Raw genomic sequence first — 135,495 nt, forward strand, 5'->3', positions numbered from 1 at the left:
AATATAAGAAGTACTGTGGGTGTCCCAGTCAAGGTAAATCGTGAAAGGACATTTCTCAAATCACGGATAGTCATGTCGCTCACATGACAGTGACGTAATTCTTGGAAATGGATGAAGTAACAAAGTGTATACGTGAGCATCCAAATACATGTAAGAATATTTGGAATACTTGAGCGGAGGTGCTCTAAATTTAGCTTTCCCTTGACTTTCCCTCACCCCCTCCCAACACTTCTGCCTTCCAGTCTGAAACAATGGACCCCCTATGTCCCTCCCCCATCCTCCCCCACCCTGCACACACACACACACTCCGTGTGCCATTATTGGATGTGCTGCCTCTCCCTGTTTAGGTGTGTGTGTATGTGTGTGAGTCCATCTGGCCTCTGGAGTCCCATAAGGAAGAGCAGAATGTTTAGAGGCTCCTGCACTCACTCCGCAATGTTGTTTCCGTGGCGATAGGGACACTTTGCCTCGGCGGACAGGAAGTCACTCTCGGGGGGCGAAGGAATTCTCAGACGGCGGGTCCTGACTGACGTTATGGGGGCAGAAACATGCCATTAGAACCGGGCCTACGACATCTTTGGACAGGATGTTGCTGCCTGTCAGCAGACACGTTTACATCAGTCTTGTCCAACTCTGATTGACCTATTAACTCATCGGGTTATGTAAGCAGCGCTGTGATCGTCCAATGTGTCGGTTTTGCTGGCCTTTATGTGCGTCTTCACCCCTGCTGCCACTCTTTAAAGCGATAGTTCAACATTTTGGCAAATTGGCCCATTGCCATAATCCCTATAGTCATAGCAGTAGGTTTGTTACCTTTAATTGTCGGTGCAAGCTATTTTTAGAACGGCAGAGCCGAGCGATGAGCTGCTCAGAGCTACGCTACGGAGGCTCATGGGATTTCTTGGTTTCCCTCATCAAACCCATCAAATACACAATCCAACAATTCCAAAACGCTCTTGTGGACAAGTTGTGACCAGCACATTCACTACGCTATGAGATAATGATGGAACGTTACGAGGCGGAGTTGTTTTCGAGGTAAATTCATGCAAAACCGCTGATGCTTGTTCCTGTCGGGCAGTTTCAAGCAGTCTCTGCATTTACCTCTAAAACAACTCTGTCTCGTAACGTTCTGTTATCATCTCATAGCGTGGTGAATGTGCAGGTCACAACTTGTCCACAAGAGTGTTTTGGAGTTGTTGGATTGTGTATTTGATGAGTTTGATGAGGGAAACCAAGAAATCCCATTAGCCTCCGTAGCGTAGCAGCTCGCGGCTCTGCTCTGCCGTTCTAAAAACAGCTTGCACCAACAAATACAGGTAACAAACCTACTCCTAAGACTATAAGGAGTATGGCAATGGGCCAATTTGCTAAATGTTGAACTATCCCTTTAAGGGCATTGGTTGTCTACAGTAGCGCACACGCAGGAGTTGATGGGGGTGACCTGAGGTTCATCCTGTTTTGGTGTGTGCGACTGTAACCTTGAAACGTGTCATTCTTCCCGGAGTGTCATGTTAAAAACAGAAGGTTGTTATCATCAACCTTTTGTGAGGAAGCCTTGTTGGCAGCTCATTAGTTCATCCTCTCTTTCCTTGCCTGCTCTCCTCTCTGTGATGATCTGCTTATACATACAACACCAACTAATAAACATCAGACTACTTTGCTCCCTCTTGAAGCTTTAATTTGATATTTTCTTACCTAAGAACCAATCAAAATATTATACAGTGTCTTGTTTTCTTTAACCCCCTCAAAAATCAAATGAAGTGTAAAAAAAAAAAAGGCAATTCATTATGTGGCGAAGTAACTCTTGACAGTGACTGGTAACTTCCTAAAGTCTCTCTTGATTAGCGAGCAACTGCTCCAAGCAAGAAACAGAACAAAACTAGAGGGAGTGAGAGACACAGTAGCGTGGATGGTCAGCCTCTCTCCTCGGCCTCGGCCATGTTCTGCTCTCGCTGTACAAATGTGTGCATGTGTGCCTGAAGCATGTGTGTCAGTGTCCATCTCTCCGTGGCAGCATTCCAGTAAAACTGAGCCAGTGAGGGGTCTGTGTCTCACATCCCTCTTCAATCAAACACAAACACACACGTCCGGCCAGCATGGCCCACGCTATCTTTCCCTGCCTCCCAGTGCCAGATGCACACACCCTGTGCTCTCCCTCTGCTGCTCCGTCCTCCTCCTCTTCCAAGATTCCTCCTCTGCCTCCTCCTCTTTCTCCTCTGCTTGCCCCCCTCCCGCCCCCGCCCCCCACTTCAGCACCCGTGTGCATCACATTGTCTCCTAGCTCTTCATCTTTCTCCACTTCCTGTGTCTTGCTCCTTGTGCCCTCTACACCCCCCTCCTCCTTCCTACCCCGCTTCTCTGGGCTTCTCTCTCTCCTCGCGACGTGACTTTTAGCACAGACAGTGGGGCGGCTGCCAACAAACCGGGGCAGAACTGGCTGAAGATGTGCACTCGCTCGCTGTGGTGTCCACGTACAAGTCTGACCGAGACATGCTGTACACGGAGAGACGTGGTTCAACTTCACACCACGTTGTATTTGCCATCTTTGCCGCTGCCATCGCATGTACGGATGGGTGACAAATTAAAGGAATTGGTGGTCATTGTGGAAAATATGTGTTTACTTTCCTGTTCGAAGAAGAGATTAATGATGCTCATATATGTTCATTTCGATTAAAGCCACTTGAGCTTAGCTTTAAAACTTTAGAGTTCACTAATTTACATGTTACCTCTTATTTGTCCAGCCAGAACATAAAAAGTAGCATTTAAAAACATATTATATTTAAATTAGTGAATAAGGATTGTTATTGTTTCCAGTCTAGATGCCAAGATATTCAAACCAACTTCTTCTCATCTCACAAATAAGAATCAGATTTAGAAAAAACATAAAGACTGCAGATGCTTCCCTACATGGAACAAAGGGTCACTGAATGAATTCATGAGAATGTAAACAATGTAAATCTTAAGTTATTGCCTTCACATTCACCAGATCACAACCCAATCAAACACCTATGATAGATTTTTGGAATAATATTTGGAAGAACGTTGTTTGATCCCTCCTATAGGGCTCCAGAGAAATATGTATGCAAGCTATGAAGCTGGTCTGAGGCTCATGGTGTCCCGACACCTTACTTAAGTTGTTATCCTTTAAAGGTCCCATATTATACTCTTTTTAATCAATTTCACACAGCTGTCAGACGTCCAACTACACTGTATTCGAAATGTATGGCCCAAACTGATCCGTGGTCCTGAATGTCAGCTGTCTAAAAGTCGCTCAAATGAGCTCTGCTGAGAACAAGCTGTTTCTGTGCCTGCACCTTTAAATGTTAATGAGCTCCGTCTGTCACAGCCTTGCCTGCCCCTCTCAGCCAATCAGAGGCCTAGTAAGGCGGGTCTTGGCGTGGCCATAGTAGGAAAAATTCTGCCCCAGGGACAGGATGTGGCTAACGGTAGCATGGGCTAATGTTTATGGGTGGATGTATCACTATGGCCAGAGCGATTGATATAACAGAGTGGCGACAGCTCTTCGACGTCGCCGCCAAAACACACACAGCCAGTATCACAACTAAGCATAAAGTCCGCTAGCTTAATGCTAACATATAATGTGAAACCTCATAGACGGGCTAACAGAAATTAGCATCGGCTGTCGCCGTTTCGCGGCAAACGAACAGCCATAGAAGCTGCTAAAACCTGTTTTAATTCTGGCTTTAGCACTGTTAACACGTCACAGTTTTAATATTTTTTCATGCGAGAAAGTTTAATCCAGAGTCTGTGGTCAGTTTGCTCCGATGTTTGTTTGAGAGAAGTGCAGAGTCTGTATGAGCCCCGACCGGGGACCGTGGCAGCGGCAGCAGGCGCTCTACTGACCTGATCTGCGGGGACGGACATCTGTCCTCCTCCCGGAGGAGAAAACGAACCAAGTAACGTATCCGCATGCTTTTAGAGGTTTACCGCTGGCTGGTTCAATTCTTTTTAGGAGATTAATGCTGGTCTCATTGCTGAAATTTAACAACTGTGGCAGTGGCATTAGTTTGTTTGAATGAAAAGTGAGGAGGAGCTGGGCTATGTACTGAAATCACCACATCTATGTAAATAAAGGGGAGGGGGGGGGGGGGGGGGGCTGCGGCTGGGCGCAGCCCCCCCCCCCCCTAGTTTGTTCATTTTAAAACATTTATTGATTGAAATGTGGTGATATCTGATGACTTTGGCGCTCGTTTGTGCAGCCAACAACAGAGCAACCGCTTCTTCCAGGTCATACATTCGCCATTGTTCTAACCGGAGCTATGTTAACAAGCGGTTAGAACAATAGTTTTAGGTTTAGTTCTTCGCACGTGGCAAACCTTCAACCGGGGGCGGTGCCACCAACCTAGGGGGTGGCGTCTAGTCTGTCAACTGGCCTGTATAAGCACACATATTCTGAAGACAGAGAAAGCAAAAAAGGGAGAGGATGAACTTTTTTTATACCAGGGGGGATTGTAGACAGGCCGGGGATGCATATTATTGATAGAAAACCGCTCTAAAGTGTATTTTGCATAATATGGGACCTTTAAGTTTAAAGTGACCCCGAGGAGTTTGCTTTTGGTTATAAAAAAATCTCATATTAATGTGGATGAATCGTGAACATTACCCACACTTGTTAATGGGTCCATTTTCGATAAATATATTGTTTTGTTATTTTGATATCATTATTTATTGGTCGACTCGCCCAGCCGCTGCCCGGCAGGTCAACAATAACGCCGCCGGATCGCTAGTTGGCATCGTTTATGGTCAGAAATACGACGGTATCTGATCGTCTTCGAACCTCCGACTTTCATTCTTGATTAATGAAAACATTCTGGGCAAATGTTTTCACTTTCGTCCGTCTTGCACCGGTCCAATAATTTCACTGTGCATGCGGAGGCACATGGGAAATGTGTAAAAACACTTCGCTTTCCAAAACTCCTTGTAGTCCCTTTAATGGTTTTAGTTTTCTATATTTTTTATTTGTAGTTCATGATTTGGATTTTTTTTTTTTTTTTAAGATCTTGCTGAAGTTTTATGCCCATGATGCCGACGAGCTCGACTGAACTACAACAACATGCTTTCATCATTTCATAATACAAATGTACCCTCTCCATCTTACAAAGAAAGAAATTGTTCTGTAATTCCCTCCACTTAATACCACTGACAATATTTATAGCTGATAGGAGCTTTGTGTTCGTGTCTCAGCTGAGAAACACTTTTTTAAACACGATCGTGGGAAACACAGAAGAGCCCAGTTTGCCTGAAGACAGCAGCTGAGAGAAAGAGAGAGAGAGAGAGAGAGAGAGAGAGAGAGAGAGAGAGAGAGAGAGAGAGAGAGAGAGAGAGAGAGAGAGAGAAATAAACGGGTGGGGGGGAGCATGGTGCCAGTGGAGGGCATGAGAGCAATCAACAGAACGTTTTAACAGCAGACACCAGAACACACGCACGGCACAGTGAAGCGTGGTTGTCCAGATGTGGTGCTGTGTGTTTGCGTTTGTGCGTGTGAATGCGTGTGTGTGTTTTTGTGAGTGTTATCAAAAGGTTGAAGATGGAGACAGAAGACGTTCGGACCATCCCTCTCTCTGTGTTTACACTCAGTCTAAACAGCAGACCAGCCACTGAGGCTAATGGGGTTCTAATCTACAGCTGGACGACACACACATGTCGTCCTCTGAGTCTCTCAAACAGACAAGTAACCTTTCTGTGCCACATGTGCAATTACAAAATGCTCTCATTCTTCCAATGACGTACTCTTTATACATTTTAACTGTGTGTAATGCAGTTAAAAATACATCTCTTTCTGCATTAAAAAAAAATCTTATTTACATAACATTAATCTGGCAGATGCTTTCTCTCCAAAGCACCTTACATCTGTCACCCTCATGGGAAGTAATTTGGGGTTCATCATTGCTCAAGGATATTACTGACATGTGGACACGGACCCACAGATTAAACCACTAATTTGATAATGAACGAGCCACCCACTGCACCACTTGTTGCTCATTTTGAGTGTGAAGCGGAAAAAAAGGAGATTTGAAAACAAAAGAGGAGACTCACACAGGCAGGCAGAGAGCGAGGGAGTTTACTGAAAGAGACACGTTAACAAACAGATTTAAAAAAACAACACCCTCACTTTCTTCTCACCTTTTCGGTTCTAGTATCTACACCTATTCACTGCACACACAGACACACACACACACACACATGCACACACACACATGTGCACACAAGGTGAAAGTGATGAAGCACTTGGTAATTTATTACCCTTGTCAAACTGAACAGAATACTAATGGACTGCTTTTAAGTGTGTAACTCCACACTGAGAAGGTAACAGACACCCTGTTCTTAACACTTCAGTGACTTTCTGTTCTGTGGCACAAGGAAATACACACACACACACACACACATAGATATATACAGTCTGTGTGCCCAGGCTCAGTCTTTGCCTGAGAGCAAACACAGTAGCATCAAAGTTCCAGCAACACATCTGGCAGTCTCACCTTCACACTTGGTGTTATACTCAGAAAACATCACACTGCCAGGGCGTTCACATGGGGACACTTCTTGTCAATTTAAAGGTCACACACAACTTGTGTAGGGTACACACAGACCCTTTATGTGTCTCTTACAGTAACACTAAGTAGATCGCCTTTTGAAGTGCAGTAGTGTGCATGCCAGCTCATTAGTGTGTTAAACCTTTTCCCCTCCAGGCCTCTAGTGTGAAGGCTCTCGCTGCCATCCCCCTAATAGATAAAGATCTTATTATTACCTCTAATGTGTATACTGCCTGTCTTCATACATGCGTGTGCCACCCAGCCACGTTGGCCATCTGCCCCTCACCCCGCAAGCCGGCCACGCAACTTTGTCCAGGCTTGTCTGGCCGCGGCACTCTGCTGGATGTGCAGAATTTCTGGTGGGATGTCCCTGTTTGCATAATGTGAGTGCTTCTTTCAGTTGCTTCCAGCATCTGTCAATGACTAATTCATGAACCAGTTTCTATTATCACCTAGTGGGCTGGTATGACACAAGTGTTGCAGAGGTTACCCTCGTACCCAAGTTCATCGTATACGTGTTTTTGGGTCCAGATGCACAAAAGGCGGCACAGCTTTCACACTTTAAAGTGTTTTATTTGCATGCTTTTGCAGAGCGGAGCAGCAGCAGCAGAAATAGCAAATGCATTGTGTAAGCTGAGAGAAACAGGATGGGTGGATTTGTCAGGGCAGGTGCCCACATGTTAGTCAATCTGCAGGCAGGAAATTGCACTGGCATAGATATACAAACACACACATTGCCCACAATATACACCCAATTTGTCACTTGGGCCCCCTCAGAGGCTGAAGCAATACTTCCTCCTCGTACTTCCCTTGACCCTGCTCTGCACGGTGCACTGTCTTCACCTCTCCTCAATTGCGATTTCATCTTCGCCACATAACCAAGCCACTCAGCAGTTTGATAATCCTCCTCATCACTCACAAGCCCCCATATTTTAGCTTTCCATTTCAACTAAGCTATTTGTTATCAAATCAGCTATCTAATTAAAATCTTTTTGGAGACTTCCTAGTCTAAAGCGCTCATATATCACATTCATATGACCTTTACTGTTTTGTTCATGCATGGTAAAGTTGAACTTTCTAACTTCATTTCCCCTTGAAGTGACGCTGTAACTCTAAGTATTGAACATTGGCTATTGTTGCCGTAATTGGGAATGACTGGGTGATGACACATCGTATTTCCCTTCATTTGCCATGATTCTCTTGCATCACTTATTCCAAAGAAATAATTGTCACTGGTTAAAACCTTGTAACAAGTTCCAAGAATTCACTGCAGCGTCCTATTTCTAAAATTTGCTAACATTAACTAATATTAGAAAGTCAGTCTACATGAACTACTAGTCAGACCTGACTAAGAACAAAAGGTTGCAGCAGCTAAACCCACTCTATATACTTAGTTGAGTTATTACTGGGAATTCAACAAAGAAGTTAAAATCAATATTTTTATATTAACAAGGGGTGAAATGACGGCCTGCAGTTCTCAACTCTACAGACCTTTTATTGTGACTTTCAGCTCACTGAGGTTGGTTAGTATTAGCTGTTTTGGTTCGCTGTCACTACAGATTTAAACTTTAAACTTCCTCTTTCAAATTCTAGATAGTCTTGCCTCAAGATGAGTATTTGTCTGGAATTTCTCCACATCTTCCACATGTACAAAAGTACATGCCAACATCATTTTCAGTCAACAAATGTGCCAATTTTAGAGCACTTTGGCTTTTTCATGGAAACTTTTCTGTCATCATCGTTTTGGAAGATGACACCCCCATTCTCAAAACGAAAAGTATTTGAATTACTGATCAAATCAAAGATACTGGCGGAGAATCAAGAAGTCTGGAACGAGGCAAAAGTTTTATTTTAGCATTTAGATTCATTCATGACCTTGGAAGTAGTAGTTTAACCCCCCCCCCCCCCCCCCCCAAAAAAAAAAAACCTGCAGGTCATGCACAGTTCTCCACAGCAGCATTAATGTTTCATGATACTTGCTCCAGCTTGCATTGTGCTATTGAAGCACAGTTTTTATGTCTGTTTTTATCTTCACTCTGGCCTCTGTCTAACACAGCAGGTGAAATAGGTTGGGTATCAGGACAAAGTGATAACTGACACGTTACTTAACTATATGCATACTTGGCCATGCAGCTCAGCTGAATTATATCTCTGCGTTTTTCAGCTTGTCAAAAGCAGAACCAGCCATAACACCAGAGAATCACCAGGGAGTAGGGTTGGGAAACGAATTCACAGAAAGCAGGAGAGGGAGAGAGTACCATATGTGGGTGAGAAACATGTTCTCATACAGGCTGTTTTTCTTTTGTTTCAGCTGCGCGGCCCCACCTTAAATGAGGACAGGGAGCAAGGGAGCACACTGGACAGAGGAGGAGAGGGGAGAGGTAGATGGGAATTCATTGAAGAATTGGGCATAATGTGCTCTGGGCAGTCCCCGACCCAGCTGTTTTCCATTCAGTGGGAGTCCAAGCAGTGAAATGTAGCAGGGGTGGGATAGACAAGCAGAGAGAGAAGTGGAGAAGAAGAGGAGGAGGAGGGAGACAGTAAAACATGGCGTGAGACACAACATGTAAAGGTCATGATGACGGCCATTTAAGTGGACTGATGTTGCTGTCTCCCTTTTCTTTTCCTCTTTTTTTGTTTTCTCTTTCACTCTCATTAGAGCTGTTGCCCAAAAGCACCCTTAAAACTAATGAGTCATATTTAAGCATAAAGTGTTGTTTTATTAAATGTAACCCTAACCTACATGTTTGTACACCCATTAAAATGGGTCATAGTGTGCAAAATACTCATCACTTCCTCTTAGAGACTGAATAGGTAGTTTCCCCTGGCCTGTGGCACCCTCTCTTCCCAAAGTGCACACAATTATGTGAAAAGCACAAAAGCTACGGTAATTTATAGAGGCTACATTGTTCATCAGGGCTTCTAACTAAAAACTGTGGGCACATTCGACAGGTGAAACTCTGGCCATAGTGCAAATCATGATAAAAATAGCAAACCTGTACAGAATATGCCAAGCTAACCACAAAAAACATTACGCAGAGAGCCGTAAACACCACGCAGCACATGGATGACGTTGTAATTGCCCACGTGCGTTAATTAAAATCCTCTCCTGCACACAGAGGTTACCGAAAGTCACTGATAAAAACTGTAACCTCAGTGTCTCACTTTCCTGTTATGAGTCAGAAACACAATGCTTGCAAGTAAAACCATGTGTTACAATTACAGACAGTTAAACACAGATTATTTGCATCTGTAATAAGTATTCAACTACATCTAGTGTCTGAAGTCTGCTGTGTACATGGCTTGAAGTCAAGAGAACGTTACTTCTCCATCTGTTTTTTCCTTCCTTTTGGATTTTTTAAGATCTAATATTTCTTCTCTTATGCAAAGGCAGGATTTGTTGCTGGAGCAATGTAGTATAGTAAAAAAAAAAAAAAACAGGAGGTTGCCAGCTTTAAGCTGTAACTGTATAAGATCCAGTTGTATTCACATATTTTACTACGTGCGCAATCAGCCACACTGTTTTGCTTTGGTTTTCTGACTCGACTGAGGTGTGACTGACAGGAAGTGTCTTAATGTGAGTTCAGAGAACATTTGGCTATTGGTAAAACATTTAACATTGAGAGAGGGGACAGGGCGATATCAGAAACGCAGGAAATTAAGAGGCCTCATCCTATCTCATCTCGGCTCTGTGGTTATAGTTGTTGAACGAGCCCAACAAAACAGTGACAGGAGTTTCTTCTCAAATGTTAAAGTTTGTGACCTTTTTACAGTTCTCAAGCAACTTGGCGTACAATTTCACAATGATGTAATAAAATTGAAAGCTGCTACTGGAAAGTCCGCAGATCTTTCTTTTTTTTTCTAAAGATTCCTGGAATTTAAGAGAAAAAAATCACAAAAGTGACCACATGCCTGAATAATGTTGCTGTTTTAATGACATAGATATACAGTACATGCTCGTCACTTCAGTCACCATTTCACACACAAATGCAAACGGACACACACTTCCTAATCTCTTCACTGACTGCAGACCTCAGAGTCCCTCGCAGTTTAAATGACTGTGCAGTCAGCACCTTTGCCCTTCTCACATCCCATCTACTCCACATCTGAAGCACCAGGTTACGCAAACATCCACTCCACTGGAAAGAGTCTGATTATCAACCTCATCTATTCATGTATCACCCGATTATTCCTATTCGGGGTGAAAAAGGTCCGGAGCCTCTTCCAGCGTGCTTTGCTCACGAGGAGAAAGTACATCCTGAACTGTTCCATCACTGCACTAACACAGACAGACCGACAGACACTCACACCGTCACACACAGTCACTCAAGTTAGGTACATGTTGATTTGACACACTTTATCTAGCAGAGAGGGGACTGGGGCCTCTGGGGGATGGTGGGGGGGTGAGTAAGACCTGGCACCGACCCTGTGTCCCCCCTTGACATTACCAGGCTGAATCATGGCACCCACTGCCCGACACCAGACACCTCAGACCTTTGCCATTTAATACGCGATGCCTCCGAGTGGCAGGGAGGCAAAGGGGCAGGGCGGAAGCTGGCCTGGTGCCAGAGGTTTTCTGGTTCCTCAGTGTGAGCAGTGGGCACTAAGGCTCTGGTGACGACCTCTCCATAGAGGACAGTGAAGGAAAATTCCTGTTCATTACATCTTGGCTCTTATTTTCTTGGTACTTGGATCGCCTTTGGTACAAAAGCAGAAAAGATAAAAATCACACCATTAGATCAGATTTTAAACAAACTCCCGGTGCAGCTGAACTTGTTTTGAAGAAAGAACAAAAAGAGAATGGAAAAATGATCGTAGTAAACATCCATCACAGTTGAAAGAGTTGATATTGCGGTGCAACTTTGATCTGATACACTTCACTTTCTTACAAGTGCACAGATGAGGTTTTCTTGAGTGGTCAGGGATTATTACCGATTTTCCAATTTAGGGTGACTTAGGCGGCGCATGAATAAAACAACAAACCAACAAGAATGACGAAAAAGGTTGAATCTGGCTCAGCTTGCAACACATCGCACTGTGACGTCAACTACTGCAGTAGCCAATCAGATATGTGCATAACGCTGGCCTTGGAAATCTTGCAGCAAAAGATTAAATAATTGTTGATATGATGACTTCCCAGGGTTGAAAGAACTGTTTCTATAATAGTCATGTCTCTAGTGTTATAAAAAGCACCTGGCATCTCTGGCTACTCATGGGTACATTTCTCAAATTGAACTTCCTTGTTCATATTTTATGTCACAGCAGCACCTGAGGAAACATTTTTGTTGTGAACATCCAGTTTAACCCCAAATGAGGTGGTTTAGATTGTGTGGCTGAGCATTTGGCTTGTTTACAACCTCTGATCATCTGAGTGCTTGTGTCGCACAGGACTTTGTTGTTGAGTGGACGCACGCATGTTTTCATATCACAGTAAGATTTTTATTGACTACAGTGTTCTCATAACCAATAGAAAGAAACATGACCATGGAAATGCTTACGTTCTTGAAAGGTCTGGAAAAAGCTCGTAAGTGGACTTTGAGTTAAGATTATTTTTTGTCAAACTTAGATATGATGGCCACAACTATGAAAATAATACCCACATTGTAATAAACTGGAATTTTCCTTTAACTCAGAGAAAACTGTCTGTGTTCCAGCATCAGGAACGCTATGAACTGAGACTTGATGAACGTCAAGCTGTTTCTTTTGTTTTCGCCTGCTGTTTTTCGCGGCATTGGGCGGATGATGTCTTTCACTTCACCTGGTGAGTATGAGCTCGCAGGAAGCACATTCAGTTCATGAATGTTGATGATTTACTGCACCTGAGAGAAGAAATGCAAATTTGTTTAACGTCAGGACGTAATTTGTGGCAACTTGATTCATATCAAACATCTGGAAGGCACTATGATTTCTTATGTGCTGGTGATAATAAGGTGATTTTCACGCAGTGGAAAAGGATGTGAGTGTGTGTGCCTGCCTGGCTGGTTTTGCTCCTGCTGACAGAGTAATGGATCTGTTCATTGTTGCATGTGGACTGTGTGTGATGTATGAGATTCATTTGAAATTCTCTGTCTTAAATGAGGCACTCACATGTCTCCATATGGGAGAATATAGACTCGAAGGCGAATGTATTATAGGAAAATGAACAGAAGTTGCTCATTCTTGCGGTTGACAATGCTGCGAAATGGTCTCGATCGTGGTCTTTTGTCTTGTGTTTTTCTTTTAATATGAAACTCATATCATGCACAATAAATGTGTCAATAACAAACGGTTGCTGCCCTGGCCTCAAACTTCAAGCTTTGATATTAAAGATTAGTCACTTTTAAGTTGAAATTTAACTAGGATTTCTCTTCTGTGATACACACATAATAGCTTGTTTCTGTATTATAAAATTATATTTATATATCATAATTTATAATTATTTGTCTTTGATTCGGATGAGCAGAAATTACGTGACACGTCATCATGTTTCCGTTATGCAATTCACTTTATTGCCAAGTTGATTTTGAATATAGTAACAAACAAAAAAAACATGACATTTTTCACATTGGCTTTTAGAAAAATAAAAGCCTTATCAACATGATTTTATCAAGACACCATAATTAAATGAAATTATCATAAAAACCCACAATTGAAATTTACACAAAAATTAACTATAAAACATTTTGACATGCAATAAATACATTCATTTCACTAAAGCAAAGTAAGATCAATATTGACATGAAATGCAGAAAATAGAAAAATACTGTTGGGTTTAATGTATTGCTTCTTATTGTATCTTTATGGCACAAACTGTTGTAAAACCACAAAATGAAACGCTGGACATTTTGAATGTTTCACGCACATCTGCTTCATGCCTGCTGAAATAAGATCCTGTCCTCCGCTGAAAAATCTCATTTCCATTGTAAATTTGTGATGTATGTATTTTTTTTCCATCTTTCTGTAGCTGCTGCTGTCTGCGTGGCAGTCTGCGTTACTGCTGAACTCTTGTATCCCTGAACCACAACCAGTCGGGTACAGCCACCTCAGAACGTCACAGTGATCTTCATTAGATTATAATCCATCATTTCTACACGTAACCCTTTTCCAAAACCAGAATATAGATGCTTGTGTGTGTGTGTGTGTGTGTGTGTGTGTGTGTGTGTGTGTGTGTGTGTGTGTGTGTGTGTGTGTGTGTGTGTGTGTGTGTGTGTGTGTGTGTGTGTGTGTGTGTGTGTGTGTGTGTGTGTGTGTGTGTGTGTAGGGACCCTGAGGCCCTGTAACATTTTGGCACAGGTTTCAGTGTGTTGGGTGGAAGCCGTCAGTGGAATCGCCTTTTCTTTAATAATGGGTTTTTCTACAAGAAGCGACACTCCAAACAGAGCAGGGCAGCCTAATTAAATCTGACCTAATCTGCAGCAGCAGTCTGCCATCCAGCTGTGTGTGTGTGTGTGTGTCTGTGTGCCTTTGTGTGTGTATGAGATATAGATATACAATCAAATCTGCGCCCCTACTATCTTTCACTTTTTCAACTTCTCGCCTGTTTTGTTCTTGCTCTTTGTCTGTGAATTGAAACTTGTGAAGCAGAGATTTTGTTCACTGTAAACGAAAAGATTCAAGTCCACGCGGCCTGTCTTGTATGTGTCCAAGGTAGAGAAAGAAACAGAGATCCAAGCTAAACAGATGCAGGAGAAAGACCCGGGCAGCCAGAAGCCCCTTCTCTATTTAACTACAAAGAGCCTACTGTAAGTCATGTGCTGATTGGGTGATAATTGTTAGGTCTGGATAGAGGATGACATCTTGGAGGGCATGCTGACATGAACGTTAAACAACCTTGGCAAAGACCTGCAGAAATAAACAATGAAAAGAGGAAAAAAAACTTAATTTCCTAAAAGAGGGAAATGAAGTGGAGTGAACTCGCAGAACGAGGTGGAAAAAAAGAGGTGAGCAGAAGAACAGAGCGAGCAAGTTTTCCTTTGTTATTTACTGAAGGTTATGACTATCAAGCACAAGCTATTTTTCTCTCTGTTTCTGGTTCTTTTCCTCTCAACCCTTCTCTCTGACTTGTTCCCTCCATCCCAGCGCATGACTTGGCTGGCGCAGCCGAGGCCCCGGCTCAATTGTGCAATTTCATACATGTTTACTTTACTGGCATCTTTCTGAGCATATTTTCCCCTGAACATTTCCCCTCGCATTATTCTGCATTTCCTCTACAACGATATGCTGTCTTTAATCTCCCCTTCGTAAGCCGGTTTTTGGCCAGAGGATCAGAATACAATAACGATGTCAGACTTTTTTATTTGGCCCATCATCTGCTGTATTTTAACACATGCCACGAAGTTCATTTTGGAAATTGATCAGGGCCTAAAGAAAAAGAAAGTAGCTCTTCACATAAACATTTAGACAACTGTCTTCTTCAGCATGAAAAACAGCTGGAAGTAAGTGGATCATGGAGGGGGTGGGAGGGTGGGGGGGTGGGGGTGCGGCGGGTGCTGTGGGTCAGCGGTTTGTATTGAGTGTAAGAAGAGAGAAGGGACAGAGAGAGGTGAGGAGGAAAGCTCCGCTTTGAGGTAACAAGGGCGGTGAGCGAGTGTGGCCAAGCTCTGCACTGGAGGGAGGAAGAGGGGGGGAAAGCAAAGGAAGCAAAGTGCCAGAGGAAAGGCAATTGTGGGACTTCTAGGGGATCACAAGAGTAATAAAAAATCACAATACAATGATTTTTCCAGAAAAGTGCAGTTCGGGGAAATAAATCTAAAGCAGCTGCTTGTAATAAAGACCCTTGAAAGTGTCAAATCTCTCCCTTGTACTTTACCCTGCTACACTGTGGGAAAGGCGTTCAGACATGTAGATGGACAGGTGCACAATGTGGACACATCAGAAAACCTACACACACACACGCATACACACACACACACGCATACACTCAGACAAATTATTGCAAAAATCGCTGAATGTTTGTCACACTGAAGGCACATTTGTATTGGCTGACCTAAGTGACAGTTTATGGTTTCAATGCCAAAATAAGACTGTATTATTGATATTATTTGGCTCTAACTCACTTTTAAACATGAGTCCTCATAAAAAGAAATATGTACACTGGACAATAGTGGCATGTCTGCGCCGTGCTCTCATGAGTAGCCACTCAGATAATGGCTTTTATAACAAGGCAAAGTCAAAGTTGGTCAGAAGCTTAGCTCAACAACGAAACCCGTGGAAACTACAAAGATCGTCGCCGAGTTTTGTTTTGAGCATCTGCGATGTCTGCTAAGTGCTTCAGTCCTTCTGGCACACAGCGTGAAACACAATAAATGTCAAACAGCGGGATGATTGCAGATCCGGACCGTTGAGCCTGTCGGAGTCACATAGGTGACCTCGGCTTGCTGCCGCTGGTAGAAAGCTTAAAGGCATACTTTGCATTTTTTAACATTAAACCAAACCCCTTTTTTGGTCTACACAGGGCCACTGGAACTCATCCAGATCGTTTGTTACTTCTATATTGTTAGTGTTATGAAAATTATGGGCCTAGGATGCTTGTCATTGCATTAAAAAGGAATGAAATAGACCAAAAAATAAAATAAAATATTAGCATAGTTGGTGGTTTGTCATTTATATTTATCATCATCATATTAATTAATGTTAACACCCAGCTTTATTACTCTTAAACATCTTCATCTAAACCACTTTAGTGGCAGAGAGGTTTTCTGAGTTGATGTGTCATATAAATAAGATTAACAAAGGCATATGGCCTGAAACCCCATGGGTCGAGTGGCTACACCAGCAAATTGAAACAAGGCTTTTCTAATTTGACTAACTGAGTCAACCACAGAGCAAAAGAAATACTGCCAATTATTTTTTTTAATTATTATTTACAACATAATTTCAGATCAGCCTTGGCCCAATTTTTTTTTTAATTCTTAAAATATGGACATAATATGAGGGAAATACTGTAATGTATTCCTTGGATCAAAAGGATGCAAAAAAAAAATTAATCCACAACATCCTCAAATTGTAACAAAATGTCTGAATGGCTTCCTCGCTGTTCAGCTCTTGAAAGGCCACAGAGTCATATCATCGTGATACTGAGCAGAGGCTTATTCCCAAAGAGCAAAAGGGGGAAGGAAAAGAGAAGATACAGTCTACTTGTTTTCTGAATGGAGAGTTTTAGAAGTACGAACAGGCTTTCATACTGAGACAATGGCTCGTGTCCACCCTGCTGCGCTCTCCCTGCTCCTCTCCCACCCCATTCTCCGTCTCTCTATCTGCCTCTGAGCAGAAACACACGGCACATCCTGCTCAACACAACACACCAGCCAAAAGTTCACTTCCTGCTCCTCAGCTCTTCTCCTTCACACCAACCCTTATTCCCAGGACATGCATTAACAGCCCCTTATATGCTCAAATAGCATAGGGACACACAAACAGACAAGAAAACGCTTCCCCTCTCTATAGATACACGACCCTTCCCTCTCTGTCTATCGTACACATGAATGCAATGAAGCACATTTCAAACAGTGCACATCCCACAGAAATGTTCAGGCATTATCTTGCTCTTCCCTCCTGCACAGATTTGAAGTGACAGTGAAAACAATTTTTGTTGTTTTAATGGCATAAGGCGGACGCAGATTTTTATTTAAACTCGTGAATGAGAGGGAGTGAGGGGACTGAAATTCCCACGACTGACATCCGCCCCTTTCTACGTTTTTACACGTATGCACATGTTTCTGGACCGAGATCCTACTGTTAATGTTTCATTGCAGCCACTCTTTCTGGATTTTTTTTTTGTTGCAGAGCTTTTAACAGCTCAAAACACAAAGCATTAACCAAAATAAGCTTCCTGTGCGCCTCGTGTGCATGTACGGCCTCAGACTGGCCCGCATCGAAAGTTCAATGACCTCTGGAAAAGAAGTCTCAAACAATATGAGGGTAGTTTTCACACTTGTCTAGAAGAGCTACTGTTTGTCTGTTTACAGAGCTAGTCATCGCATCTTGTGAGCAAACAGAGAAATTTCAAACTACACTGCACTTGTCACCTTGACTGTGTGGCTGAAACCAGAGATCAACACCATTATGCCTCCTTTAAGTGTGGTTCAGAAATTCACAGACAGCCAGACACTACCAAAATGACTTTGCCTTATGTTAAAACAATGGAATTGCTCAGACAGACACAAGCCTCCTTGAGGACAACAATAGAAAATGTATACCGCATAGTAAAAAATAAAAAATGTTAATATCACATGTTATCTCTCCACCATAAAACTGTAACAAGAAATGTATAAACACAGTAATAACCACAGGTTTAACACAGGACCACTGCCCTGTTAATAAGACAATAAAAAAAGTGTGTGTGTGTGTGTGTGTGTGTGTGTGTGTGTGTGTGTGTGTGTGTGTGTGTGTGTGTGTGTGTGTGTGTGTGTGTGTGTGTGTGTGTGTGTGTGTGTGTGTGTGTGTGTGTGTCGCATTGTTATTCGAAGGTTTACTAAAGCTTAGCATCCCCATGCTGGGTTCAGTCCTGAGGTAAGCACCAGTTTCACATGTGCTGCTTTTAGTTCAAATCAAAATGTAATGAAAAGAAAAGTTAAGTGACAGGAAACAACATGTTTGATATGATCATATGCTACCGAAAAGAAGCCCTTAAATTATTGTTACATTAAAATAAAAATAAAAAATAAAAAACAATCCCAAAAGTCAGGCACATTGTCTTGTATTTTGTTTTTTTTTTGTTTGTTTTTTGTCTTTAAGCCTTTAAGATTCACTACGTCTATCACAGTGTATTTATGGCTTTAGTCTTCACATTCACCCACTGAGGTTGGCATTGGCACTATAGTGGTCAGACATTTCTAATCTGAATCAAAGACCAGTAAAAGTGGAAAAATTAAAAAAGAAAAAAAAAAGAAAGAAAAGAGAAAAGGGCAGCATGTTCTTTGGAATAAACATTCAAAGACAAGAATGTGCCTTCAACCCGCAACCTTTAAGTGCTCTTTTGTTTTCAATCTGAAAGAACTGCTGGTCAGCCAACACAGAAATATGTCATTCTTTGTTTCCGCGTTTGATACCAGCCGGGGGAAAGGAGGCGAGGCCGGGAGACATTTGCTAGTCTGGGATATGATGGTAATAAGTGGATCAGAGGGGTGAGATGGCAGGCATGAAATGGGACATCATGCCGGCGAGCAGTGCGAATTGTCCAGGAGAAAGTGAGATTTCACAGGGATTACTGAGCCACAGCAGCTGGGGTGTGCTGTTCACCCGCTGGCTTCCAGGGAAGACCCACAAACCCCCTCTTATGTTCGTATCACTGACAGATTAGTGACTCGCTGTGTGTGTGTGTGTGTGTGTGGTAGGAGAGGGAGCGTCTATGTGTGCGGTGTGTGTGTGTGGAGCACTTTTAAGGCAAAGGGCTGAGCACAGCACACACTTTGGCCTGTCAACAGTAGCAGAGCTCCCAGACAACAGACTACAGGGGAGGGAGGTCAAATGACAGGTCGGACAGCGGAGCAGAGCAGCGTCCAAACACAGCGTTTGACTACTGCCGCTCCACAATTAATCATCAGGCTGCTGTGAATGGAGTAATCGCTCTTGACAGTAAATGACAGATTTCTGTGTCATTAATTGTGACCTGGTCCTCGCCTCTGCCGCCTGCCTCGGCCGCAATGCACAGTGTCGGAGGCAACACCCATGCTGCGTCCACACACCGTGAGATGAAGCTACACTCATCGTGAACAAGGATTAGTGTGTCATCAGCTGGGTATGTGCAATCATGTCCCAGCTATGAGATCACAGGGCCGTGCTTGCTGCATCTCAATAACAACCGAAAGCTAAGGGGATGTTAGTCAAAATGCAAAAGGAAGTTTTAGCTCAACAAGGGTTACACGCTGAGTGTAAGGCTGATTAAGCAACCATTACTGTCACGTAGTATGAGCTTTTATCCGCAGAAATATGCGGGGGAGTGGAGTGCTGTTTTAAAAAAAAAAAAAATGCGGAGAAAATAAAGCAGAGGAGACTTTACCGAAATGCTGAAGCAATTGCTCTTATCGTTCAGTTATTTCCTCGCAACTTGGTAAGCAGGAACAGGATGGGGAGAAGCTGGAGGGTGAGGTACATAAATTGTCCAGTACCCCAAAAACAGAGAAGAAAAACAAAACAAAAAAAGAAAAAAAAATATCCTCCCATAACTTTAAAGTCCAGAAGAGTTGGCTTATTCATTTGATAAAAGTTCCACTCAGGTCTGGACACAAACCCTGAATCTTGTCCTTATGTGCTTTTTTTCTCTCATTTCTTGTACACAGATGATTCTTAATAGTACACAGGTTTAGGGTCTGATTGCAGCATTTCCTTGCAACAGTTTCTCTTTGGATTTCACCGTGGTACAAAAATAAATAAAACAATTTCATTTTGGTTTTCAATTTGTCACTTTGGCTCAATGGTGGAAAATTGAAAGAAAAAAAAAACATTTGTTTGCATACACTGTACATAAATACTGTACTTATTTGAGTGAGTGTCCCTTGGTCATGGAATAGCACAGGCCTCCTTTCTGAAGGAGGACTTTTAAGATACATTAGATGCATAGAAAGGCACTTAAGAGTCTACACTTTTTGGTGTGCATTAGCAGACCAATTCATTTTTGGCCTGAGTCTGAGGTGCAGAGGAGATACTGAGTTGAGGTGAATGGCTTTAGAATACTGCTAAAGTTGTGTGCCTACACAGACCTATTGGTGACTGCCATTTACACTGCTCTATCTTAGCTGGGGGAGTAGCGGTCAATGGTGCGGGCTTCAGAAAGGCCGTGTTGGGGAGGGGGCAGGGGTTGGCCCAGGACGTCCATCTTGTCGTGGGGGATGCCCAGGTGTTCAGAGGCCAGTTTGGACAGTGGGAAGAGGCTCTCCATGGCCTTTGCGTCGGCTACCAGTTGCTGCTGAGCTTGGATGAAAAGTTCATTGGCCTTCTCCTGCTTCAGCCCCAGGTGCTCTGCTGTGTATTTACTCAGAGGATAAATGCCCTCTGAAAAGTCCAGCTTCAGTTTCCCATCTGTGGTCAGGCCCCCTGCAGTCCCTCCGCTACTGTGCATCTTCATGTGACTGATGAGGTTGCGCTGCTGGGCGAACTTCCCCCCACACACCTGACATTCGTAGGGCTTTTCCCCGGAGTGGATGCGCATGTGCTCGGTGAGGCGATATTGGCGGGTGAAGCGCATGCCACAGGAGTCGCAGGCGAAAGGTTTCAGGCCCAGGTGGCTACGCATGTGGCGCGTCATAGTGCCACGCTGCGTGAACTTCTTGCCGCAGATGCTGCATGGGTACGGCCGCGTCAGCCAGTGGGTCTTCTCATGCTGTCGCAAAGTGGCGGGGTCTTTGTAGGATTTCTCGCAGTTGGAACAGCGGTAGGGTCGCATCATCTCGCCGAGGCCCCCCGAACTCAGCGCCTGGCTGGACTTGGTCTCCAGATGGGACAGGCTGTTGAGGCTATTGCTGCTGTTCAGGCTCCCATAACCATTTGTGTTACTGCTCATGTTTTTGGTGCTGTTGTTATTGCTGTTTCCCATCTCCCCGCCTGAGTTCACGTACAGCTCCTCTTCCGTGTGCGTCTCCACGTGTGCGTTGAGCTGCTCCGAGCTGGGGAAGCCTTTGTCACAGGGAATGCAGACATACAGATTGTCCCCGAAGCTCTCGGGCTCATACGGCATATGGAACCTCCCCATCGGTCCAGTAGGGGAGGGGCGGCCTTCGCTGCTGCCCGTCTCCTCCGTGCCTGAGCCGCTCTTGTCGTCTGCGCCTTCACTCTCCTCCCCAGCCTTGTGGTGGTTATGATGCTGCTCTCCGTTCTCATGCCCTTCCTCCTCATCCTCATCCTCATCTTCATCTTCGGCCGTATACGACAGCGGCTCATGTTTCACCCAGCGGTAGATGTTGCCCATTTCTCTGCCCGCCTCGCCACCTTCCGTCGGGGTGTCGGGGCTGGCGGGGCACGGGTAGCGATCTGTGCCCTGGGAGCCTGAGCGGTGCAGGTGGGGAAGGTGTGGGCCCAGAGGCTGGTTGAGATGGGGGAAAGGCGGAGGCGTGAGGGCGTTTGTCTGGTCGCTCGACTCCATTTTTTCAGAGGGGAAGGCCCTGCCATTCATGCCCTGCATGGGACTGGTGCGGCCACTCAGAGTCTCGTCCCGCTCCTCATCGTTGTGAGCGTTTCCCAGATGGGGTTGGGAGGGTGTGTGCTGAGACTGGGAGTTGGGGCTTTTCTTGGAGAGGTCAAGGCCATAGTTGGGCGAGCAGTTTCTCTCAGAGTGGGCCGAGCGCCCGAGCTGGGCAGGCAGAGCCGAGTGCAGAGACGGGAACACCTGAGAGCCCTGGGTGGCGGTGGGAGCGTACAACTCCCCAGCATGGATGGCTAGTCGATGGGGAACTAGCTCCTCTATTGCTGCCGCCCGGGATGCATGGCTGTTCAACAGTCCCCCTGGAGGGCAGGGCTGAATGACAGGGGTAGAAACCCTATACCTGCCACCAGTCCCTAACCCCATATTGGGTCCCATCTTTGGGTAGGGCAGAAACTGAGGACCTGGACGGGGAGGGTACTTGCCATGTTTTTTCAGCTTCTTTTTACACAGAGCCACTAAGTCAAGCAGCTGAAGGTAGTTAGCTGCTGCCAGCACAGCCCCTAGATTGGGTTCATTGGGAGAAGTGGGGTCTCCATCACTAAGGCGGCCTGTGTAGATGTAGTCCAGAATGACCCTGAAGACCCCTGGACTCACCATCTCGTGGTCGAGGTTGATGAGATTGTCATGGACCACCAAAGATTTCAAGTAGAGGCTGCTGGCAGCCAGAATGTTCTTGTGAGCTCTGAAGAGCGCGTTCTGCACCACAATGATAACATCACACAGGAAGCCTTTGGTGCGCTGGCTGTTGAGCTGCAGGAGGAGATCCCTAGCATGACTTGGAACTTCCATGGCATCCAGCATCGTCTTCAGTCCGCCACCTGCAACAACAAATATCTGTAAAACGTCATGCAGCAGTCAGCATTTCATGAAACAAAAACACAATCAGTGTGTCATTTTTAGTTATTATTATTAGTGTATTTTTTCTTTGAAAAGTTGTGCTTTACGCATCAAAATATGTAAGTGTCAAAATGTTGGATTGCCAACAACAACTTCAACTGTAGAGGTAACACAGAAATAAATAAAAAAAAATCCTTTGCATGAGGATGCATTTGAAGAGTATACAGATTCATTAATAATACATTTTCTTTTGAAACACACTGCATCACTTAATTTCACTGCATTTTTAATGTCAAGTCATAATAGACGTTTTATCATTTATTCTATAATTTGCCTTAAATATTTACATCTTCATGTTCAGCTCATAGATTCCACTCAGTGGAACGTGTGCAGAGTGCAGAACCTATGTGTGGGAAGTGCACACAAGGGCCACTTGGTAAAAATGAACTCTTGGTAAAGGTGAGCGGTTGCAATGGTTTTCTCATTATCACAAATTCTAGTCTATGCATCCACTTCCTCTGCAGCGAGCAAAAACAGAGAAAGAAGTAAAGTCAGAAAACCGCAGATATATATTTTGTAACTGCTGGCTTCCTGATATAGTATTCCAGAAGTTGTGTGCAGAGTTTTAAACAAAGCGAAGAGATGAATGTTTCACAATTATGATGAACAGCAGGTATAAACCTTTGGGGGAAAGACACATCCAAAAAAAGACGGGTCCTCCAGCTCCTCTTTCTGTCCAGTCATATAAGGAACACTGAGCGCACTGGATGTAAATCAAACTTAGATGATTCAATACTTTATATTGAGAGCAACTCTAGGGATCTAATGCACACACACACACATTCACACACACACACACACACACACGCATCCACACACACACATTTAAATATCAACACTAATTGTTCCATCAAGCTTGAAATAAACTACATCAGCTGCATGCAAGAAACACCATGTATTGTTCAATCAGTGGCATCTGAGGATAGTTTACATAGGAGATTAAACGTCTCAAACTGTCCCTAAGGGCTTAGTCTCACTGATGGGAAACAAGCAACTAAACAAATATCATGTCATCTGTCTGATCACGGTCTTCCTGACACCAGCTCATTCACTTCTTGTTTATTCCGCTCAGCACAAGAAAAAGGAAGTATGAATTTAAAAAAAGAAAATCTCACAAATGATTTACTAAGGAATTCTCTGCACAGTCCTGAACAGAAGAAAATCTGACGTGTCTGTTTTTCTCTATCAGTGCACTGCTGTTAAAGCTGCCTGTTAGGGAAAGTCAAGGTCGCTCCTTGGTACAGTTTTGAGTGGTGTGTTTTTGTAAATGCATGTTCAGCATCAGGCAGCATCATTTTCACTGCTGAGGTGGAAAACCAAAAGTTACTGTCAGTGAGGGATCACGAGCTGAACAGTCGTCAATATGAAAGGAAAATGTATCTTTTAAATGTGATATTTTTTTCCTTTTTATTAATCATAGTTGATTTTTATTTTAAAAGTTCCTGTCCTCATGATTACACATGACTTGTGTGCTATTTATTTCTTATTATCTGGTCATAAATACCAAATAAAGTGAAAAAAAGAGAGAGGAGAGACTATGAATATAAAGGCAGGTATGTCAGGTTTACTCTGGATTTACGCTCCATCATGTGTCTAGTTGTCATCTAAAGTGTTTCCACTTCTGGTTTTTGTCTGGCTTTAAATACTCAACGGTCACACTTGGCTATAAATTTCAGCATCGGTCAGATCAAACATGTTTGAAAATGAGTGTGATATGAGGAATGGTCCAAAGCATCTCCATAACTTAAGTGAATTTTCTCAGTCTCCATTGCATTAAGGGGCGTTGAGCTCACTGTTACTGTTACCGGTTACTGTGCGGCGAATGGTGACACATTGTGTACTCACACACACAATCAGTGTACATTCCTGTCTCTAATGCAGCCCGCAGCGCCATATTATACGACACACAGCTAAAGTGCATTACGGAGCAAAAAACAGAAAATCAACCCTTCCTTTATGAGGACAGACTTGCAAAAAAAAAAATCCATCAACTCTTTTTTGATGGAAGGGAAATTCAAAAAGCAATATTTCTGTGCACCTGCAATGTTGCTGCGAGTACAACAAAAATATTTTTGGTTAGGTCTTGTGGTAACAACTGTCAAGGTGGCTGTGGCTTTCCCATCAACACATTAAGAAACTCTTTTCTCGCTGTGATCAGACCCAAGTATATGAGGGGCTGCAGTTTGCCTTTTAAAACAGTTCAGCTCGCCATCTGATGACAACATGTGAAAGACCACAGTAAAACATGTTTTATAAAAAACGCTTGGTCTGGAAGGCAAGTGTAAGCTCACTGCATCCTGTTAGGAAGCCAGCTATGATTGTCGTGATATTTAGTCACATTGAGCCTACTACATACGCTATTCCTATAAACACACACAGCTTTGTTTTGTATAGGTAAAATTAAATCATTTTTTTCTGTGTTGTACATACAGTCACAGTGGCCTGAGACACGGTTAGTGGAGCCCCTGTGGGATGCAGGGCTGTTTTTATCTGATTGACTTCTTTTTAATGAGCCGTCAACAGGCTCTGGAAACTTAAATGATGGTGATGTAGTTAACGGCAATGGCACCCAGGTATTTGAATCAGATTAATATTCATGGTCCCTGTGCTTTGTCTGTTTTGTCGCTTCTGTGGTTTGGGTGGTGAAGACGAGGGACTTAAACTTCCTACCTCTGCATTCTGCCTCAAGTCACATAAACACTGCAGATCTTTGCATCAAACCTCGGCCCCACGTTACATATTCATTTCTATTTCCTGCCCCATGCTCATGCAAGCCTTGTTTATTTTAGAGCCCATTTTACCAAGTTCATCTATAACCAAACGTGCAATTTATGAGGCAACACTGCAGCAGAAAGTCGAGCTTTAACAAGAACAAGAAGATATTTTTCTGTAGTTTTACACATGTTTCAATCAAACTGAATTTATTTCTTGTTATTTTTGTGAGTCACATGAGATAGATACAGGCTGGAGGAGGTTTACATGCATGAAATAACAGGACTGTGGCTTTTCCACTGAAGCGCACACGGAGGAGCTTGCACACATGAATAAGTGAATAAGTTAAGAGTTTTTAGTCAGGTCAGCAAACATCATGGAGACTCAGCGTCAGTTTCCTGTTTCTGTAATCGCGCATCTAAAAAAGCATCCCACATTTCTAAAGTAGAGCCCGGAGGCACGACAGTGATACGCAGCGTCTTAATCTTGATGTGAACCGAGTCTGTCGAGCTTATTTCGACAGGAGATCGAGCATAATCACATTAATATGACACGATAAAAATCGACACTTCAATCGAACTATCAGCAGCATCAACAGCCAGTTATTGGTTTATAATCAGTCCATGTCCTGCAGATTTTACAGGAAATTATTCCATTTTAATTAACTATGTGCATGACTGGTTTTTTTTCTAATGTTTTATCTTTTGCATGAATAATAGACATGCTGCACATTTTTATAAAAAAAAATTATAGCAGATGTACTGTAGCTCAACTTTGTTTGGCTTTTTTTGTCGTTTTATTTCAGAGCGAGTTTTAAAGTTGAGGGCTGGTTTTTTGAAGTTGTTGTTTAGTACCAGAGCCCTGAGAGCAGCATGCAGCAGAGCAGTGGGAGTGTGTGTGTGTCGCCGCGGACTTGTCTCACACTCTGTACATTAAACCGAATCACGGGTGAATCCGTGTCTCATCCTCCACCTCCTCCTGATCCCCCTGCACAGACCCTCCGCGTCCTGCGCGCTGCGCTTCAAGGTGCATCCCAGCTGCTGCTCAAACCAGCTCTGTGTGTCTGTGGAGCTGTCAGCAACACTCACAACCATCTCTTTTTAATGCAACTGGAGAAAACATCGGTCTCACCAAAGAAAAGCTTACTTAAAAAAAGAGCTTTCTCCAAAACATGTCTATAATATTCTCCAGTGTGCCTGTGTGGCGGTGACACCGTTACGCACAGCGATGGGCCTGTTCTATCACCTCCTACATGAACTATGCTGTAACTTCCCTTTTAAATATTTATAACGGGATTACTAATGAAACAAAAGTTTACTTTTAACACAACCCCATTTTAACATTTAAAAGAAATCCGAGCAAAAATAAAATAAAGTAGAATAAATTGAAAAGATTAAAAAACAAATAAATTCGAAGGTCAGATGTTGAATTTTGTATCGTAAATCAAACTTGTTTTGTTTAGTTCTCGAAATGTTATGAATCATTTTGTTGATTTGGGAAGCAAGATTTAATATTAAATCGCCATTACATGAAATTGTAAATTGAATTACTCCGTGTTTACTTAATGATTTGGGGTTTAGAAAAAAAAAAGTCTGGATGTTTTCAACCGACTCGAATTTAATGCGGAAAGGAGAAAAAGGCGAAGTCGATATCAAAATTAGACAGATATATAATAAAGATAAAATTATAGAGGTAGGCTGCAAAAGGCTGACTGATCGAAAATACGCTCTATAATATTTCAATGACTGGTTAAGAAAGTAATTTTGTGTGTGGCAGCAAACCCGGTCCGGTTTAAAGAATAAAAGCCCACATGCCATGCCTCCCTCTGGTTGTTTGGGTGCCTGAGTGCAGCATATCAGCTCTTACCTGCATGCCCGATGTCTTCTGCCATCCGATCTAAGTCTCCCTTAATGATCATCTCAGCAGTCTCTAGGAGTCATATCTGACGTTTCAGCTTTCAACTGCCAGCCTCCAACAAACCATGCCAGTTTTCCGAGCGTGTCTGCCAGCTCTTTTTTTATGATTATTAATTGATATGAATTTCTTGTCGCTCCTTAGGTCCGTCCTCCCACCCACTTTCCTCCCTCTTTCTCTCTGTCTATCTGCCCCTCCTCTCTCTCTCTCTCTCTCTCTCTCTCTCTCTCTCTCTCTCTCTCTCTCTCTCTCTGTCTCTCTCTCTCTCTCGCATCCCCTCCTATAAAAAAAAAAATACGTGCTTAGACCAGCATCAGTTTCCTCCGATTTTTTTTTCTAGTAATTTCCTTAGCTATTTTTGAGTCGGAGCAATAACGCGCACCGGGATGATAATGGAGCCTCTATGCGCCTTAAGTGTTTTAGCGCCCCGTGTGATGTCAGTCTATAATAAAACTAAAAGGTAAAATCGAGGGCAGGAACTTCAAGTGACCCCGACTTGAACTTCTCAACACATCGTCTTAAAGAGACAGGCAGCCAGTGTATACGTCCACATATATATGTTCCATATTTATGAACAGGCAGCCCACTTCAGCTTTGGAGAGCACTTTAATGATGGAAATTACTGGTTACATCAAGAGCTGTTAAAAGTTTCTCATGTCAAGGCCCCGCGAGGAACTACAACCCCACCACCCCCATACACACACACGCACACACGCACTGTCAGGTTTAATTCAGTTTTGTCACTCTGGCCAAAAGTGAAATCAAATTCAATCACAATTCGTGTTTGCTTTTTCTTAGGTCTGTAGGCAATAAATTCACATTTCACTGTTGGTGTTCTGCCCTGATGCCTTTTTAACACAGACATCTGATAATCAATAGGCTAATAATGAAACGTTTGAATGAAGGTGTGCTTAACATTCACTTGTAGACAGACAAGAGGACATGGAGCTACAAGAGCTTCACAACAATACTGAAATTAAAAAGGAGGGTCGATAAACCACTTTAAAACATCTCAACATCTCTCTCTCTCTCTCTCTCTCTCTCTCTCCCTCTCTCTCAGGTAAAACACCTGTTCCCACTCAAAGGCCACATCCAGCACATCATCACCTGTAGCTACATGGAGGTGTAGTTTTGGACAGGATTGTTGTGTTTGTAGGTTCTCTCCCTGAAAAGCGGCCACATGAGGACATGAGGCCTTTTCTGATAACATTTAGATCACGTGCCTGCCTACTTAAAAACTTGGCATTTCCCTGATGTCAAAACATTCTTATGGAAAGTAAAAACAAGCAGCTGTGCACCTTTACATAGAGCCAGACATTAACACCGCTGTTATTAATAGAATGTCTTTCTGTTTTTTATTTTTATATTCTACCACTTTCTGCTGTAGAACTATACGTCATCATATTTAGTGTTTTACAAGTATCAAAACTCATATAAATTATTCTATGTGGCTTTTATAAATTGCAGTCTTATTTCTTTCTTAATGCCAAACATCTTGTTCTGGAAATCTCCCTCACAAGACATGCAGTGTCTGTGATGATTTAAATATGCAAATAACACATAAAAATAAAAATGTCTGGTGAAGCCGAAGTGTCTGTGTATCAGATAAGACTTCAGGCCGGACATGACCATATGATTCAGATGCTCTGTCTGTGTCAGGAGCATCGGATCAAAGCTGAATTAGACCAGAATTCATATTAAAAGTTTGATAAACCCCTCAGTGTCGGCCACTAAACGCTGCTCACTCTGACAGTGCGATCGCACGCCTGCGTGGATGGCATCCCTGCCTCTCTGGAGTATCACAGTCTTACCTCGGACTCATTTCTGGTGCTCTGGCCGTCTGTCTGTGCTCCTTCTCGGCATTCCCTCATGGAGATCTCCGCACTTTTCCTCCAAGTCCAGCTCCTTCGCCAAAACTTCTCCTCGCCTTATCTGTCTGCCCGGTTCCCCCTTCCTTCGCCCTCTTCCATACACCGTATTTCTCACGTGTTAACGAGACTATCTGACACTTCAGACTGTGTTGGGGTCCGGTCGGACCAAAACCTGCCGGTGGAGACTTTACGCGCACAGCGACACCCAATGGCGGCAAATCCCACTGGCACTGTCCAGGTGGACGCGCTGTGCAGTGATCTGGGAGCAAATGAACAGGAAGCAAAGTCCTGATCTCTGATATGTGAGCATCTTCTGAAAAACACCCAATAACCTATAGAACTGTGACATTACTGTTATATCAGGTACTGTCCGTTAGACAGTCAGCCGCAATGTCATCAAACCTGTGCAAATTAGAGTTTAGTAAAATCAGGTGCACCAGCCTTTAGTGATGAATATTTACTCACAAAACAGTGCAGAGATGGAGCAACTATTCGGAATTTTACCTCAAGTGAAAAGGGAAATTTTGCAAATAAATAAAAATCTGGGATTTAAAATGTAGCCTACAAATGCAAGAAAATGCACTTTAAAGGTAAAAGTGTGTTTTAGTTCTTTTGTCCCTGCTCATGTAAAAATGTAATTATCCTCTGTTAGTGAATGGTTATTATGACTTAATGACATATAAATTGCATTTTAATGTTGTAATTAGTCAGGGTGGAGCTGCTTTAACACAGAGCAGCTAAATCTTATATAGGCTGATTTTATGTGTCATGTGTTAAGTCTTAATTTGACTAAGGTAAATGTACAATATTCATCTCAAACATGTTGTGGAGAAGATGTATAAAGTAGCCAATAATGTTCAAATAAATTCCCAGGGTTGAATTTGACCGAATGTATTATTAATGTAGTTACAGGATTTTCAATCAAGCCACAGTCATCAAATGAATAGATGCCATTTAACTGTGTATTAATTTTTTTCTATAACCACCACTCAAGGCTACTATTTATTCAGAAAGCACCTCCAGAGAAATGCAGAGTGTGTATACTGTTGTTGCTAATCAGCTTCAGTGTCCCTGAAACCGTTTTATTCTCTCTGTACACTGTGGGTTGCAGGAGTCATTAACTCTCTATAAACAATAATTGTAACTCACATTTAATCCACTGTATTTGGATGGATTATGTCAGACAGGCCTCCAACTTGCAGTCTTTCCACAGTCATCCAGGGGCCTTTTGATGGACCGCAGACTGAAATAGATGAAACTAATTATTTTACCATCACTGAGGTCATTAAGAGACGAGCCGATGTGATCCAGTGAACCACTCGCCCGACTGAGGCCCGTTCATGTTTGTTTTGATCACAACAGCAGATGACAATCTCATAAAGCATGCAGGCTCTCACTTCCTCTTGAAATTATCCAAGTTCAAGGTGCTGCTGTTTGAGCGAGGTGATCCGAGCCACCCCGAGAGCCCGCTGGAGTGGAGGAAGGTATTGTCTCTCACTTCCCATGTGCTCTTGATGAACTGATGATAACCTCGCAGACAGATGTAGGCAGAGCTTTGCAGGAGAATAGATGGGTTCTATCAAGGATGTGACGGCGTGGTTCAATTCATGCTCCAAAATAGTTTTTCCACCAAGGGAAACACATAGTGATGTCATATGTTGCCTTGTCAGGTAGGCCACGTCTTTTACGTTCCTGGATTTCTTTTTGTTTTAATTTGGACGCCTTCAGAAATATTTGCGTTGTGTCTGGCGGTGGTGTTTAACCCTCACAGTGCCAGGATGAAAACTGAATCCTTACACATCTCATTGGCTCCTTGTATTGATGTATTGCACTTTTTGTTATTCAAGGTAACCGGTTTCACTCCAACGACCTAATGGACTTTACATATGTGGACTATACTGTATGAATGATGTTCGGTTCCTTTGACCCATACTAAGCCTTTCTGACTTCATAGGGGCCAAGGGTCAAAGCCTGCAGTGTGAATAGTTTACAGCATCATAACCAGGAATTAACAAATGTCCTGAAAGTGAACACAGCCAGGACGGAGACGGTTAAAAGCAAATTACAAAAGGTTTTGATAAGGTTAACGGTGGTATGTGACCTCTGTTAGAAAGAAAGGAAAATTAAAAAGAAAAAGAAGAGCGAAACTAATGTTGGTGTGTTTCTGGCTCTCTGTGTGTCTCTGGGTACATCTGTTGTCTTCCCAGACAGACTTTATCTCGCTAATCAATCAGCCTCCAGAGGCCTGCACTGGACATTAAACTTCAGCCTGTCAAAACACAATTTAACATACCGTAATCTGGAGTGCGGCAAGACCTGAAACACTGAACTTTTAATGAACTGAAAAAGCCTCCAAATTGCAGGTTGTAAGCAATGATTCAATTAAAGCTGCAAAGAGCCGAGCCCCGAACACAGCAGAGCAGAGTCCATCCCAGTTCTACTTTCCCCCGAAGACCAACACTCAGTGAGGAACCAGAGCTGGAGATAAGGCAGGCGGAGCAGCTAAATCCCCCAACAGTCCACTGTCACCCTCTAAATCACACAACCATTCCTACTCTTTCTCCAAGTGTGAGCATTGCAGTTTTACATGTGACATATATCTTGCAGGAGCTCACTGGATATGGAAACACAACGAGGGGCCGAATGCTCTAAAATGACTGTAGCCAATTTTTTTCAGACATCTGTGAGCAGATATGTTGCAGGGTCACCATGTCTCCAAGGCCCAGGCCACCTTGTTTCAATTTATTTTGAGTGAGGAATATTGCAATCACATTATTATTGCTCCGTTGCTGTCTGCCAGCAGACAGAGCCGCACTGGACAATAGACAGGACAGTATAAATGTAATCTTAACACCTTGGAACAGACCATCTGAGTGTAATGTCCCACACTTTTCTCAACTTCTCACACAGGGCCTTTTGCTCTCTTTTCTTTTCTTTCATTCTCATCAATCATCTGTCTTTCCTTTCTTTCTTTCTGTCTTTCTTTCCAGCGGACATGGCCACACATATCTCCAGATGCTTGCTGTGACCGCCCCGCCATACCAGACACACCCCCCTCCAGCTTCGGATTCCCCTCGCCACCAAAAATTGAACGGTAGGCTCGACGTTTACACACAGATCTCTCTTAATTCATTGTAATGAGCAGTTTTGCGACAGCTTTAGAGCACAGGCGTGCAAGGCATGTCATTTGGATGAGCAGAGCTGTTGTGTGCGTTTGGTCGCTATTCTAGTTCACCCATCTGCCGGTGACGGACGATTATCATGCCATGATTAGAGCCAGATCCAATTTTTCTTTCTCGTTAAAACATGCATGAATGCAAAATAGTTTCTTGTTTTTTTTAAAGAAACACTCATACCAGACCATGTTTTACTCTCCAAACATTTTTGGTTATCTTATGTTCACAAGGGTGGTGTAAGAGGTATGTGGTGTAAAACTCTAGTAGCCCTAACCCTAACCATGTGAATATTTAAGAGAAATGCAAAGTTCACTGCATGTTACAGAAAGTAATACAACAATTTTCAGAAAATAAGATCATATATTATCATTTTGGAAATACGCTCTTCCTCTTTTGCCAAGAGTTAAAAAGAGCAGATCAGTACCACTCTCATGAGAGTGATATTGATATTCTTATCTAACTAAAAACAAAAGAGCTTTCCCGAAACAGGTTTTAATTTTGTTCTTATACCACCCTAAAAGAAGCAAGACAACTGAAAACATTTCATCATCGTCAAAGCAACATTATGTATCGAAGCTGTGCAATTTGTTTAATTCTGATGAGATGATTTGAGTGAGAGGAAATGGTTGGTTTTTCAGACCAGAGGGACAAGGGGCTGCCATACGTATGAAAAAGACCATAAGAAGCTGAGAAAACAATCTCACCACTAAGTCCATTTAGAAGCTGCTCTGAGGTTTATGATCGTATCGCACAATCTTCCTCGGCTTATGGAAAGTTGTCATGGGATTCTTGATGTTTAAATTTCCTGTTTCGGGGTGCTTCACAGAAAGTAAGGAAATTAAGGAATTAAGAGAGATCATGTGATACAAAAGCTTGAATAACAGGGACAGAAAAAAGCTGTAAGCACAAAAATAGCTGATTTCAGCCTTTAAGTTGATGAGATCATTGAAATTAATTCATAGCCATGATTCTGGCCACTGGGTATTTGTAATGTCCACTGACTCCTTAGAGAAATACTTAAGTCTTTAGCCACTAAAGGCTTCACAGTGTGTACCAGCTAGTTGCTAAGTGTGTGTGTCTTCCAGCTGTTGCTAGGCAGACGGCGTGCAGCGGAGAGCTGTTTTGCTGACATTGCCCACCTGCTGCAGCTGAAAACAGAGATGAGCGTGAACCTAAACAGAGAAGCTGTGAACGAGTAAATAAAAACAACAAGCTGCAACATGTTGTGTGGAGCTGATCAGTGTGATCATCTCTTTCATGTAGTACTACACATGAATTGTGATCCAGATTATTCATTTTTGACACTTTTAATTTGTGTGAGTCAAAGGCAGCTCAGTTACTCGCCACGACATGCAACAACTTCATGTTCCTCACATATAATAGTTCTGAATGAGAGGGTTTTAGCAATACACATGTCATCCATATTGACTAGCATGGTTCTGTTAGCCTAGCCCTGCCTCCTCCTGCACCACAGTGTGGGTGTCGACGGCTGGTCGAATGTGTGTATCTCCGCGTATGCGTGTTTGTGTGTCCAACGGGCGTCTGTGCAACACATGGCTGTCCAGTGCACAGTCTCTGCTCCCCGGTCTCTCCTCATTAGCCTCACACAGAGCAGCCATTCCCCTTTTGCCCCCTCACCTCCTCCCACTCCTCTCCTCTCCTCTCCCTCCCTCCTCCTCTCCCCACCTTCCACTCGCAGCACACACAAGGGGATGAGCGGACCTTTTGTTTTCTGTGTCCGACCTGTGCCCCGTTCCAGCCCTCCTCCTTCTCTCTCCTTCTCTCCTCTCCGCTGACTAAATCTCTTTTCCGGCTTGATACTGCTGAAAACCATATGGTGTGTGACATCATCAGGGCAGGAAGCAGGGAGAGGGGAATGGTAGAGCAGGGGAGAGATTGGCTTGCCAGGTCTCTGTGCAGTGATGTCAGCAGAAAAGCACTCTGGGAGGCCTGTTCGGGGGTGAGAGCAGAGCAGGTTGGAAATTTTATCCTTTTTTTTTTTTTTTTTTTTTACTTTTTGGGATTTCACTCCCACCTGGATAATCAGGGCCTGGACAAGGGAAAGTGGAGAGAGAGCACACACCTTGAAGGGAACCTTGATTTGTTAACATGTCGGGTCATGGACTGGTTGCTTAGTCTGACTCCTTTATGTTTGTGTGCAGGTGCAGGTGCTGTTGTTGTTGCTGTTGCAACAACTTCCTCCAAAGATCTCCGAAGAATGTCGATCAAAGGCATTTCAGATAGTTCCAAACAAGGTCTGGGCCATCTTTTGATATCTTGGTCTCATGCAGTGATGCTAAAAACGTCTGCAGATCATCTGTCTACTTCTTCCTTTTAGTCACTGGCAGTCCCAATCTGCTCACCAGGCTTTATGTCTGTCAACCTCCCTCCCTCCCTCTTGCTTTTGTTCTCTGGGTGAACTCTCCAGCTATGTTGTGAGATCCTGCTCTCCATACCATCAGCACAGAGAGCCATCCAGAGATACACATAAACACTCAGTTTGCCACTCACACAGTCAGCATCTCTCTCCTTCACACACAAACACACGTGCACTGAAATACCCCTCCGCTCTGATTAATGGCAGACATGGGGAGTGTGCCAGGCGAGGAGGGAAGGCAGGAGAGGAGAAGGAGGAGAGGAGGAGGAGAAGAGGAGAGGGGAGGAGAGGAGAGGCTGCTGCTGCAGCTGTGGTTTTGGAGTCGGTCTCTGCACCCCCTTGCTGCCCCCTCTCTCCATCTCCTCTCCAGCTCCTCTAGGGACACACGCCTTGGCCAGGCCCCAGGAACCAGGGAGTCAGGACCAGGCTAAGGGGGGAGAAAAAGGGGAACAAGAGAGGGAAGGATATCACAAAAGAAAAGGGAAAAACAGAGCTGACCTAATACAAAAGTATTGTCAGACAGCATCTACATAAACAGGGCAGTGCATGAGATGTTCCGAAAAGAGTTTTAACAGGCAAAACTATACGAAGCATCACATTCGCAACAACACGAGTCTGTAAAAGTTTGTTTCCCGTTTGATCCTGATGCTGTCACATGGTTTTATGTTGCAATAATTGTATTTTGAGATAAATGTTTTTTACCAAATCAAAGACATACAAATCAATATTTTTACTCACCCCAAACACAGCTGTATTGCATTGTAGCTTTTCTGTGCAAAACACACTTGTAGTTTGCTCTTCAATCCATTCACATTTAAGAGGTTGCAGATTCTCCACAGGGGGAGCTGTTTTGTCAGATTTACATCCGTGTACTACATGACGAGTGTGCTGCCCTATAGAACATGAGAGATGTGCAGATGTAGATAATGTCAGTTTTGCCTCCATTCGGCCATGAAACGTTGAAAAACTGCAACAACTTTTAACACTAACACCACTTGCAGGCAGCGAGTTTTACAAGTGCAGCTGCCTTTTTCTTTCTGTAGCTATGTCCGAGTGAGTGAGTTTGACACTTTACTTTTATCAGTTGTCCCATCTTCCAGCCAAAATAAAATCATTCATACATTTTTTAACCCCTCAAATATTTGACATGCAGACATGCGAGTCCATGTTAATAGTTACTTCTCCAAATGATTCCACAAATGACCATCCAGACGTGTAAATGACATTACAAATGAGAAATGATGAGGATGGAAAGAGTCAATGGCAGGATTTATTGGCAAGTGTGTGGGTGAACTTAAGAGAACAGGCTCCAGTTGAAGACTTTTGCTCTGCACGTGGCTGGTTGGCTTCTTTCAAGTAGTGTTGTCAGAAGCACTTGTAATAAATTCAACATTAATGTGTACAGAAGTGGAAAATTTCCTTTTTAACAGTGAAGATGGTGCGATTTGTCATGCTTGGGGAAGGTGTATACAAATGGCTCACCCTTGTTAAGCTTAAGCCTATCAGCTCTGAACTGCACGCTAAGTTTTGTGTTAACCTATGGCTTTATAGTTTGTCTGAGTCAACACATACATGATGTTTGGGTTTGCATGTGCGTGCTCGAACCTGGAGTGTGATCTGCTCACCCCTACTGCCCGGGCTGGTGTGTATTTGAGGCCTATTCTCCCCCCCCCCCACCACCCCCCACTCCTCTCAGTGTTTTATGGGCTGTGTGCTGCGGTGTGGTGACCTCCCTCTCACCCCGGTGCCACCCAGCCGGTGCAGGATTCAGGCGCGCATGGCCCCTGCCAAAACCCCATAGCGCCACATCTGCAATCCATAAACGCCAGCCACTCTCGCTCTCCCTACTCCCTCACCCACACTGCCTCAGTCTCACACTCCTCCATTTCTCTCTCCCTCTCTCTCTCTCTCTCTCTCTCTCACCCACTAACTTTTTATTTTGATTTCCAAATTCTATGCATCCCCCTTTTTTTGTTGGAATTCCTTCTACTGCTTCCTCCCACCACTTCTGGTTTTATTCATGCTGAACATCAACTGGCTCTTCCCCTATCTCTCACTCCCTAACTGCCCCTTCTCTCTCCTTCCGTTTCTTTATCCACATCCAACGGAAAAATCTCTCACCCATTATATCTTCAGTGGGAGCCAACTGAGTGTGGTGGCAGTGAACTGGGAACCACAAGACATTCCTGATCCTAACAGCACTAAGTCACCAGCGTTCACGTCTTCTGACGGTGGCCTGTGCCAAACACACACTTCACTTATCGGCTGGGTTCAGCCTCACCACGTCGCAGTTGGTCCCCAAACAGCTAAATGTTTATCTGTTTCAAATTGATAGTGTCAGAGAAAAAAAAAAGTTAGATTCAGCTTCATTTTTGCACATGTGACTTTAAGAGCATTCTCCATCATGGGGGTATTGAATTCCCCCTCCCCTTACCATGAACTGCTGGCCAGCAGAGCACACAACACCCCTCCCCTCGGCTTTAACAAGATGTGTTCAACACATCACCGTGCCCTTGCCTTCATATGTGCAAAAAAATAGTAAACTTAGAGATAGATTGAGTGTTACCACAAAACTGTCCAGAGCTCCCAGCTTGCCCCCCATGGGCAATAGAGACATTCGTCTTCCTCGATTGTATTATCTTTTTTCTTCAGCTTTTTCCACCATAATCAAATAAAAATGCAGAGTGAACTTTTGCTCCCCTTCGTTTCTTGGATCATGTTCTCCTCTCCATCCCAAAGTCTTCACCTTCTGGTTTCCCAGACATATTGGCATGCCTCTATGGTGCAGTCCCAACAGAGCCCCAAGATGAATCATGTTGCTGCAAGCATGCAAGAGCTCAGTTTTATGATAAATACTGCAATTCATAAATCAGTGTTTTCCGAAGTACGAAAGCATGGGGCAGGGACGGATGCAGAACTGTAGAGCACGCAGCCTCAGTTTGAAAACAACAGAGGGGTCATGATCTGAGTGTGTGTGTGTTGACTTGAGCTAAAAAGGAGGCTTCAGGTCAGGGTGAGACCACCGTGGAGAGAGAGAGAGCTGTGTGTGTGTGTGTGTGTGTGTGTGTGGAGGGATGAGTTCTTCTGGTAGGAGGTGAAGTACTATCAGTGCTTCTATTTTTGGATGTCATACAGTTTCAGTTATTTTTTCCTTCTCTTGCCCTCAGACTATCGTGTTGGCGGTGCCATGAAGCTTAAATAGTTTTAACAGTATTAAATCAATTCCAATTAATTGGGTCTGGGTGGTGGGCTCTTTTTTTGATAAGTTCACTGAGGCATGTTTCTGATAAAAGACTATGTAAATAAAGGAACCTGACAGCTGCTATTTGTCAAAGTCCTAAAAGCCACAAGTCATTCATTAAGATTGTAGAAAAGAATTTTTGCTTAAAAGTACAACTTGGGAGTTCTTTTTCTGATTAAAGTCCTTCAAATATCACAAACATTATCTATATAATGATTTTGCCCTAGTTTGTACAATTGTAATGTGGCTGCAGGCTTTACGCCACATCTGCATGACTTCAAAGAGCTGCCAGTGTAATGGGCTTGACATATGACTAATGTAAAAACTATTATTGACCTACCAGCCATTCTGGCAACAGTCCTTAATATTTGTTTAATCATAAAGTACCCGGCTATTTGTTCACTGGTAGTCACTTAAATATTTTTGACCTATTTCAAACAAAGGTGAGTGTTGCTCCACAGAAAAGTGAAGAGCCTTTATTAATACTTATTCATGTCTGCCATCTAGTGGCCAAAACACGCTCAGCAGCGACTTAGAGCCTACACATAGGAGACACTTTGGATCAAAATAGTTTTAATACATATTTCACTTTTTGAACATGACATGTGACCACACTTATGTTTTTGTTATCCTGTGTCTTTCTTGCATCATCGTGTTGTCCCTCCACTATTCCATGTCCAAGTCATCCATGTCCACTGTGCTCTCTCTCTTGACCCAGGGCAAAGGCAAGGGCACGTAGGGGTCGTAGGTCCAGCGGGGATACACTCTCTTGTACAGATTCATCATGACAGTGTCTTGAGAGCGCAACTGATTATCAAATACACACTTCATGTGACCATGTGTTCCTGAAGAAATAAAAAAAAGTGGTCAGAATGCACAGTAGATAAAAAAAAATAGGGGTCATATGTAAAGAAACTGCTGACTTTGTTGTATTTTGTTCTCACCTAAAGCCTCTTTAATGTGGCCTCTTCGACCCCACTTAGTGCGCAGCTCCACTGGCCTAAACCACATGATATCATCTGTCACAGAAAGAGACAAAGGAGCAGTAAACCATCAATTAAAACCACACAGAGGTCAAACATGATGTAATATTCTGTAGCCGTGGTAACAAAGGTACGAGAGCATCCTCTCACCTCTGTTAAAGAACATGTAACGGACAACTGCAGAGCGCCGGTTAATTTTGAACGGGTGTCCGCTCACTACGATCCTCTTCAGCACAATGCGCTGGGGGTCGCAGCTGAGCAGGCTGCCTGTAGCTACCAGGTCCTGGATGCCTAGACAGACACAGTAAGGAGAACAAAAGCTCAAATACCAGTACAAAAATTAACTTAAGAGAATAATTAAATAAAAGAATTAGGCAACAGGTGGGATGGTCAGAAGTTTAAAACCAATGCAGCCAAACCACTAATGGAATTGACTTATTTTCAAGTATAAACAGACATTTTATCTCACCGTCAGTTCTTTGTTTGAAAAGCAGGACTCCTGCTGGGGAGAAGGTGATGGGAGCGTACACCGACACCACGGCGGGGGCGTCTGGCCTGAGGAAGCGCTCCATCTTATGCTTGTCAGCTGGAGAAGAGCAGATCGAGTTCAGTGCTCAGGTATTCACTTACTCTACACACGGCAGCTTAATCCGTTTCAGGCCTTCACACCTACAATCATTCTGCTAATGTAAGTTAAAGCAGAAGTAAGTGATATATTTGTGTTAATATAAGTCTTAAATAGTTATATCTTCCGACAGCAATCACTTACATAGAGTGTTTGGACCGAAACACGGGTCTGTCAGTCACTCTGCTCTGAGCCGAGGAGAAAACATTTATCGTATCCTACAGTTTTTATCCAATGAGGAGAGAGAACAGCATGCAGGGCTGTGTGTGCAGCCAAGGGACGCCGTGAATGTGGCGACGCAGGGACGAGGGCTGTTATGGTGCGTTCAAGGAAACTCGTAACTCGTGTTTTTCCGACCTGTGAAGTCGTACCAGTTTGATCTGGTACGAGTTCACGGGTCAGAAGTTACGAGTGGCCGTTATAGTGACTTTCACAGGTAAAACAGGTCGGAAAAACACGAGTGGGTTGCCTGGAACGCTACAAAGTCGTAAGTTGTGACTTGAAGCTGTAATTTACGATTTCAAAAGCCTGCCTGGAACGCAGCATTAGCGAAAACGACCGGGTCGCTTACTTCTGCTTTAAACAGAACTAACAACAAATCTGGGTCTTCTAACGCATGTGCTGAACTGTGCCTCCTACCTGAGGTGTGCTGAGAGAAGATGGGAGAGGCCCTGAACCTCCTAAATCCACAGTGGAACACCAGCTCCTCTTTAGATTTGATGGGCTCTGTATTGCTGGGGTGTCTCCTGACCAAGACATGCATCACTGACATCTGTGGCCCGGTGGGGAACAAAATGATGAGGTCAGAAGAGTCAATAACAATGAAACTGTCAGTGTGACTTTGTTTCAAATGGACAGTTACGAAACCAGACACAAAGGCTTTCGGATTTCAGGACTGTGGCTGTTACCTTCTGTTCATGGGGCAAGAGGGACACCAGCACCAGAGGGTTGCCTGACTGGACACTCTCCATCACAGAGAAAGGCACGTCAGCGATGTGCAGTGTGACATACCAGCCGGCCTGACGGAAGAGAAGCGGCAGAGTCAGTGAAGCCACAAATCTAAAAAGAAGCTTAATATCAGTCTTTTATTATTATTATTTTTTTTTTACCATGGCTCCCTCTTCTTCAGCAGCGGCCTCAGCCAGGATGCGGTGGCGAGTGCGTTCAAACTTTTGGAACTGGAAGATGCGTGAATAGTTGAGAGGCAAGTTCTCATTGTGGTCCCAGGGGGAAGAGCGGAAACTTTTCAAACCTCTGTAGCGCTGGAACCTGAAGGACAGAAACAGGATCAGATCAGTCAGAAAAATCATTCAAGATTTTTTCCTTCTTACCTAAAAAAAATAATAAGACATTACATTTACACTTTCTCCTACATCAAAGAAGCAGAACCGACCTGATTCTAGCCTTCGTGTCAATAGGTGTGTCCACCTCATCTGGAAACATTTCATTGGCTCGAGCCTCACGGTAGCGTTTCAGGCCTTCTTCCTCTGCAGCCTCATCCATGTGCTCATCATAGCGCTGATCGGCTCCAGCTCGCTCTGTGGTGCACACCTCTTCTTCCTCCTCCTCCTCCTCCTCCTCATCTTCCTCTTCACCACAACATGAACCGAGGTCCTGAGGAGGGAGGGTACAGTCAAAATCTGTCTTCATGTACTGTAAGCTTGCGGACAAAAGAGGCCTAAAGACTGAATGCTGCTGAATCTTCGATTGCAAACATATCTGCATCATTGCAGAGTGATGTCTTATCATGGCCATAGGAGAGGTAGAAGCAGCAGCCTGCACTAAACGTTGGCTTCATCCAAATCATGGTAGTCATTTCTTCTCTACCTGGCGTGTTGTCTGGAGACATCCCAACACAATGGGAGGTATTTCTATTTAATCTAAAGCACATTTCCAATTATATTCCCTTGTAATGTGATGGAGGAAGACATATCACATATTAAAATCAATATTGCAAGATACAACATGAGACATTACAACATCATAATTGCAATGTTCAGTTCTTGCTTCCAAATTCTCCCCCATACTAAGCAAATTTTCCAAACTGCATCCTTTCCAAACAATAACCAGACAGACCTGCTGGGAACACAAGTGCAGTCAAAGAGATTCTAAGTATAGAAATTGTAATTGTATAATAGCCAAACATAAACAAGACCTGCCCGGCCACAACAACAGCAGTGTTTTGAGAAGACTTGCACTGTGCTTGGTAGTATTTGTATCTGTATGTGTGTCAATGTAGTAAGGAGTTGCCAGAATTCAAATAATGGGAATCCTTAGTTTGCATATATTCAAATCTTGTGCTGTTCCCAGTGTGTCAACAAACCACTGCCTCAAGCATCTCCAGACATCTGCGCTTAGAATATCTAGAGATTCAGCTTCCAGAGGAAATACGTTTACATCAGGAAGTGAATCATCAAAGAAGACACGCAGCGCAGTGCTCCAGTGACTGGCAAATTACAGGAGGAGCCTCATACATGAGGGGAAAGCACTCAGCAGGGGGCTGATTCACAACCTTTCCAACATCCCTGCTGCAGTAATAATAATCATTATCATTTGAAGTACCCGTTTCCCTATTGTTACCCCCTCCCCTAAATATGTATTCCTGTACGCTGACCTCCACATCAAACACATGCTAATAACAATTACAGACTATAATGAACCCGTTGCATAAGGAGAGTTTCCCTCGACTTCTTTTCAAGCGGCACAGCAAATAAATAAATGATCGGCCCCTCCCTTCGTCCAGACAGGAAGTTCTTTTCACAGGGGCAGGAAGACAGGAGGCTTCTCTCGGGACTCCTGCTCCAAACACTATTGTTGTGGTGAGCAGCCTGGCACTGCAGCCCAGAGACAGACACTGAGAAAACAAACAGTTTTTCTCCGCCGCGAAGTGCACTGACCGTGGGTCACGTATGCACCGCGCCGGTCCCGGGAACCATGGACACTTGGACATCACAGCTTCCGCCACAGAGCATTATCATCCTCCGCAAGATTACACTCTTTTACTATTGCTATGACAACAACAGCCAGCTGTGCAAACTAGGTGTGTTCAGGCTATACTGCTAACATGACTAATGGAAAAATCAATTAAGAAAAATGAAAATGAGTTACAAATTCAATAACTGAATAATTAATTTAACTGTTTTTACTTGTTTTAGAGAAAACTATCAAATTGAAAAATGATCCTAAATTGTCCTTGAAATTATTGCACTAAAAAAATCACCCGCCCCAAATTACCTTCAAATTCAGTCTTATCTTACACATGTTTAAGTTGTTCTCAACAGAAATGTCTTACATTGATAGAATGTCCTTTGACACATTAATTACTTACAAAAAGTTAGGGATATTCGACTTTGGGATGAGATTTATGGAAAATGTAAAAAGTTCATGCTACAGTGATATTATATCATGAAAGTGGGGCATTTAAGTTGGAGTATGGAATAATCAACAATGTACTGTGGCCAAAGGACGTCCACTTCTCTGCCTTTCTGTGACTCTTCCAGTCTCTCTGTTCAACCTGCTGATTACACTCTGCGACACTGCTCAGTGGACACTTCCCTCTGATAACATCCCATTTGAAGCCTCAACATGTCCAGGTGCTGTTGATGGACAGGTGGATTAGGTGTCGCCTTGGTCTCATGATGTCAGAATGTGAAAAGCACGGTGAATAGAAGTGCAAAAGTTTAGAAAAGATCAAATTAAAGCAGAAGTAAGCGGAATATTTGTGTTAATATAAGTCTTAAATAGTTATATCTTCCGACGGGAATCACTTATATAGAGTGTTTGGTCCGAAACACGGGTCTGTCAGTCACTCTGCTCTGCTGTAAGCTGAGGAGAAAACTTTCCTTGTATCCTACAACCTTTATCCAATGAGGAGAGAGAACGGCATAAAGGGGCGGTCCTCTCTGTGTGTGCAGCCAAGGGATGCGTGTGAATGTGGTGACGTGGGGACGAGGGGGGGGGCTGCTAACTCCATCGGCTGACAAGAAGTTAGCCAAAACGACCGGATCGCTTACTTCTGCTTTAAGTTCACCTGTAAAGGTTATAGTGCATTTGAGGTGCATTCTGAAATTTTATCTGAAAAGCTGAATATCCCTAACGTTTTGTGAGTATCGGTAGTGTGTGAGATCCTGTGGAGGGCCCGGAACTTAGTTTCCGACCACAAACCTCATGTTGATGTTTGAGTCGATGTGAGGATCTAAGGGCAGAGGATGTTGTAATGATGCTATGTAAAGCCCTTTGAGACAAACTGTAAAAATGGGCTACATAAATAGAAATCGCCTTGCTTTATTTCCTGTCGTCTCCTCTGTCTGCACTAAAAGGCTTAAAATAACATGTACCTGGGAGTTATTTTCGTCGTCCTCTCCATCCATGGCCTCGTCCATCATGTCATCATCATCATCATCCTCACTGCTCTCTTCATCAATCTCTCCACTCTCCTCCTCATCGTCATCAACAATCCATGTGGCCTGGTAGTCTGACGTTCCTTTGGGAACCTTCATTACACGTTTGTTCTTCCTGGCCTCTAAACAACAAAGAGAAACACCAAAGAAAATGTAGTACTGTCTTATTGTGGTAGGTTTAATTGTATATTGCCAATTGAATTGTTCAAAATTAAACATTTTTAACCATAAACAGGGATGCAAACGGGTCAGGACCAAAAAAGAGAGGAATTGTCGTGGGGGGGGGGGGGGGGGGCTCACCATTAACAATATCACAGAAAAGTCTATTTCCAGTAGTTCAACCCCAACCAAGTATTGAGTGCATATAGATGGGCAGTTTTCAGAAGGCCAACATTTCTATATTAAAAATGCTTTAAAAAAATAAAAACCATTGCAATATTTCAATTTTGGAGATACTGATTTTTAGGTCTTCACTGAATGTTAGTCATAATTATTACTATTAAAATAAACTGAAGAAATAAAGACATGGGATTTAACATCCCATTCAGTGTGTAATGGACATATAGGCCGATATAATGTGTTAGTTTCACTTTAATTGAACACATTCTACATCGCGGAGGCGACGTCTCTCCTTCACCTCTGAAACGGGGCAGAGCTCCGTGGGAGACACCTGCCTGACACAGCAACGGACATGCACGGGGGGGGAAACGGCGGCGCCGTCGCACCGAATGCACGCGGATACGCGCCGCTTTGGGTAACGAGCGCGCACGTCGCGTCTACATTGGAGGTGAATAGGAAGGCTTTGGGACTGATTGACTGTGGACCACCACCAGTCTGATCAGGTCCATCACAGCACAGCAGCTGCAGCTCTGCCCCGCTGTCACATGATGCATATCAGCGCAATCTGTTTACATTAAACCGACATCAGGAGAATAATGAGAATTATGATTAAAAAACATATATATTTGTTTCGAATTTTGGCCCCTGGATCATGATTTTTTTGGGCGCGTTCTTGGTAAAAAAAAAAAAAAATCCTCTAAAAAAAAGACAGTTGGGATCCATAATGTGTCTCATAACAGTATACTGTGCGTCACGTTATCGCAGAAATGTTGTTGTAGGCCTGTGCATATTCTCATTTGTCCAGGTCATAGTATTTCAAAGGAGGTTAAATCGAAAGCAACTGGACTTATACTGAGTCTCCACACCAGATAGTTGGACCAGTCCCAGCCTGGTCAGATGCTACATGAACTGATGAAGCCTCTTGGATGAGAGGTGAAACGTCTTCCTATAGCCTACTTTTTTTTTTCAAAGGAGGTTAAATCGAAAGCAACTGGACTTAGTTATAATAAGTAAATAACTAAGTCCAGTTGCTTTCGATTTAACCTCCTTTGAAAAAGAAAAAAAAAAAAAAAATTGTTGTAGTGAATTATTTTTTTGAAACGAGTGAAAACGAGCGCTAATTCGCGTATCTCGCGTATCTCGCGTTTGGTTGCGCGTAAAAGCTCGCGCGAAAAAAAAGCGTTCCTCGTGTTTGGTGGGAAGCCCCTTTGGGTCTTCCCACCAAACACGATGAAATAGACGAAGACGCGAGGGTCCCGTCGCCATAAAAGAATCGGGTGTATTGCGTCGCAAAAAAAAAAGTCGCTTATACCGCGTCTCGCGCCTAATCGCGTCTTTGCGTCACGGCCTTTTACACCGCGGACGTAACGAATAAACGGTGACGGTGTGAACGAACAACATAGAACAGGACCAGACGTGGCGTTGTTTCCTCTTTTCACCGACAGCTCCACTCTCCCTTACTTACACAACTACTGTTATTGTTGAGGCCAGAGGATTGTGGGATTTGTAGTTTTTGACCAATCGCAGGTTGTGCTCTTTCTTTTTTGTGATTTTCCTGGTTCACACATGTTTGTTTTTTTTAGGGGCAAATGCGAGCGAAATGCTCGCCCATGGTGGGCATACGAAAATTTAAGAGCTGTCTTATTTAAGTCTTGAACACAATAATTCAACAAATTTAAGACATTTTAAGGCCTAAAAGTGTGTAATGGACATATAGGCCTATATAATGTGCTATAACCAGAGACAACCATGAATGAGTTCGCCTCAGTTTCACGTGATTGTCACTGTCAGCCTGTTAGAAAAACATTTTACTGACCCCAGCTGAGACCCCCCCCCCCCAGCTGAGACGCTGAGACCCCCCCCCCTCCCAAAAACAAAAACTCTTCGGATCTGAACGATTCACACAAGTCACCTAATTGGTCATGAAAAAAGCGAGTTTCGCTTTTCGGCGCGCTGTTTGCATCCCTGCATAAAGGTGTTTAAGTACGCAACATGCACTGTTGCGTGAACCGATGACTGCCTTAATCTGTTAACAGTTATCGGTTTATGCCATTGACGTAGTTTACATAAACCTGAAAACTCCAGTTTTCCAATTATAATTGTTTTATTTGTGTGCATATAAAGTAATGCATCATTATCAGATCCATTTTGGAAACTTTCAAACTGATTCCTAAATGTCACCTCATGGTGGATTATGAAATTGTACTTGAATGACCTGTTTGACTTGTAAAACACTTCCTCAGTGTGATTAGATGAAGGCATTCTATGATCACTAATAATTCCCTCCCTCCTTAAATAGTTGATCTGCTGTAGTCAAGCCAACTGCCTCAACTTGAAGCGGTTGCAATACTGATCAGCATCTGATGCAGGATCCCAGGTATCTTCATCTTACCAACTGTGTGATTTAAAAATGAATTGTGTTTCTGCACCTTCAGCTTCCAGCAGCTCTGATTCAGTCGGCCATGTCTGTTCTCCTTCCATGGGATCCACCTCAGCCTCAGTCTGCAGATTCTCCCTGCAGGACGGATCTGCTTTCATGAGCACCCGCACAGGAGCCGCATCTTCACCTCCGTCCTGGGGGCAACACAAATGACTGGGTAAACAGAGTCAACATTTAAACGCCACTAAGACACTCTTTTCATGTGAAAATCTTTTAAAAGTACCACAGTTGTGTTAATAAAGTGAGCATTTCTAAATGTCCGTGGCAAGTTGAGTGCTGCAAGCCAAATTATTTCTTGTTAACACTATTGCAGCTATATGAGGCACCCGTCTGACAGGTGTCAGTGCTGCAGAACCCTGGGCTCCCTCCTGGCGAGCTGTTTGAGTAAATATGCAAGTTCCATTTTTCTTCATTTATAAGTGTACCCTAATAATATTGTATTGTTTTTTATTATATAAAGAAGACTTTATAAATAATATAAATGCATATTAGGAAATATTTGATTCATACCACTGCAATTTCAGACATTAGAAATTGAAAATAATTTATTGAAAATAAATGAAAATAGCAATAAGTTTGAGTCCAAAAACACATACCAACATGTGGATATCTCCTTCCTTGCCAGATTTTGCTGGTCTGGAGGATAAATTGATGGGGAGAGGATCTGATGGCGCATCAATCTGATTGAGCAGAAAGTCTCCATGTCCACTGATGTGCACCAGTCTGTCAACCCGGAGAGGACGGCCGCGAACATACCCAGAGACACAGAGGGTACCCAGGCCGGTGGGTCCACTACCTGTCCCCTCAGCAGGGCTGTTGGGTGTAAATGTGGCATTCTGGCCTAAAAGATGGGAACGTCGGGAGCGGAAACCAAGCTTCCTCTGTCTCTGGGTGCCCAGGTGTCTGAGGAGTAGAGTGGCGTCCTGCTCTGAATCCAGCGAGAAGAGACGAGCATCGGGGAAACGGATCTCTGTGATCTTTGACAGGGCTCTCTTGGACTCAACCCTCTTTTTCACAGGGAGATCAGCGAAGCCCTGACACACCAGCGCTACATTCAGGAAAAGACAATATTGTTAGAAGGTGTAGACCGAGAAGAAATCAAAGCGCTACCAGAACAGCAGTCTATTCCAGTGTCAATGGTGGAGTCTGAGTTCTGTGATCAGGTTTATACTCACCATTGCTGGGGAGCCCCTGGGCGAAGAGGCAGGACAGACAATAGTCTCCATAGCTGTCCCAAGCTTCAGTAGAGTCCAGAACAAATACAAGACTGTCTGCGATCTTTGCCACATCCAACAGGGAGTGCATATCAGCTGTCCAGAGAAAACAAAATACTTGTCAAAGTCTACATTTGTACAACAAGGTATGTGACAGTGTAATATATAAATACTCTAAACTGCTCTATAAAAAGCCTTTACAATTATACATTATAAATTTAACTGACAGTGAGAGGAAAAAGAGTTTGGGATTAGCAGGAAAAAGACTAGTTACAAGTTAGAATCAGGTACAATCTACGTTTATTCTTTTCCAGAGAGCTGTCTTTAGGTTATCTTCTTCATACTATGTCATCAGTGTAAAACTCAGTGTGACATATTTTTGATCTTCAGACTAACAAAAGTAACACAATAAAGCCATATTTTATCATTATTCTTATTATTTTATCGTTATTCTCAAGGGGAAAAACCTCAGAAGGGAAAATGTGAAGACTAAGAAGATTTTGGGCTCTTATTTAGAGGATACGTTGTTACAAACCTATTTACCTTTTATATAATTCCTTAATTAAATTTTTTATTTAATTGTAAGATAATGTTTGATAGAGGCAGTAGAAAAGGTGTCAGACAGCACTTATTTATATAAATACAAATGTATTTATTTAAAAAAAAAAAAAAAAAAAACACAGATCAGCAACTCTAGAAAGAACAGTTCATATAATTTAAGACTTACATGTGCTGAGGCTGAGAAAGGTGAACCTTTGTTTAAAACGAGGCAGAATCAGTCCAAAACTGTCACTGATGCCACTGACGCAGCGCTCCTGATGTACGACCCCCCCAGCAGCCTCGGCCCGGAGCAGCTTGGTAATGGCACCAGCATCGACTCCGGCGTGAAGGGACACCACAGCGACTAAATGAGGGGGGCCGTCCCTGCTGCCAAGACGTCGCTTCTCCGTCAGGACCTGAACAGGTGAGGGTCATGAAAACTCTGCAGCACCACTGAGGAATTCAAGCACAACTGTGTGAAATCAGATATTACCATGTCTTTCTTATTCCTGCGTAGCTGGTTGGCTTTGTGCCTTCTGTCCATCCTCTTCTGCTCCTTCCTCTGTTTTTTTGTGAGGGCGGTCACTGACACTCTCCCTGTGTGAAAAAAGTTTAACACAAGGATTTACTCCAACTGTATGCTGCCACATCCAAAATCCCAAGTGAACTAAATATGTGGTGCACTTTCACAGCCATATTTGGATGCATTTTTGAACAAACCTCACTGTATTTGCACTACATTAAGTATTTAATGTATAATATGGTGCAAAACTCCATCTGATGACTAATCTAGCTTTTGTGCTATGTTTTCTATAGCATTATTTATGTATGTCACGGTCTACTACAGTACCAGCTACATGCTGAGCTTGGTTTAGACTTGGGCTGTAGCATGACAAAACAAACCATGGCCTTGGTGCTTGTGACAAGCCAGAGGCCCTCTTGTACATTAGCTTGTCACCTGCCTTCTGTACATGTTTCATTATTCAATATTTGAACTGCTGTTCGGTTTGACTGTGTTCTTGGGGGAAAACATATTAAGTTGTCAATAAACCTGCAGTAGATGTTGATAGCTTTCTATGGGCCACTGGAGTTATGATTGATTTCTATCTTTGTTTTTGATGAACAGCACGTATTTTATAAAGCAACAGAGTTCAGAGCAATTCAATTATTTATAGTGCTACAAAACCATGTGATTTTGATTTTTATTAAAAACATAGACAAATGTATGAAAGTTGCGGCGAGGTAGGTTGTCATACCTCGCCGCAACTTTCAAACAAAGTCTGAAATCAATTCAAATCGCCCAGTTTAACATCGTGTGAAAACAGTTTTTCTCTCCTGTAGTCTGAGGACAGCTGATAGGTCACACCCGCTTTAAATGGTCAGAGCTGAACAGGAGACAAATTTATACAATGTCAAACAACACTTCACGTTATCGGGCGTTTTCTCTCAATTTATTCAAAGGTGATGTGTAAAACACATGAAAACACTTGACTAACACGCACCAAGGTTTTCTACTGTACTGATTCCAGCTCTAGAGCCACTGGAAAACCTAACACGTGTGTGTCTGCAGAGCCGTAGCCAGAGCGATATCTCCGTGGCTCTGGCCGTAGCTACAGCCTCGAGCTAACACGTCGCAACTAACTCAGACCGTAAAACAGTCACCTTTTAATCGATCATTGCTTACCTTTGTTCTCTCTTTCGATTTCACCTTTCGTCCGGTGCTTGCCATGTTTGTGTCCTTTATTTTTCTGTTTATAAGCGCCAGGTCTGTGGCCCTGTTGTTTTTCCCCACTCGCAACCATTTTCACCATGTGGGTAACTCACTCTGACATTATACTTCCGCCTTTCACAGTTTCCGGAGAGTTCCCTTCGAAATAAAAGCTCGGGTAATGGCCGTGGGTGTGTAATGTCAGTAATATGACATGCATTGATATTTGGGACACATTTTGTACACCGGTTGATATTTACAAAATACTTATATTCTTGTATGTCCGTGTCCGTCCTCTCCACATGATATCAGTGCTTTGACCTCGGATAGTTTAGGGACAAGTTCTGGAAAAACAGGAATTTCTTCCTGTAACTCTACTATTACAGGTTATTACTATGTTATGCCACTTCAGCTACTTTTATTTCGCCACATCTCTGAGACAAATACCTGAATGTAGCTGTAACTCAGTGTGGCAGCTGTAGCACAGGTGTTTTCAATCACACTAGCTGATTAGACGTTCACATTTCTTGATAGGAACTTTGCGAATTTAATTAGGCCTATGTCACAAAATCCTCTGTAATAACAACAATAATAGCTGTAATAAAAGTTGTCCTGCCTCATTAACGTACTGCAAAACATAAAAAAGTAATCAAAAAAAGTGGGTTTGCAGTGTTCTTTAAGACATTATATAAAATATGAAACATTATAATTGATTAAGCTACCAAACAGTGTAATATGTAGTTATTAATAACCCCTTTCTCAAATATACATAATATTAAAATGCTGCATACTTGCTGCAGTGATTATTGTGATACATAGGAATATAACACAATAACCACTGACACTTTCAATCTATCCCTTGCAATACTTAGAATTGTGAATTAAGAAGATCTCAAATAATGATGTACATGATGTTAATATGCACAGTTACATAAACCCACCTCTGAGAAGATCAATCCATCCTCTTCTCAAAAGTCTCCAATGATTCATCGCCCTTTTAGTTATGCAATTCTGTTTTTTTCCCTGATGTTTGAGGCCTTTCTTTACAAAAAAATATACTCCCTCCTTTGGCTGGGAGACAGTGTGAGGGGGGGAAGGAGGAGAAGGTAGTGATGGAGGCAAAATAGGAAAATGAATAGGCCTCTGATGCAATGAACTGCAAAATGGGGCAAAACCCAAGCTTACACCTCCTACACCTGTTCCTTCAGATCATGTTACTGCCATAGCACCATCCTAAGGTTAATGTGTCTCTTTTTTCTTTTTCTTTTTTGCCCTAATGTGGTAGTAAATACGTATAAAGGAATTATTCCTGAAACCTGTAAATTATTCATGTTTCGGGAATAGTTGTTCAGCCTTCTACAATCAATTCATCTATGGCTTTGACCAATTTAGAGAAAAAAATAATACTTATTCACTCATTTTAATCGTAGCATATCATTATCATCAATCTTAAAAGTGAGTTGTACATACATTTTTTTACACTGACATTAAGAGCCCATCATTTGGTTTGCAGTTATTAGAGCCTTATATGCAAAACCTTCTGCTTTTTGTTGTTGAGTATGGTCAGGAGTCAGGACTATTGGAAGCTCAAAACAGCCAAATTTATTGCTGTCACCTAATGATCTCCATTATTTATGGAGACGCCCCAGATTTAACACACATGCAGCACCAGTCACATGTGGCATCGTCTGAAGAGAAACTTTAACAGATATAAGAGTCAGTATAACTTTGCCATTTGGCTTTACAACAGACATATTGTTGTACAGGCCGAGTTACCATGCAGATGGAAAGAGAGAGAAAGAGAGACTGAACTTGCTGACTATCACGCACTGCCTGAAGGTAGAAAATTACATAATCTCTGTCTGCTGATAAAGGATTCCTATGAAGTATGCCATAAGTAATTTCAGGAATCAGATACAATTTAACGTTCAATTTTTAATCTTACAATCATTCTTTACCATGTGGTTTGAGACATGTAGCTATAATTATAGTTTAAATCCCCAGGAAAAACACAGAAGATCTTGAGATGAATTATCATCCCCAGGAAAAACACAGAAGATCTTGAGATGAATTATCTGGCCCTTCAACAACAAAGTCTAGGTTGTTGAGGATCCCCAGGGTAAGACACGTAACACTGTTCCATGGGCCTACTTGCATTGGCCTTGGAAGTAGGCTACTATCCTGAATATGTGTGTTGTTTTGAATATTGTTGGTGGAAGCCAGGGATGACAACTAAATTATTGTGGACTCCCAGCCAGTGAAACTGTAGCCTTAATATTCTCCAGTTCCTGTCAATGCTGTTTCATGTAGCCTAGTTGAGCTACGGTCTGTTCCATCTGGTAGGCCTACTGTCCATCTACTGACACGCCACAGCATTTCATGATACCTGCAATGTTTATGGTTGGTCCCAGTTCCTTAAGAATCAGGCAAGTAGGCCTACCTTCATTTTATCTAGCATATGTAAATATTTACTATTTAGTAAGTAGTCTAATGAAATCTATGGACAAGCTAAAATATAGGCTATTTCATTACTGACATTGAAGAGAGAGAACGAATTACTGTGTTATTAATGAGGCTGTACCAATTTCTCTTATGCCACTTTCAACAGACTTCAGACAAAAAAATTTTTTTTATTATTATTTAGCACAAACAATATCATATAAAAAACAACATGAACAATCAACATTACAAGGGATGTGCAAAGGGGAGGTATGAAACCCAGGAGGGCTTAGTATATGAAAACCTCACCCAACATATTCAAAGATCAAATTTGTTACGGTTTAAAAACAATAACATAGGGAAATAATTGAACAATAAATTCAACCACACAATTAAAAATATTTTCCATTTATTTTATTTTTATATCACCTATTCCACGCTGTATTTCCCTGAATCAATATAGGCTGGGGTGATAGGCCTACTACACCATATCTGAATAAATAAATAAAAACTTTGTAAAGCTGTAGTAGACTATGTCCTCTCCTATCTATTATAGCCTCAGAGTGTTTTTCTGTAATCATGCTCCAGTGTCTCCGCCTCTGGATGTTGGGTCAGAGAGAGTTTACTGCAACAGGCAGGGCGGAACTGCTGCTCGCACTATGCCGAGGGAAGACGGACAGCCAGGCAGAGTTACAGCATATCTAAGCAGCTAAGTAGTTAACATGCCAGTGTGCTAGGGTCAAATCTCCAGTTTTTGTACCGACATCGCGGACACTGTCGCGGTTTGTTTATGGGTGTTTTGCTGGGGTTTGAACTTCCCTCACATTTTCCCCAACACGTATTTTGACGAAGGGAGGCGGCGGTGCAGCGCTCGGCAGCCATCTTTGGAGCTGCCTGGCACTGGGATCCCAGTTACTTCAAGGGTGGGGATTTTAACACATAATATTCAACAAATCTGTGTGTTGTAATCGACTGACAGCGTTAAGAACCACAAGAATTTAGCGGGCGAAACTGCCGCACCTGGTATGAAACGGGAAGAGTACTTTTACGATCCGAAAGTGTTTTGAATTGACGCTACACGACATTATCTGTAGCGCTGAAACCTGGCCTGTCAGAGGAGGGTGAGTTTGAGCTAACTGGCTAAGCTAACTTAGCAAACATCACACAGGCTAGCCTGCTAATTTAGCACTTTGTGATAAATGGCTCTTAAAGTTGGTTTGTTTTGATGTCGTCCGCGCAGTTATTGAACTCCCCGCGTAGTGTGCGCGCTGTGAAATGTTACTGGGGCTGTTTCATCATATGACACGTAACTTAGCCAACGTTAAGTTTTGGTGGGCAGCTAACATAACAGTCAACGGTGGCTCGTCTCATTTCTTTGTGGGGCTTAGTTTGACTTTTCTGTGTGACAACTGAAATGGCTGTTGGGAAAGTGACAACTTTGAGCAAATCTCACCAAGTGCTCCTCCTAAAACTCCACTTGTGTTGTAACTCCAGCGGGGTGTTACCTAGCCAGAGGTAACTCAGGATAACACGCAGCAAGGCAAGGCAGGGCTGCCAACCCAGGGGTGATATTTATGGAGTTGCTCTAAGGCAAGTCGTGATCATTTAACAGTAATTTAAAGATTCCAGAGCAACAACACAACTGCATTTACAAGTGTGTACCTGTCCCAACTGTGATCAGGACGAAATGCCACACAATTAATGTACTGTAATGCAGGCATGTATGTACACATACATGGGCTATAATGTTGTAGTCTTAAGTTTCTACTTTTTTTTTTTTTTTACATGGGTGGTAAATATACATAAAGGAAACACTGTTGGTGGACACAATGTGACAGGGGAGGTTTTTGAGCTATGGATTGGACAGCCAAAAGGAAATGTCTTAACTGACCTACATTACTCATAAGTTTCAGTTGTGTGCTGATTTCCAAGAAGACGACGGTCATATTTTGTAAAGGAAAATGATCTGCGTGAAATTACAGCTTTTAAAAACTTTTTGTCCAGTGCATGTCTGAAAGTATGCCTTTTTGTTATTACGTCTAGTAAGACAGACAATTACTAGTCAACATGTTCACCAGGGCCCAGTCCTACCCTCCTGTAGCTATGCGAACAGGAAATGCTGAGAAATGCGTTGCATTTAGGGCATACATTGGGAATTCCAGCCCTCTAGCTTTGTTGTCCTGTCCTGCTGCATTCTTGTGCATGAGTGTGTGCTAGTTGGAACGCAAGGGTGTTTTATGAAGGTATCAGTTATCATCACTCACTTTTGTGCTCACGTGTCCACAGTTGAAAATGCCATCATGAGATATAACAACAAAGCTCATTCAAGAGCAACAATGTAGTAAAGAACAATGGCAATAAAGAGGCACAGTCCCACATGGTAATGAGGCTTTATTTCAGGGCCGTGGCTGTATTTGTGTGGAATAGTGAGTTGTTCAGTGTTGTTGTGAGACAAAAGATGTCTGCTAGAACTGGGGGCTGTTTCTCCCAGGCTGGGAAAGAAGTCTTGTGACTCTAGCGTCAGCTCTGCATCTGTTTGCAGCTGATCATCTGAGCCGCATGTACTCAGTAAATGTTCCTCAGCGATCTTTTACAGTCTACATCTGTATTACAGCAGTAAAAGCTGTGTAACGAACCGCTTGATAGACAGCAAACGGCTACAATTTTAAGACTGATTCTGGAAGTGTATACTTAATCTACATTTTGATCATTTCATTTATCATTTATCTGTTAATAATAGTGGGTTAATCGCCAATCAAGTGATTTGATTAGTTGATAGACGTAAAAAGAAAGAAAATATCTGCATTGTACAGAGATGTTTTGGTTGTGAAAATCTTGTCTGGGATGTTTTTTTGTTGTTTGTGGTTGTGCGTTTGTGTGTGTGTGTGTCTGTGTGTGTGTGTGTGTGTGTGTGTGTGTGTTTTGTAAATTTGTTGAACTGACTCTTAATCACTTATAGAAAGGTTACATAAATGCCATGTTTGAGCGTGTGTGTGTTTACCAAGTACAGGTTTGACAAGTAGTCCTATCACTGGAATGCTTTGTTTAACTTAAGGCATTTATCTCATAGTGAAGCAGTGTTATTACCTCGGTTTCTTTGTTCGAGCAAGTCCTTTGTATCCTCATCACATCTGTCTGTCTACATACCAGTCACTGAAGGTGTGAGAGGTGGTTGTTAGGACACAGCCCACTGATTTCCTTACTGTAGCCCCTGTTACCATGGAAACAGGAGACTTATCTCTCGCTACCTCAGGATTTCCGACCGGCTATTTGTCCACATTTGCACCTGACATCATGGTTCACTTTGTGTTTTGCATGGCCTTCCTTCACTCAGGTTAATGGCCTGTTATTTATTGCACAGCTTGACAATCACAGAGCAGTGATTTTTAGACCGATTAGTTGTTTCACATCGCCTAGTCTCACTGTAGCATAGTAAGGTAGAGCATGTGTTTATCTGGCCTGAAAATGTCCAGAAGCTGTTTTTGGAGCATATTGGATTTGAATTAATAATGAGGCCCTGTATTTTATACAGGGGACACATGAATTCATTAGGCTCACCCACTCTGGTGCTGTTGTGTCCTTTCCATTGTACTCATATTTGCTTCTCCTTGTACTTTTAGGGCTGAACACATATGAGACCACTGTCCTGCAGATGAGCCATCGGTGGGGGCTTTCAAGTCGCTGTCGCAGACCGAGATAGTTGCTGGCGGCAGCGGCATTGCCCCCCAACTCCCCATTATGCCCAACAGCAGTCGGGCGGGGAGCCTGAAGGACCCCGAAATTGCGGATCTTTTCTTCAAGGAGGATCCGGAAAAGCTCTTCTCAGATTTGCGTGAGATCGGCCATGGCAGCTTTGGTGCTGTATACTTTGTGAGTATTTCAACGTACACGTTTCCAAACCTGGGGCCATGTTTATTCTGATACCTGATACCCAACGCCATTAAAAGTGCAGCATCTTCATTCATCTCAGTTAAGCCACTGTGCTAGCACATTAGGACAATTATGAGTCCAGTAAAAAAAATAAAAGAGCTGTCAGGCCATGCAATTCCTCAGTCAGTTGGATGTATTTAAACCTAAGTTTTTTGTGCTACGTGAATGGCAAAATTAGTACCTCTTTATGTTTTTGGCAGAGGTTAATATGAACGCTGCCATGATCACCTCGCTGGAAATTGGGCAGATCTTTTTTTTTTTTCATATTTTATATTCACATGTATTTACATTCACATGCAGCGCTGTTGTGTAAACCACAAAGGAGTTGTACAACATATTAGAACACAGGGGCGTCCAAAAGTCTGATGGCACTTTCCCTTTCAAGTGAATATGAGAGTGGTCTCAGACTGATGGACTGATAAAAAGACAGCTCTGTTGCAGTGGCACTGTCTCAGTGTTTCAGCCAACAGCAGTCAACACTTGACTTCAAACTGATTATTGGAGAAGCTAAATCAATTATTGATATTTTGTGATTCTGATTATGTGTTTATTTCTCAGTATCTTTGTAAATGTAATGTTTTGGTTGTGACTTTGCTCTTTTATTCAGTGTGAATCATACCACAGGTCCCAGTTTGTTGTTGTAGTGGTGGTTGTGTCACTGGCGAGCTCGCATCTGTGTTGTACAATGTGCCATGTCACCCAAACAGCTGCACTGACTCTTCATAGTCTGAATCATAAAGAGAATCATTTAGCTGAGTCTCTAGTACAGTTTGGATCACGGTTTTTGGGCAATGAGGTCATATCTAATGACTTTCAATTTAACCATGCAAAAACATACTTTAAGACATTTTAAAGGAAAATGCGTATTCATTGCTGAAGTTATTAAGGGAAGATGATAATCACACCAAACTGTAATGTGCTTATCACTCAGGCACAGGATGTGCGGACAAATGAGGTGGTGGCCATCAAGAAGATGTCTTACAGTGGAAAGCAGTCCACTGAGGTATGGGGGCTTTTACTAATCCACAGCATGTTAACAAGCTGTTGTTGGCTACATTTACACATCAGTACAGTGTTGTTTCACCGCTCTGCTTTCTGCTTTCTCACAGAAATGGCAAGACATAATCAAGGAGGTGAAATTCCTGCAGAGGATACAGCACCCAAACAGCATAGAGTACAAAGGATGTTACCTGCGAGAGCACACCGCCTGGGTAAGATTCAGCATTCAACATCAACAGTGATGACGACTGTCCTGTATTACCCACTGATGTCCTAAGATGAAAAAATATGTAATTCACAAAGAACACTGTTTCATTGCAGCTGGTTATGGAGTATTGTCTGGGCTCTGCTTCTGATTTGTTAGAAGGTGAGTTGAAAACCTTTGGTCACTGCATGAGGCTGAATGAGTATTAGCAGAGAGGGTGGTCTCCTTTTTCAAGTTCAACATCCATTTACATTGCTGTTGGTGAATGTGTCCCCCTTCAGTTCACAAGAAACCTTTACAAGAAGTTGAAATAGCTGCAATTACCCATGGTGCTCTTCAAGGGTTGGCTTATCTTCACTCCCACAACATGATTCACCGGTGAGTGTCTCAAGTGTTCGGGAGCATGTGGGGCACCGAGTGTTTATGCCTCAGGCGTTGTGTTGTCTGTGTGGAGTTATAATCCTTTGTTTCTGTGCTTGACAGAGATATCAAAGCGGGGAACGTCTTGCTAACAGAGCCAGGGCAGGTGAAACTAGCAGACTTTGGCTCTGCTTCCATTGCCTGCCCTGCCAACTCGTTTGTTGGGACTCCATATTGGTAAGCCAAAAATAATTATATTTAAAATATTTTACAGCAGAGTAATGGGTCTGCATGATGTGGGAAAGTCTGTGATGTGCAATAAAACAAGTCATTATTGCAATGATGTGATATAATATAATAATATAACTTGCAATATACAAATATTGAAGTGTACATATGCAGTGTTGCTGAGGAGAAAAGCAGTTTCTGTATGAGTTTAAAAAGTGTGGGGGAATGAAGTTGCAGTCTACACGGAAAATCTTCCTTTTATCCTGTTGACAACAGGTCCCTATTACCTTACCATTAGAGCACTTGTGTAAAAACAAACCACAGTGGATGGGAACAGTTTCAATTTTCTAAAACTTGTTGAGCAGGCGGTATGATGAAAGAAGCCAATTGTTTTTTACTCATATCAACTGTGATGACTCAGAGCATAGTTATTAAAAATCTTTGTGACTGCACGAGTGTGTTATTATTTTTTCTTTCATGCCATTTCAGTTTCAGTTTGCAATGTGTTTATTCCATGTCCTTACAACACTGGAGCACATTTATCTCACCATTCATGTTATTCACATCATTGTGTTTTGTGTGTTCTCTCAGGATGGCCCCAGAAGTAATTTTAGCCATGGACGAGGGTCAGTACGATGGAAAGGTGGACATTTGGTCTTTGGGAATCACCTGCATTGAATTAGGTAGAGTCACTATTGTATATTGCCTGATTCACATCATACATTCTTCCTCATTTATTGTTGTATTGCTCAAATCACTACATCTGTCTTTGTACCAAACATCTTGTAGCCATCATTAAATTCACTCTTAATCTGTCATATTTCTCTCTAATAATTTTGCTCTTCTTCAAATCTCACTTCTTGACTTGTAGCTGAGAGGAAGCCTCCGTTATTCAACATGAACGCAATGAGTGCCTTATACCATATAGCACAGAATGAGAGCCCCACTCTGCAGTCTAGTGAATGGTGAGTTTGGAATTACATTCTTAAGCGCTGCTGTATTGTGTCTTAAAAAGTCTACGAAATAACGACAGTTGCATCATTTTTCTCTTTTCAACTTTAGGACGGATTATTTCCGAAACTTTGTAGATTCGTGCCTTCAGAAATTTCCCCAGGACAGGCCGAACTCTGAAGAGCTCCTAAAGGTGGGAATCAGAAAATGGCTTTGATAGACTCAATAGATGTTATGCTTCATAGCCACATTGGAACTCGGGATTTTAAGGTAAGGAGTCAGGATTTGAATGTAAGGGTTTCTCTGTGTCTTTTCTCCAGCATGCATTTGTCCAGCGCGAACGACCAGACTCGGTTCTAATGGACCTGATCAATCGAACTAAGGATGCCGTGCGGGAGCTGGACAATCTGCAGTATCGTAAAATGAAGAAGATCTTGTTCCAGGAAGCCCACAATGGCCCTACAACTGAGGCACAAGAGGAAGAGGAGGTTTGTCATGTGACTGTTTCAACTGCTATTAACCAGAATCTCTCTCTTTCTCTGTCATGTCCAGTTTAGCAGGGCTGTGTTTTATTGTGTTATGTCCACCCGTGCGATCGGAGAGCCTTCTTGTAACTTTGTTACTGTCTACTGTATGTGCTATTTTTAGGAGCCAGAACATAGTGTGGGTAGGACAGGTACAGTGAACAGTGTTGGGAGCAACCAGTCCATCCCCAGTATGTCAATCAGTGCCAGTTCCCAGAGCAGCTCCGTCAACAGTCTAACAGATGCAGGCGATGACAAGAGTGAGGTGGACATGGAGGGAGACCACACGGTCATGTCCAACAGCTCCGTCATACACCTCAAACCGGTAAGAAGTTCAGGGTCTGGTCTGTTTATAAAATCATGTCTTACAGCATTCACTGTTTACAACTAATTATAGTAGTTGTGATGTGTTGTTAAATGGTTGTTCCTGCATATTTTTGTGTCCACTTCAGGATCAAGAGACGTATAATCAAGAGTCAGAACCTCACACGAGGCCGACTGAGCCACAGTCACCACCTGCACAAACTCCACGGCCAAAACGAAACCGGGAACACTTTGCCACTATACGAACAGCCTCAGTGGTAATGACACACTTATTTTACTGCTAGAGTTTAAATAAGAAGGTGGCTAAAATTACTGCTTGATAACTAAAATAACTGTTCGTGTACCTGCTGGAAATTTCAAACCACAATAGGTTTTTAAAAGACAAAAATCTTTTGACACGCTGTCCTCATGATCCGTGCTGTTGCTTTTAAAGTTAGAACGTTGTAATTTAGTTTGTAATAAGGATCAGTGTTATGATCCAGCTTGAAACAGTCACGCACTTGGACATCATTTTCCCCATGTTTTTAAAAACCTCACTTTTATTTGACGTACCGGTATGTAGTTGCCTCACATATTGTGCTAAAAAGTTGTTCCCTCCAGCCAAAAACAATATAAAGAGGATCTGTGTCTTGTGTTGCCAGCTCACTCGCCAGATTAAGGAGCACGAGCAGGATTCTGAGTTGAGGGAGCAGATATTGGGCTACAAGCGCATGAGACGGCAGCACCAGAAACAGCTGATGGCTCTGGAGAACAAGCTGAAGGCTGAGATGGATGAGCACAGGCTCCGTCTGGACAAGGAGCTGGAGAACCAGAGGAATAGCTTTGCCCAGGAGATGGAGAAACTGATCAAGAAGCACCAGGCGTCCATGGAGAAAGATGTATGTCCATCTTGTTTATGCATTCATCAAGGTTTAGAATCCACACTGGCTAATATTTTGTATAGAGGAAACTGATTATGACGTGCATTTTCTCCATCAGGCAAAAACCGTTAACAGCGATGAAAAGAAGTTCCAGCAGCACATCCAGAGTCAGCAGAAGAAAGAGCTCAACAGCTTCCTTGAATCCCAAAAACGGGAGTACAAACTTCGCAAGGAACAACTGAAAGAGGCAGGGAGATCAGTTTGTTTTATACTCCATCCATACATTGTCCTCCTCCATATGCGTGCTGTTCAGCTTACTTACTGTATTATCAGTATTATGAAGTCAGTTCTAGCAGTGACGTGTTATCTGTGTTTCCTTTAGGAGCTGAATGAAAACCATTCAACACCCAAGAAAGAAAAGCAGGAGTGGTTGTCCAAGCAGAAAGAGAACTTCCAACACTTCCAGGCAGAGGAGGAGGCCAATTTACAGCGCAGACAGAGGCAGTACCTAGAGCTGGAGTGCCGCAGGTTCAAAAGGAGGATCCTGATTGCTCGCCACAATGTTGAACAGGACTTAGTGCGAGAGGTTAGTACTACATTGTATGTCTCGGTTTCAAATGTTATAAATACTGTTTAATCACATAAGAAACTAAGAGATGAGAGGTTGTTGCACAAGAAAGATAACTCAGCAGGCTCTGTTGTTTGTCCTTGCATGTGCAAATGATTAGGAGCTAAACAAGCGTCAAACCCAGAAGGACTTGGAACATGCCATGCTTCTCCGGCACCACGAGTCCATGCAAGAGCTGGAGTTCCGCCAGCTCAACACCATCCAAAAGACGAGGGCTGAGCTGATCCGCCTGCAGCACCAGACGGAGCTCACCAATCAGCAGGAGTACAACAAGAGGAGGGAGAGGGAGCTACGACGTAAACATGTTATGGAAGTTCGCCAGCAACCCAAGAGCCTCAAGGTTAGAATACATTTGAGATCACGCATGTACATTGAATATTCAGTAGACATGCTCATTTTCATTATAATGGTGCTCTAGGTACCTCAAGGAGTTGTCTAATAAGCAAATTCACCCCAGCTGGCATTTTCCTAATTTTTTGTAAGCCAAGATGTGGTGAATCACAGACGCAACAAAGACTGTATCAGCATTATGACTGTGTGGCTTTCACTTCCTCCATTTGTTTGGCAAACTTCAGTTGTGTTATTTAGTGTTTGCTTTTAAAGAAATGACCTAATCAAATCACTTTTCTGTAAACCACAGTCCAAAGAGCTACAGATCAAGAAGCAGTTCCAGGACACCTGTAAGATCCAGACCAGGCAGTACAAAGCACTGAGGAATCATCTGCTGGAGACCACACCAAAGTCAGAGCACAAGGCTGTCCTGAAACGGCTAAAGCAAGAACAGCACCGCAAACTGGCCATCTTGGCAGAGCAGTATGACCACTCCATTAATGAAATGCTCTCCACTCAGGCGGTGAGTCTGCCAGGGTCGCAGAATCCTGAACTTATGAGGGAATACCATGTCTGTGAAGGCACCGCGCATATGGCATGCTGCTGCCTTTTTTTAGAGGACGTGTCCAAATCAGTAACAGTTACGAATGCATTTTTCTCCCTGGTCCCTGATCTTGATCATCTCTCTTTCTCTCTGTCTGTAGCTTCGCCTGGATGAGACCCAGGAGGCTCAATGCCAAGGCCTACGGATGCAGCTACAGCAGGAGCTGGAGCTTCTCAACGCCTACCAGAGCAAGATCAAGATGCAGACAGATGCCCAGCATGAGCGCGAGAAGAAGGACCTGGAGCAGAGGGTGTCACTTCGACGAGCACTACTGGAGCAGAAGGTTGCTTTTTTAAATTTTTTTATAAATTATCCTTTTATGGAGACTTACACTGGTCTGCCCATTACAGTATGATTGGCAAGATTTGAGTTTGAGAAGCAGTTAGAGCTCACGCAGGTCATCTGTTATTGTGGTTTATTAGACCTGCTCATGATAAAGTTGGTCATGGCTATGCTGGGAGATCAGTGGACTCCATGTGCTAATAAAGATGTATTTTATGACAATCAGTACATTTACATAGTATGAAAACTAATATTCCACTATTGCTACAAAATTACTGCACAGTTGCGACACAAAGCCTTAACTATTCTAATGTGCACTGTACATGAGGGAAGGACAGAAGGAAAAATGCACCTATTTTAAAATACTTTTAAAACTTGGATATCAACATGTTTTGATATGAATGCAAATACTGCAACGCTGGCCTTTTGGTCTAATGTAAACAAAGTGTCGATGGATTCATGTAAACAGGAATATAGTATATTGCCTTTTTTGGAAAACAAATACCATAGTGCCCTGGAAGTGAAGCAGCACAACAGGTACACTGGATTTCAAACATCCTGTCCATCCAAAAAACAGTTATATACCTTTTTATGTTATGATTTCTGATTTGTTTTCTGTTTTTTTGTTGTTGTTTTTTTGCTGTAGATCGAGGAGGAGATGTTGTCCTTGCAGAACGAACGCTTGGAACGAATCCGCAGCCTCCTGGAACGTCAAGCCAGAGAAATTGAGGCTTTTGACTCAGAGAGTATGCGCCTAGGCTTCAGCAACATGGTGCTATCAAACATCTCCCCAGAGGGCCTTAGCAATAGCTTTCCTGGGGCCACAGGAAGTTGGAGTCACCATCAGCAGCACCATCAGCAGCACCACCACCAGTCGGGGAGCTCTCAAGGGCCACACTGGGGCAGCGGCGGTTCAGGCTTGGGGTCAAGCCATCAAGGCAGCCATCACCACTATCACTCCAGTCCAGGAGGGGCATCTATGCAGCAGAGCTGGGGGCAGGGCATGCAGGGAGGTCCGCCAACATGGGGCCACCCATCGGCATCGGCCCTCGTCGCCCGCGGCAATGGAGGCGTACAAAACAGCCCCCAAGCAATGGGGAGGACACCGCCAGGAGGGCGCAGTGAGCAGAGCATGAGCAGGAGCACCAGTGTCACCTCTCAGATATCTAACGGGTCACACCTCTCCTACACATAGATCCCCTGTCGGCCGTGGAGTCGGAGTTTGAGTGTGGAGACGTAGAATCCAACAAACGCAGCAGGACAGAGCATTGGCTGAGCTCTGCTCTCTGTCTCTCTCTGTGACACTTCCCCCTCGTTTCTCCCATGTACAGATGTGGATGTGTGATTAAATAAATGTTGCTCAGGTCAAAAGGGCTGGAAAAGGCACAGCCCGTCCTCACGGCAGTTTATCGGCACACATACAGATCCTTAAATTTATATAACATAAGCAATTTGATTGTCGACGCATAATACTCCCATTTGTTTTTATTTACAGCTCTCTCTCATATGGAACTTTTAGAAAATGTTTTGTGCTATTTACAGCCATTGCTCTCATTTTGCACATGAAACACTGTTAAAAAGCCTTTGACATGTGTTAACTATGTCCTTAGTAATGTGGTATCAAACAATCACAGTTTTGTTTAGGACCCCCCCTCCCCCCGCCCATCTCCTTGACTTACACAGTTCATTACTCATTTATACACTGGCCGATTCTCTGATGATGGTTAAAAATGCAGCAGACCTAACTAAATATTTTTTATTTGCTTTGCTGTTGTGATACTAGCCTGCTGTAATGGTCATTGTGATAAGTTAGTAATTTCCCCAGATTTCCTGGTCCTTAGCCAAAATGAGACTTTACAAATTCATAGCCAGATATCTTAACTGTTTCAGGCGTATGCTACATTATTACAGTGCCTTGTAACATTTTGATTATAAAAAATCTTAGATGTTTATAGTTTAATACTTAAAATCTCATCAACCACTTCTAATCAGTGCCAGTGTATGTTTAGTTGAGTCTATTTTAACACCTGTGATTTTAGTTCCTCAGATCCAAATACCTTCAGATTCTTATATTCACTGTGTATGCAGTCAAGTGGTTTGTGTTATGAATTTTGAGAAATAGAAAAGGATTTGTGCATATCAGTAACTATGGTTTTAGGTCTTTAGAGTGGTGGTACTCTAGGGGTGAAGTAGAAAACCCCTGCATTACAGAGAATGTCATTGTACATGTTGAGAGGAGGAATTGTGCGGGGGGGAAAAAAGGAGACTCATTTGCCTTCAAAACAATCCTACTATTGATCTGTTGATTTTTTTATTAGTGCCTTTTTAAAACTGCTGCCTTTTTCAAAGCACTTTATACAGCTAAATATGTGTAAAATTAATATCGGACTTCTTCTCACAAAGCACCTGGTGAATGAGTGTTTTGTTGGTACGCATGTTGTTACAGTTGAGGAGTCGAGCTAACCTGTGCTGTGATTTTTAGGAGCAATTTCCCAAACACGAGCGAGGCCTAGTATGTAACTGAAAGCATTTCCCCCGCTCTGCAGCTTTTACTGTGTTTTGAATGTGGGTTTCACTGTAGCTGTCGTTGGCTATGTCCTCCGTGTGTTCATGCCAATTTTGAATGACTAGAGGATGAGGATGCTGCAGACTTTATGGATGTGTTTTGGCTACAATTTCCATTAAACAAACTCAATTGGGGCAGGCAGAGTAAGGTAGTGAGGTAATTGTCATGACCATGACAGCAGGCTTGGCACTACTAAAGTAAAACAACACTGTTACAAAAAATGTCGGGGCCCAGTTAAGTAACACTAAAAGTTGGAAGGGTGCTAAGTTTTCAAAGACGGACCATCTCAGCAGAACCCAGGAACAATGGTGACTGAATCAAGCACACGCTCACATGATGACATTGTAGCATATACGTGTAAATCTAGTCGACGCACACGCTGGAGAAAAAAAATGGCCAAATAGGAAATCAATGTGTCATAAGCACTTAGGTATTCCTTTGATAGCTCTGTTGTTCCTATCTGAGTAATAATCCTTCTGCTCGCTCCCGTTTCTCTGGTTGATGATAGATCACTGGACAAGTTGGTGCCCTTTTAATCTCAGCCTCTCCATACAGAGGATTTAAAAAGACTTTGAAAATGCCTTTTAAAGATGATTATCCATAGAAAATAAGGATATATGCTCCCCTGAATCACAAAGCTGGAGTTAGATGTTCATATGTGTATATTTTATGAAAGAAAACATTTAAAAACTAAACTCGCATTTTAAGAAAAGAATTTCTGAAACTAACTTTATTTAACTGACAGATCATGTTGATATAAGCAAACCTTTCGCTCTCCAAGTTAAAGTGGTGTTGAGTTGTGTGGACATAGCTCATATGGAAGATATTCTTGGTTTTGTGTACAGAAACAAATGCCTCATGCATGTGTTTGCTGTCATCTCTTATAAATGACACTTATTTAGTCACCCGGCCATCTGAGCATTATCACTGCAGAGTTTGTTCTCTCTCCCACTCTGCACACGTTTGACCATTTGTCCCCATTCCACTCTGATTCAGAGCCAACTTGTCAGATGTTGGCTCTCTCTGAATGTCATACTGTGATATATTCCTATCATATTCAAGGACACAAAAATGCTGGGGTCTTTTACTTAAATCGGTGGGATTTCCATTTTTTATGTGTATATATCCTACCTTAGAAAGAATGCATTATAACAAGTTATATATGGTTTGGTCCCTAAAAGTTATTTTTTATGCCAAGTGAGTAGTTCCACCTACTGCAACACAACAGGTTACATTCATCATTTCTTTTCTGACTTATTGCTATTTGATAAAGGGGAATGTATTTATCATTATTAGAATCTTACCTGAAGTCAAAAGCCAAGGCCAAGAGTTATGAATGTTAGGCCAATCAAACCTCACATACATGCCAACCTTAAGTTTGTATGCACAATTTTTGTTCACTTTTGGCGTCAGCATTGTGTATGAGGTAGTCTGGATATTGTTGTCAATCATTGTCAGTCATAAGATCCTTTCTGCCAACCTGGATACTATTTTTTTTTTTTTTTTTTTTACTTAAACTTTGATGTCAAATTGTGTCCTACTGACTGAAAGCATGGGGGATATCGAATGAGAATCAGCAACACAAAATGGCGATCCTTCCTATGGTCAAACACTGTGCCATACCTGAGTTGCCAAGCCCAGATACCACTGCATTGTCTCATCTCCATGTTTTACCTATCATTGGGCTGATGGCATGAAATGTATGAAACATATAGACACAAGTTGGTTCTGGTTTAGTGTCCAAAGTAAAAGAAACAAAGGCTTGAAAAGATGACGTGGTGACAGGCAAATTATGAAAAGAGATTGCATTTCTTTGAGGATGTCAGTATTCTTCTTTGGCACATTACCACTACAACTCATAACCTGTATTAAAATGTATAGATGGTGGAGATTGATATTGAATGTCAGAGAGATTATGAAGATACTACACAAGAGATGGTAAAGTTCTAAAAGAGGATTTAAATTGTGTAAAAAGATTCACAAAACAATAAAAAATAGGATCAAATTTACTATTTTGTTTGTATTATATTTACCATTGTGTTACAATTGAACAGAAATCAGCTGTAATAAAGTAATTTTAGTATAACTTGTGTTGTGTGTGTGAGTGCGTGTGGGCATGTGTGTGTGTTTTTGGACCTAACCATGAAACTACTATGTGCCATAGGTGGGACAGACCTGTGGGAACCTCAGCTCAGTCATGGGAATCATTCAACCAATGCTGAGACTTGTAGGCATGCACTGATAGAAATGTGATAAAACAGCAGGTGGAGGGGAGGGAGCTCAGCTGACATCAGGTTTGAGTGAAAGGACGTTTCTTACACTGGGTGACATGTTAGGGAAATCATCGGGCAAAACGTTATAATCAATTGGCTTTATGCACAGCTCCACTACTTCCTGAAATAAACCAGCTCCTTTATTTCCTGTCTTACATTATTGGACAAACTGATTAATCCAGGTGTGTCTGACCTCACAACAATGGTCAGGCACACCTGGATTAATCAGTTTGTCCAATAATGTAAGACAGGAAATAAAGGAGCTGGCTAAAGTTCAGTAAGTAGTGGAGCTGTGAATAAAGCCTATTCTTGTATAATACAAAGAATCTATTTATTTATTTCATTCTTTTTTCTTTCTTTTTTGTTTATTTATCTCACGATTCATACTCCAGTCCAGCTGGTGGCGGCCATGCGCCTCTTCTAGTTGGTTTGCCAACCGCCATTAACATCAGGGAAGAAGAAGGGATTGGACCGATGTGTGACGCGCAGTGTAAACAAAAATGGATGTTTAGCATTAGCTAGCCTGGAAAAGGAGGGGGATGCCGTCTCAAGAGACTTTGACTTGAGTACGTAAATAGTCTTAAACAAGATTCATTTTCACTAGATACTGAACGTGACTTGAATAAGTCCTATTTATAATACGAGTGTTTAATGTTAGCTGAAAAACGCGAATTAATGTTTTCCTTTATTTCAGCTTCAGGTTCTAACACGTATAAAACATTCACATTATCGATGCAATAATTGTATTTTTAAATGTTGGTAGAAGTGTTAAAAGTAAAAGGTCATGGCTCGGTTAAGTAACTACACTAGAAATGGCTTTAAACAATCAGCTGTTGCCTAGCTAGCTAGCTGGTTAGCAGCTATCGTAGCTCGACTGAAACTAGTGAGCTACTGTAAGTTAGTCATCGCTGTTTTTCATTTAACACTAAACATTTTACCGAAAACACTGACCAACAGCTGTGCATGAATCACTGCAATGATAGTGATACACAAACTCCAGTACCGTCGGCGATATGAGGTCAGATAAGTGTTGTACAATCGTCCACAGGACACTGATTTGCTTAACTCAGGTTTAGCCAGGTAAGGTAATGTTTCTCTATAAGCCAGGCCACAAACATCTAGTGTATTGTTTTTATTCATCTGTCATATTATATACTACCAAACTAAACATGCTTGTTTTATCTTAGCTACATTATCATGCTCAGCCACATGATGGTTAGTTTAAATATTAGTTATTCTGCCCCTTCATACACAGAATACATGAGGCAGAGCATAAACCAAATGCAACACAAGACTCATCTTTTTTTATTGTACAAGATTGTTTCAAATATAAGAAATACAACAACAAGCACATAATTGAAAGTGTTTTTCTTCCTGTACCTGTACAATGTCCAATTGCAGGAGATCATGCAAAGAAAAGCAGTGACATTTATTGTGTCAACAATAAATAAGTTTACTGAGAGCAGCAAGATTTTAGTCTCAGACTCAGGCATCATTTACAATATTTACAAGCAACAAATTAATATAATCTCTCATCGCCCAACCAAGACTATATACAAGGGAGGGACAGTGAGGTTGTATACACTTATAGACCTCTGTGTGCACCTGACAGCATGTCTGATCTAAACACATGGGACTGGACAAGCTGGTCCGAAAGGCTGTGTCTGTGATTGTCAGAAGTAGATTCGCCCAGGACTGTTGTTGAGAGACACATGCGATGTAAGATGCTGTATAGGCAGTGGCTCATGACCTGGACTATTGACACTCCTAGTGAGTTTCTAAGCACTGGGACCTTGGCGTGTAAATCAAGTATATTTCTTTGCATCACACTGTACACAGGGTCAGTTCACTTATTTTTACAATATGTCTGTTGTCCTCACAGAGCTCCAGGATGTTGTGTGAAGTCCTGCTGTCATCACTATGGTTCCTGTTTGTCATCTTCTGGGTCGAGACCATAAGTGTGTGGCTGTTTCTGTCCATGTTCTACCAGGACATAGCATTTTACCACTGGGGAGATGGGTAAGAGATGTGTTTCCAGGGTTACTTTGTTCATGTGCATCACATATTGATGGTATAATGGGAAAGAAGAGACTCCTTTGTTTACAGAAGCTAAGCATTGTCTCTGTTTCCATGATAAGCTCCAAAATTAGACCTTAAAACTCTTCAAGTCCTGAACCGGTGGATGGAAAAACACTTCAGACCTAATGGACAGTGTGCCATTATGTAACCAGTGTTGTGTGGGTGCTTGGTTCATGGGTTAGTGAGCATCATTTTTTAATGAAGCCATTAACATTTTTTTCATGTTCCAGGGTTTTTACAGATGATCCAGGACAGATGATATACTCATTGAGCAGGTATGAATTTTGCCTTGACCCGGAGTGATTCTAACATTTTTGTTTGAGATGTGTGCCGCATGTCTCTGCAGGCAATTATAATCTTCGGCCTCTTTCCACAGAGTTGATACCCGTGTGCAGACAGAGATGCAGACCTGACACAGAAAGAGATCGAGAGGTCAACTGGAAGACACTCAACAGAGGGCTGGAACATATGATGAAAAGCATTAGCTCTTTTTCCTTTGCACTGACTGCCTTGCACACCGTTGTGCACAGTCCTTGTTAACATAGGTAAATGTAGTTCCACTTTTAATAATAGGTGGTGGAGAGGAGCAGTATGAGTGAGGGTGCAACTAAAACCTAGAGGGAATTCCTCAGTGATTAACACATGCATATCTCCAGCAATGTCACATTTATACTTTCACCTGCCGGTGTTGGGATAGCAGAATGAATGTAGCAGAAATGCAATGTAAAGGATTAGTTCAATGCATCTTTCTTTTATTTCTTTAAACTCTATATTGAGACTTGCACTGAGGTGACATTTTGATCTTACTACCGTTCTATGCAACTACTGCACAGTTGTTGCTGTCTGCAGCTATGTTCATTTTGAAATATCAGGTTGCAGAAATGCTGTTATAGTTTAGATTTATGAATATCATTAACACTTATCTGATAACAAGAAGGTTATTTTGAATATAATCCTGTGGCCTTTATCAGTAGACAGATTTCACTTTATTGTCATGAATCTCTGGCTCAATATAAGAGAGCACCTGTTATTACATGACTGTAATTTCATGCTGAGTTCAAGTAATAACTACGACAAGTGCAAAAGCACCATCCAATCAGATCATAAAATGGGTTGTTGTTTTTTTCAGTCATGTGTCTAAAGACAGAAATGCAATGGTAGTGAGGCTAACATGGCAATCCTCTCAAAACACAATGTTGATGTCATATCCATTGAATGAAATAAAAGTAAATTTATAGGCCTACTTCAAATGTATATATATATATATAATCTTTGCAAGCCTATAGGATTATCGGTCTGCTAGACATTTTTTGTATTTTGGCTTGCTCTATGTTAAATAAAGGGTTTGTATTTGAGCAAAACCAACAAATAGCATTGGTCCTCTTTTATAACCAAGTCAACGGTTTTTGTTTTGTTTCATTTTGGCTGTTTTATTGTCTTTTTTTCTTTTAGCAAATGGGAAGTTTTCTCATTTACGAGCTTCCCCTGAACACCTCACACGCCGGGGCAGCAGGGGGCGCTCATAGTCACACCGCAGCGGATTGTTTGTCTCGCAAGCTGAACACTACCGGGTGGTCAACCTATTCTGCCGCCCGGACTAAATAAAAATGTATTGTGGCCGTGATCGAAGTTAAATTCAACAATTGTGTGGACTTTCACTCGGCTAAAGGGCTTCGATCGACATCAGGCGCGTCTGTGTTGGTTGTTTGTGCAAACAAAGACTTTGAGCTCTCGGGTGTGAGCGGTGTGTCTCAAACATGGCTCCAACGATTCAGACACAATCTCAACGAGAAGACGGTCACAGGTAGTTCAACTGTTTTTACAAGCTCCTCAAGATAGTTGAATGTTTGCGCGTGATTATTAATCTTGATGATCATGTTAATATATATATATATATATTTTAAATGGAGTCCGTAGGCTTTTATTGTGTTGCGAAGTTTTCAGTTTTGTTTGACGTTAGCTAACCATGCCAATTAACGTTAGCTAGCCAAATAAACAAGCAAAGCTCAACGTCAAGTTAATTTAAGATACCCCATCGCTAAATTAAATAAACCCATGTTCAATCAATCCTAGTTGACTAATTTAGATTAAGTAAATTCACCCATTCAGTTGTTTTAAGTTACAACGGAGAGCAATAAAACGGGGAAAGTTAACGTAGTTTAACTTAAGTGAGCTAATGTTAGCCGCTCCTGATGCTAACGAAACAGTCGTCTGGGATTTATTGGACATATAAAGTGTATTTTACTGTTCATTAGAGAGGTTGTGAATCCAAGTTATCATATGAACATTGTCGCACATGTGTCAATTCCCATGTTTATTACTGAGATCAAAATTGAAGTTCAGTTTGTTCTGCCGCCACATCTTTAAAAAAAAATCCCAGAGGAAACGCTTATAGGAGGACAGATGTGTTGGATTATGTTAGATATGCAGGCCCCAAAGTTTTTGCAATATATGAATACATTTTAACATTAACAATATTTACAGAATGCTCACAAGCACAGCTGTGTGTTTCCTTTGGTCTGCAAGCTGCAGAAAAGGACTTGGTGACTCCGATTATAGCAAAATATAACAAAACTATCCATCCAAGGGAAGTGTAAAGAACAGATACAGAGGACAATAATTAGGACTGTACAAGACGTAGATACATGATGAGTCTTGGCAGTAGTTGATAACTGATGGCTCCTTTCTCTTTCAGTAGGCCGTCCTCTCACAGAACAGTCCCGGAGAGGTGAGTTGATTTAATAAATATATTGTATTTACTCTCATATACATAAATTAAAACCTGCCTCTTTAGTGAGGCACGTGAAAATGACTGGTCAATACAACTGAATTTGTCCTTTTACCCCCGTGCCCACAACAGGTCAGGAGTTGTCTGTCGTGTGAAGTACTGCAACAGCTTGCCTGACATCCCCTTTGATCCCAAATTCATCACATATCCATTTGATCAGCACAGGTAAACACAGCCACGCAGCTACCTCTGCTCTCACTAACATAAACGTAAACGCATAAATAAGGACACGTCTTGACCCTTTTTTTTGCGCTGGGGCAGGTTTGTACAGTATAAAGCCACTTCTCTAGAGAAGCAGCACAAGCATGAACTCCTGACTGAGCCAGACCTCGGGGTGACCATTGACCTCATCAACCCAGACACCTACCGCATAGACCCCAACAGTAAGTCTCCCAATGTGATCGCTTGGCACGTTCTGTTCCTTTTTATTTCATAGATGGTCTTTGTTGAATATGTGTAACCTGTTCTGATCTTTTGAATCGTCAGTACTGCTGGATCCTGCTGATGAAAAGCTGCTGGAGGAGGACATCCAGGCTCCATCCAGTTCAAAGAGGTAAATCTACCACATAGGCAGGTTGACGCTGTTGTAATTTTTGAATAGAGATTTATGGTTTACACTTTTTTTTTTTCTTCCTCTCTTAAGATCTCAGCAGCACGCCAAAGTTGTCCCATGGATGAGAAAGACTGAGTATATTTCAACAGAGTTCAACAGATATGGTGTCTCCAATGAGAAAGTGGAAGTCAAGTAAGTCATGATGCTTGAAATTAAACAAAGTCTGCACAGCAGAAACTGCTCCCAAGGATGTATTCAACAGTTAATCACAACATGTATGTGTGAGATGCCTCGGCAGTATTGAGAGCAGTTTCTGTTTGATTTTTGCACTTGTTTCTCTGTCCAGCACGGAGCAGTTAGTTTTTTTTTTGGGGGGGGGTGTACTTTACATTTGTTTACCTTGAAATTAGCCAATAGAAGATAAGCGTATGTTGTGCATAACCTAGACGTGTTTTTCTGTGTTCAGGATCGGCGTGTCTGTCAAACAACAGTTTACAGAAGAAGAGATCTACAAGGACAGAGACAGCCAGATTTCTGCTATTGAGAAAACATTTGAGGATGCACAGAAATCGGTGAGTGAGCACATTACTAGTCTGCTCGAATCCTTCATTTATCAATAGGGATGCAAACAATTAATCGACTATCGATTAATTGTCGATAAGAATTTAATCGATTAAATTAAATTACTTGCAATTAATCGTTCCTTTTCAATGGGAGTTTTACTGTGAAATGTAAACAAGCAAAGCCGACATAATGTAGCGGATCTCTGTGTAAACGTGTGCAGCGCACTGCAGCACACAAGGGAGAGAGGGAGAGGAGGTGAAAAGAGACAACACTGTTACCTGTTGTAGCTATACGGGACTCAGGCTGTACCATCGCTAACACACAGACGACCAGTGAGTAACGAGTCAAAAAGCCGCCGACACGGAGCTGCCTGAGGAGTTGTACTATAATGCAGCCTGAACGCAGCTCAAACCGACCCGGTGCCTCAGCACGGCAAGCAAGCTTTGATAAACACACCGGATCCGCGCTGGTTTACAGTATCGTTCCGTAGTTTAGCCGGTCGCTACCGGAGCTTAATTTTAAAAAGAAAAGAAAAGGGGGAAAAAGCGCTCGTTGCGGTGCCGCGGAGAACAGCGCGTGTGTCCAAGCTGTGTTGGTTTATGTAACTTGAGGGGACAAATGAACCACATGTTTATTGTCATGCATTGCTGAGCATGCTGGGCATTGTTTCTCATTAAATTAGAAAAACCTTTCCTATCATTCGAAATTTGGCTCGCATCCACACTCCCACTCCCTCCTGCGCCGAAATGTCACCTTAAGTCACATAAACCAGTATGGGTGTGTGGACACAACCACCTATATTGTTGTCAGCGCCTCATCACCACTGGTGTTAAAAGGCTCCGTTCTTTCTGCAGTCAGGTTAAAGCGCACATCCGCCGTGTTGGTAAACAAATAATCCCTCTGTATCAACGGAGGAAACCGCGCTTGAGCAGCTTGGGTTCGAGGTGGTGTGAGTGCGGGCCAGCGGGGGACAGAGGAGGGGGCATTAGAGCTTCAGCACGGTACAGAACAACTGGCCCTAGTGTGAGTGCGCCCTTATCTGTGGCCGCTGCCAGCGCCACACTGGCTTTGCCTTTCAGCAATCAAGCGCTGTTTTTGTCAATGTTAATAACAATAACAGCAACAGCTGTCGGCAGCTGAGATCGCTGTGCCGTCACCATAGAAACGCAAGACGAATTACGGCTCATTCGCAAAATACCTTTCAATGGAAACACCCGCAAATGGCAATTGCACTTTTTCGAAGTTTCAGAAATATCGCTTTTATTTTGCGAAAATCTGTAATGGAAACGCAGCGGTGTCTCTCATCTCATCTCATTATGATAGGACTTCAACCTCAGAGCTCTCTGTCCCAATAACGTGCTACTTAAACATTTTCATTGTGCTGTGCTCTTAAAATAAATTAACAAATACTAGTGTAAAGTCCATAAGGAATAATGATCTTACATTTTCCCCTTAAATTTAGGTTCTCAGGAAAATCGCCGCTTATCAATTAATCGATCATCGATCGATAAGGTCTATCAACTATCGATTAATGAATTACTCGATAATTTGCATCCCTATTTATCAAGCAACGTAAAGAGTGAAATGGACACTCAAACTGGATATGGAAAGACTTAATGAGTTTGCTACTCCTACATCCACGAGTATGTAACACATTTAAAAATGAGCTTTGGTCTGTTAACCTTGTTGTTTCACTCCAGATCGCGCAACACTACAGTAAACCCAGAGTTACTCCAGTGGAGGTCCTCCCTGTATTCCCTGACTTTAAGGTGAGAAAGCTATTATAAATTTTTATATTTATTTATAAAATTTAAAATAAAATTTATTTATTTTATTTATTTATTATTATAAATAATTTCTCCTTGTTCATTAACTTAAGGAGTGGGAGTGGATGATTTAAAATTGCATGTCATATACACTGTAGTGGGAGATGTGCAAAGATGGGAAAAGATGATAAACACTTGACAGAAAAATAAAACAAAATCATATGCAACAGTAAAAAAATCTGTTGCTGAAATAGCTTTTTAAAATTGTACTGAAGTTGAGAAAGTGGCACTTTATGGACTTAGATAATGATACTTTGTATGCTTTCTCTCTCTCTCCTCAGATGTGGATCAACCCATGTGCTCAGGTCATCTTTGACTCTGATCCTGCACCTAAAGACTTCTCAGGACCAGCAGGAGTGGAGATGATGTCTCAGGCCATGATCAGGTGACTACAAAATAGCCACTGTGCGAATGTGTGCATCAAAACAATCATTGTTGCACGAATACTAATTCATATGTCTTGTCTCGTGAATACAGAGGTATGATGGATGAGGAAGGAAATCAGTTTGTGGCCTACTTCTTGCCTCATGAAGAGACACTTCGCAAGCGCAAGCGAGACTGCGATGAGGGTGTGGATTACATGCCTGAGGATCTGTAAGTGAAAATATTACATGAAGAAAATACTAAATTTTTAAAAAATGTATTTGAATATAACACTATTAATTTGCGTGTTTTAAGTTGTATAGCGGGAAGTAATGATGTGTTTTTATTTTCTGTATTTCAGGTATGATTACAAGATAGCCAGGGAGTACAACTGGAACGTCAAGAACAAAGCCAGCAAGGGTTACGAGGAGAACTACTTCTTTATCTTCAGAGATGGAGATGGTGTTTACTACAATGAGCTTGAGACAAGGTAAGTGGCTGATAAGAGGAGATTTTTTTTTATTCATGCACCTCAACATGACAAACGGAGATGACAGCTGGTGCAGTCGGTCCAATAGAGCGAGTGTGGGCGTGAACGTGTAGATTGCCGTTCACTGAAAAGCTTGGTGCCAGTTGGCAACATACAAAACAATGGTGTACGGGGCCCTGATGGGAAGCTGTTTAGCTCTAGACCTCTGACGTCCTTTCTTGTCTCCTGCAGAGTGCGTCTGAGCAAGAGAAGAGCCAAGGCTGGAGCACAGTCCACCACAAACGCTGTGCTGGTGTGCAAGCACAGAGACATGAACGAGAAAGAGCTCGAAGCTCAGGTGAGTTTACTCTTCTCATACATCCAGTGGTGCAATGTGAACTAGAGTTTTTTTTTTTTTCCTCTTCTGGGCAGTTCATGTGTCTGTGAAGGTGAAACTTTGAGTTACGATGAATGAATTATGATCAAATATATCGTTTTCATGGAGCTAACCCATTACACTGATGTATTGTAATAATGTATGTGTCATAGAGGTGTGGGACCGATCCAGTACCATTAGTCCCTTTACCACACTTTAGCTACTTAAAGTAGTTGCAATAGAATACAACTGGTATGCAATTTGATTTGTGAACAGAAATTAAACATTTTAAGTAATATAGTCAGGTGTGGTGCTCTGATGTGCATCATAATTTAAATATATAGTGTAGATATTTAACAGTGTCTTTCACTAAGACCCAGACTCCGCTAGTTGAAAGTGACCATAACTGTTTGAAAGGTAGTAACAGCTTTAAGCTTGCATTTTTTTAATTGACTAGTAACTGATGATTCCCTTCATTGTGCATCTTAGGAGGCGCGTAAAGCTCAGCTGGAGAACCATGAGCCAGAAGATGAAGAGGAAGACATGGACTTGGATAAGGACTTGCAGGACTCTGGTAAGATTGCTTTTATCCTCTTCCACTGCAGTTCTCAACATTTTACACGTGTTGATACATTTTCTAGCTTTGCCACACTGTGGTGTAATGTCAGTGTGTCTGTGAAATAATTGACCATCTGCTCTGTGTGATACTCGAACCTTTCCCTCCAGGTGATGAGAAAGAGAAAGGCAGCGGCAGCGAGGCTGAGAACTCTGGCAGTGAATCTGAGAGGGAGGACGACGACCGCGAACAAAGGGCAGGCGACGGCGAAGAGGACGAAGACAGAAGCAAGAGGAGGAGGAAGGCGAGCGCCAGCGGCAGCGGCGGCAGCGGCGGCAGCGGCGGCAGCGGCGGCAGCGGCGGCAGCGGCAGCGAAAGCGGCGAGGAGAGAACCAGAGAGATGCGAGACGAGGAGGAGATCTTTGGCAGCGACGACGACAGCGACGACAACGACGACGACAACGAGCCCAAGAACTCGGCCAGGAGCAGCGGGGACGAGGGCAGCGGGAGCGAGGATGACGGCGGGAACAGAGGAGGCAGCAGGAGTCGCAGCAGGAGTCGCAGCAGGAGTCGCAGCAGGAGTCGCAGCGCGTCTCCGGCACACAGCGACCGCAGCAGTGACCATTCAGAGACCCGGGCTCAGAGCGGAAGCGGAAGCGACAGAGGCTCCGAGTCGAGCGATGCCAGTGACAGTGATTAAAATCTGTGGCCGGGTGACAGCCACATGTCTGATCTGTATGTTCAGCTACAAACACTGATGATTGCAAATATCTGATGAAATCTGGGAACGAGATGCTCACTGTTTTCAGACGGGAGGGGAGGGGGGGGGGGGGGGGGGGCGTCACTCTACTGTCCAGTTTTTAGATTTAGCTGAAGGACCAGTAGATATTTGTACACCACTTCCCTGGTTTTGCGTGTCAGATATTTAATACAGTATCATGTAAAAATGTCTTTGTTTTCCCAGATTTGGACATGTCATTATGCTTCAGCTTTGAAACTGATAATAAATCATAGGTGGCATTTTCTAAGAAACTCGGTGGTCAAAGGTTTGATTTGTTTAGCTGATGCTTAGTTTAGACTACGATTGGCAATACAATATGAAAATGGTGTCAATGCAAAACTTACAAAAACACAACTGCATATAGTAAATCATTTAATAGCAATAGCACACACAACTGAAAATTAAATTTCCACACAGAAAAAGATAGATAGGAAATGTGAGAGCTGCTCATTCAGCGAAAAAATGACAGTTGTTTCTTCAGCCATTCTTCTGTCAAGTCATCAGCGTTTCTTGTTTCGAAGACCTCAGAATAGAGCAGAGAGTCACACAATTTAGTTTTTCTTGACTGAATAATCTGAGAACCTATAGTCATGATGTTTAAAGTTGATTTTCATCAAGGAACCTTTCATGTACATGTTTGAAATGACAACATTGCAATATGTTTTGCAACTATTTGACACATTTACCTATAAAAACTGTTCTTGACAAGAGGTGGTGGTTTATTTTTTAAATTGCATTAAATTATGGAGAAGAAACTAAAAAAAAAAAAAATATATATATATATATATATATATATATATATATATATATATATATATATATATATATATATATATATATATATATATACGTATATAATGTTAATATAATTACCTTTGTGAGCTCTGCAGCTTGGACCAGTCGATTCTTGCTGCCAGCATACATCATCTGTTGCTCTGGCTTACATCCTACAAATGACAAAGTTAATTGTTTGACATCCAAGTTATTCTTAAAAGAATATGTATGTCTATGGAGAAAGTTCAGTTTTCAAGAAGAACATTATTACTTACCCACTGGGCTGGAGAAAATGAAACACAGAGGGTAAGACACCCTGCCATCGTCATGAACATACTTATAGCTGTAGACAATGAATGTGCACTTTTGTCAAGGAAGTCAAAATATGAACAGATTGAATTCAGCATTTTCTAATATCACTTGCTACTTTGTGAGACTTAGAATTTCATGTGTTCACAAGACAATCAGGGAGGATATCTGGGCTGCCGCTCTGGAAGTTCATCTCTCAGATCATCCAGAGAGATGTCCTGAAAGACAAAGCTGAATTTAAGTAACGTTCAATTCTGAATGAAATCACAGATCAAAGATACATTTTTACAACAGTTTGACTTGCCTCATACTCCTCCTCCAGAATGACAAGTTGTTTCGCCATGTCTATTTTCACTAAGACACAACAGTGAGTTTTTAGGCTTTCAGTTCAATTTTGTATTTATTGATGCACCAATGTTTTATTATGGATTTTAATGTGATACCTACTCAGTATGGCAGCATTGTTGGTCTCCTTTCGAAATCTAAACTTTTTCAGCTTATCCCTCAGACTGTCATCCACTTCGCACACAACAAGAGAGCTTGACTGCAAAAGGAAGTCAAGTGTCATTCTACGAAATATTAAGACATGATGTTTCTGTGCTTGCGATAAAGTTAAGTGGATTGATCTACAAGACATAAATAGAAACAAAGAAAGAGAGTGAGACATCTGCTTGATCTGCTCAGATGTTCAGGTCTATCCACCTGACATGGATGCATGAAACATTTATACCAGTATTCTGACATATTGAGGACAGGAAATGTTTGTGCTGCAACAAGCAAGATTGTAGTTTCCTGTATGAAAGAGCGCGGGGGGCGGCCAAACTTGTGTCGCAGCGGTAAGGTAAAAACTATATACGCACAGATACATTTCACTGACAGTTCATAAAATCCAATACATTTCCACAGAAACGCAAGTGTTTCAAACAATTGCATCAGTTTCACATACCATTCTCAGAGGATTCCTTTGTGCCTTCCTGTCTTCGGGTGACTCTGCTTTGTTGAAATAGTTTGCGACAGACAGACAGCTACTCACAGACTGTCAAGAGATCCTCCTTAGGATGGAAAGGGGAGGACACACACAGAGAAAGAACATACAGCAGTGCTGCTTCCTCTTTTCAACGGCACCTTATGACGCTGACATGAAGATCGGCTGCATGTTGTATGAAACAGTGTGACCTTCATTTATAGCAAAGTACATGTAGGAAAAACTAAACAAACCAAACTTGTCAATGTCAGTATGACAGGAGAGGAGACTGGGGATGTTCATCTTGAATAGATCCAGACTGTCTGATGGTTGAATATATCAGTTTTCACAATCAGAGGCTGTGTATCTCTGCCAATTTATTGTTGGATTCTCTCTGTGTTGGTAGTTACTTTCATTTCCCATAATCTCACACGGAGGAAATTAAATAGAAACTTGCAGCGGCAGACAAAATACTCAAATCCACAGCAAAGTATAAACATATTAAAAAAAAAACATTGCACATAAACACCAGAAGTATCTAACACAGTTAAACATTTGTTGCATTGCTGTTGAGTCAAATGTAGTTCAGGTAACCATGTGTCTTGTAGGCTACTTGCCTGTTGTTGCACTTTGTGCCATTTTGATTACCTTACATTACACTGGGGGCAGTTGTAAGGCTCTGTCTTTCTCAAGGACACACCTGTCCATATGTCCCAAACCAGTAGCCTATACTTATGTAACTCAAACTGTATTAACTAACAATGTGTCCCACAGGGTGAAAATACTGTAGTAATACGGCTCTCAACTGATGGAAACTTTAGGCATGTTGCAGCTCTGGTTAGTCTGGCCCTCTGCCAGTCACAGCTGAGAGCAAACACCTGCAGGAACAACTGATAGAGTCCAGGTGACCTTCTGTATAAAACACACAATTTGATAGTTTAGTCTTGTGCTGAAATGATAAGCTGATTATTTTTGTCAGTTAATCATGTAAATTATTCCCAAATGGATCTGTAGCTCAGGTGGTGAAGCATGTTGCCCAAAATTTTAGAGTTAATAGTTTGAATCCTTTGAAACATGTATGTAAAACCCCCATGCATATTATATTACATTATATTATATTATATTATATTATATATATTATATTTAGCCTGTCTCCAAGTTGTTCTGGGTATCAACGTTTTTGTTTCTCCCCATATATGCATATATATGTGGACAAATATGTGTGTATGTGTTTTATTTTACAAATAATATGACTTGTTCACCCGTCTGGGTCTGAACCGTTTTATGTTATTTACCAGACTGTGGGCGGGACACAACATTACGTAGCGTCCAGACGTATGACGACGTGCCCACGTCTTACGTCAACTCAAAATCGAAGTAGATTTCTCTAGGCGTACACTCTTTATTTTCTGTATTGCAATAAACATTTTTGTACGCACATTTCTTTAACACGGTATGTTTGAAACCGCAGGAGCCTGTCGCTGTAAAGGAATATACCCGTGAGGAACACCGCGTACGGGACTGAAACCTACGCTTCTTTCAGCTAAGCTAACGTTATTGCATCTATTAGCACAACTCGCTAGCGCTAGCAGTTAGCTCTCCTGCCCTACCGTCGAGCTAGCTATGCGTTAGCACGTTAGCCTAGCTCGCTAACCAGTGACAACTGACAAAGGTAAACAACAAACCTTTTGAATGCATGTATTATTAAAGGCCACTCTCATAATGCTGTTAACGAGCTATAGCCTGATGTCGATTGAAAACACGTTTTATCGCGCCTGTTTGTGCCGCTGAGACTGGAGTACGAAGCGGAGAAAAGGGGCAGCAACAGCGTCAACGAAAAACAATACAAATCCCGACTCCTTCATCACTGACTAGGCCAACCGAGCTAACTCTGGCTAACCGCTATCTAATGATAGGCTGCCGGCTGTAATGTTGCCCTATTTCAAGTTAATAAAGCTCACAGGGATAATCACAACATCATTTTGTTGGCTGGAGCTCTTGGTCAGACTCTCGGGTTTGTCCTTTGATTAAAAGTAAGGCTGTTAATGTTACAGGTGCTACCATTTGCAGTGTTGGCAGTAAGTAGTTTTGACATGTTACCTATGATGCAAGTGTGCAGCAGATAAACTGTGTATTATAAGTAGCTGCTGAAAAATACATCGACGGCTGCCTCTGTTGTTTAGATTGCAACCTGTTTTTAGTGTTATGTGTTAAGCATTACTCTGTATTACTGGCCTGGGCCCTTATTCTGTGTATGACATGTTTGGCACTTGTTTTAAGAATGACTTGTGCCTTTGTCATTGTACTATGACTTTAGTTGCTTGAGTGCTATAAATGCAAATGTCTATGACTGACTGATGAAGATTGGAAGTGACCTCTGCAATGGAGAAGTTTAAGTAAATTATTTTTAAGTAGAAGCCTTACCTCATAATCTTTACATTACCTTTAACATTTCTTATATCTTATTTCATTGTGAATTAGTAAGGGGAATTGTCACACAGTGCTTCTCCTATCAACATAGTAGGCTAATGCTGTAAAACTCTAGTTTAATGTTATCTTCCCCGTCATGGCCATTTTTTGTATAGCATAATTATTTGAAGCAGCTTGTTTGCCTTTACTGGCTTTGTGTACCATCCACCCTTGTTATTGTGCTGTTCATGTGCCTTTGTGATGATCGTGAACCGGTGAGCAGTCTGCCATAGACCATTCAGTTTTTCTCAATCAAAAACTCAATGTCCCCTATGTTAACAGAACTGTCACAGGACAACAGGGAGAGCAGTCTCCAATTCTGAATCTGGACAGACTCATGTGACAACATACTCATCTTCACATTTAAAAATTCAATTAGCCTCATAGTGAGTTGCGGTAAAATGAGCAAACCTTAAGAAATTTGAATAGGACATTTATTAAGTATGTATTGAGTTGGTCAAGATTTTATGAAGACATTTTTTGAATATGGACCTAAGATTTCTGTCTTTTCTGTTTGTTCATTTAATAGGGCGTGGATGATGTGATCCCGAACACGCAAGAGTGTTAAAAAGATTTTCCTCTTTGTGTCATTACCAACTACAGCTGACACACTTCCAGCCTCACTTCATAAGACAAGTGCCCAACGATCCACACGGCATCCCTGTCTGCAGTTCTTTCTGTGCCTGAACCATGTGAGGGCCCCTCGGTCCAGTCTGAGGGGATCCCAGGACTAGTGCAAATACGACCCCGCTGTGCGGGGTGAGACTGATCCTATCTGTGTTTGAGAGAGCACTTTTTCCAGTAGCCCCCTCCCCATAAACACATTCCCGTTCTCCTTACTGAGGAGACACGCCATGATGTTCCGAGACCAGGTAGGTATCCTCACAGATTGGTTCAAAGGCTGGAACGAGTGTGAACAGACGGTGGCACTGTTGTCCCTCCTGAAGAGGGTGTCCCGCACCCAGGCCCGCTTCCTACACATCTGCCTTGAACACTGGCTGGCAGACTGCACAGAGATCCACATCCTTGAAGCTGAGGCCAACAATGCAGGTAGCTGAGAATTTTAATTATTTACCTTTTGTCCTGTGTTGTCAGTTATCTCTTTGTATGAAACACTGTTTGTGCTATTTTTTCCTACAGTTGAAGATTGCATATATTAAATCAGTAATAAAATATTAATGGTGAAATTCTCTGTTTTCCTTTTGTGATTAGCAATTGTCAGCCAGTGGCATCAGGAGCCAAAGGAGAAAGTGGTGTCCTTGCTGCTGTCACACCTGCCGCTGCTGCAGCCACGCAACAGCGAGGCCAAATGCGAGTATATGAAGCTGCTGCAGAAGGTGTTGAGTCACACTATCGAGAGTAGCCTGTTTGTGGAAGAAAGCAGACAGCTGCTGTCCTACGCTCTCATCCACCCTGCCACTACACTGGACGACCGCACTTCTCTGGCCATGTGGCTAAACCACCTGGAGGAACACCTATCCAGTGGCTACGCACCCAGGGCCCCATCCAGCCCCTACCACCCACGCCAAGGCTCAGATGAATGGCCCAGTTCTGCCGAGGCTCTGGACCCTGGCCTTGCCTGGCATGACAAGTCTCCATCGTCCAGCACGTCTCCTGCAGGCCAGAATGGACACATGCCATTCCCAGGCGGGATGTCGTCTCCCATCAACAGCAATAACACAGGTGATGTTTCTCATTCACCTTTTATTTTCCAAATGTGGAGAAAACTAACAGTGCGTTCACACCGGGTGCGAGTAAAATATTCGCCTCGCTCTTCTCGCTCGAGTTTGCCCGCTGGGATATTTGTTTTTACTTGCGGCATTCACGCGAATATTGAACTCAAGCGAACAGGCCAATTTTGCGTGTTCGCTTCATTCGCGTTGCGCCATTTGCATCATTCGCGCCGCGCCATTCGCGCCGTCAACACAAATTCACGTCCATTCGCGTCTGTACATTGACTTTGTATGTAATCTTATCGTGCGAAAAATTTGCCTCACACCTGGTGTGAACATGCCGAGAGAGAGGAAATAGGCTGGTGATATGAGATCAGTGTGGACATAACACCCATATTATACAAGCACAGTGTTCAGCTAAGCTCCTAGAGTGTTAATAACATTGCAAAGAGCGCAATATGTGTGTTTCCTTACGTATGGATTGTTCTCCTTTCCAGGTCTGGGTGGGCAGATGCAGCCAAGCCCTCTGAAGAAGTCCATGTCCGTTATTCCTTCCAGTCCCCAGGCTTGTGGCTCCGAGTGGGTGAGCCAGGATGATGCAGGTGGCCGACCGAACTTCATTCCAACAGACCATGCACCGCTTTCACCTCAGAGCAGCGTCGCCTCCTCCGGCAGTGAGCAGACGGAAGAACAGGGCTCCGCTCGCAACACTTTCCAGGAGGATGGCAGTGGCATGAAAGGTCAGAGTTCAATACCTATCCAAGCCAAAGGCACTCATGGCATTTTGGCTCTGGTAAAAGCCGTGCACAGCCAACAGCTGTGGTGACATAATCCAAAATATAACATGACTTGGTGTTTGTTTGTTCTAGATGTTCCTGCATGGTTGAAAAGCCTCCGCCTTCATAAATATGCATCGCTTTTCTCCCAGATGACCTATGAGGAGATGATGATTCTCACAGAGCAGCACCTGGAGTCGCAGGTTTTAAAGCCTCCCCTTTACACACACTGGGGCAGGGCTTTGGTTATTCCACCCTCCCTATCAATGGTGAACATTACTGTCCTCAAACCTGATGATACATCACCTCTCAATGAGGCATGAAATTAAGCACAGCACCCTACAGTTATATCAAGCCAGTAACACATACAAATGGCGTGATTTTGCCTTTGCCCCTTGGCTTTAATGAAACAGATGGTGATTAGCTTTGTTATTTAGTAACTGTATAAATTGCCCAGTGTTCCCAGAAGAAATGAGTTGCCTGCGTCTCATGCCATCTTGTTATTTCCTCTCTCCTTTTTAGAATGTCACTAAAGGAGCACGGCACAAGATTGCCTTGAGTATCCAGAAACTGCGAGAGAGGCAGAGTGTGCTCAAGTCTTTAGAAAAGGTAATTTAAATGGGATGATGATGTTCTTCTTGTACTTAGAAAATGGCAACAGTGTTTTCTCCTGATGATTTCTCAGTCGCACTGCGAAACATTTTCTTGAGTATGTATTTGTTGATGATCAAATGACACATTTGCATCGAGAAAATCGCATTCTACCATTGGCACAGAAACAGACATGGAGCAGAGATGTTGGGGATGCAGTTCCTTCCTCTAAATAATTTTAAGGAAGAAAATGTTTCTTCTTAAAGCTTAAATCCAGATTTGCTAATTAGTATCCTCTCCGAATATCTTACACAGCATGTGACTCATGATATTGTCTCTTGTTAGGATATTTTGGAGGGGGGAAACCTTCGTAACGCCCTTCAGGAGCTGCAGCAGATCATCATCACACCCATTAAGGCCTACAACCCAGTCAGTACAGCACAGCCCACCTTGGACACCACCTCCTCCCCGTCAGACGCTACAAAAACAGGAGCAGATAAAGATCCAAGCTCAGAGGGCTTCCAGTCTCACAACCCTCCTCCCTGCGACGGAGACTCCTCGGCCACACCCATCTCAGACGGCGATATTGCTGGACAGTTCACCCGTGTCATGGGCAAAGGTAAGAAGATCATGTTTTCTTTTCTTTTATTCCTCTTATATTGCATTGATTGTTGCATAACACACACAAAATGCATGTTAGTATTCAACACAAAATACATACATACTTTTTTTCCCCCAGTGTGCACCCAGCTGCTTGTGTCCAGGCCTGATGAGGAGAATATCAGCTGTTACCTTCAACTCATTGAAAAGTGTCTGACACATGAGGTGAGAAATGTCATTTTTTCTTAATTTGCCGAATGCATACAAGTCATTTGTATACACTAGTGTTGTTAATATTTTTGCAGCGCCATAACAACATAATATAGACAAATGCATATGAACTGTTAATAACAAGCTTGTAGTTATCTGTAGCTTTAGTGCCATAAATGCAAATGTCCATGACTGAAGGAGTGATGGAGTTATAGCATTTATCACCCAAATGCTGCATGACCGTGTAAAGTATACATCTTAGTGCAGTGGGCTGTCATAGTTTCCTCAGTACTAGTTGTTTGCTATTCTTTCAAAAATGATTTGGTGCCAACCAGCAGGGCTGCCATCCTGACTTCACACAGGAAACAAAGAGCAGAGAAGGATGATGAGAACAGAGCTATAGAGCTAGAAGTATTGAAGATGTGCTTGAGCTCAGGGACGTGATGGAGGGGAGAAAATGTGTGTCTGGATTTTGGAACGCAACTGAACTAATTACAAGATTGAAATGGATAGTGAAACCATTACGTTGTATTAGTGCAAAAGAATGGATAATGACTGCTGTGAAACGCTAAAGAAGAAGAGAAAGCAGTGTTGCCAGCTTTGTGATTTTCAAACCCTTTTTTCAAAATAAGCACCAAACCCCAACACATTTAGCAACCCTCACCAGAGTCTCTCCAGTACTGCCCCTCGGCTGTGCAAGGTCACCGCAGACACACCCCGCTATGCTGACAGCATTGCAGTTAGTGTGATTTCTTTGAATGATCATTTTCCGTGTTAATATGACTGAAAATTGAGCACAGCCGTTGGCAGACAACAGAAACAGACAAACAAGTAAATGAGAACAGCTTCTTTAGGAATTAGCTTGCATTAAAGTACTGTATCACTGTATGTGAGCACAGAGAGAGAAGCAAACAGACACGAGGCAGAAACCGACTGAGAGGAGGCTAAATGCAGATAGCCTATGACACAATGCACTCATATGTTTGGTTTTGACATGGTATTGTTTCTTGATATTAAGAATTAAATCTGCGTTTTCCTTTGAAAATCACACATTTCAAAAGCATCCCCTGAAACCCCACTAAATGCTCTTTGAAAAGCTGATGCCTTTTTTCCTCTGCTGTCTCTCCCTGTCAGGCTTTCACAGAAACTCACAAGAAAAGGCTGGTCTCCTGGAAGCAGCAGGTTCTCAAACTGCTCCGCCTGTTCCCCCGGAAAGCTATGCTGGACATGCCAGTGTACCGACAGAAAGGGTGAGACTCTGCCGGCCCTCCTTTACCTTTGATCTCCCTTTTAGCAGGGGAGATGTCACAACAAATGAACGTCATCTCGTCCAATCCCGTTTTCTCTTTCACTTTCTCTTCCACATTTGAATAAAGAATGCCATTCCATATGAAACAGATTCAGTGCAGTTTAACAGACTAACACTAATGTCTGATGAATGTTCCCTTTTGGCTTTCTTTTTCCCTCCAGCTGGACGTATGGGTCTAACTCCCTCCCCACAGCAGGCTCTGTGAGTGGAGGTGTGGCGCGACGAGGGCAAAGACAGTTCCAGATGACGCCTCGCGGACTCCCAGCTGGACGCATAAGTCTTCTAAGTCCTGGTGGGATCGGAGGAGCATCTCCACGCCACACACTCACAAATCCTGTGCTGGCAGGCCAGGGGAGACAAGTTAGTACTCTTGTCATTGGATGGGCATTTTGGTAGTAGTTTGCAACATGAAATTTTACTTTCATTGCTGAGAAAATAGATCATATTTATCAGTTAGGCCAGTCCTTTTCGTTTTGCACTGAAATCTGACCGAAGTTTTAAAGAAAGTTATTTATAATAATTGAGTCTGACTTCATGTCTCTTGCTTCAAATTCTCTTTTTCACTATATCAGAAGGTCATTGCCCACATATTGGCATGCTCAGTGAGTCACAACACACCTCAGTAAACATTTGCAAAAGAAAAAACAAGAGCTCTTGGGAGTTTAATTAGTGCACTCAAGGCAGTGCAAGGGGTTAGGCATCATATGTTTACACAAATTGATTCTTTCTTATAAGCAAGGAGTTGTTGCTTCATGATCTTGACCCTTATGTAATGAGAACTTGTGTTGTCTCCTATAGAACTTGTGGTTTGCCAACCCCGGGGGCAGCAACAGCATGCCCAGTCAGAGTCGCAGCTCTGTACAGCGGACCCACTCACTCCCTGTCCACACTTCCCCGCAAACCATGCTCATGTTCCAGCAGCAAGGTATTGTGTGAGGTCAAGCCTCTTTGACTCTTAATTAACAGAGGGTGTATGCTCTCTCACCCATGCTCTATTTCTCTCCTTGTTTACATTTTTGATGCACTTTATTCTTTGACTTAATGCCTTGCCTCCTTTAATCTCCTGTTTACATTTTCCACACAAGCATTTCCTGCATGTTTCTCATCAAGATGCCTTTTATTTTTTAAAGTGAAATTATTCTCCTCAAGCTAAATTTGAAATGGTGCATCAAATAGAGTTTGTCTGGATGTGGCAGATTTGAATGTGATAGTGAGTTCAACGAGCAACATAAGCTCCATAAGTTATGGGGAAAAATAGCCATTTGATCAGATGCCAAACTAGAGAGCTGCTCTCCCTCTGTGCCAAGGACAAAATAACAAGAAAGCTTAGCGGCATGTCGCAGTAAACAGTCAGTCACCTCCAACAATATACTTAACCTTTCAGTCACCTTGTCTAATGTGCCAGACGCTACACAGGAGCATTGCAAATTCATCTGTAGTATATTTGTCATGTTTTAACAGAATTGTTTTTCAAAACAGAATCATGTGTGAAAGCCAGAAAATCATGATTTTACCCAACCGGCTCCACATTGTTCTAAATTTGATGTCTAAACAGGACGTATCTATTTCATACTGTTGTTTTAACAATTATTTTATAGAAATCCCCCAAAATAATATAATTGTTACAAAACCCCTCACAAGACCATGGAGATCAAAGGTTTGTCTTAAATATTTATACATGAGGTCATGACTTTGTGCAAATAGTATCACCAATGGGATACTGAGGGAAAAAAACTGTGATCCAATGTCTTGCCTGTAACACCTTTCTACACTCGTAGGTAGTTCAGTAGTAAAAGATGGGTTCCTCAATAAAGAGACAAAGGCATCTTCACTGTGTCATCTGCTGGGTACTCCAAAGTATTCAGTTTAAAGAAGTCTATCCATCACTCATCATTACTGGCCTTGTGTACTGTGGTTTCACTTTGAGGCTCACACATACTCTATCATATCTGCATCCACTTGAGACAGATTGCAGTTCATGTCTTGACATCAGAATACAGCTCGAGTGTGTCTTGAGTGGTCACATTTTGATTTGTAAACAAGTGAAATGTAAGATATGACTTGACTATAGAACTAGGGGAGAGGATTGCAGAAGCAATCTTGTTCTCCACCTCTGAATTGCCTCAACCTTTTATATGTTCTGACAAACCTCAACTCTCAACTTTTATTTATTTTTTGGTATGATTGAAATGATGATTTTGGTCTGGGGATTAGTACATTAGTAATTTAACCAATGTGATTATCAGGTGATTATCAGGACAGGTTGTTCATAGTTAAATGGTTTGCATATTTTAGCAGTAGTTATGGCTGAGTCCGTCTCTAGCACTCAGGTGCAGCAGAAGAATTGTGATTAATACATGGACATGGTACAATGGCATCTTATAGATGTACTGGTGTGTGTGGTTCTGCAAACTGTTACCATAGCATTGTCATCTGACATCTGAATATATTTCTTTAAAATTACCTTTAGAATTACATTTGTCTCTGAGTGGCAGACTTAACTATTTTTTTGTAAGCCTGTGAATATTCTCATTAGTCCAGGTCATTCCAGCTCAAGGAAATTTTAAATGGACCTTTAAATCGACTTGGTTATTTGTCTAGGAAAGACTAGGAAAGACAAATAACCAAGTCCAGTTGCTTTCGATTTAAAATTTCCTTGAGATTATTTTTTTGTAGTTTTGATTATTATTTTTCTGGTTATAACATATTTGAAGCAATAGAAATGCTGAAAAGGGTGAACTTGCTTCACACTAACCCCAACCACTCAGTCATTTCACTCAAAATGAAGGTAAACAGAACTAAAATGAGCTCATTGTTATGATGCTAAGCTGTATTGTAATACTGTGTCTGCAAAGCTATGGTCAAAGCCAGAAATGAAACTAACTGCAAACTCTATCAGACATTAGCAACAGAGTTGAATGATGACTTAACATTCAATGGTGTTTTCACATCCAGTTAATTGGATTACAGTTATCTGCACACAGTGAAATATGCCAATGGTTGGATGAGCATCCTACCACATCCTTCTTTCTTTCTTTCTTTCTTTCTTTCTTTCTTTCTTTCTTTCTTTCTTTCTTTCTTTCTTTCTTTCTTTCTTTCTTTCCTTCTTTCTTTCTTTCTTTCTTTCTTTCTTTCTAGTAAAAGATTCATCATGTTAATTTTGTTTTACTTGCAGCACAGCTATAGTGCATACAGTATCAGTCACCTTGTTCCTATTTTGAAGCCAACAAATGATCTGATCTTCACATTACCATGATGATGGTGATTCTTTGGCACATAAACTGAGCATGTTTCCTTCAAACCAGAGGAATTACAATGGTGTCTTGATGATGGAAACTGTTCTTTTCCAAGAGAAATTGGCGAATGAAATCTCCGTGGATGTTTTTAAAGCAATATACACATTTGCTTCTGTAAATACAGAAGATACATTTTCTGGTCATTTTCAATCATTTTAACCTTAATCTTCATTTGGACTGATGGACTGATTTTTTTTACTCCTTCCCTCAGAATGCCAAGTTCCAGGTGCTGACCTGGAGATCAACCCCACGCTGGAGTCACTGTGCCTCAGTATGACAGAGCATGCCTTAGGGGGTAAGTGTCCTTAGTAGCCCAGTGTTAAATAGGCCACTGACTGGTTGACCTCTCAAAACTGCCAACTCCTCAACACCTCATTCATTGTATATCAAATCCAGGCAATGAGAGAGAGGATTTCATGAGCAGACTGTGTCATTTGGGAAAGCTGTACATATTAATTTGTTCACACACACATGCCCTACGTAAACAGATGAAAAAGCCTGTTGACTTGTCTAATTCACATTTCATATTTGTGCATTAACATTTAATAACATCTGACTTGCACAATATCATTAGTCAAGTCACATTTGGGTTCTCCTTGGAGAGAGAAAGGCGCCGACAGTCCTGTGTGCATCTTACTGTATGGTGTTCTTGAATGACAGGATTTGCATCATCCCATCAAACAATCTTAAGGCTCAGTAGCTCCGTCGGTTTTCCTCAGTATTCTCAGACTGCAATAGTCAGGTATCTCTGTTACATGAACTTTCTGCGAGTTAGATGGAATTTGGGGAATTTAAACAATTTTCTTTCCTTCCGCAGAGACAGATAAGGTTATTGATGTCTTGTGTGTACAGTCTGAAAGTGCACAACTGGACGAAAGTTTTAAGAACACCCTAATTTCCGCTCTGTATTGAAAGTCTTTGAATGATATAAAGGTAAGCTCTAAAAAAAGAAAAAAGTTGAGTTCAAATCATGAGAATGTCATAGAAAACAGGCTTTTTCAGGGATTAATGCTGCGTTCAAAACAACTCCGAAGTCGGAATTTCCAACTCGGAAATTTCCGACTTCCGACATCATTGCGTTCACGCTGCAGGAACTCGGAAGAGAAAAAACATGGATACCCATACGGAAAATATATGCAGCAGCAAATTATGTTTATTCTGGAGGCAAATGAAGAGGAGAGGAGATGCCGCAGATGAGTGCACATATAACGCCCTAGATAACCATTACAATACAACAATCACAGCTTAATATAAACGTATTTCATATACTGCAATAATACACAAAAAATATGCATTAAAACCTCAACAAAGAACTTATTTTTTTTTCATTTCTAACCATCTAGCTCTGAAATGATACTAGGGTTGCACGGTATACCGGTACTAGATTGGTACCGGGGTACTAACGCATTTAAAACGGTACCATACTGCGCTTAGATGGGACCGGTACTTTCATTCTGCGCCGCCGGCAGCGGTGACGTCGCCGCGTGAAGTCGCCGCATTGTAATTTGAGCCGCGAGGAGCGAGAGAGCGAGTCACAAACGAAGCAAGGTGCTTTTTATCATTACCGTTACAGCGCCACCTGTCCATGTGCCTGTGTTTGTGTCTGTGAGTGTGCGCCGCGCGCGAGAGAGAGACGGCCGCCACAGCCTCGTTAATAAGTTTTGTTTTTACCGCGGATCACCACTGGCTGCATGCTCTCTCTGTCTCTCTCTCTCTCTCTCTGTCTCTGTGAGTGAGTGAGCACGGCGAAGCAGCGCTACGCAGAGATGAATTAACGGAACGATATTGCGTTGATGGGGGTGGGGGGAACAGAATCAATTTGGTCTACATATGGGAAACAATAGGTGTATGTTTGAGTAACATGAACATTTGTGTTTCATTCTATAAACTACTGATAACAATTTCTCCCAAAAATTACAACTGGTCAAAATAACAAAAAAAGATGCAGTGTTTTCAGACCTCAAATAATGCAAAGAAAACAAGTTGATGTTCATTTTTAAACAGACATTTTTTTATTTAGGAAGAGTTCCGATTAATATAGATGGAATGTTAATCCTGCAGCAGCAGTAACTGTTTACTGATTTCCTGTTTTATGGTCCAAAATTTTTCTATTAAAATAAAGCCAATAATGACATTTTTTGTGTTCTCTTTTTATGTGGAAAAGTACCGAAAAGTATCGAAAAGTATCGAAAAACATGTTGGTACCGATACCGGTACCAAAATGTTGGTATCGTGACAACACTAAATGATACCCAAGTTTCTGACCTGTAATTTCCGAGTTCCACGCCGTTCAATTCATTTTTGACAACTCGGAGCTCGTTTTTTTCTGACTTCTGAGTTGTACGCACCATAAGGAACGGGTTAAATCAGTTTTCCTGCAGCAATGAAAGGAAGTGAAGCTTTGACAGTTAATGCAAACATTTCCTACAGGTATCCCAACTTCTGTAGATGACTTTACAAACCCACTGGCTGCAAAAATGCAGTGTTGGAACAAACCGTGTTACAGCACACTCTTCTGCATTGTTAGGACAAGACTGTATTGCAGCAAGCAGCACTGTGTAATGCTATCAGTTACCAAGGAAGACAGACTTGTTGGTCAGGGATCCATCCTACAGTGAGATAATGACCCAGAACAGGAAGAAAAGAAAGAGATGCTGGCTGCACATGATGGAAGAGCAGCACAGTCTCCAGACTTCAACCTCATTAACTTGGTCATGAATGAAGTGAAAAGCAAAGCAAACTACAAAGTACCACACATTAATTGGAATGTATAACATTGTAACTGTGTTCAGCTGCTGCAAAAGTTAGACTGAATTTAGTTTAGAAAATAGAGTTTCTTGTTTTTAAAGTCTCAGATTGTCTAATTATTTGCTAGAATTTCACAAAAATCAGTCAACTGTGAATAATGTTTATTTAATAACAGTGGGGAAATGTAGGTGTGTTGCAACTTTTGACCCTTAATTTAAGTTTAGCCTGGAGTATTTTATTTTCTGGATTAATTGAAAATATGAAAAACTTTTCACTCTTTATTTAATTCGCTGTTGCAAAGGAAATTACATGATATCAAATATTTGAATACATACACAGCCATGGAAGATGAACAAATGCAAAACAAAAGAGAAAGGTATTTTCAGGATATTGTTTATAGCTTCCTTCAGCTGCAAGGTGTATTTTCCAAGCTTGTTGAAGGAGATGTTACTTATCCAGAAATGTAGCTAATAAATATTGGATGTGCTAAGTTCATGGCAGGCATACCATAAAAAAGGATGAAAGGTATGCAATGAATATAAAGATTAATAGCCACATAAGAGGGCATCAATAACTTTTTGTGCCCATGGGAAAAGAGGAAAAGTCGTAGCACTCTGCAGCAGTGAACAACCCTTTTAAGGATGAGAAGTGAATGGTGCCATACATTTGATTATTATAAATGTCTTGAGACATATTTCTTTCCAATCTCCTCCACAGATGGAACAGACCGGACATCAACAATATGAGCAGAAGAAAAGGAAAAACACACTTCAGTTGAGGCCTGTTCAGTTCCTCATCACCCAGCACAAAGATATACGTATGCTTCAGAAAACCAGGCAAAGCAGTCACTACAAAATGACAAAAAACTGTGTATATGTTCTCTAATATTTTTGTACTTTATTATATACAACTAAGTTTATTAAAAATGGAATACAGATGATTATTATATTGCAGGACAGAGAAAAAAAAGGTTAACTGTGCAAACTGCTTCATGTCACCTGCAGGACTGTGACATGATAGGCAGGCGCTCAGTTTGCCGTGGTCTGAGAGAAAAATGGTGGATTGGTGCTGTCTTAAAGGGGCTCTGCCCTATGAGTTACTCTTCTTTCCCCCTCCTGCCATGGAGCAAGGCTTTCTATCCAGAACACAGTGACAGCCACAGCCCCTGTACCACGCAATGTGTAGAATCAGAAAATTGCCAGTCAAAAGTCAGGCACTTTTATTGATCTCTGATATTAGGCACTAAACTGCAATTGGCCCAAGGATACGTTCGATAAAAGATTTCCACTTGTAGACGGGTGTTGAGAATACATGCACCGATACACTTCCTAGCAACCCTAATTGTTCTATTACCAGTGCTAGTGAGAGCTTGTGTTGGTTGAAACTTAGACTCCTTTCCTTGGTTCTTTTTATCCTCTCAAGAGTCGCTGTTTTTTTGTTGCATAGGCAAGAAAGGGAGGACCAAAAGGATCGAGAAAATGCTTGTGATTCAACTGTAGACGAACCTGTTGTCTTGGTTGTATTCCCTGAACACGTAGTTAAAGTAGAAGTGACTGTCCTCCTCTAAACTTCTACAAAGCCAAAGAGAAGGGTTGTACGATTGTTAATTTGAGAAGGATATTTGTAGTGAAATGCAACAGAATGGTATACTTTTGTAAAAAGAACAGCAGTTTGAAGAATTTATGCCAGCTGCAATTTGTCTCTGTTATTTTATGCCCTACTACAAATGATGATGAATCTCATTTTGCGCCGAGGAATCCCCAGAGGGGTGAATAAGGGCTGGTGTGGTTGCTACTGTGCAAGAGCTGATTTGATACTGCATTGATAAAAGCGAGGAGGGTAGAGTGTTTTCAATTTACACTAATGCTGGGTGAGAAAACTAAATGAAACCCGTTTCAACCCTCTGGCCCCCTTTTGATTGGCTCTGGAAAATGAAGCTTGATCTTGTAATAAAATGCTCCGGAGCACAGCGCCTTCACCCTCACAGTGCCCTCTTCCTCAAACGGCCAACGTGACGATTTGATGAATCATACTTTTCAAGGTGCTTGACTATGTCCATATTTTCTGTTTGTGTCTCAATGTGTTTCAGTCTCAGAACCCCGACATTATCATGTGGTATCAGTGTTGACTCAAAAACAGTCTTATACAGCCTCTGTCTTTGAATGTGGCAGAGCGGAGGTGCATGTATGTGTAATATGGTCTTAACTTTTGGTTGCATCATAAGGCAGGGATAACCATTTCCATTTTATTTAAGCAGAGCCATAGGAGGTCTGTCTAGTAAAGATGGTTATTTACAGATATCTTTTCCAATTGTATTTTTTACTCTCCCTTGATATTGATAACTTATGCTTATTTTCTATAATCGCATGTTTTGCCACACTAATACAGCACTGTTGTAGATAGGGGACATGGTGGTTGATGGTGCCCAGCGTCACCAACAGCTAGAGAGCAGAAATCTTGCAACTAATGTTGTATGTTTATATCGCCTAAATGTCACTGTTTACATCTCTCTGGGATAATGCCCAATTCATGTTATGTGATGTCATGAATACTCCATTGTCTCACTGTGTAACACATTAAAGAACTGAAGCCTTCTCGCACATGAGCTGGCTGGGTAGAGCCTGAAAACAGAAGCCTTCTACCCCTTTAACCCACGGCTCCATATGAGTCATAGTAGTTTTTTTTTTTTTAAAGAGATAACTGTATGAGGCATGTTACGCCTGCTTTTCTGGTCATGCAGTGATGAGAGAGAATAGCTTTCCTGACCTTGTGATTGAACTGTTAGCTGTCATGTTCTGATAAATCGTTCATGTGGTGCCTGAAATGCACAGCTCCAGTATCCTCAAAAAGTTGATTTGATGGTCTTGAGTAGTATTGTAGTCATGGATTTCTTCAGAGCAGGCTCTTGGATAGATCTGACTTACTAAAAAAGCATCACACTCATGCCCGCAAAGGACTTCAGTGAGTTAGCAATGCTGACAACTTTAAGATCTTATTTTTAGCTATTCACTATACTGTATATCCATTGTGTTATGTTACAAATGGCTCAGATTGTCCTTTTCATATCCTCTGTAGCTTCGGACAGCCTACACATTACTGCAAATAGACACAGAGGTACAATGCAGCAGATTTCTGCGAGTGTCTGCATAATGAAGATGCAGCAGAGGATGACAATGCTTATCTGAGCCACAAATGATGTGATTATGAGTAAACTGAACACTAAAAGCAGGCCAAGGAATATGTTTACTCCATGTTTACATTCCAGTGATGCATGAAACGAGTTGGGAAATGCACTTCATAAGTTCAGCCTGTTGTACTTTTTCTTTTTTTCTTTTTTTAACATACCAAGCATCTACTAGGAGGTACAGAGCCTGTGTCATATGGAGACTTCAACCAAGTGGTTCTGAGATCATGTTAATGTCCCTGCCAGGTTCCAGGTTTAATTATTGAATTCATGCAGCCGGCTGTAGGCTACATTGCATATATTTGTCTTGTACAATTTCTATTTAATTCTGATGACTCCCCCTTGACATTTTCTAATATTTTATGAACCTTTTGCATCCCATGCTTACACTCTACTTTTTTACTGTCCACTCATACGTGTGAATGGTCTGAAGTGCAGCATCCCGTCGGATCACTGACAGTCCAAATAAAGAGGTTCAGTTCTTTTGCAACTTCACCTGTGGTCTGTGTTTGTTTCTACTCAACCTCGTTACACATTAGACACGCCTTTTTAACAGCTGTCGTTTCGTTTTCTTCTGTCATTTAAATGTTACAGGTGTCGTTAAGTCCCGACGTTATCGAAGAAATTACTCCCAATTACTTTTTACATCCGGGTTGCTCGGTCTCTCAGCTGTTCATTTGTCAAGCTAATGTGAGCTAGCCGCCTTGTTGTTCCCGTCATTAGTTCCTTCAAAGAGGAAACACAGGCTCCTCGGTCGGGGAACTCCTTAACAACTGCTAAGGTATGTTCACAGTTGATGTCATTGTCGGGAAAGCTAGACATAAGTGGGCGTAAGTACAATTAAACCCCTTATTCCCACGGGGAAAAGTGCCAAAGTGAGCAAACGGCTAGCCGCCTTGCTAACTCAGCCTGCCGGCCATAAACAGCTGCTCTGCTAACGACGCTAGCTCGGAAAGCTAACCTTAATGTTGTCGCTTCGGTTGTTTGACTGTAAAACGATGATTTTCGTCGCCGATTTGCCCGAAAAATATGACATCCCTCTCGTGTTTAACGCCAGCTAGCTCCAACTATTACAGGAAAAAAAGTTGAGATGTTTCTATTTTTAATTGTCCGTCTACTTTCTCCAGGTAATGTGATTTGTGAGAGCACTGTCCTCTTCCCCGAGCCCGTGATCTGTTTCAAGCCAGGAGAGGTTGTTGTTGTTAGCAGCACAACAACTGTTTCAAATAGTTGTGTTGTGTTAAATACTTTAATCACGCCCCAAAGCTCGAGTCGACCTATAGAAACGAGCTAACCAACTGCTCTCTGGCTTTGGAGCTTGTCATCGTAGTGATTTGATGTATAAAACTGTGGCACTAATGCAACTTTACGTTTAAAGACACGTTGAATCGTAGGAAATCAGAGCACAGACCAACCGTGACTGTCGTTAACCTGCTCCCGACAGCTCGTCAGTTTTGTGTTTTTGATTATGAGTGTAATATACTGTTTTTAACACGAGTAAAGGCTGAACTCAAATAACAGCTGTGCTAAAAGCTAAGGTAAACTAATGCTGGCAGGACAGAGGCAGCTTTGTGGACAGTTTTCACCTGGAGCTGTAGCTCACAGATCCAACACTGGTGTGATGAGTCAAACCGGAAGGTGGACTCGTGCTGTCCACCTAATCCACCTAATGTCCCTAATGTAATGTACAGTATAGTGAAGGCAGGATCTTAAGCAGAGCTGTAATATGGCACATGCCTTTTTGATGTGTGGAGTAATGATAAACAGATAGCTTGCAACTATTAGTCAGGATAAGACCATATGTTATTTGAGTTATTTCAAAAAGGTAAATTGCAGTGTTTAAGCAGAACTGTCTCTTTTTTTTGTTGCAGGTTCTCTACAGTCTTTCTGGCCACAATGCATGGACAATGATAATAACATTTCAGATAAGGGATGTGGATGGGAGACTTCCTGCTAATATCTGACTGCAATAACAAGTTATCTCCTGGCAACTCCCCGGAGTGGCACAACTGTTGCCATCCCACCACGTAATCCATCATGTCTCTACAGAAGGAATCGGGGAACCGAGGGAAAGATCGAGAGAGGGGGGCCCGTCCCAAAGTGAGGCAGAGCCGGTCAGAGGAAAGACGAGATACAGGCGCTGGACGAAAAGGTGGAAAGGGGAAGAAAAAAGGCCTGGCCTGCCACGAACCAGCTGCTGAGCGGCCTGTCAGTGACGGCTTTGAGTATGGTGAGCTGTTAAGTGACCTAGAAACCAGGGACCAATCTTCCTCTTCTCCTCTGAGGGATAGTTGGAGATGGCAGGGTTTGGAAGTTGCTGCGTCTTTATTAGGACAAGAACGAGCAACAGCCAGGCCGGGGCTGGGAACAGCCAACTCTGTCAGCGAGTTACCCGCACCAAGCGACGGTGACGGCAGAGGGTCAAGCAGCAGTCGCACCCTCCGGCAAAAAATCCAAGATGCGATGGGGCAGTGTTTCCCGATAAAGACGCACAGTGCTGCTGCACCAGTACCACCTCCACAGGCTCTTTCATCATCAACCGCCTGCGTCTCCTCAAGGCGGAAGATCCATCTCAGTGAGCTGATGTTGGATGACTGCCCTTTCCCCGTGGGATCAGAGCTGGCTCAGAAGTGGTATCTCATAAAGCAGCACACGGCCCCCATCACCCAGCCTCCCGTTATGGATTCTGCAGTCGTGTGCAGTGCCCCGACTTCAGCCATGGCCACTGTGGTGGAGGATGTAGATGACAGGTTGCGAGAGCGCAGGCGCATTAGCATCGAACAAGGTGTTGAGCCACCACCCAATGCAGAAATCCACACATTTGAGGTGACAGCCCAAATTAACCCTCTCTACAAGCATGGCCCTAAGCTGGCCCATGGTATGAATGAGTTAGCTGGAGCTGACAGAGCCTCCGCTCAGCAGCAGCAGCAGCTTCTCCTCCAAAGACAGCAGCAGCACCAGCTACTGCTACAGAGCTGTTTGGACACTCTGGATGAGGTGGTCGCCTCGGCCTCTGCCTCTGCCTCCGCCTCAGCTACCGCCTCAACCTCAGCCTCAGTCACAGCCACAGCCTCAGCCACAGCCACAGCCACAGCCTCAGCTACAGCCACAGCCACAGCCACAGCCACAGCCTCAACGTCAGCCTCTGTCCATGCCACTGATACTATCTCGGACCCTGTGGTCGACCCAGAGGTTACAGCGACCAACATGCCCCCTAGAGCCATACTTCCTCAGACTGAGCATCAGAAATCTCAGGATGGCTACCGCATTCACACCCAAATTGATTACATTCACTGTCTAGTTCCAGATCTGCTGCAGATTACCAACCTCCCATGTTACTGGGGGGTCATGGACCGCTACGAGGCAGAAACGCTGCTGGAGGGAAAGCCTGAAGGCACCTTTCTCCTGCGCGACTCTGCCCAGGAAGACTACCTCTTCTCCGTCAGCTTCCGCCGCTACGGCCGCTCACTACATGCCAGAATTGAACAGTGGAATCACAATTTTAGCTTTGACGTGCACGACCCCAGTGTCTTCCATGCCTCCACAGTTACAGGATTGCTGGAGCACTACAAGGACCCCAACTCCTGCATGTTCTTCGAGCCGCTGCTCTCCAACCCTATCCACCGCACACAGCCTTTCAGCCTGCAGCACATCTGTCGAGCGGTCATAAGCAGCTGCACCACCTATGATGGCATTAACATGCTTCCCATTCCAAATGCTTTGAAAAAGCACTTGAAAGAATACCACTATAAGCAGAGAGTACGCGTACGGCGAATGGACACCTGGTGGGAATGAAGAACAACAACTGACTTAAAAAGAAAAACTACTAAATATATTTTTAACACAAGTCTTTCCTACCTGAACTGAACAATGAGACTTGCTCTTCACTCTGTCTGGCTGTATTAACTTACACTGCACTGTACTTATATTTATTTTATTCCTGCTGTATGTCTTAACAATTGTAGTGAACTACACTGATGAGACAATGTGTAATCTGACTGATCTTGCACACTACAAGTTCTTTATGCTCAAATTAAACAACGTTATTTAGATACGTGGTGTTCAGAGAACGACTCGCACACATCATTTGTGTTGTCAACCGTGACTAAGCTTAATTATCTGACAAAGGGGGGAGGTGTCTTGGTGTGAATTGAGATGATTACAATAATAGAGTTGTTCATCATCAGTCACGCGCTGAGAAGGTAGAACACATACTGACAAAGTTTCACCTCGCTACCGAGGTGTAGAATTGCAGCACGTCAGCAGTGGTTTTCACATTAGTTAGACCAGGTAGCACATGCGCTCATCTCTCATCCTTTATAACCAGCTCTTGGTTTAGAGAGCAGACGTCTTGTCCTAGAACACATTTGTCGCACACTGAAGCCATGATTACATGCTCATGCTATTTTTCAGAGGGGTGATTTCATTTCAGAGAAACATGCAAAGAGTGATATGACAAAGCTATAGTAAATGAATGCCATATGTTCAGATCATATGTCACTCAGCTGCTTTGTTTTCACCCCACATCATGAGCCTCCGTGGTTTCTCCAATGAGGTTAAACTGCAGGCAGCCAGCGCCAGCAGCCTTCATTAGTTTTGAAGTAAAGGAACAAACGTGACCTTCACAAACTGGTGAAGGTCACAAGTGAAGCTGCAGCAGAGGAATACAAATGACACTGAGATATTAATTAGCAATTTAGTCTTCCTTAGTCCAGATGTTCTGTCTGCCTGTGTTTTTTGTTCTGCATGTAAATGTGATAGGAAGACACAGATCCTTTAAGTAAGCAAAAAAAAAAATCATCCTGTTTCTCTGCCTACTGCTGTGCATATTTTAAAGAGATAGGGTGTCTGTCTATGCCCTAATCTTTCATTCCAGGAGTTAAGTGACAAAATTACCATAGTGAATTAGCGCTGATGAATCTTAATTTCCTGGAAAAATTAGGGGAAAAGGGTTGTATATCGGGGGTTTTCTGGAGCTTGACATTAAGCCAGTTATACTGAAACAAAAACCTACAAGCTCTGAAAAGCTCTGTTACCACAAAACTGTCCTAAGCCAAAATCCTAAAGGCACAGAGGAGAGGTAAAGATCAAAATGTAGTATACCGGTATGAAACTGAATGAAGGAGCAACTGACAAAAGTCAATGAGTCCATTATTAATAGCACACTGTATAGCACATGATATCCACCTGTGTCTGCTTGAAAACATAGACAAATTAACTAAATATATAATACAAAAATACACCTCTTTAAGAAGCATCAGCATATTTGAATGTACAAAAAAAATAATGACTGAGCCACAGAGAAAAAATTTCACGCTAGACAGACTTCCATTTACCTTATTATCTAGGCCTTATTCAAAGATTAATTGCAAAATGTACCTATGCAGTAGAGTCATTTGACTGCTGTGTGTGAGAAGCATTTTGTATTAATGAAACCACACAAGAGACCACACAGCTAATTGTTGTATGCAGTAAGTAATAATCACTAAAGACAACCGTCCAAGTGTTAATGGGAAAGCATGGAGAATGGATCCAAGTTCATCTTCTGAACCACTGTGATGCTGCGTTCTCCTTGAGATGGGCGATTTGACATGGTGGATGCAAATTGTTCATGACAAGCACTCATCCACTAATGAAGCTGCTATAATTTAAACAGCACATCCAAGGCAGCATTGAAGTCTGCATTCAAAAATGCAAAGTCCAGACCTTTAACCTTTGTATACTTAATTAAGTCACTATAAAAACCAAACCATAAAATATGATTTACTGCGTTGGAAGACATTTGACCCGTCATGCATACACAAGTGTGGCCTGCAGTGTGAACTCTACACATGCAATTTCAATCACCTGACAACTCAAGGCTTTTGTCTTAAATCTTCCACCACAATATAGTATTCCTGGCAGGTAAGAATCAAACAGTAATGTGCTCTTGTGTCTGGGCACAAATGCTTGTTAGGTTTATTTTACAGATCCCATCTTTCCTAATTGGCACAGTTCAATGATGGACGACTTTAGTCAATGATTTAAACAAGTCTTGGTCCACAGCCGCTCAACTGAACATACAAAAATGTATAATTTGTCTTCATCTGAGCATACAGTCAATCACATGTGGAGAACAAAGTGATAAATAATAAATAATTCTTTAATTAATATGTAGTTTGGTTTCTTACTCCTTTGGAAATCATCAAGACCACCTAAAGTGTCTCAGATTTGGGACAATGACGAACATCATTACGAGGAAATTACTTTTATTAACACTATTAGAAATGTTAAAATAAAGTGTTACCAATTCAATCTGCAATTTGGATGAGATAAGATCGTCCTTTATCAGTCCCACAGCGGGGGAAATTTGCAATTAAATCGATCATTAATGATTCACAACTTAGCTATTTATTTATGTTAACAAAACAGCACATACAGATAAATAGCTTTTCATTTAATATAGTGTGTCAGTGCAGAAATGCTGTATTACATGGAGCACAGCAGGTGGCTGTAAAGAGCTTCAGTGGGTTTTACACTGGCTGCTCTCAGACACGTTTCAGCCTCTGTGTGTGGTGCCTTGTAATGGTGGGATCGAGTGAGGCTGCTGCAGCTGGCGGTGGCGTGGCACTCATCATGCAGGTATTACAGGTCCTGGGGGGGGGAGAGAGGACTTTTCTTTGCCTGGATCAACGGGCCCAGAGGGACAGCATGCTCAAGCAAAGCAGAAAGCTGATTGGCTACACATACTTAGTGCATTTGTGCCTCTTTGGACCTCTTTTTTCCCCCAGTCTCCACCATTGAGGGAAGAGATTTCACTCTGAGCGTAATCTCTACAGTTGAGCATCATGGGGGTGGAGAATAAGCTTGGGATGTTCATAACACCTGGGGACAATTACTTTCTTAAATAATCTGCCGGTCATAATCTAACAAATGCCTTTAAAGGACTAAACTTGGCACAGATTTGGTTCAGTCGAGACCAAAAATGTCTAGGGTCTATGCTTTTGGCTGTTGTATGTAGACCCATATAGATTGTTAAATACCAACAGTTGTTGTCTGAATCTAGGTCATTAATTCAGGGTAGGGCTTATCAAACTGATTTTAAGTTCTTGCAAGATGCATGCAGCCAGACACAATTTCCCTTCTCCACCCACAGAGGAGAAATACAATTCTGTGACAGAGGAAACACTGCTAGCTGGGATGGAGTTATTTTTGGTCAGTAAATGAATAGCTGAATTTCACTCTTGAACATTTGTAGGAACATTCTTGCCGATTTCAAGTCACACCTTTTCAAACAGAGCAACCCCTGTCAAAACGAAGCGAGTCATTCCTGAGTTATTAAAGTTTAAATTCTTAAAAGTCTAGCAATTCCCCCCCTAGGAGGTACAATGTCACCCAGTGTCATGCTCACGTTTGATGTTTGCTTCCCTAGAAGCAAGCCTTTGACAACACAATATTTCCTTTTCCCTTCTATTTAAAATTTGAATGCACTCCACTTCTCTCAGGCGTGTAGTAACTGATATGAAGCCTTTTTCTACGGAAAACAAACAAACATCTGTATCGTAATTTGGAGCTGCCTGTGTTCTTCCTGTGCAATCTCTCTGCTGTCCCTTTTTTCACTCTCCTCTGCACTGACAGGCTGTTGATGGAATAATGGAGGTGTTGGGCATAGTATAGCTAAGCCACTGACACAACACAGATTGATAGGATTGTAGTGTAAATGACACACAGCAGACCATATCCCAGTCTTCAGCCTACGAAGCCATTAACCAACAGCCTGGGTATAATACCGAGACATGCAGTGGACAGATAATGTTTGGATATATATGAAGCTTTGCAAATTAACACATTTTTGATGTATGTTGTTGTAATATGTATAATGATTTGTTTGTACATACAGATTGTAATGGAGCCACAGATAAGACAGATATAATTATAGATAAGCATTGTTTGCTCAGAGAAGAATGGTTAATTATAACAAGCCTTCGCAGAGACTGCTAAAAACACCCATACATCATTGATGTGAGGAAGGAGAACAATTTATAATTACATAAATGATATATTAAGCTACATAAGTCCTGCTCTCCATGAATAATGTTGCTGTTATTGCAACAGTTTGACCGTTGTGTTGCAGAGAAAAATTTCAAATGGAAAAAGAAACCTTGCCAGATGGTTATTGTAAAAGTCGTCTCTCACAATGGGCACCCTTTGAATGCAGTGATATTTCCAGGTATACTGTCCTTTCAACATTTTGTCACAGTGTGGACCGTTTTAATATGCTGGGGAACATGCCATTGGAGCACAGGCAATTACATTATCTGGCCTGTCACAAACATACAAACGTAACATATCCACTCCTTTACCATCATGCACTCAAATGTCATGCAAATTAATGGCTCCAGTGGTAAACTACGTGACATTGTTTCATTTACTGTGTTTAAGTGAATGCATTTGGTCAGAAACCAAATTGAGCTGTATAGATTTTATAGTCCATAATGTTACTTTCATATCCCATTCGTCCAATAGATGCCTTTTGTTGGTTGATCACTTACAGTGGGAATTCAGCTAAATCTAAACCATTATTAGTTTTATTAATTAAACCAGTGATTTTCCTCTTGTTACCTGTCAAAATGTATTTGGCAAAAAGAAGAAGAAAAAAGCCTATTATTATAATAATTTTTGTATCACACAGGTAAATCAAATAATGACAAGTCTCCATTGTTCTTTTAAAATTAAAGCAAGTGACTATGGTGTTTTGCATATCTTTTCAATTCACACTGCATGTACTGTAGCTACATTCAAGTAATTCATCTACAACATCTATCGCCTCCTTTAGCATATCTGACTGTTGTTACAACCAAATGTAAAGTTTCGATTATAATAAAACACTGTTTTAGTATTACTTCACTAAGCTTGCATAATGACTTAAGAAAATATGCAGTTTGCCAATAACACAAATATTATAAACATATTTCCACCATGACAGGTCTTATTCATTCTTGGCACCTGCCAGCATCAATTTGCCATTTACCTCTACTGCATTAATCCATCACATCCTCATGTAGGAAGACGTGAGCGTTTTCTGTGAATACATTATCAGCACAAGGCTATGCATTAGGTTTTTCTATGTAGCCTATTATTTGTATTTTAGACTATATTTTCCTATTTGCAAACTATGACCTGATACAGTTTTCATGCTCCAATAACTATATGAATATATTATTTCATATCATGGTGTAAAATGATTGGATACACCCTAATAAACAATATGACTACCGGTATGTAAACAAATCATCTGCTAAATTGACTCGCTGATTAACATGTGGGATCAGCTGGTGCAAGAACAGGATAAGTTACTTAAGGCAGCCATTTTTTCCCTCCCTTTTTTTGTTGTTGTTGCGTGTAACAGGTTAAACATGATGTGGTGGTACCAACTCGACAGGGGACAGCTTTTGGTGTCTGGAGCTTTTTTTTTTTTTTTTTTACAATCTATGGTCTGGAGACGTCTTCAAAAAGCGGTAGATGTTCAGAAATATCCTGCTGGGGTTTTGAAACTTGGGTTGTAATTATGACAAAACGGATGCTAGCTTTGTAGCTCCTCGGCTAACAGTAGACAATCAGTGGGCAAGTAGGCTACTAAAGCAATGATTAGATACCTGACATACGCACAAAACTGCAGGGGGCACAAATGGCCCGCTAATAGAATATCGTTTTATTGTATTAATTTTTATTTTATTTTTTTAAAAAATAAAATAGGTCACTGGAAGCAAAGATAAAGACAAAGAAGTGTTGCCTCGGGCCAAAAGCAGAACGAGGACGTTAGCATGGACAGCTGGGCATCTCTCCAGAGCTAAGTTTGGAGCAACGCCACTCCGGGCCGGGCAGCAGTAGAGACATAATGGACTGAGTGTCAGGTAAACAACACACTTTTATAGCCGTGCACAGAGCAGACAAGAGCAACTCCACATTGCTGTCTCAGAAAAAAATACTTAGCACCAACACACAGGTGCTCTCTAAGCTGCAGCACACATAATAGACAATTGACATAATGAGACAGTGGAAACGGTGTGTAATATGATGAAGTGAGGAGAGGCCCACTCCTACCACTGACCCCCTCTGGTAATATCTGTGAAGGATCCAGAGGACAGGGTCAGTTTTCCCAAAGTATTTATCGCACTGTTGTGCTGCACTGACCATTAGTTTTGCAGAGCGATGCTTTTATTTTCTAGTTTGTTGTAAAGTACACTGTGTGTGTGTGTGTTTGATTTGCTCATCAGCAATATGGCTGTGGTTATTGATTGTTGAAGTTATGTCTTATTTACTCAATACTGAGGCATTCACACAATTGTCACTGAAGTAATCCATAAATCTTAATGAGCAGATTGTGCTCTTTGAGTAATTGATTGCTGTTTGGAATTAGTTTTGTTGTTTGTACATCTGCATTATTCTTGAGGTCTGTGTACCTGCCTGTATAATTAGCATTTCTTAACTTGACTGGTATGAGGTAAAACCACACAATGTGAAAAATTAAGCTCTCCCATATTCAAAGGTGCACTGCCATGTAAAAATTGTAAAGGCAAATGTAAGGTAATCTGATGAGGAAAAAACACACTTCTTTCACTGTCGCTGGGCGCTGGGGTGACAGGCAGCAGACATGAATGGCTTAAAAAGAAAGATAAATGTCAGCAGTGGTTTTAAATATAGATTGCCTGTATTAACTAGCTGCTTCCTCAGTGCCTGTAGCTTTAGGCGTAGTTACGGAAAGCTTAAGGCAAAGTAGGCTTCATTCTGTTAGGCACAGCATCAACATGGGCGACACATGTTGGGGAATGAGCTTGAAGGAATTTAAAATTACACTTCCTGCCTTGAATGCAAAAAATAACCCACTGGTCTTAACTGCACTGCAGCTTAATGAATGGTATGACTTGCATGTCAAGTTGTCTTTTTCAGTGGTTGATGTGTATATTTGCATCACACATGTCTCTCACTGAGACTGTTTGTGGTGGGGTCAATATGTTTCCAAAACAGTGTGACATCAGATTCGGGCAACTACAAAAGCTGAGAATGGCTGTAGATTCTTAAATGTTTCCGTTTTAAATGTTATCTAGGGATCACTAGTTAATTATTTTCTCACCTCCAGATAATGAAGCTAGTTTTCTCATGTTAACGGGTTAATTTATCCCGTTATCTCGAAAAATCTTTGTTATCCAGAGATGAGATAGAGACAGAGAGAGACAACCCACTATCACAAGAAAGCAAAATGTTGTTTTGTCTCATTAATGTCAATGTTTATTAGAGATAAGGAGTGCCACCATGCCTCGATGGCGTCTTGACAAGGGTGACTGATTTGGATCGAGCAGTAGCCTACCCATAACTGCAGCAAGCAGAACTACACATTTATGGCACGTCTTGCTGTTCAGTTATGTCTCCTCACTGACAGTCAAGACAATCATCTTGTAGGCTGGAATCAGGTGTGATCAAATGAAAAAGACACTCATTTTCAAGTACTCCATAATTAGCTATCCTCTCGAGAAATCGGGATAAATTATCTTGAGAAATCTTCTTTTTTGTTTTCTCAAGATATTGAGGTAAATGAACCTGTGGCCACTGGAAAACAAGCCTCTCTATCTTATTGAAATAATATTGTATTCTTGAGATAATATAGAAAATGAAAGTAAATATGGCAGATCTCCACTTTCTTACGCTACTCTAAGTTTCACCTTAAAGACTACTATTTAACAGTCAGTGTATATGGCTCAGTGAACAACAGCAGATGGTCCTGGTCCAAGATCAGGATTATGACATGTTTTCTTCATGTTAGTTTTGTTTTTACCATCTCTCCTACACTGAAACGACTCAACAGTGTTTACAAACTACAGTAACCCGGGGTTAGCCACCCCAAACAGATTTCTTTTGTGATTTTTGATGAGATGAATATGTAGATCAGAGCACTTCTAATTAATTCCATACACTAGGCATGCAGGTGCATAGCAGGTGTGAAATAGTCCCTAATTATATCTACAGTGAAAACCAGCAGGAATCTGACATTTTGTGTGAAATCACTCATCCAGTGCTCCCCTCAGACCAAACAGCCAGTAGTTTTTAGTGAGCTGTAAATTGCAGAATTTAGATGCTAATTAATCATTATTTTCAATCATCACTGACAGGTGTGACTGATGTTTCAAATCAAATGTAAAGTTTTAGCTTTGCTTTGGCATTTTAGCAAAAATATAGTACATTACATGCAGTGGTTTGGTTTCTACTTGTTTTGTTCTATCACTGAAGTGTCTGTAGGGATCATGTGGAGCACAAACTTCACAGTAATGGGGACTATGGTGGAAAGTAAACAGTAAAGGGCAGGGATGGAGAAACACTTAGCTAAGTGGTTTGGTGTGAATCTTGTGCTATACTGTGGCAAGATGTCACCTAGATGACACACAGACACGACAACACTAAATCAATTTGTGCTCTATTAGCCTCCTTTACATGGTGTATTTTCAGCATATTTGCATTATAAAGCTAGTACGAGTGTTTTTAAGTGTATGGACATCATCAATAGTGCATGCACTATTAATGTTATTAATACCGCCTGTGAGTTCCCTGCTATGACAAGTCAAAATGTCTGCTTAGAAAAAAGCCCATTGTAAAAGGTCAGCCATTACTGTCAAGTAAAGTGGGAGCATATAGTCATTCAAAAGCGTTGCAAACCCACACAGGTGTTTATAATTACTGTGGCTGATTAGACCTTTAGTGTGGTGGAAGGTGTGTGAGGCTACTCTGGATGGTTTAAAAAAACAACAACATCAAGTTACAACTGTAATTTGTCCCTCCCCTACAGTTGCAACAGGCTAACAGAGGACCGAGGCAGGTGTCAATCAAGCACACAGTCCCAGGGAGACGTCTAATCAGCCAACATAAGTGGAAACACCTGTGTGGGTGGACTATGGGTGTGTGGGGGCAGGGACAGGGAGATGTTAAATCCTATAAGAATAATCATTTGTATCTTTTGGTAATAATGTGTGCTGAAATTTCTAGACTGGTAAGAAATTAGTTTGGCAGACTTTGAAAACCTGTATGAACCAGAACTCATCAGGCAATTTGTTGGTGAGCCAGTGAGTACATGTTTGCGGAGGAGCAGGGTGTTCACTAAGCAAACATCAAGTGCTGCTTTGCATGATATTTTGTAAATTGGAGAAAGTACAGGTTGCTTATTTACACAGTGTTTGCCAATGAGCAATATAATTGTTAGTTTGCAAGCTCTGACACGCCCACTGTGATGAGCAGAAGCACCTCCTTGCCTCTCGCTCGCTCTCTTGCTCACTCACACATGCAGCAAGTTATACAAAAATGACTTTATTACAGCTGATTTCTGTTCAATGGTAACACAATGTTGAATATAATACAAATAAAATAACATATTTTTGTACTTTTTCACATTTTCTCACAAAGTAGGTAATAACTAAATGAAATTAACCTGCATCATTGGTAACCATGGTGATCTACTCTGGTTAAAAGTTAGAAAAAACAGATTACATTACAATTATTTTTCTGTCTGCTGGGGAAGCAATATTGACATGATGACTGCAGTGTAATACTCGGGGCAGGAACCGGAGAATAGAAGAAGAAGAAAAAAGTTTAAAGGCCATTTAAATGTGTTAAGATTAAAAATAGATCAGCATTATGGGATGTAGAGTACATGCAAGCTTGTAGGGGTACTGCATCTCATTAACTGCATGGCAAGGCCATTGTGATTTATAATGTAGGAGCATTTGCATTTTGTGCAATATTAGAATGGGAAGCTGGTGTTGAGTCCACAGGAATCAGTTGGTTTAATCAGTTTGATCGTTCTCTAGTCAGAGTCTGTCAGGCATGTTTTCATTTTTGATGATTCACTGCTGTCAGTGAATATGGCAATCAAATCTGGATGAGTTTAAAGCTGTGTAATATAAGCACTCTGCAGTTTTTGAAATTGTGTTTTTATTTTATTTTTTATCTATCTATCATGTAGTGAGCATCAAAACAGAATAAGGACAGAAATGCAGCCATTTAGTTTCTGTGTCTGTCAGTAGACTGAATAAATAAAAAATCTTTCCATCACATCTGTTTTTATATCTTAGTTTGAAGGCGCTACTAAATATTAGAAGTGAATTTGATGTCTAGACTAGAGGTTGGGTTACATTTTAGAAAACCTAAATGGGCTGTTTTCTCGTTGACAGAAGAAATGCCTTAGAGACAGACATCTTGTTTTCTCTTTAGCTTGGTTTTATTGTTATCCTGTGTCTGAAAATCAAAGTAACAGGGTTCATTGCAGACTTGTCCACTGCTGCATAATGTCTTGTTTAAATTCAGTTTCTCATTGAGAGAAGGCAGCCTTTTTAGGATGGAAATACGCCTTTTCATTTTTGGCCATCAAGTAAAAGCATACTTCTTTTCTGAGTAACTTTAGGAGAGGCAGAATATTAAATGTTGTTGGATGAAGACGTCCTTCAGAGTAGTGCAGGTTTTAGTTGAAAGAACTCTGTTCACGGCAAGAATAATTAGCCTACCATAATTTGAATAAAAATACATGCCATAATAACCAAATAGGACAATATATGTACGTCACTACTTGTTTGCAGCAGTATTAGGTTGGATTGTGCGTTGCACAGAACCAGAAAAGAGTTAATGATTTGTTGGTGGGATGTTAAGTGAGGCCTGCAATGCAGCATTTTGTGGTTCCTTGGCATACAAATTTTGGAACTGCACAAGGCAATGTCACAAGAGCTGGAGGCAGAGAAAGTTGCAGTGGCTACGCAGAGTACGTGTGGCAAAGCAAAAAAAGGAAGATTTGATCACATTATGACCTGGCGTGATGACATGTGTCTGGCACACTGCAAGTCCAGTCCAGCTGCCAACTTCTTGCTCCTGGGGTCAGTGATGACCAGTGGCTGTAAATGTTCTTGGCACCAAGCACGTTTTGTTATTTTACCTTTAAGGGTCAACAAAGAGGAGGAGTGAGCAGTGATGTATGCTGTTATGGATTTTAATAGGTGTAGTTTAATGATCAATATTGCCAATGAGATTATTTTCTACAGAAGACTGGCCTTATTATGAGGAGCCACCACAATATGCTATATCTTTGTGGTTTTTTTTAAATTTTACATTGTAAGAATGCCTCAAGGCTATTTCTCAAACCTGTGAAAAAATATTAAATCCATCTCATGGCACTGGCTTGGTTAGATTTACGCACAAGAATTATTCCCCTGAAGCATTTGAACTCTTGCTCTCCTGCAAAATCACCAACACTATCTTTTTGAAAATTGTGGCTCAGATGTACCGTAACATACGTTGCAGAGAATATCTGATCCACATTTTACCCTGTAGCCTATGAGGCGTTTGTGGCGTGTGGAGTTAACATCAGCCATTTGTAGAAGCTGCTTACTGCAATTGATTTAATCCTTTATTGAACAATGATAAAGTTGAGTGCCACAGCGTGCCTACAGTCATTTGAAAAATTTACTTCACCCCATGGAAACTGTTGACTTTTTCAACATATCAGAACAAGCAAACATTTGAGCCTCTTTGACACTATGTTGATTTAGAAAAAACACAAGGAAAACTGGCTTTTTATTCATTTCATAGAAATATCAACGTATGATGTTGCTTTGCGCTCAGAACCTAGTGTCAACCCCAAACCCCTTTGCATAATTGTCCACCAGTCTGTGACACCAGTTCTATGCTAAATTTTCCTTCTGTATGCAAATCCCACTACAGCAATCTGGGTTTTAAAGAGGAACTATGCAAGATCTTTACCTTATAGGTACAGTGTGTAACTTATTGGCTTTTTATTAGCAAAAAAAGAAAAAAAAAATATATATATGTATGTAAGCTTTCTGTAACTTATGAGTTGTTTACAAATACATAGGTGGTGGTGCACCCAACCGAAGCTGCCATGTTGGACAACGGTATGGTAACGGTAACAGGTGACTGTTAGTGCGTGCGTCTGCCCCGAGTCTGAAACGGCGGAGGTGTTAATGAAGCAGCGTCAGGCCGCTCACCGTCACTGAAACGCTCGATGAAATCGCCCATTAAATACGACGAGCCGCGAGCGACGTATAGCCTATCTCACCTGGTAGGGCACACCCGCTGCAGCCACCCAGTTCGATTCCACGTGACAGTTCCTTTGCTCCGCGTCAACCCCGCCCACTCTCTCTCCCCCCTCCCCTGTCTCTCTCCAGCTGTCCTTTCAAAATAAATGCATAAAAAGCCCGGAAATAAAAAATAAGAAAATCTGAGTCAGTGCTTGCCCGACCGGGCAAGTCTGCACAGGTTCTACCTGTTATTTTTACTTTCCCCGGGCAATCGGGCAACCGTTAATGTCGAACCCTGGACGTTAAGGTTTACATGACTCCAGATTGTAAAAATTAGTCTCTAAGGTATCAATAAACTTTAACAACAGAGACACATGTACGCAGGTTATTTGTAGCGCCGCTCATTTCGTTTCATAAACAGATTGCTCCAGTTCGACTCCAGCCGTTTACAGAACTGATGGCGCTAATGGAGCTAACGCTTCTAATGGAGCTAACGCCGCTAACGGCAGTATTGGAGGCGGTTCCAATACTGGTTTTAGAATAAGAACAACTCTACAATAAGAAATGAAACACTCCTAACTGATAACTCACTGATAACCTTTAACATGTCATAATATGGTTTACATCTTAACCTCATTGCCTGATGATCCTGAACTACTCCCAGTCATCTCAGTCGTGGAAGACGCCATTTCCAAAGAAGTTTTTTTGTCTTCAGAAGCCATCGTCACTTTGCCGACGGGAAGGGTGAGTGCGGTGAGTGCAATTTAGAATCTGAAGTCGTCATATCCCTTCCCATTTTACACACTGGACCTTTAAGTAAACAGCTTCGGAGTAATTGTGATGGTTAAATGACCTGTTGGGGGAGAATGGAGGCTCTCTGTCTTCCCCCTAGTGTCTCTTGACAAAAAAAAACAACCTTGCAAGATTGTCACCTCCGACTCCGTGTCCCAGATATCATCTGGAGAGAAACATAGACGGCACTACAAAACGAAAATGCCCCCTAATCCTTAATCTTTTGTAGATAGGCCTACACTAATATACACATTGTAAAACGTATGATATGTATATAAAATGTTCCCCTTTTAACTAGGCCATTTCATCACCCCCTATTTTGTCAGGTTCAACCTCAACTGATGGTCAGATGGTCTCACATTATCATACCAATCCATGGTTGAATCAATGACTGCAAGATGCACAGTCCCTGAGGCAAAGAAGCAACTCCAAACCATGACGCTCCACCATCATGTTTCACAGTTGGTATGAGTTCGTCTCTTGAAAAGCTGTTTTTGGTCTGAGCCAAGAATGTCTTACTATGGCCAAACAACTCTGCCCAGAACATATTATTTCAAAATGCCTGGTCTTTGCCTATATATTCACTGGCAGACTGCTTTGCTCTAATGTTCTTTTTGGACTGACAAAAACTGGGGCATCCAGGCCAGGACACGTTGGTGGTCATTTGAAATCAATGCCACTTGTGGATCTTTTTTTTTGTTTTTTTTTTGCAAAGGAATGATTTATTTCAAATAATTTGGAGACCTGTTTCAATCACTTGCCTGACTCACAGGCATCCACAACCCTTTTCTCCGAAAGCTTCAGAGAGGTCTTTAGATCTTAACAACATCACACACAAGAGAACAGCAGAGGTTTAAAGAAGGGGGGTTTCGGCTTTAGCCCCTAGGGAGGTTCTATTCATTAGCACCTCACCTGGAGCACTTGATTATAATTTTGTGGATATGAAGGTGTGATAAGTGTAGCGGTGTACGAACTCTTTCCAAGGGACTGCTTTTTTTTTTTTTTATTATGAAAATGTTTAATGTTTGAGCATATCACCTCTTAACAGGCACTGTTTCAAAGATGTAGCCTGCATGTTAGACTGTGTGTCTGTTGAACTACTGTAAGAGCAGGGCTCTTTGAGTTTTATAAAAGTCTTTTAAAAGCAGTATTTCTTTAACCTCAAAAAGTCCTTAAAGGGTCAAATAAGTCATACATTTTATAGACAAACATCTTCAATGATTTGAGGTTGTATCTGACTGCAGGCCTCGAGAAGGTATTATGCACTACACACACACTAAAAGTCGGATTGCAGTGCATTTTTCAATGCATGAGGCTTTTCGGTCCTTGAAAGTTTCAGCCCGCACCATCTGCCTATTGCAAGTAGTCACAACTGCAAACTAGAGTAGCTGGAATCCTCATTAATGTGCAAATATCGATTCAATAAAACTTATGATTTTAATAATTTTCAACTGGGTGGTCTATATCAGGGTAATTTTTTTTTTAAATTGACAGGCAACAACATGACAGAGAGGACTTCCAGTCAATCATTTTTTTCTCGATATTTTTATCCCTCCCACAATCCCACCCCAACCAAAAGAGAACAGTTCTCAATGTAAATCAACATGTACAGAATACATACAGCACATACATAAATAATGAAAATAATGAAATAAATAAGTAAATTAAATAAAAATGTTTAAAAATAACAATGAAAGAGGAAATAAATAAATGAAAAATAAAGTGGGGGCTCAGTCACCACAGTCAGGCAGAGATGTCAAAGATTCAGTATAATTAAAGAGACGTCTCCAAGTGTTTTTAAATGAGTTTAAGGAACCATTGAGGGGAAAATAAAAGCTTTTCAAGTCTAATGGACAGTAACACCTCTTTGCTATGAGATGGAGGTTGAGGGTGTATGAGTTGCCTGGCCAACAGGCAGAGGCAAGAACAGTCTGCATGACTTTAGAGGTAAAAGGCTGCAGGGGAACACCAAACAAAGCCAAGCGAGGTTCAGGAGAGATAGTAGTGTTACATACTAAGAGTTTTGAAGATTTCAGACCAGAATGTGGCAAGCCTGGGACAGAACCAAAATATATGGGAATGGTCGGTTGGTGAGAGTCAGTTACATTAGGGTAAAGCCTCAAATTAGTGTAGTGAACTTTGTGTACAACTTTACACTGTAGGAGGCTGTGCCTCGCAATAATCATCAGGCATCATCTTTGGGACCAGACGCTGGGGTGTCAAAAGTAGAATTGGTATGGTGTCACATTTAAAACGGTTCGATGTGAAGACTTCCTGCCGAGAAGTCTATTGTGTGACACCGAGTATGCGGAGTCCATGTGCTCGTAAAAATTGAGCTTTGCGCGGACAGGTCCGGCAGACGTCCGCATTGAGTCCGCCTCGAGTACGCCTCGAGTACGTACGGACATCCGCGAGTATGTGGGGTCCTTGAAGCCCTATGGAGGCTTAGGCTTTTCCTAATTTGAATCCAGATTCTAAAGTTAGTTACCACAGGGTTTGAGGTAAAGTTGGAGGCAGGGGCAAACCAGGGAATGAAGCGAAAGTTTAGAGGATGCAAGTTCCATAGTCACCCATGCAGGCCACTCTAGTCTGCTGTGTTGGTAATCCAGTATAAAAGTTTATGAATAGATCAGGGTAATTTAATGAATTATAACATAAGGATACTGGGGTGTATTACATGATGATTATGCTAAATGGATGACAATTACATGGGACTTTTCTAGTCATATTGACCATTGATGTTCTGCCTGATAACAATTAGCCAGGAACTGAACTGCAATCCCTCCAAGTTGTTGACAGCCCCTGTACCATTCCTACAGGTTTATTGTCATGCTTTGACTGGTGTGATAATACAACGGAGAAATGAATTCTTTCTGGTATTTAAAATGGTCTTAAAAAGTTAGAATTAAACTCGGTCAGCCCTGTAGAAAATCTGTTAGAAGCTGGCTAAAGGGAATATGTCTATAAAATGTTTGTATTAATACTGATCCCCTGGTACTCCAGACTTAGAGGTTTCACTGTTCAAAGAGAACTGAACTTCCAAAAGTGGTATCCATTTAAGATGGGTAAAATTGTCCCCAGAACACTCTCACAGTATAAATCCAATTCTGATGCATTTACTCTTCATCTTCTCCAGTAAACATATGTATTTGACTACTTCCACAAAATCCCTCAGCTGTCTGCCATTTGCTCAGTTAGACAGATGGTCCTGTTCAGTAAACTCACTTGCTGTGTTTTAAGGCGATTGACTGACTGCTTCATGTTGTATCTATGAGGGACATATCCGTAGGAGAAGCATAATAGAAGGTTAGCTTAATTTTATGAGCACTGGTTGCTTTGTTCAGTGTTATATGCAACTGTATGTATTTCAAGACTTGATTTTTTTCTGTTATTTTTGTATGATGTATTGCTGTTCTTTGAAGTAACAACTATGTAATGTAAGGCTGCATGCTCAGCTTTATTTATTTTGGGGTCAAGGAACTGAGGAATATGGCAAATATGCTGAAATTTGATGAATATTTATAAGCCGGAGTAATAAAAGTGAGTCCATTAACACACAGTTCTGATGGGAATCAAATGGAGGAACGGGGGTAAAAATGAAGGTGGTGCCTGCTCAGTGGTGTGCTGAGGAAAAATGTGCCCATAGTCAACTTCAAAATCTATAATTGAAAGATATAATTTCAAACACCAGCTGGAGTGAGAGATACTTTACCTGCTGAGAGAAATGGAAGTTCATTTGCATGTTCTACTCAACTATAGCGAGACCTCATCCTGACTGCTGCACAGTGTGTTGGGCATCCTGCCCCGGAGCCACGTATTAAAGCAAAGTCAGCACATTGTTCACCTAGGGGTGTAAGAAAATATCGATACGGCACAATATCGCGATATTTTGAACGGCGATACTGTATCGATACAAGGACGCCAAGTATCGATATTTTATTATACAAATTGAGATGAAAAAAAATGGTGAATTTATTTTTTTTGGTACTAAAGTAGTAGTTGCTTGTTCAGCCCAGTAGATGGCGTTGTTGGAGGCATCAGAGGAAGAGATCAGGAAAGCCCCATCATTGTTTAAATCAAACATAATGCATATGTTTTATAAAGTGTAGAATGTGCCACAGTGCGACCGACACCGACTGATACTCGTCCGTAGCAAAGCAAACCCCAGTGCAGTGTGCTGGATGAGCTCGGCTTTCTACGCCGTGGAGGACCAGGAGAGACCGGGGCTGCACCTGGTGCAACCCCACTGAGGCATCACCTCAGGCGGCTTGTTAGATCACCTAAACGGGGCAAGCCAGGCTGCGTCTGTGCCGAGCTACATGCTAATCCACACACGCTAACAGCGCCTGCACTCATGCCACCAAGCGTCCGCTCCCTCGTCAACAACACGGATTACTGCAGACTGTTCACAGCTTCTCAGCGTAGCGGAGGAGCCGCTGTGTTCACGTTGTCACGGAAACCAGGTAGAACCGGAGCACCGCGAGCGCTGCAGCCCAGCTGGAGGAGCTAATGCTACATGAGCTGACCATAGACTGTAGAGCCGACAGGCTCCGCTAGCCGCTAAGCTAACGGGAGCTGGTGTTGTTGTGGTGCGAGATGCCGCGGTAGGTTCCGCTCACTGCTCAGCACACGGGGAAATCCACAGCTGTTTGTTGTGTTTGTGTGACGGACGAGTGTCTCTCACTGCCAGTGTCTGTGTGTGACTGCAGTCTGTGTGACTGCAGCCTTTATTGCCAGACAGGACGTGGAAGCGCAGGAGTGTAAATATACAGCAGGTTATGTCAGTCTCAGATAATAAGGTTATTTCATTTTCAATTTAACATTTTTATTTAAATGTAAAACTACATATTTAATTTTATTTTTACTTGCAGGAGTGCAGCAATCTACATGTTTGTATTTAATTAATTTGAACTAGTATGAAATACAAACAATTTGTCAGATGCATATATTTGCCCATTTTGCATCAATACAAAAGATTGAAGTGAGGTAAACAGACTGAGAAGTTTGTCTTATTAGAAAACACAGATGTTAACAAAGTTTTCATTTGGTGATGAATTACTACTATCATTTAATGTAAATATAGGCCTACAACTCGGATTTTAAGATGCATAATACATTCTTAGTTTTTCAGCGAACTATGTAATATCGCAATATATCGCACAATTTGGATATCGCAATATATCGCAATATATCGTATCGTGACCCAAGTATCGTGATACGTATCGTATCGTGAGGTCCTTGCCAATACACACCCCTATGTTCACCTCACTATTATCTCTGTACAACTGCCAAGAAATGAGGCGAGGAACCTGTTTGTCTGCTAGACAAGAAAGTCAAAAGACTTACATCTGTGTTGTGGAGTATAGACCTCCTTTATCATTTTGCAACTGCATGTGTCATGTGGCTGTTTTGGTTCAGTCATGATTAAGCATTCACATCTGCAGTATAAGTAGGCTAGCTTAATTAGGTGAACAGTAACTTTGAGATTGGAGGACCTGCCCGGCCCAAGGAACAAAAACAACTGAGGTATACACTGAACTGTGGCTTTTTTGTGATATTTTGAGAATTTTCAATGCATACATTTTCTTTGAATGTTGTTTATTGTATGTTTCTTGTGTTTGGATGTTGTTTATTGATGATTTTATCTGATGCAATCCTCTGTAAAGTGTCCTTGAGTGGCTTGAAAGGCGCTTTCTAAATAAAATGTATTATTGTTAAACAAAACAGCTGGATGGAAACTCAGCTAATGAGTGTAGATGTAGACGTGTCTTCCAGAAGATAGGAAAGAGAAGAGAATAAAAAGGTTTTTTTTTTTTGATGCAATGCACCACGGTGCAGCACAGGCCATTACATGAAACATCAACCAGATGTCACTTTGAAGATTGTTTATTTTATGCAATGTTTTCATACATTAACCATATAAGTCATGTGACATTTAAAAATATTGTTTTTTGGATTTCAGCCGCATTTATGCAGTCCTGCTTGCCCTCTTTGTCGGCAGTGGCATACACTTGATGGACACCTTTCTCTGATTTTTTTGTTGATTGGTCTGTGTGTGAGAGAGACAGTTGTAAAGAAAAGGAAAGTGAGATTTTGGTTAACTGTGGCGGAGTGGAAAACAATTGTTTGAATTAAACAAGTCATATGGAAGTATGTTGGATATTGGAGCCTGCGGTCCAATGTTTGATGTTGATTGATAAGATGAGCGTGACAGATCACTTGTTTATCCCTCACTCAGTTAAGCTCATGTGAGCAGAGGTGAATGTCTGGTGTACCGTACTTGGGTGTGTGTGTGTACATATGGCTATCCACATCTCATTGTGAGCCAATGTTATTTGCACATTTGTCCTCGCTATTGTGTTTTTTATTTATCGCGTGTTATGCAGCAACTTTCCCTTGTTCCGAGCCAGATTTCTCCTCAGGGAGACTATGAAGAAACTGGACTTAACTTGAAATAACTTGACTTGAGATAATGTGGCTGTTTGTAGCAAGGAACAGCAGATATTCTGCATGACTTGCTTGAATAGAGAGTGAAGGGTATGGATGAATATTAATAATTAAATCATAAATGTAGCATCTATTGTATTGGAAGGCATAAGATTGTACTGTGTACCCTATGCGTGTACCTAATAAAATGGCCACTACAACCTCTTTCTCATAACTTGTAGTTGCATCTTTGACCTGAGGCTGAAAGGGAGTGTGGCTGTCTCTGTGAGTTTTGTTTGCCAACACCAGATGTTATGTTGTGTCTTTTTGAGCACCAAACTACAGATAATTGTGGGGGCAGGGTGTTTGCAGATAAAAGGTAACATTTAATGGGATAGCGGCCGTGTGACTCAATATTTAACTGCCTTAGGGCAGGTCTGGTTCTTATCTCTGACCTCTTTTGTCTGGAATTTGCATGTTGTAGTGTCCCAACAACACTGTTATCTAGTGGACTGGATTACAGGTGCTTTATAGAAATGTTTGAATGATTATCTGTTTGTGTGTCAGCCACACAATAATGAACATTCTGTGTCTTACAAGGTGTCTACGTTCACTGAATTATAATTAAGCCAGAAGGGGAAATGGATTCAATCAAGGGGAGGAAACTTCAAGCTTGATTGGAATGTGTGTTCATTTACTACAGCTTAGATAAAGTTGCTGCATTGTGGTGTTTATTTGCCATATTATCATAATTTTCATCAACTTTACACTAGCAATACAGTAAATATTTATATGTCATCATGGTTTTATGATGGTGTTACATTTTAGAGTTCCAATCTGATTACATCCATCAAAAAACTTTGTGATACGCGAGTCCAAAACTCAATTTATCTGATAAAATTTAATTTGAATTCTGCACTTTAATTTCTGTACTGTATCTGCAAGCTTTTGATTTTCATGTGCTGTTGAAATCCACCCTTCTATAACAAAATTTGCACCACAGAAAATATATGTGAGTTAAGCTGTTTTGCATGATGGAACACATTTCAAGTTTCTCTCCTCAGTTTCTGTTATGAAGCCAAACTCTGCATTACTGACGTTAGTGTGATAAGGGTATGGAAAAGGAGGTGTAAACTAAATTAGATTCAAGAGGTAATACCTAATTTTGCCTCTGATCTAACACCACCACAGTCTGGTGACAAACCAGAAATATCATATTTCATTGGTCAACAGTTTCCACTGTTAAAGGTACATTGCCATTATACAGTGTAGTGCAGTGCAGTGAGTAGGTTGTTAGCCAGGAGGAGGCACTGACATCCTCATTAAAATGAAGCTTTAATTAATGATCCTGTCTGTTTATTACAAGCATCGTGATGTGCATGGGTGCAACCCCTGCACGTTTACACATTGTCAACATGACAATATACCCTGATGGCTATCTTTGATTATGATCTAGAAATCAAGACCCTGTTTGATTCATCAGGAAGCATAGGTTAAACTTAGAATCTGTCGCAGAACCCAATTCCCCCCACAGAAATACTGACAGAGTGCCTGAGGGTCTGGTCACTTTCATTATAATAGACAGCAGAGAAGATTTGGTTTCTGCTGCAGTAACCAGGCAGCTGCAGTCAGGAGCACGGCTCTCTCACGCTCTTGCCCAGTAATTAGAGACGGGGAGGATGGAGGGAAGAGCTTGCATTTAACCTTCACATCCCCTTGTTTTATTAGAAGTGAATTTCCTTGTCCTATCTGGACGACTCACGCTTTTCAATTTCCCTAATGTGGTCACGGCCATCCCTATAAACATTAAAATGTATTTCTTATCATAGTTCATTTGTTATTTTTGCCATTCTGTAAATATGTGTGTGATATTTCAGTGGTTTGGATTTGTGCTTTTTCTGAAATAAGACTTATTCCACTTGTGCTTATCAAAAAGATTTGACTTTAGAATTGGAGTTAAGGATAATTAGTTTTGAGGTGTTTGCTCCTTATCCACACCACAACTAATTTTGTATGCCCACTGGGATGCTTGGCTTATTGCCCTTCAGTGCGTGCACTGAGGGAATCCCAAATTCCTCTCGTAAAAGCACAGGAAGCTGTGACCTCTTTTGAAAGGCTATGAATCATCCTGTTATCTCCATCTCTTCAGCAGGGACTCTCATTCCAACGAATCACTGTCGCGTCAGGGCTCAGTAAATGAAGTGGGATGGCAGTAGTAATAACATTGCGATGGCATTCTTGGAATTCAGTTGGGGAATGAAATTTGCATGGCCTCAGATATGCAAACAATAAAGAGAAAGATGATATAGGGGGGGGTTTAAGTCATACAAAAGGTACAATGATAGAAAGATCTGTTCAGTAATACTCATTCAGCAGTGGATTCCCAGGCTGGGGTAATGAAGCACACACAGTCATTAGCATGCCCTATGTGTGTCTAGTCAAATTACCTCCTGGCCTTGCCTCTGCGTTTCAAAACAACCAGCCCTTCAAGTCAGCTGATTAAATGCAGCAAATCCCTGCTTTGGATGATATTTCTCTTAATTGGTGGTGAAACTTCAAGCCAAGTTCATGCTCAAAATATCATTCTTGGAATTTCCATTTAATATCCACTGCATTCAATGTCGCTGGGGATCTAATCTATGTGGAAACTTGTACGATTAAATGTTAAATTTGAAAGACAGTTGCAAATAAACAAGATAAACTGTTTTTTAGGGCAGTACAACAGCTCACTTATTGAGTCAACATATCCACACTGCAGCTTCGTGCTGAGATTTGACTGTTTCACTTTGATCGGTTTTATCCTTTCTGGCATGCACATTAGGTCTGCATCTGTCCCCCACATTCCTCTAGATAGGATATGATTTAGACCACTGCATGTCTCTGAATTAGCAAACAGTTACTGGCAAAATGAATTGTCTTGGGCGTAGGAGAATGGTCTGCAGAGTTATCTTTTTTTTTGCATTTCATCATAACGTTAATTCTGTGTGACGATGAATCAGATGAGTGAGACCTCACAAACATGGAAAATATTTGATTGATAAAATGAGGAATTCATGCTCTCCTTTCTAATCTGTGTGCAGGAACAGAATGAGTTTCAAAGGTCACTTCCCTGCCTCAGACAGACATAATGGATATGTCACTTCTGTCTATGTTTGTTGTGGCTTGAGGTGCATCACGCCTCACATTAGCCCTGAATCATCTATCATGTAATTTTATTCTCAACCCTTTAAGTAAAGCAGTAGGGGCAATATATATTTGATAGTTTTAGTGTGAAATAGCAGAGGTGATGGCAGAGTCACCTAAATAGCAATTTTACAGCCAGAAGAAAATTAATAGTGGTTGGGTTCTTCTTCTTTTTGGCTCGACTTACATAAACGCAGAACAGGACATCCTTGTACAAATCATGGTCAGAGGCATGTCACTATTAAAGCCTTTTACAGGTATGAATGGTTGTGTTTATACATTTGTTCAAGGGAAGGACACTATAATTCACCGGCCATGTTCACATGTGGCATAATGCCAAATTGAATTCTTCAGGAAAAATTAGGTTGAAGCTGGCCTCCTGCCACAACACTAAAATTGCATGTGCCCAATTACAATGTTATCCAAACTGGATTTGATATGGCCTTTGCTGTAAGGAGATAGCTAATAGTGGCTGTTACAGATGAATTAGACAATCCATTGAGCAATGTTCTGTAAAATCACATCATGTGTGCTCGCCTCTCGAAGGAGACATGTTGGGTTACATTTTGTACTATTAATGACTGACATTTCTAAATGTCTCGTAAAATAGGGCACATTGCCTGTCCTAAAAAGGGGAGATGGGGCACCTGGTGGTCCAGCCAGAGCTGGCAAGGGGCCCAAGAGATGGAGAAAAGGCTAACCTTTTGAAATGAAATAAGATTAGGTCATTCATCCTTGTCTCAGCATTTCCATTGTGCCGTTTTGTGCAGAGAAGAGATGAAATCAGAGCAATCTGATGGGCCTCTCCCACAATACCTAAACTCTAAAACTGCATTTCATGATGCCCATCTAAAACATATAGCACCACACATGGGATATCTGATAGACTTGCAGCTCCTCACTGTGCGGTCGTCTGTTCTAGCATAATTTTTGGTCCTGTCATCTCCTGCAGTATAAGGTCAGTCCTTATCTCAGTTTGCATATTGATCCTGTGAAGTCATTGTGTGAAGAAAAAAATATCTAGGAGGCATTTCTGACTTTCATTTAAGTCCTCTGTCAGGATTATATAGTTATACACTAGGGATGTGGAGATTCACCGATTCATATCGGTGGTCCGATATAAACGTGTGCGATGCGACTGCACCGGTAGATTCAGGCTACATCGGACATAATTTATGGTTGAATTTGCGATGCATCTCCTCTAGCCTTCTAAATCGGTAAATTCCATGGTTAAATCGATCATTTCATTTTCCGAGGCAACCTGAATGCACCACCGCAAAAGCCGTGCGCTGCAGCCTCCTGCCCCTGACAGGTAACAGCAGCAGCAGCAGTAGCAGCTGTAGTCAGAGCCGCCAAGAGAAGTAAACAGTCCGAGTGAGGCGGTGGGTCAATACTCGGCCGTCAGCGGCTGTAACTAGGAGAAGGGCTGTGGTTGTGGCTCTGGTAGTGAGCTGGGAAGCGGTGGTAGCCGCGGATGCTAACCGCTAGTTAGCGGTAGCGGTTAGCATCTGGGACAGCTAGCAGGGCTAGTACAGTTAGCTCTCCTACTCTGCTGCATGGAGCTACACCTGAGCTTTGTGAGCACTGGCTGGAGAGAAAACACAGACTCTCCACCCAGAAATGTCCTGTGCACAACAAAACATCTGTGACTTGTCTCTTTTAAGTTGTTTTGTGAAGCACTTTGTAAACTTGTGTTTTTAAAAGGTGCTATATAAATAAAGTTATTATTATTATAATATAGGAAAAGACCAAACTGCAGAGGTGCCACCACACAAGACTAGCCCATATGATTAAGCTGGATTTCATTTCCACCATTTATTTCCTCTAGACTGTACCTTTCAAATATGATTTGACAGGTTTTCCCTGTAAAAATTAACTAAATATAGGCTACATGCCTCAAATTGATACAGAGAGTAAAGCAGAATGGTATTGAGGTAATAAACTTGATGTGGGAAGAAACTCTCATATCACAACTGTATCAAGAAACTCTCATATCACAACTGTATCAAACATCATATCGAACCGAATCTCTTTGTAATTAAGTCATATCGTTATCAAATCGCATTTGAATCGCATCGCATCGTGAACAGGAGTGAATCGTATTGCATCGTATCGACAGGAGCTTCAGTGTATCGTTAATGTATCGTATCGGTGGCAGCATATCGAGATGCGTATCGAATCGGCCTCAGTGGTGGAGATATACAACCCTATTATACACAGAATTTTGCATATCACACGCTTAACATTGCTATCTTGCTATCTGCTGGGTGAGAACTGTGGAAAGAGGTGTTGTCATCCCAGAAGTCATTGCATTCCTCAATGTAGGTCAGATTGCTCAGATTTCTTGAAGTGATAATTAATTCTCCATAAAGCTCAAAAATCCACCCTCAGTGCAGAACCACCAGAACCATTGTGTGTTCTTTTTTTTTTACTTAATATTCATGCTTCTGTTCTTTGATCAGCTTGCTGTCAGTGGGAAATAACTCATGATGGGAAGCTGCTAATCCCTCAGAATGAGTGTTTGTGGTGATTACTGCTTTCTACAAGTGAATATTCATAGTATTTAAATTTGTAGCTGCATTGTGATAAAAATGATTCACCTGACACTGCTGTAGAACTAGGTTACCAATTTATGATTTGTTTTTTTGTTTTTTTACTCCCGAATTGCAAATCCCACATGCTACAGTACTTGAACAATCATGACAACGTGATCCTTTTTAGTCAAAGTTTGCAATTCACACTTGCCCACTTTCTGCTCATTAATAACGCATTGCTCTTTATGGATATTGAGTTTGCAGAGTCTATTTGTATATCATCTGTTGCTAGCTGCTTTGTTGCATGTCATAAATATTTATGAATTACTTTTATACACTGTGAAAAACATCTTACAAGTGATCAGCAATTTAGGTTTCATGCACCAAGGTAAAGTCCTGCATGAGAGTGAACCAAATATAGCGACGTTTTACATTACTTAAGGTATTAAAGGAAAATTCCAGGCAAATTCAACCTGGAGTTATAGTTTCCTAATATTTTAGGTCTAACAGAAAGAATCTGAAGATTTTCTTTTTAATTGCTCCTGTTATGCAGTAATTCTGTCTGCCCCCGCAACGCCATGGCAGCATTTAATGGGAGCAGACCGATCTTACGCTGTTTAGGCTATTTTATATCCCACAAAACCACTTTTTTTTTCCACAGAAAAAAGGGATGAACATTTAAACAATTTTAATGGCCGATAACCGATGCTCGTTAACCGATATTATTAACCGTTAAGATTAAAAAGCTCACGGGGGCAATCGCCAATGCTTTTCTTTTTTTGCCATTATAAAATACACACACATGCGCTGCAACAGCTAATAAGCGCCAGATCCACTGTGCTCTGTCTCAGATGGAAGTTAGACTTTCCAATGTTGAACTATTTTTATACAAAGTGTAGTCAAACACCAGGCTGAAGAGAGAGGAACAGCAGAGCTCCTTTAACAGCTCCTCTATGGAGCTGCAGGTGAACCGGCTGGAGACTGCAACAATGTCCTTTTTTCTTTCTTTTTTTTTTTTAGCAGTGCTGTTGTTACAGATAATGCACAAAATTCAAGAAACACACACATCCCAAAACAAATGCATAACTGGCACATACTGTCAGTCCTCTTGTGTAACTTTTTGCTGCAAAATATGACTGAAGGCACATGGAAGTCTGCACGTGTCGACACGCCTCATTGAGTTGACGACATAAGGAGCTAATTAAAAAAAATTAACTAATAGTATTAATCAGTCAAAGTTCTACGGTTAAACGGTTAATCATGTACATCCCTAACAGATGTCAAACATAAATGAGGGGTTTGTTTACTTCAAGAAAGCCAACATGTTTGTAAACGGAGCTGTAATGAGTTCACACGAGACTTCGCAAGACTTCAGCTCTGTTTACAAACATGTCTGCTTGAAGTAAACAAACCCCTTGGTGTACTATGTATGTTTATCTGACACTGTCTGTGGGAAAAAATTGTGGTTTTGAGGGATGTAAACAGCCTGAACACAGGTATGATCGGTCCGCTCCCATTCATCGCTGCCGTGGCGATGCAGGGACAGACAGAACTACTGCAAAACAGGAGCAATTAAAAAGAAAATCTTCAGAATCCTTCTTTTAGACCTAAAATCTTAGGAAACTATAGCTCGAGGTTGAATTGTCCTTTACAGTAGGTAAGTATGTTTCTGAAAACGTAAACTTGCAATTTTATTTTCTGAGTTGCATTGAAATGGTATATTTTCTAAATACTTTTACAAAAAAAAGTCCAAACTACTGTTTTATTGCTTTCAAGATGTACGTGAAAACCCAAAGAGAAAAAACAGTGTTTGTTTGAAACTTTGTACTTTGAGAAAACCCAAAACGGCTGCAGGGAATCAGAGCCCTGGTCTACAACGGTGAGTCAGAGGCATCAGAGCCTGCAGTCTTAGACCTCATGTCATTCCCATTTAATATTTTCATTAAAGTGATTACACACACAGAACCCTATATAAATCTCGTGTCATTGTTGCAGCAAATTTAACTCTCTGCCCCAAGGAAATTAACGGTGTGATGTTAACCTTTGGTGTGATAAAGATAAACCCCTAACTTGGAAGATAGGCTACTTCTTTTCATGAGGACACCACCATCCTGAAAGAGATCAGACTATTTTATCATGCTTCATTGATACTTAAATACTAAAACAATATTGCAGTTAGGGCTCTGTGGTGCTGATCCACCAGCTCCTCTATTCTCTCTTTACTTTCATATCACAACCTACCGCTAATGCCCACGGCATGTTCTAGGCTGCAAGATCAAATGCTGTGGTCTCATTTTGGGACCAGTCGAGTCAGCAAGGAAGTTCTGAGACACTGTGAAGCCCTGTAATATGATCTTTATAATCACCACTCTCCTCAGTGTTTGTATAATAACAGTAGCTCCCGGCCGCCTTGCTCTCCTCCTTTACTTGAGTGATATTGTGAGAGAGTGACTTAACTTGGCAGAAAAAAATATTTATTACTTATTGTCAATCGAAGCTTCGTTCGTTACCATGGTAATCGATCATGAAGTCTGTGATTGATTGTTTTTTTGTTTTTTTTCCTTTTTGATACCGGTTCTCATCGGCAATTGTTACGTTAAAATGAGTAGGCAACTTGCCATCCTGGAAACCTGCCTGATTTTGGAGATATGCAGTGTTTGTTTGTCATTCATTCATTATTTCAGCTACGATCTACCTTCTTCATTCCATATATAAGTTAAAAATATTCACATATAAAAAATAAGATTCATAAACATATTTCCGATGCACACACAAATAGAAAAAAAAAATCACAAATGCATGTAAAAGACAGTATTTGCAATCTTCAACAAATACATATTTGGAGCTTGTTACATTGAAATATGAACTGTTGGACCTGCATTTACAAAGTGCTTTTAATTGGTAAACCTCACTGCATTTGTGTGTGAGAGTTTTGAGACTCCCTGACGTGACTCCAATCCAAAAATGCACTTTTTCAAAGAGGGGATCATCTGTAGCCAATCAGATGTCTCCCTCCTTTGCATTTGTGATTTTTTTTTCTATTTGTGTGTGCATCAGAAATATGTTTATGAATCTTAATTTTTACATGTGAATATATTTTACTTATATATGGAATGAAACATTTGTGTGTGCATCGAAAATGTATTTGTGTTTTGAGTCACATAACAATATACATCCCCAAACACTGGCAATTAATGGAGGAAAAACGTTGTATACTTACTGCATTCAATGGCATTTTTGCTCATTGATACTGATTAAATGTTCCCTCAGTGCAGAGTCAAAGAAATAGTTACATTATTTCAAGAGGAGAAACATTATGGCCAAAGAACAATTGAGCAGTGTTGTTGTAAATGAATTCACAGAGGCCATTCATTCTAGTTTTTACAAAAAAAACAAAAAAACATTGAAGGAACATAATCAAAGAAAACGCCTTTGTACCTTTACCTTCAGAACATTTGTAACTCTTATAAATTCTTCATGAATGCCGGAAGCTCATTACTGTGGATGCCAATTCAAATCCATTGTCAAATCCATTTCACGTTAATTGCTGTTAAATTATTAGCAGTGTTGACATTGGCAATCAAAATTATGAATACCTACCATCCACACAGTACCATTAGGAATTCTGCTTTAAGTTGCAACCACAGCAGAAATCAAATAACAAACTCAAATGTGTCTATTAATAACGAGTGTGTTGTATTACGAACCATCCAATTACTATTTCAAATCCTGTCCAGTACAGTACCTAGCAAAGCTTTACATCACAGAGGTTGGTTGAGGTTCTGGTTAAAACCAGTGTAGACTGGACAGTAAAATAACAATTTTCTGTCAAGTCTCTCATTACTACATCAACCTCTAAAACCTGCTAAAGATACACAACCAAAGGAAGAATGATAGCTTTTGGTAGCAGCATCTGCAGAGCCTGATAAGCCTGGTCTAGGTGGCGTTAGTGAATCAAGACCCTTGATTATCTCCATAAGCCCCGTTGCAGTGGCTGGTTCCTAGATGTGGGTCTGGATAAGCCCTTGCCCACACATCACTTACAGCTTTCAGGAACGGATAACCAAGAGGATAAAGAAAGAAAATCAGTTATGATACATGTTCTACGGGTCACCACACCTTGACAGTGAGACCACACACACATACACACCACTTCTTTTATTGCTTCTTTCTGCTTTGTATGCTGCTTTAAATGTGGCATGCAGTTGAAGTCTCTCAGGTCTGTGGCTGCTACATGCCCAGCAGGTGCACTGATAGGACATTGTAATACAGGATTTTCTGGGACCTCAAATGTTAGTTTGTTGACAACACGATACAGGGTTATGAGAGAGGGTACAGCCTAGGGCTCAAATATGAATAACAGGCTTCTGATTGTGGATAAGTCAGGAGTAAGGAAACTTTGAAAGCCTTGAAATGGACCCATGGCTTTCGTTATAGGTCATTTTTTCATAGCAAAGTAAAAATTACCTCATAAGTCAACATTTTAAATCCTGCTTTTGTTTTGTAGTTTCTAACTCAACTTCAATTTATACATTTAAATATTGAAATATTGCCACCCAAAGAAGTCATAGAGAAGGTCAGGGTCTATGGTAAGAAGGCAGTATAAAGTAAAAAGGGCTTTAAATGGAAATGTTTACAGGTTATAACCAAGGCCCCGGTTAAGGTTCAGCTTCTAGCAAAGGACTGTGGTTTGCTTGAATATAGGGATGCAAACAGGCCTTGTCTACATCAAGGACATGTTCATGTACTGAACATGTCCTTGCTACACGTTTGTGTGTGTTTTTACAGGACTCGGAACACCGACATTGGTAACGCTGATCAGCCTGCAAATGATCAGAGTAAACCTAAAACTTTGTTTGCAACTTTAATCACCCATTATTAAAAAGCCATAATTTATTCAAGATGAACCAGAGGCAAAATAATCATTGTGTATGAGAACAACAGCACTGCAACTGAGTTATTATATTACTGTGGCTTACAGGATGCAGCTGACATTTGAAAAGGTTGAGCAGCTGTATACGACACTGTACAAGAACACGTTTAGAGAAAGACCTGAAAGTCAAATACAGGCTTTTCTTCAAATGCAAAAAAAAAGAAAAACATATAAATCATTCCTCCATTTTTAATTTTTTTTTTTTAAAGTTAATTATTTGGGCTTTTTCACCTTTTTAATGGACAGCACAGTAGAGAGAGAGACAGGAAATGGGGAGGCACATATTAAAGAGGGAAATTACATGCAGGAAAGGGTCACTCGATGCGGGATTTGAACGGGGCCGCCTGCAGCGACGACTGTAGCCTCAACACATGGGGCACCTGTTCAACCTACTGAGCTAAACGATGCCCCATTCCTCCATTATTGTGTGTGTGTTGTTTCCAGTTTTATCTTCTATCTTTATTCAGGCATTGCTTGAAGTACGTGTGAGATGAAAATGTTTGTATCTAGAAAAAAGAAAAAAAGTCTGAGGCATCAGTGGAAATTGGAAAACAACAGAGCAGCTCTGCTCCATATTGCAACTATATAAGCCATAAACACTTAGGTAAGGTTAAGCGTTTACTGTTCATATTGCTGCTATGAATTCTATTTTCTTTTCATATAGGCACATCATTATCATTATTATCATTTTAAGAAAATAGGAATAAAGTTGCATTGTTGTTGCTCCATTTAGTGTTGGGAAAGAGGTGAATAACGCCACTATTACCTGTCGCCAACTGCTACATTTACAGCGATCAAAAAGTGCTTGTTGTGTATTGTTTGCTCGCAGTGCAATTTCTCCAATAGAATAATGCTGAAAAATGACTGCGTGCGACAGCGTTTGTGCGCAGAGAAGATCGTGTGTGCATATAATGGGAAGCTAAATCATGGTGCCTTGTCTTCATCAGTGCTTTGTGAATTACCTCGCCGTATGGTTGTTTTGAGCAGGTTTTCCACTGTCCAGAGAGATTCTCCTGCTGCACAGTGTCTGATGTGCGGTCTCTTGTTTCTATAAGAGTTCCTATTGGAGATGTGATTAAACATTTGGCACATTTGTTTGTTTTTTTCCCCCTGTCTGAGGTGTGCTTTGTTGACTAAAGGACTTGAGCATCTGCTCTAAGAAAGAACAGAGGCTGACTCTAAAAGACTTCACAGTTGTTATTCGTGTTTCATCACAAAGGCATAAATGAATATTCATCTGCATATTTTTACAGTTATTAATAAATTACAGCAACATTCACCATTTCAGTAATTAGGCTGATGTTGAACATCATTTTTCTGCATCTTTAGTCTTGTTTCTGTTAATGAGTATATGGGTTTAATGATACCTTCATCAATGCTGTCACAGATGACCATTTGTTTTGTGTTCCTTGGTTGCATAAGATAATCATATCAACAGTGCCACAATATTATGGTGCATGTTTGAGCGTTTCCACCAAACGAATTACAGTCATGGCATGTAGGCTATACTGTATTGCAAGGTCACTCTGTGGTTAATAACAATATGTGATATAGTTGAACATTCAATGCATCCGCTGTGACACCCATCGGGGAAGAATTGCCAGGTTTGTGTTACCTGGTCTCACAGAAACTGGTCGTTGTCACTTTTTGTCGCACCTTCCTTTGTTCAGGAAATGAGATTTGTCATGGTGAAGCTGTAATGAGCTCTTGTTAAAATGACACAGAAAGGCTGCGCGACTCACAGCAGAAATTCGCTTCTCTCAGCAGGCTGATACGGCTGCAGTGAGAGCAATGGCACTCGGTGGATGGCCACAAAAGTTATAGCCATTACTCCAGAACATGGCACAGTATGTATCTATTTATCTGCTACGTAAAAACTTAACTCTGTGTCTAACATAGTGTTTTCATTTCAAACTCCTCAAATGTTACCACACATGGTCAGAGAGTATTGTATTGTAACATGATCTCTTGGCTCCTTGTGATAATGAATGTTTGTTTCCTGTTAAAAGAGAATTAGAGTAGCACTGACGATGGATACTCTGATTGATCAGCTGGCATAAGTGGTTTCTTTTCAATAAATATATGTGATTGATAGATGAGGATCAGTATCTCTTATTGCAGGTTAATAGTCTGATGTCTGGGGCTGCCTCCCCCCTTGTTCACTGCACCAACATGCAACAACAGGCGGCCTTGACAAAAATATGCTGGGTGTGTAGAACTTTTACAAAGTGTGTGAGAGGCTGAGGAAAATGAAACACTTTTTACAAGCAGGCCCGATCAGGAAAATATTAAAAGAGCCCATTTTGCCATGGTTGGTAAACATGTAAATGAAATTTCTTGTAAACTTGAGCTTTTCAGAGCACCTTTACTGTGCAGAAATTGATTTTGACCCTGGCGATTCAGTGGGTGAATCGGGAAGCCTCTGTAAGGAGTCCTGTTGCAGATCTGATGAAACCAGAGATGGGAGTGAAGGGAGGGGGTGGGACGAGGTTCTTTGATCTCCATCTACTTGAATGAGCACTGGCATAAATTGCAGCATCCACTATCAGCAGTGAAAATCAAATGAGATCTACAAAGCCTGGGCCTTGTTCAGCTGATGTGCTCTAACTATTGGCAGGGTCCAGTGAGATATCATTTACATCGTTGTAGTTGGAAGACACAGATAAGACTGACAGATAGGCTGCAGGAATGAGATAGCTGATTGTGTATGCTCTTCTGATACTTGGTCCTTTTATTTAGTCTTTTCCAACACTCTGCATGGCGACAGTGGTGTGTGTGTGTGTGTGTGTGTGTGTGTGTGTGTGTGTGTGTGCATTTTAAAGGAGGATAATGGTAGATAACAAACAACTTCAGACTGTGTCGTTTATGGGTCAGCAAATTTGGCAGTAAGTTTAACGACATCCCTGTCAAACTAACCCCATAAAACACCACTGTATACTTTAAAGATCGCTGGCTGACACACACTAGCCTGGAGCATATGTACACAGCCACAGATGTATTATTTTCAGAGCAAAGAATGATTTTCCTGTGAGAAATCCACAATGTGGGCTGCCAAGAGAACATTTTTTTATTTTATTATTTCTTTTATAAAAGATGCAGCACAATCAATCTCAGCCATCGCCTTTCCTTGATGATGAGATCACAATCCGTCTCACTGAAATTTGGTTTGGGATTTTCCGCCTACCCATGTATATTCTGCACATCAATAAGACAATGTTGCAAGCTCCAAGTATTTATTCAGTGAAAACTTTATGATTGTGAGGGAGTAATGCTCCATCGTGTAGAAAAATGTCTTTGCAGATATCTTGAGCATTCAAGGAATCTTTTTGAAGATGAAAATGGCGGCATGCGTATTGTTCTTTGAGTTCTCTTTTTGAGGAGGCATGAATACAACAGGGTCACGAAACACAACTCAGTCGTGAGCGAATGCTTGATCTAGATAGCAATAAGAATCCCTACCTAGGAAATATATCAGGGTTGAATTGTTTTTAATCTGCCCCTGTGGGGTTTAACAAGTTATAGCTTTTTAATTGCACCCTAATTACTGCTAACTAGTTGTTCGTTCAAGATGTAGCATCACTTTGCCTTCGCAGCAGCACAGTTAAGATTTATCAGTGTTAGCAGGCCCTCGATGTAGCTGAACAACATTTCAGCAACAAATGAACGACGTCTGTGTTCGGCTGGTTGTGGAAACAGTTTCACACTGTCTGGTCCTGCATTGAAATTCTAGTCCTGTAAAAGACACAGGCATGGAGTGGAAAGATAACAAGCTCACTCCTAATCTCCCTAAATGTGTTTGAGGCAGGTGTTTCCTGTAAAATGAGGACAACACACCAAGATCAAAGCACATTGCTTCATAAATTCTGTCGTGTCATTTCTGCTTTCGGAGTGAAATGACCTAAAAGCCATTTGCTGTTTGGAACTGTTTAAAAAATAAAAGTATAGATGTGTTTGTATCTTCAAATTTGATACTAGAGTCAGTATCTGATGCTTACAAGACAACGGGTTTCATTCTAGGTTTGACTTGATGGGATGTCTGCACTGAGCACTTAATACATGATGCAGTTAATGGATAATACAGTGTAACATCAGGAAACATTTAGAGGTGGAACAACAAAAGTTACTCTCAAGAAGTTATCCCCGCCGTAAGAAAGGTCAGCAGAGGAATAAATGTGATGTTAACAGAAGTGGCTCTACATCGTCTCATTCTGAAGATACAGGGCCACCATGGAAACAAAATTGAGTGCTGTTTTCAGTGGGTGACACCTTATCTGCAGTAACAGCAGATCTTCTATTTTGGGATAAGGGAGAGCTGCGTTTGCACAGGTTTTCCTCTCCTTGCTGTTCACTATGAGGCATATAAGAGTGTCTTTCCTGTCTGGACTGGAAATAACATCTGTGATTAAAAAATGAATCTTCTGACCCACTTAAGATCTTCATTGATCTCACAGTGAATCCAGTTCATTTTGGAGACTATCCTAGATCCTCAGGTGGATAACTGGTGTTTTTCTGGCACTTGAGGATTGAACTTTGATGTGTTGATGTTATAACATAAGAATTGAACTGAAGTCTTAACTGAAAAATTGCTTTCTTACATTGAGCCTGTAAAAGTAAAAGTTAAAGCAGAAGTGAGTGATATATTTGTGTTAATATAAGTCTTAAATAGTTATATCTTCCGACAGCAATCACTTACATAGAGTGTTTGGTC

The 135,495-nt window shown here is 41.7% G+C and overlaps 7 protein-coding genes and 1 long non-coding RNA gene across 14 annotated transcripts; 5 read left to right on the forward strand and 3 right to left on the reverse strand.

Annotated features, from left to right (window-relative positions):
* Positions 1-15,012: 15,012 nt before the first annotated feature.
* hic1 (hypermethylated in cancer 1) lies at positions 15,013-29,252 on the reverse strand. 2 transcript variants are annotated; one of them, XM_083984892.1, is made up of 2 exons: positions 29,007-29,252; positions 15,013-22,490 (listed from the first exon to the last, which is right to left on the reverse strand). In XM_083984892.1, the coding sequence occupies exon 2, from the start codon at positions 22,471-22,473 to the stop codon at positions 20,266-20,268; it is 2,208 nt and encodes a 735-aa protein (XP_083841018.1). In that variant the 5' UTR covers positions 22,474-22,490; positions 29,007-29,252; the 3' UTR covers positions 15,013-20,265. The 2 variants fall into 2 exon arrangements, with proteins under 2 accessions (XP_083841018.1, XP_083841017.1); XM_083984891.1 differs by lacking the exon at positions 29,007-29,252 and adding an exon at positions 27,148-27,286.
* Positions 29,253-38,427: 9,175 nt separating this feature from the next.
* Positions 38,428-50,260, reverse strand: tsr1 (TSR1 ribosome maturation factor). The gene is made up of 15 exons (XM_083984392.1): positions 50,086-50,260; positions 48,895-48,998; positions 48,589-48,817; positions 47,823-47,957; positions 47,244-47,695; positions 46,637-46,781; positions 43,806-43,990; positions 40,862-41,082; positions 40,578-40,737; positions 40,377-40,487; positions 40,108-40,240; positions 39,313-39,429; positions 38,994-39,134; positions 38,805-38,879; positions 38,428-38,705 (listed from the first exon to the last, which is right to left on the reverse strand). Exons 1-15 carry the CDS (start codon positions 50,210-50,212, stop codon positions 38,527-38,529), a joined length of 2,514 nt encoding a protein of 837 aa, XP_083840518.1. The 5' UTR covers positions 50,213-50,260; the 3' UTR covers positions 38,428-38,526.
* A 2,911-nt stretch (positions 50,261-53,171) lies between these two features.
* taok1a (TAO kinase 1a) lies at positions 53,172-67,353 on the forward strand. Of its 5 annotated transcripts, none has more exons than XM_083985413.1 (20): positions 53,172-53,669; positions 56,169-56,418; positions 57,410-57,481; positions 57,588-57,689; positions 57,799-57,844; positions 57,964-58,060; positions 58,166-58,279; positions 58,862-58,953; positions 59,142-59,235; positions 59,333-59,414; positions 59,542-59,709; positions 59,870-60,070; positions 60,198-60,326; positions 60,711-60,947; positions 61,048-61,176; positions 61,312-61,515; positions 61,658-61,897; positions 62,198-62,410; positions 62,592-62,774; positions 63,420-67,353. In XM_083985413.1, the coding sequence occupies exons 2-20, from the start codon at positions 56,287-56,289 to the stop codon at positions 63,966-63,968; spliced, it is 3,084 nt and encodes a 1,027-aa protein (XP_083841539.1). In that variant the 5' UTR covers positions 53,172-53,669; positions 56,169-56,286; the 3' UTR covers positions 63,969-67,353. The 5 variants fall into 5 exon arrangements, with proteins under 5 accessions (XP_083841539.1, XP_083841540.1, XP_083841538.1 ...); XM_083985414.1 differs by having other exon boundaries at positions 53,172-53,571; XM_083985412.1 differs by having other exon boundaries at positions 53,172-53,471.
* Positions 67,354-68,083: 730 nt separating this feature from the next.
* LOC310996109 lies at positions 68,084-71,051 on the forward strand. Its single transcript, XR_014595882.1, has 4 exons — positions 68,084-68,178; positions 69,495-69,631; positions 69,922-69,966; positions 70,068-71,051. It is a non-coding gene; the product is annotated as an uncharacterized lncRNA (long non-coding RNA).
* A 195-nt stretch (positions 71,052-71,246) lies between these two features.
* On the forward strand, positions 71,247-77,986 carry paf1 (PAF1 homolog, Paf1/RNA polymerase II complex component). Of its 2 annotated transcripts, XM_083985422.1 has the most exons (15): positions 71,247-71,495; positions 72,387-72,419; positions 72,552-72,644; positions 72,741-72,862; positions 72,966-73,032; positions 73,123-73,224; positions 73,499-73,604; positions 75,297-75,365; positions 75,704-75,807; positions 75,900-76,016; positions 76,147-76,275; positions 76,507-76,612; positions 77,120-77,204; positions 77,357-77,500; positions 77,537-77,986. In XM_083985422.1, exons 1-15 carry the CDS (start codon positions 71,449-71,451, stop codon positions 77,884-77,886), a joined length of 1,674 nt encoding a protein of 557 aa, XP_083841548.1. In that variant the 5' UTR covers positions 71,247-71,448; the 3' UTR covers positions 77,887-77,986. The 2 variants fall into 2 exon arrangements, with proteins under 2 accessions (XP_083841548.1, XP_083841547.1); XM_083985421.1 differs by having other exon boundaries at positions 77,357-77,986.
* A 50-nt stretch (positions 77,987-78,036) lies between these two features.
* On the reverse strand, positions 78,037-80,143 carry gmfg (glia maturation factor, gamma). The gene is made up of 7 exons (XM_083985425.1): positions 79,997-80,143; positions 79,498-79,594; positions 79,355-79,404; positions 79,217-79,268; positions 79,017-79,097; positions 78,841-78,914; positions 78,037-78,490 (listed from the first exon to the last, which is right to left on the reverse strand). The coding sequence occupies exons 1-7, from the start codon at positions 79,997-79,999 to the stop codon at positions 78,419-78,421; spliced, it is 429 nt and encodes a 142-aa protein (XP_083841551.1). The 5' UTR covers positions 80,000-80,143; the 3' UTR covers positions 78,037-78,418.
* A 1,225-nt stretch (positions 80,144-81,368) lies between these two features.
* On the forward strand, positions 81,369-97,345 carry samd4b (sterile alpha motif domain containing 4B). The gene is made up of 13 exons (XM_083985418.1): positions 81,369-81,686; positions 83,013-83,533; positions 83,696-84,166; positions 84,654-84,896; positions 85,026-85,135; positions 85,455-85,541; positions 85,869-86,142; positions 86,263-86,348; positions 87,468-87,583; positions 87,804-88,002; positions 88,441-88,567; positions 91,150-91,233; positions 94,404-97,345. The coding sequence occupies exons 2-13, from the start codon at positions 83,338-83,340 to the stop codon at positions 94,430-94,432; spliced, it is 2,022 nt and encodes a 673-aa protein (XP_083841544.1). The 5' UTR covers positions 81,369-81,686; positions 83,013-83,337; the 3' UTR covers positions 94,433-97,345.
* A 184-nt stretch (positions 97,346-97,529) lies between these two features.
* On the forward strand, positions 97,530-100,872 carry socs9 (suppressor of cytokine signaling 9). Its single transcript, XM_083985420.1, has 2 exons — positions 97,530-97,651; positions 98,742-100,872. Exon 2 carries the CDS (start codon positions 98,908-98,910, stop codon positions 100,663-100,665), a length of 1,758 nt encoding a protein of 585 aa, XP_083841546.1. The 5' UTR covers positions 97,530-97,651; positions 98,742-98,907; the 3' UTR covers positions 100,666-100,872.
* The last annotated feature ends 34,623 nt before the right edge of the window (positions 100,873-135,495 follow it).

The sequence above is a fragment of the Trachurus trachurus genome (genome assembly GCF_905171665.1).
Source record: "Trachurus trachurus genome assembly, chromosome: 13".
Classification (NCBI taxonomy): domain Eukaryota; kingdom Metazoa; phylum Chordata; class Actinopteri; order Carangiformes; family Carangidae; genus Trachurus; species Trachurus trachurus.

Excerpts from the sequence above, each read along its gene's own strand:
- hic1 (XM_083984891.1), bottom strand. The coding sequence starts at position 27,199 with ATGATCATTAAGGGAGACTTAGATCGGATGGCAGAAGACATCGGGCAT. Across the intron at positions 22,491-27,147 it reads AGAAGACATCGGGCATGCAG|GTGGCGGACTGAAGACGATG; the intron begins GTAAGAGCTGAT and ends TTGTTGTTGCAG.
- tsr1 (XM_083984392.1), bottom strand. The coding sequence starts at position 50,212 with ATGGTGAAAATGGTTGCGAGTGGGGAAAAACAACAGGGCCACAGACCT. Across the intron at positions 48,999-50,085 it reads AATCGAAAGAGAGAACAAAG|GGAGAGTGTCAGTGACCGCC; the intron begins GTAAGCAATGAT and ends TTTTTCACACAG. Across the intron at positions 39,430-40,107 it reads CTTCTCTCAGCACACCTCAG|CTGACAAGCATAAGATGGAG; the intron begins GTAGGAGGCACA and ends GCTCTTCTCCAG.
- taok1a (XM_083985413.1), top strand. The coding sequence starts at position 56,287 with ATGCCCAACAGCAGTCGGGCGGGGAGCCTGAAGGACCCCGAAATTGCG. Across the intron at positions 57,690-57,798 it reads TGCGAGAGCACACCGCCTGG|CTGGTTATGGAGTATTGTCT; the intron begins GTAAGATTCAGC and ends GTTTCATTGCAG. Across the intron at positions 58,280-58,861 it reads TTTGTTGGGACTCCATATTG|GATGGCCCCAGAAGTAATTT; the intron begins GTAAGCCAAAAA and ends GTGTTCTCTCAG.
- paf1 (XM_083985421.1), top strand. The coding sequence starts at position 71,449 with ATGGCTCCAACGATTCAGACACAATCTCAACGAGAAGACGGTCACAG. Across the intron at positions 75,808-75,899 it reads ATGTCTCAGGCCATGATCAG|AGGTATGATGGATGAGGAAG; the intron begins GTGACTACAAAA and ends TCGTGAATACAG. Across the intron at positions 77,205-77,356 it reads TAAGGACTTGCAGGACTCTG|GTGATGAGAAAGAGAAAGGC; the intron begins GTAAGATTGCTT and ends CTTTCCCTCCAG.
- gmfg (XM_083985425.1), bottom strand. Across the intron at positions 79,098-79,216 it reads TCCAGAGCGGCAGCCCAGAT|TCATTGTCTACAGCTATAAG; the intron begins ATCCTCCCTGAT and ends AAAAGTGCACAT. Across the intron at positions 78,915-79,016 it reads CATTTTCTCCAGCCCAGTGG|GATGTAAGCCAGAGCAACAG; the intron begins GTAAGTAATAAT and ends TGTCATTTGTAG.
- samd4b (XM_083985418.1), top strand. The coding sequence starts at position 83,338 with ATGATGTTCCGAGACCAGGTAGGTATCCTCACAGATTGGTTCAAAGGC. Across the intron at positions 83,534-83,695 it reads AGCTGAGGCCAACAATGCAG|CAATTGTCAGCCAGTGGCAT; the intron begins GTAGCTGAGAAT and ends TTTTGTGATTAG. Across the intron at positions 88,003-88,440 it reads TGGCAGGCCAGGGGAGACAA|AACTTGTGGTTTGCCAACCC; the intron begins GTTAGTACTCTT and ends TGTCTCCTATAG.
- socs9 (XM_083985420.1), top strand. The coding sequence starts at position 98,908 with ATGTCTCTACAGAAGGAATCGGGGAACCGAGGGAAAGATCGAGAGAGG.